The following is a 103,556-nucleotide window of genomic DNA, read 5'->3' as shown; positions in this document are numbered from 1 at the left end:
TTGTATTTGCAATAGTAGTGGTGCTCTCAAAGTGGTCATATGAAAAAGAAGGCAACATTTTCTATAGGCTGACATTGATATATACTCAAAAGAGGAAGACGTGAAACAACAGTTACCAAATTATATACAATTGTGACTGCAGAATATACCTCACTCATCTCCAACTACATGTATTCTCTCCTTGACTTCTTGGTTGAGTCCTCCAAAGCCTGTAATGCCAACTAACTCAGTGGAAATACGATGAAGGGGGAAATTAGAGCAGAAAACGACAGTAGTTTATTCTCTTGCAATTAAGACATCTTTCCAATTTTTACAAAAATATACGACCTCGAAAAAACTTCACTAGGGTCCCTCTCAGGTCCTTGATGGTGTCTGTTCAAATGAGAAGCCCTGAAGTGTAAACTCCGCCAGCCTCAAAGGAAATCAAGCTCTTGACTGTTTTCATCAGTTTTTCCCTTTTTCCATCCATTGAGCTTCTGTATAATTGTTGCATGATGAATTCATCCAGTTATCTGCTTAATTTGTTCTCCTACGTCCTTTTCTCTCCATCCATCCTAACACAACGGCCAAGGCAATGCTACTTAAACTGCATTTCCTACATTCCTTTTCCTTAATTAGATCTATCAATGATTGCATATTGCTTATAAAATAATTTACAAATGTTTTATCTGGAATTCAAACCTTTCCTCATTCAAAGCCCCTCTTACTTCTTCCACAGCTTCCTTGTGCAAAACCACTGCTGTCGATATTCTCATTAATTCTAGAACACTCTCTACACTTTTCCATACCTCAGAGTCTTTGCTTGGATGTCCTCTTCCCCTAAATTAGAATTTAATAACTAAATATTCTTGAGACCCTCCCAAATCAAGTCTTTGGAAGAAATTTCTCTTTCCTTCAACTCCTGTGGTACATATTGACCATAATAGTCATTTGTTACTTAGTACAGATATATTACTTACTTATAATTTTAAAATAGGAGAATTTTTAAAGTCTATTAAGTCTTATAAATTTTTCCTAACTTTTTGCCCTACAAATACATAGAACACATTTGTTGAGAATGTGGCAACATGGATATTGAGAATAAATACAAGTGTTTGGGGCTTAAATTTAGTACTAACGGTTAACTATTTGCAGTCTGTTCTTGCTAATGGTAATCTAATATGGTAAGTCCCCTACATACGAACTTTCAAGTTGTGAACTTTCAAAGATGCGAAAGTACCCCTGTATGCCAGCTGTTGTACTGCACTACTATACTTTTCAAGGTACTGTACTGTAAGATTAAAAATGTTTCCTTTGTTTTTGTGTTTGTTTGTCTTTTATGTATTATTTGTGTGAAAAGTATTATAAACCTATTACAGTACAGTACTATATAGCTGATTGTGTTGGGTACCTAGGATAACTTTGTTGGACTTATGAACAAATTGGACTTACAAATGCGCTCTCGGAATGGAACTCGTTAGGGGACTTACTGTACCATATAACAACTTTGTGTTACGAAATAATAACATGTTGGTAATTTTCTTATGTTCTTCTAAATCTCTTTGAAATAGATACTTGGTTTTAAAAATATTGATGAAAATAAAAAGGAAACAAAAGCACTCAACTGATGACTTAGCCATCAGTCTTTGAAATCAAATAGAAGAGAAAAAACAGTAAAAATAACACATCTAAAAGATACTGTTGAAATTAATTTGAAGCCATTATTTTCACTTGAACAGTGGAGTGGCATCTTAAATGTTCAACAACTGCAAATAAAGTGAAAATTTGTAAAGTAAAATCACTCCTGAAAATACTTTAAATTCTCCGTAAACATATATGTGTTTGTGTACGTACATTAAAAACTTGTACGGTAATATGTTTACATAATTATAAAATAAACACGTAAATGTGAAGGTATTTACTAAAATACATATGCAAATATGTATAGCATTTTAAATTATATAAAGGAGTTATTGACAATTTAATTTATATGCATTTAATAGTATGGGAAGCAAATCATTTGAAAGGCAGATCTGTATGGGTTAAAAGTAAGATTCAGGGAATCGGATCGCTGGGTTCCATTGTGGTTGTAGCACAATGTCTTTTGACTTTGAGGAAGTTGCGTAAATGGCCTGCGGCTCAGCTAAATGACCGATTGTGGCATGAAAGTCACTCAACTTCATTCCTTATCAATAAAATGCATATTAAAACCTCAGAGAATTACTGCTCCGTGCTCACCAGAATGTCTAAAACTACAAAGATGGAAAACATCAGTGTGTTGAGGGTGTGGAGTAACTTACACACTTGCAAATGGGAATGTCAATTGATATAGACCTTTTGGAAAAGTGTCTGATGACCCGTATCACACCTAGAGATATTCATACATTATGTCCTAATATTCCACTCCTAGGTATGTACTCATCAGAAATGAGAACACGTGTTTCCCAAAAACCTCATAATTTGATGTTCACAGCAGAACTATGTGCATTGTCTCCGAACTAGAAGCTACCCAGATGCCCACTGACAGACACACAGATAAATAAAATGTGGCATATTCGAAGAATTGAATATCATACAGCAATAAGGGTTAATAATCTACAGCAACACCCAACAGTGTGCTGGGATAATCTAAACATAGTTTTTAGTGGAAGGCTCCAAGCACAAAAGAATAAATATCTTATTATCTGATGTATACAAAGTACAAAACCAGGCAAATCTGTCCCCTGTTCACAGAGGTCAGGAGAGTGTGTCATGGGGGAGGGGGGAGGGGGCACTGAAGTGGAGGCTGGGCCTTTCCTGAGAGATTGCTGCTCTTCACCTTGGTGCTCTTAGCACGTGTGTCTTCACTTTCTCCGGATTCAGCAAACCATTTGCTTACATTCTCTTTATGCATATTATATTTCAGTACAAAGTTTAAAAAATTCAGCATTTCAGTTTCTTGATTTTTGAATTATTAAACTCATTCATACCTAAGGAGAGTGAGCCTGTTGCTTTATACACACATTTATAACAAGTCCTTAAAAGACTAATTTCATGAACTGCAGGCAAAGCAGGCCCCCCAAATCAACCAGCACTGCATTACTGGCAAAGTTTAGTTCTGTTGTCTGGGTCTTGATTGTGAAAGCATTGCCTAACCTCAAGTTCTGTAAATGATTTCTGAAAGAGCTTTTTATTTATTTATTTATTTATTTATTTATTTATTTATTTATTTATTTATTTATTTTAATCTTCTGAGGTCTACCAACGGTAGATCTGAATGGGATCTAAATAATTGGAGGGTTTATGAAATGCGGAGAATATCACCAGTTATGCACATTCCAAGAACCTGAACGTTTCCAGTGAAGAACATGCCTGGGTTTATAAAAACAAATCAAGGGCAGGTCACGGCATTAGCTTTCAGTGGGAGTGCAGGTTCAAACTCTGGCACTGCTGGGGCTCCTGGCTGATTTTTTTTCTTTTACTTTGCAGAAGTTTCTGATGGGCGGGACATCTAGCAATCGCTTTAATCCCCAAGCTGTGTTTCGACTTCCTTTTGGAGCAAGTAGTTTCCTGCACTTTTCATAGTTTTTAACAGAGGAGAACCTGACACAGTGTTAAGCACTGTCAACTACTAGATGTGCCCCTGAAGGGTCCCCAAAATGAGATTTCCAGCAACGATTGTGTGGCTTATGTTATGGACTGTTTGTGTCGCAAAAGGTAAGATTAAAAAAGGAAGGCTTTTTTTTCTGTATTGCAAAACATGTGCTTACATGCTTTTTACGGTGGTAATAAAAATGTGGTCTAGAAAATGTGTTTAATTACTGTGCTGTAGCCTAGTGTGTGAGACGCTTTTGACACTGTTCAGTTTAAAAAATATAAGCAGCTTATTTGAATGGCATATCTAATTATTCATCATAATTTTATTTAATGTAGAAGTTCAGAAAATGTTTTAATAATTATTTTCAAAAAACGTGACATGTCATGATCATTTCCCTTGTGATTATCATAAAATGTAATTTACTTTTTTTGCTTAGAATTTTCACCAAAATGCCTATGTGAATGTATTAAGAAGTAGGTGAACATAGAACAAGAAAATGAATTAGACAATAAAAGCCTTCAAGCTGCAATGATTGGACTTATTTCAGATAGAGATGTTAACTCTTGCTAAAGAAAAATTGATTTATCATTTACAATTGATATTGCCATGGCTTTAAAAGTCTTGGAGACAACCATCACTTGTATCGTTTGAATGAAAATGTATAAATTTGAAAAAAAATTGAATATGCAACCTTTGTAAAAGTTACGCAATAAGGTTTTCTTCCCCTATGGTTGATATAAGATATGCTAGTAGAAAAGCCTTTAGGAGTAGTGAATCTGAGTGCAGGAGTTTTTTTCTGATACCAGTAAGAATTTATGGATAATTAAATTTACTTCTATCACTTTTCCTTGATAGATGAAAAAGTTTCTTCTTGGAGCAAATTTGGTTTCCTAGTTCATGATAGGTAACCAATTATGTGAAACATGTTTGACTGACTTTTTTTAAGTTATCATTCATAAATTCCCAACATTCTTCACTAGGTCAACAAATTTCGATTGAATGCTTATTTCAAGTCAACCTCTAGGCAGTGAGGAATATTAGCAAATAAAACAAAACCCCTGTCCTTGAGGGTCTTTCAATCTAGAAAATAAAGCCAGATATCTTTTTTAAGTTGTATCCTTTAGTAATTTTTTTCAGGTTTTTCTCAAATGTGTTTAAGAGTTTTTGAAAGATAGTCTTTTTCTCAGTTATACACACTAATATGGTATTGCTTGATTTTTAGCTTGTAAACCTTATATCCAGCCACTTTTTAAACTAGGTATACAATCATTTCCCTGCCCATAAAAATATTACAACTAATAATAACTAATATTACAACACAATATACCAAAATATGATTATATTGGCAAAGAGTTCTGGAACAATGTTAATGTTACCAATAGCAAACATCTTTTTCTTTACACAAGTGTTTTTGTCTTTTCTTTAATAGGAATACTCTTAGTGCTTCACGATTTACATATTGTTTGCTGAGGTTTTATGTAGATTGCATTTGTCATGTACGGAAGATTTGTTTGGTTTCTAGCTCTTGTTTAAAGCTAAGAATCAATGCTAAATTTAATTAAACTGTTTCAGTGATGACAAAGTGGAATTTGAAATATTATTAAAATTGGGTGCTACAAAGTGTAAGTGATAAAAATTAAATAATAGTGATTTAAAACTCCCTGCTTCCCTAATTGATTCCAGCTGATTCATTTCACTTGTATTTTATATTTCATGAACGTATGTTGGAATGTGACAGCAGTTTCTGCTGGTGAATTGAGCTTTAGCACTACACGCATTACAGTGAGAATGGCTGTAAATCTGGCCACTTCCTAGATGAAGTACAGCTTTGGTATTTAAAGTAACACTTACATTAGCCTCATGGTTTTCACAAAAGCACACACAATGCACAACCAATTCCATCCGTCTAGCCCTAACAGAAGTTTTACTCAACAGAGTGGCCTTGATCGTTACAAATATCCACATATCCTTCAACATTTGCCTCTGTTTTTGTCTCCCATGTAGAAATGACGATGGCATACAAATTGAGAAACTGAGAAATACTGAACTGAATACTGAATGCTAAGTTGAGAAAGTGAGAAAAGACAGTTGTGTATACTCTCACGATCTGCTTTACTAGATACTGCATTTCAGCCTTTCCTAAGTGGTCTCCATCCTGTTAAGAGTGAACATTCCTCAAAAATACTAATCACTACTAAAGAGGAGTAGTAACCAACAGGAAGAATTTATAAGCTCAACTTTCTATTTTTCCCCCTTTTTAGAAAAGGATATTGGAGACCAAGCAGTACCTTTTTAATGCAGTAGGTGGTCTGCATTTTCATCCCTAGCTGTACAGGAGCGTCAGCTGCTTGCGGGGGAGTTCACCCCAGGCTACTAAAAACCTGGTCAGATTTACAGAGTTCGGAGTAACTGTTCCTCAGTTATACCACATCGTTTCTGCTTTCTGGAATATCTTGTGACCAAGCTTTTCAAGAAGACCTTTTAGATTTAAGATCCAAAAAGCATATGCTCTTTGAAATTAGCCACGGCCCCAAAATTCCAGGCTGATTAAAGTAAATAAATCAAAACACAACTGAAATATGTCCAAGTGCACGCTGGCTATGTTGTTTGGAGAGATGTGTTTTCTAATTCTGGAGGTTTAAAGGGCAAAAGCGTTCTTTCAGGACCTGAAATATGTTACATATCAGAGAGATTCTATTCCAACAGAGAGAGGAGAATTTATTTTTTTTTAATGTATTGTTTCAAGTACAAGATGGTTTTGAATTTGAATTAACTAATACAAAAAAATCTATATTATGATCATAAGAATTAATTATAAATTCATGAAAATTACTTTTTAATACAAAATGAATTGATATTATGATCATAAGAATTAATTATAAATTCATAAAAATTACTCTTTTTTAAGGATAGATGTGAATATTATGTATATTCATCTAATCCAGAAAACTTGTGATAGCGGTTTATAATCCTAAATTCTGTGTTTCAGTTCCAGTGTGATAAATAAGAATTCCCCGTCTCCAAAAAATCCCACATTTTCAGAGGTAGTAGTGTGGGTATTTACCTATACAGTGGGATCTAAAGTGGAGCAATGGCCCAATTGTCTTCAACATCTTCCCTTCTCCTAAAATGTTTTACATATTAATAATACCATAAATTCAACCAGTCTGAAATTTATGTGGAGTGACAATACTCTGAGTAAGAGTTGGGACAGTTAAATTTAGTATTATGCACCACAATTATGTGAATTACTATTCACAGTAAGTTTTCTGTCTGATAAGGTTTCTGCAACAATTTTAATGGGCAGAGGTAGAAATGAACGAGGATGAGGTAAGAACAGGACCCAGCAATCCTGGAAGATGAGGTTTTCTCAGGAAGGAAGATCTGATAGGGGAAGCACTCTCGTGGGTGCTTTGACCAGGGGTAGAGAAAACACCCCCAGGAATGTCACGAGAGCGAGAGCCTTGCGGACTTTAAGTTTAAGCACAGCCTGGGAATGCACATGCTACTCTTCTGCCTGCACGTAATTTCAAATTAGAACTAAATTATTTAAGTATTGCTAACAGTATTCTTAGCTAGAAGTAAGTTTTCAAATATACGTGGAAGCACAGTTTAGGGAGGATTCTTTGTTTGGGGCCTTTGGTTGCTAGGGCTTGAGCCTCAGTCTGAGTTGGCCCACTTTTGTATCCCCTTCATCCCTGACGGTTCTACAGCCTTGGCCATGTTTCCTTCTTCCCGGCTCTGTCTCCTCCTCCTTCTCACCCCACACCCCATCCCCACCTGCCTGCCCGTGAGAGTCTGCCAACCAGCCTACCCCGTGCTCACTTAACTAATGTGCACTTTACCCACTTCTTAACCGCTTTAACCAGTCTCAGAACACAGTGCACCAAAAGGACGTGATGCCCCTGAAAAACTAAAGTGTTACATTCTAGCTTAAGATTATAAGGAAACACTATAAAAAATGGTTCAGAGAGAGTAAAGTAATGAGACAGAGAAAAAAATCACAAGACTAATAAAAAGAAAGGGAAAGAAAAAGATTTGACAGAGCACTTTTATTTGTTTTGACATGTTGACCGAGAGAGCCAAGTTTCTCCTGAACCTTGTTAACCAGAACCGTAATAGATAGAAAAGTGATTATAGAAATGTTCCTTCAAAGGTTCCCCGAAGTTTTTTGAGCTAAATTAAAATGATTCCTGACTTCACAAAGTTTGAACATACATTCAAACATAGGACACATAGACAGGATGTAGAATGGAATTTTACAGATGTTAGATTTCTTGGGTTCATGCAACAGAGGTTTAAGTGCACTAAACATTTGTTCCCTTATCTTATCTTTTATGTTTGTTACCGTCTACAATGCCTTTTCCCCAGGTTATCCATAATCTACAGATAAAATGGAAAGTCTTCGGGATAGCTTCACATTCATTCATCCATTCATTCATCTATTTATTTGCTCATTCAATGATCATTTTTTTTCTTTTGAGTGACTGCTAAGTGCCAGGCACTATGACAAGCACCTTCCAACAAGAAGTCACTTAGGAGGCAAAACGGAAGGGATGATTATTGTATTTTACTAATATATTGTATTTTATCATATAAAGTATTTTGATGGAGATAACTGAAAACACTGTAGGATCACTTAGGGAAGGCAAGATGCTCAAATTGGAATGAAAGGATGGAGTAGGGTGGGGCTGAGGAGTTGGTTTGTAAGAGGTGCAATGAAGAGAGAGAAATATATCAGGGTTGTGATGACATCATGGGTAGGTTTTGACGGATTGTGGTGACGGTCCTTATTCTTGGGGAAGTTACATTTTGATGGGAGGATAGATACATAAACATAACTATGAACCATGAATTATGTTGTGAAGGAAGTAAAGTAGGGGCTGAGGGAAAATAACAGAGATGGGGTAGTGGGGTGTCTTGCCTACCTTGCCTAGAGGTAAGTGGACCACTTGGAGGAAGTGCCTGAAAGATGAGACAAAGCCAGACACCAAAAATCTGTGGTTAACGTGTTCAAAGAGGAAAAAAATGACACGTGCAAAAGGCCTAGGGGGAAAAATTCATTTGAGATGCTCATCTAAATATAAACAAACTGGGGTGGCTTTGGCACAGTGAATAAATGGTAGAGGTGATAAGATGAAATCAGAGAGCATGGCTAGAGCCAAATGTGGGTTCCAAAGCCAAGGGAAGGAGAAGTCACAGGAGAATTTTAATCCCAGGAGTGACATGACCAAATTTGCAAAAATCACACGTGGTTGTGAGGCCAATGGGAGAGGGGAGCTTGGGGACTAGTTAGCAGGTTGAGTCACCACCGAGCTGACAGATGATAATAATCAGAACTAAGATTTTGGCGATGGCGGTGGAAAGATGGAACAACGGAGTAGGGGGCGATAACATTTTTTTCTTACGGAGTCAAGAGATGCAATTTAAAATTTGTGGATTTGCACTTCTCTAATACGTAGTGATGTTGAGCATCTTTTCATGTGCGTCTTAGCCATCTGTATGTCTTCTTTAGTGAAATGTCTATTTAGGTCTTCCGCCCATTTTTTAATTGTGTTATTTGTGTTTTTAATGTTGAGCTCCGTGAGCTGTTTGTATATTTGGAGATTAATCCTTTGTCCATTGCTTTATTATACAGCAGAAACTAACATTGTAAAGCAATTTTACTCCAATAAAAAAAATAAAGAAAGAAAAATACACCAATAAATAGATAAATAAATAAAGTTTGTGGAAAAAGCACCAGAGTTTTAAATATCATTTGAAGTAAAAAGTGTAATGAATATGAGAACTGTTTATATGTAGTAAATATGTATACACAGAGTAAATATTGTGAGAATCTGGTAGAAAGATGGTATGAAAGAGATGTATCCTTGTCTTTTATGTCTGGGTGTTAAAAGTAAGTAACACACATGATTACTCTTTGGGTAAATGCATTGCTTTAATAAAAATCATTTAAATTGAATAAGTTAATTGATAAGAAAATTTTATTACTTTTTGCCTTGCATGAGCTTAATAAAAGGATAGGAATTAAATTTATCAAAATGTTGATATATTAGTGAAAAGTGGTTCTCCACTCACAATGTTGGCATCTACATTTGAAATTTAACTAATTAATTTTTCCAGTAACCTAAACGCCATGAAGTGGATCTGAATTTAGAAAGTGGAAAACACACATATTATCCTGTAGTTAAACACAAAATTTCCATGTAAAAACATGATCCTTAAGTTGAAAAAACAAAACCAAAAACTCCGGCTTTTTTGGGGGAAGAGGGTTGCTGCTAGGAAGAGGCGCAGGCGGTTTGTGTTGTTCTATGGTAGGGTGTTAGCACCATCTAGTGTAGTAAAAGTATGTTTACTTAAATTTTAGAAATCAAAACTAATGTGGAATCATCGATTACAAAGTTTCCTAACAAATGTGCTAAACGTTTGCAAAAAAGTCAGAGAAAAATTAGTGCATATGAAAGCCCACACAAGTGTTATTTATTACACAAAAATGAAGTTTCATATGGAGTTTCTGTTCTACGAAATGTAGAATGTTTTTGTAATGGGATCCAGCTCCGTTGATTATTTTTTCCCCTTGCCTTTACAAAAAGAAATTCTAGAATACAATGTTAAACCATTCTTATAAAACCAAGTAAGAAAAGGAGGTTAACAATGAAAATAATATCAATACATATATATATGGAAGTATCTTTGAATTTGCCAATTTAAAAGTAATGTGTTAAAGGTCAACTAATGAAATCACCCTAATATCAAGGGTAGTTGTATCTAAACTAAGCAGTAAGAAGTATTAAAAAGATTAGCAATTATAATCAGTAGGCATGAGCTTCATTATGAATTTTATGTATTCCCTTCTTTATATGTCATTTTGTTAATGAATTACTTTTTTGGAAAAAAAGAATCATACGGTACATGCAGATTCTATTACTTTAGTATCTTTATTGTGAAGTATATGAGTGAATAAAATATGAATGTACTGTATTTAAAAATAGTTATAATTACCCATGTCAAGAAGTAGAGCATTCGCAGCATCCCCCAAATACCCTTGCATTTCTTCTAGATTAATACCCCTTCCTTTCTTCTAGAAGAAAACATTATTATCTTAATATTTATGGTAATTATATTTTTGCTCTTCTTTAATACTTTTTAACTGTCTATATACACATACCTATTATATATGTCTGTTCTTGAATTTTATATAGATGAAATAATTTTGTAACATTTGATGTACCTTTGTGTCTTTTTACTTCATGTGATTATTATTATTTGTTTCTGCGGCATTTTGTGGCATTGGTGTGCTATTCCAATGCATGGATATGCCATAAATTTTAATCCATTCAACAGTTGACAGACATTGGAGTCATTTCCATTTTTAACTATAAAAAAAACCATATGACTATAAAATGTTACCATGTGTGAACTCTAGTTCACAGTGTGTATGAGTTTCTCTAGGATATATTCCTAAGAATAAAATTGCTGAGTAATAGGCAATGGTACCTTCAACTTCACTATGAGTTGCTAAACTGCTCTCTTTGTGGGGCGCTCTGATTTTCCTTCCCACCAGCAGTACCTAAGGCTCCACGTTCTTTCCAAGTGGTAGGATTTTTAGACTTTAAAAAATGTTGCCAATGTCATGTTATTTTATTCATGATTTATTATGGTTTTAATTTTTATTTGAAGTTTGACCAATTTTTCATCAGTTTATTGATCACTTGGATAATATAGTAAAGTATAATTATTTATCTGGAAAGTTATTCTTACAAATCTAGGTAGATTTAATTTCTGTACAGTAAAATATATATCTTATATATATTAAGACTTACATTTGCAGAGAAATGAAGACTAACAGTGATATTATGATTAATAATAAGAAATATACATTTTGGCCTTAATCCATGGTTCCTGGCGCACAGCTCCAAAACTCTTATCATTTCCTAATTAATACAGAGCAAAGGAAGTATCTTTTGTTGATAATTTTTGGTCTTTTGTTCTCAGTCCTGAAATAGCTCCAGAGGATGAGAGGTGAAAGTAGTGTCTTTTGTTATTCACAACAAGCCTCTTTCAACCACACCTAAGTTTATGTTAATGAGGTGATTTTTGGAAAGGCCCTAGAGAACCAAAGGATGGGGGCTGGTTGCCAGGAGGAACCAACCACTTGATTAGAAGGTTGGAACTTTTAGTCCCACCCTCCCCACCCTCCCCCAGTCCCCAACCTCAGGGGTTCTGGGAAGGGAGGCAGAACTGGCAGTTTAGTCAGTCACCAAGGGCCAGTGATTTGATCGATCGTGTCTATGTAATGAAGCCGCCATAAAAATCTCTAAAGAATGGCATTTGGAAGCTTCCAGGTTGGTGAACACAAGTTGGTGCTGGGAGAGTGACACACCTGGAGAGGACATGGAAGTTCCACACCCCTTCCCCCAAGTCTTGCCCTATGCATCTCTCCTATCTGGCTGTTCCTGAGTTGTATCCTTTCATAATAAACTAGTAATCTAGTAAGTAAAAAAAAAAAAAAAAAAAAAGACTTACATTTGGATGGACCTGTATAGTTTTTTTTAATAAAAAATAACCTAAACATACTGCATTTTTAATAGTTATTTAAACACCTATTGTGTTTTCATTTTTTTGTAGATTGTCAAGAACCCCCTCCAAGAAAAGAAACAGAAATTCTGTCAGGTTCTTGGACTGAACAAACATATCAAGAGGGCACTCAGGCTACGTATAAATGCCGCCCTGGATACAGAACTCTTGGGAGTATTGTAATGGTATGCAAGGATGGAAAGTGGCTATCTCTTCATCCTTCGAGAATATGTCAGAGTAAGTCGTTCCTACATTTGTGAAATCTGTGAAAACTTTTAGTTGTGAAAATACTGGGTGCTACTATGGAAACGCTGGCTGAATTCTATCACTATTGTCATTTAAATACAAAATGATACATCATCATTATTTTCTTTTTAACTTTTTATTTTATATTGGAGTATAGTTTATTCACAATGTTGTGTTAGTTTCAGGTGTACAGCAAAGTGATTCAGTTATACATACACAAGTATCTGTTCTTTTTCAAATTCTTCATCGTCATTATTCTTAACAAGGTGTTGTCATCTTCCAAAAGGTACAGATAACTTTGCCATTTTTCACTTTTCCATATTTTCAATTCTGTCCTCTAACACAATATCAAATATCCCTGTCCTCGAACTCATGTAAATTGTTACTCCCCGTGCTACATACTAACATTACATCCTTTTTTTTTTCATTTTAGAAAAGCCCTGCGGACACCCTGGAGACATTCCATTTGGTTCTTTCCATCTTGCAGTAGGAACTCAGTTTGAATACGGTGCAAAGATTGTTTATACATGTGATGAGGGGTATGTAGCCAATAGAAAAAGAGGCTTATAATTCAGATAATTCATAATGGAAATAATAAACAGAAACTGTACTAATTTATGTGTTTAAGGTTACTATATTTTTCTATGAACATATTTATAAGTAACATACAAGCAACCTGAAAATTTAAACTATAATGGAAATGATTATATATTGATACAATTATCATCTCCTCAACACTGAAAAATTAAAATGAATTATGATTACTCTGGGAGAGTGTAGTTATAGGAGAGTGGGAAAATAGCACGCATATAAATAAAAATTCACTGCAATGAGTCCTCACTACATTCTATTATGTGCAGAGTATTATAGGAGTTTGATATGTCAGGGAGAGTGGGAATAGTAACAAACTTATAGTACATGGTATCTATTTTGGTAAAATTTTATAAAATTTAGCAGAAACAAGACTTTTACCTGAAATAATAACTACCATTCTTTAAGGTTCCACAAGCTGTAAATTATACTTATCACATGGACCAAAAATGCTGCTATGTTCAGAATCAGTGACTTTGTGCTTTCTAAGCACCTGTTGGTTTTCACGGCTAATCGTAACCCTGTGTTATCTCCTCAGAGTTCTTTCTTTCCTAAGATCCCCAGCCAGGCCAAAAAATTATTTTGAAGAAAGCTTCATACATGGGAAAACAGGACCATTGCACTTTTATACTACATAAATACACATAGGATCAAGAAATTACACATGGAATCATTATTCTCTTTCCATTTATTTCTTGAATTGAGGCAGTAAAATAAAATATTTTAAAGCTTAGGCTTTGGAGTAAGCCTATATTCCAAAACTCTACCACTTAATAACTATATGTATTTTTTAAGAATATCTCTTTACTCCCATGTCCTCACTTATAAACGCAGAAACATATGAAGTGAATCACAGGATTGGTGGGAGAAATAAATACGACACACACCTGAGGCCCTTAGAAGAGTTCCTGGGATATTGTACACACCCAATAAGTATTAGTTCTTATAACTTAGTCTCTCCTTGGTCACTATCAGAGGGAGATTTTTCAAAGAGTTTTTACCCCAATCTCTGAAATATCCCTTTCAATCCAGGCTAGTCTGGTCCCTTTAAGTTCCACCCTTGACCTAGCAAAAGGGATCAAAACTCATAAACTTCTCCTACTAGATTCCCTAGATCTCAGTAATAAATAATATTTATAAATTGGTAAAGAGGTTAGTGACATATGTGCTTTGACTCTGGCTCTGTTTAACTCATCTTTGCCACGTTCTTCTTGTATTAACTGTCTTGTATTAACGTTCTTCTTGTATGGATAAACTGTCATAGACCCTGTAAGAGCAACTTTCTCCACCGCCCAGCTTGGGCTTTCAACAGGACTAGATATTTGTCAGTGAAATAAAAGTCCTTGGACTGTTGTAAGGTCAGCATCAGAGGGGATATAAGTCTTCTGACCCAGTAGTGGGATCTGATGATAGAGTGGGTTTACTGTCCCCACGGTTTCTGCCAGCCAACCCACCCTGTGTGTCCCCTTGTCCCATCCCCCTTTTGTCTGCTGTGCACCTATTTAGCTGAATACTAGCCACTTACCAGAATACTCAACATGGAAAACCACTTTGATCCTCCTACAGGGAGGGAGTCTTATAAGAGGCCCTCTGCACAGCGTTTCTGGTATTTTGCCAGCTTGGGGTTGCAGAAACACAAGCCCTTACTTTTCTCCAAACCAACATTTGGACAATCTCTCTCTCTTTCTCCCTCCCTCGATGTACATGGGCCCTAGCATCACTGACCTTTTCGAGTCGTCTTAACAAGGGTCCTAATGCCTGGTGTTCTTTCAGCCAATAGAATGAGACCGAGTTGGGTTCAGAAGCAAAGGAAAGCTTCATTTTTTAAAAAATTATTTTTTATTGGAGTATAGTGGATTTACAATGTTGTGTTAGTTTCTGCTGTACAGCAAAGTGAATCAGTTATACGTATACATATATCCCCTCTTTTTTAGATTCTATTCGCATATAGGTCAGATTGTCATACTGAGTGAAGTAAGTCAGACAGAGAAGGACAAATATCATATGATATTGCTTTTATATGGAATCTTAAAAAAAAGGGTACAAATGAGCCTATTTACAAAACAGAAATAGAGTCACAGATGTAGAAAACAATCTTATGGTCACTAGGGGGGGAAAGGGGAGTGGGGAGGGATAAATTGGGAGATTGGGATCGACATATACACACTACTATATATAAAATAGATCATTAATAAGGACCTACCGTATAGCACAGGAAAGCTTCATTCTCCCAACAGGTGGCAAGTGAGCGGGTCTGCTTTATAGGGTCTTGTCAGCTGGGAGGGGGCGGGGCAGCTGCTCCGCTCAGGCTCCAGACCACACTGCCGGGTGCAGCATCTCTGCACACGACCCACTGCCGTCACCTTGGATGGAGTGTCGTGTGCAAGGTGTGCACACGGCCCTAAGCTGAAGTGCCGGGGCAGCCACTTTGAACGACCAACTCCAGCTTGAAGAGCCGGGTGCAATTCCTCTGCATGTGCGACCCGGTGAGCCAGTGAAACTAGACTACGCCGGCGGGGGGAAGGTTAGATTCATTCCCCAGATTCTAGCTTTATTCCCCAGGCTTTGCTGGTGACGCTAGGCGGTTTTGTGTAGAATTTTGCAGAACGCCTGAGAGAGATTTGGGCGAGTGGATGGGTCCCTGGTGTAGATGGAAAATATTCACCAGGAAATCTTCTTCCTCTGTTATAAGGTAGAGCCAAGAGAGGAACCAGAGAAGAACCTTTAATAACCAATTATTTTGTTCCTTCGTGTGACAGAGGCACAGAGTAAAAGTTTGACTTCAAGTTCTGTGACTCCCATTTACTGTGTTGAAATGTTTTCTTCCTGTAGAGAATTAGGAACAAATCAATCCCAATCCAAGAAAGACACAGTGTTTTTTGAAGGAGAAAATTTCTTTTACTTGTGTAACTTGCAGAACAACTCTTATTTGCAGACAAAGGAAACATTTGTCCACGTAGAATTCTTTAGAAGCTCATGAAAGACCATTTGTCAAAATTCTCTCTTTTGTGGTTATCAAAATGCCTTCCATTATTTATTTTTTGAGAAAAAGGTTTTGTTTGTTTGTTTTGTTTTTTGCCTCCAACCGTCCAATGTAATAAATATTGAGAAGGATGCTTTGCCTTCATCTGAAGCATCCGGGGATGACTGCACACTGTACACCTGCCCAAGGACCTTGCGTTAAAGTACAGCATCTTTGGTTTTAAGCTCAGGCTTGATGAGTTACTATAATTCGACATTGAATGACTTCTATAAGCAGACTTGACTCAGCGACTGCACTCTGGAAAGCATCTCGGATCTCGGGGATAGAGATAGGGAGATGGAGACCAGTGCTGAAAATAAGCCACACTAAGACATTTTTGTTAGCACTATCCTTGATCATGTAAAAAGCCCAAAGCATCCAGAAAATGTCACAATCATGGAGGGTAGGAGTATGGATAGAAATATGGAAAAAGAGTGGACGGGGGTGACATACAGTGACCTGTTGTGTACTATCATGTTTTTATCTTCTGTTTTTGATGATTGTTCGTGGAGCTTATTACATTGTTAAATGTACCTCATTAGTGAAAAAATAAATTAATGAAGGAATAAAAGTGCATTGTGCGTGAAACAGTAATGAGTTTGTGTCATGAACCAAGGGTTATGATTATTCCAAGTCTATACACCTGAGGGTTTGAGGGCCTTTCTTTTCTTTTTTTTTTCTATTTTATTTATTTTATTTATTTATTTTTGGCTGCATTGGGTCTTCGTTGCTGCGCGTGGGCTTTCTCTAGTTGTGTCGACGGGCTTCTCATTGCGGTGGCTTCTCTTGTTGTGGAGCACGGGTTCTAGGCGCTCAGGCTTCAGTAGCTGTGGTGCATGGGCTTAGTAGCTGTGGCTTGCGGGCCCTAGAGCGCAGGCTCAGTAGTTGCAGCGCCCGGGCTTAGTTGCTCTGCGGCATGTGGGATCTTCCCGGACCAGGGCTCGAACCCGTGTCCCCTGCATTGGCAGGCGGATTCTTAACTGCTGCGCCACCAGGGAAGCCCGAGGGCCTTTCTTAAGAAAGGAAGGAGGGAAGTATATGCTGTTAATTTTCCTTGAAATGGAGTTTCTGGACATTTGAAATGGTATCAAACTTAAAACTGGGCATAAACACGCATTAGCTCACAACTCCGTTATTGTTGGTTTTTAGGTATCAGATGCTGGGTGAGATGAATTTCCGTGAATGTGAAACAAATGGATGGACCAATAATATTCCCATATGTGAAGGTAGATGTAAAACTGATTTACAAGTATATTAAAACATATACTTAAAATATTAGGATTTTTTGAAATGTCTTACATCAAATATTCATAAAGTCTATAATTAAATATTTCTTACTCAAATTATTTTTGTGGATTCTACTGTAGTACAGAGTGGATATCTAATCCTTTTATTGCTACGTTATTATGTGTTTCAATAACCAAATATAAATACAGGCTCATCTGATCTAATAGTTAACATATTACAGATTAGAAAAATCTAATTTTTTTTTCCTTTTGGATTCTAACCACTAGAAATAACACAAGTATCACATCAAAATGAAGCTGAGAATTTCAACTTTATTCATGAAGAGGCACTGCCCCAAATAACGACCCCAGTGCAGGGATCTCTGGTAACGGCTGAAGTGGAGAACATGATTTAGCCACCTCCTCCCTCTTGCCTGGCAAGGGGAGTTTTCCTATGGTCTTAGTTGTACTGAAAAGAGGCAGGAACTAAGGAAGACCTCTGTCCTGTCTTACTGATCCATAAAGCAAACAATGAGAATGAAAAAATGCACATCCTGTTCCCAAATTTTGAACTAGTAATTCCAATCTCTAGTCATCATGAAAATAAGAGATCAATCAGAATTGTTTTTCCAAGTTCCATGGTGAGGAGTAAGGAGAGAGGGAGAAGAAGAGAGAAGGAAAGGCACAAAGGGAGACAGAGAAAGAGAGAGAAAAACAAGGAGGAAGCGGAAGAGGAAGAAGGGGAGGGGGGAGGGGGGAGGAGAAGAAACATGGTGACTCAAAAATCCCGTTGTCTGAAAAAGAGAGTGGATCTTTCATCTGCGGAAATGAGGGGAAGGACATCAATGTTCTAAGGAACATCCACATTGGAATCACCTGGGGTGTTTCTTAGAAACTGAAATTTTTGGTTAGTAAAGATGTATGGAATCAGTATCCCTGGGGTGATAGGGCAGCGGAAATGAGGGGAAGGACATCAATGTTCTAAGGAACATCCACATTGGAATCACCTGGGGTGTTTCTTAGAAACTGAAATTTTTGGTTAGTAAAGATGTATGGAATCAGTATCCCTGGGGTGATAGGGCAGCCATAGAATTTCCATTTAACAAGCATCCTGGGTGATCATTGTAAAATAAAGATTGAATATCATAAGCTAAGGGATACCGGAAAATATTAAGGAAAATCAAAAAAGTGCTCAAGTTATTTTGATATGGAAAAAGGAAAATTAAAGACTATTTATTTATTGAAATAAACATAATCAGAAAGTTTGCTTTTACACCTTTTAGGAACACAGTTTTATATTATTGTGGGACTTAAATGGAAATTTTGTATTTAATTATCCCAAACTTTATATTTCTCAATTATTTAAGAAACACTTGTTTGCTACTACAAAATATATAAACTGTCATTCAAAAATTCAAAGTAGTAATTTTCTTTGTTCACTCTCATAGAAAAGAATCAGAGATAAACTTACAGGGTTTTTTTGGTTTTTTTGGGGGGGGGTTTTTTACTTAGTAGAATTTATTTTTGGCTAACAGGTATATCAAATACATCTTTAAAGAATTTAATTTCCTCCAATCTTGCTATTGGTTATATATATGTTATATTTTTATATACTCATTTTTCATAATAAACTTTTCCAATTCTACTAGAAAAATTTATATTTATTTTTTCAGTTGTTAAGTGTTTACCAGTGACAGAACCAGAGAATGGGAAAATTTTCAGTGGTGCCCTGGAACCAGACCAAATATATACTTTTGGACAAGCAATACAGTTTGAATGTAATTCAGGCTACATACTTGATGGACCTAAACAAATACATTGCTCAGCAGATGGTATTTGGAGTGAAGAAAAACCTAAATGTGTAGGTAAGATACACTTACTGTTTGATTATTTGAATGAGTTTAGTTTTTTTCATGAAAATATGCCTTTCAAAACACTGTGCATCCTACAGAATCTGAAAAATACTAACTCACTAGCATTTATTCAGCACTTACTATTTCCCGGTAAGTGATCTAAGTTCTTTACACGTGTCATCTATTTTGCCTTCCAAATGACTATGTGATTTTTGTACTGTTTTCACTGCTATTTTATAATTGAGGAAATCATGGTGCAAAGAAATTAAATCACATGTACAAAATTGTCATGACATATATGGTAGAGGTAAGATTTAAACGTAGGTTATCTGACACTAAAGTCCATGCTCTTAACTATAATTAAATTGTAATTGACTCTTATGACTAACATAAAATCTTAAACATTTCTGCTACAAGTTTAATATTAAAACTCCAGAATAGGTCATTTTTTTATTTGAAAAACTATCATTATTTATTTCTATTGATGTGTCATGATAACATTGTGTTTTTGAATAACGCTTCTAGGAAGTGGCCCTGTTTTATACTTGCACTGGGAGTTTAGTATAAATATTGCTGAACTGAATTGAATCCACTAAATAAATCTTTGTCTTTAAAAAAAAGTTCCATAGTTAGCTAGAAGTTAGCAATTCTTTAGTTTTAATACTACTGACCTGTGCCTGATGATCAATATGATGATTCTGGCTTTTGTAATAATATATTTTGGTCAATTTATTTAAAAGTACCATACTTCGTTTGACCAGTATTTCTTTGGCAGAAATTTCTGCCATATTTGTTTCTTAACATTATCTAAAATCCCCAAATTATTTACACTTTCTTAGTCTAGTCTGTCCTACAGTGAGATGAAGAGAGAAGCGTCCCTCTTCCTAGGAAGTCTTTTTTACAAAACTAGTTCTTTGAGTTAATAATGGCAAACATATTTATATTCAGTGTAGCAATTACTGTATACTCTAGAGGTTCATGGATGGGGCTTATTTCTTGCAACTAAATTTCTGTGGTTAGTGAAACCTTTCTGGAATGACTGATGCAGAAGATAAGTCTTAAAGGAAGAATGAGAATCTTTCAGATGAAGTTGAGGAGGGGAAAAGCAAACCAGCCAGAAGAAGTTAGTGGAGAGGAAGGGACAATGGCCTTGAGGCCTCTTTGAGCATGAAGCTCCCCTATTCCCACTGTTCTCAGGGGCCTTAACTTAGGATGCAGGCAGGGAAGAAGTCAGTGATGGAGTGAAGATTGGCAGTCCAAGGTTCTGCGGGGCTACGTACACCATGCTGAAGAATTAGGCTTTTATACAGACTGAATTGGGAATCAATGAAGCATTTTAAATGGAACAATAAAGTGACAAGAAAAAAAGATCATTAAGTTACAAACAGGAAAAAAAGATTAAGATGAAGGGAGAATAAGATCTGGGAAATTAGTCACTGTTGCTGGAGTCCCAGAGAAAAATTTTGGAGTGACGATAGTGTGAAAGATGATGGCCAGCTCTTTTTTTTTTTTTTTGACGGAAAACTTGGATGGATAGCAAAACCACAGAAGCTGGTCAGTTGCTTTTTGGAGATGTAATAACAATGAGATATATTAATTTCTTTGACAAAGTGTTTTGTCAATAATTACTCCATTATCAATAACTAAAAAAATATGTAATTTTTACAGGTCACAGTGAAAATACATTATCACATTAAACCTATTTCTGTATTCAATTTTATATATACAGTTGATGAATGTTACTGGCCACTATTTATTTCAAGAGGACTAATTTATCCCCAAACTAAATAAATTAGCAACATGATTTAAATCAGAATTTTTACTTACTTCAAAAATGAATGTTAAGAACAACCGATAAATTATTCACCAAGCATTCAAGTCAAAACAGGACTTTTGTTTAGTTGTTTGATTTACCTAATGGAAACAAGAGTTGTATCTTTATATAACTATGTTTGGGACACAGTCCTTTAATATATAACAAACCTGTTGGAATTTAATCCCTTTTGTTTAGAAATTTCCTGCAAACAACCAACCATTTTAAATGGATATCCTCTATCTCTGAAGGAAATTTATAAGGCAAATGAACGAGTTCAATATAAATGCACAAGTGGTTTCGAATACGGGGAAAGAGGAGATGCCGTATGCACTGAATTTGGATGGGTCCCAGTTCCTTCATGTAAAGGTAACGCTATGTTTCTCTTCTATATCTTTTGCTGTATATTTTTACCAATTGTTTTAATTCATATACTCCTTACGGTTAAGCAGTTTATTTTTTCTCACAATGGAGTATTAATGTTTATAGGGATCAACTATTACAAAGACATAACATTTTATGTGTGCAAGGCCTGTTTTGAGATCAATTGGTGTGATTCTCTCACTCTGAAGATAGACATAAACAGGACCAGAAAGTTCAATAGCTCATGAAATCTTTGGTCTATGGTCACAAAGCAAATCTAGAGCAGAGCCAGGAATGTAACAGGTTTCCTAATCCCCAGGTATATATACCTCTCAAATAATTAGATTCCTCTCGTAAAGCCCAAACTTTCACTTTAAAAAGTAAATTATATTAATACCAGATGAGGTAATCCTCCATGGATAATGGAATTAAATAGAAGAAACTGGAGATTTCATTAACCACTGGCTTCATACGAATCAACTGTGATGATGGCGCTGAAAACAGTTCCTCTTTTAGGCTTCGTAATGGAAGGATGTTACACAGACTCAAAGAGTTCATTTCAACTGTGCTCTTTGCCCACCAGAAATTATGTCTGCTTTTTTTGTGTTCTACTTAGCCTACCTCATTTAGAAAGGGATAGTTTCAACTATCATGGCTTAGAAGAGAAAAATATATCAATAAATAGTTGAGGAATGTAAGAAGTCATAAGAAGAGCAGGCAGATACAGCTATAGCATGGTAATAACAGTGTTGAATTATTTGCAAACAGTTATGAAAAGGAGGGAGTTAGCTTTTGATGAGGGCTGCTTCACCGAGTAAAACAAGTAACAGTATTATCACACATGACATCCGAGACAAGTGACTTTCCAAGAGGGCAACTTTTACAGGTATTGCCACACTGTGACCTTCACCTCTTAAGAGCCCTCTGAACTTTAAATCATGCTATTCGTAATAACATATATAAACCTTGCTTTGGTGATCCTCTTTTACAAAAACTAGAGATAGTTTTTGAGCTGATTTTATTCTTAAAAATATTTAGTTGAGCCCACGAGCAGCTCCTTGGAAAATACATCCTCCTGAATGACCTTCACTTTCAAGCATTGTTAAGAAAATATTTAGAAAGAAGTTAATGAACACAAGACAGTGATAACTGTTACCGAACCAAAACTTGGGTCTGCTCACCTGCACACAGTAAAGCTAATCTACTGACAACAGGTTGTGGTGAAGGGAAGGGCAGCATTTATCATAAGGCACCAAGCAAGGAGTCCAGGGCAGCTAGTGCTCAAAAAGTCCAGCCTCCCCGATGGGTTTCAGCAAAGCATTTTTAAAGGCCAGGTGAGGGAGAGGTGTCCCAGGGTATGTGATCAGCTCGTGCCAATTCTCTGATTGGTTGATGGTGAGGTAACAGGGCAGTGTCACAGGGGTTAACATCATGAATCCTCAGGCTCCAGTAGGTCTGGGGGCTACTTGCTCATGGTCATCAAGTCGTTAACATCTTCCATTTGGTGGGGTTTTCAAATCTGTAAAACAACTCAGGAAATGTGCATCAGATACTATCATCTAGGTAGTTCAGAGAGGAGCTACAGCAGAGGATATGGGGGAGGGGTCTGTCCCGGGAAGGCCCCACAGGGTCCTGCTCGGTTACACAACCACATGAGATCTGTGTGAAGCTGATGCTGTGTGGAGTCCAGCTCTTTATCTCCATGGCATTCGTGGCTCCTGAGCAAAGAAGGTGGATGCACAAGTTCTCTGGCGTCAAACTCTGCCATATATGCTACTTCCAGAGCCCCTCTTTTATCCATCCGATCACCAAAATATAGCTTATAAACCACTTATTTTATATCAGGACTCTTGTCCTGTATTGAGGATAAACATTAGAATAAAGTTTCAATGAATTCCAGGTTTCAATGAATTCAAAGTGAAGCTTCAGGAATGCAATTTTACTTGGACATAGGACTCAGGATAACATGACGTAGAAGTCATTGATTTATTCCTTTTTCTTGGTCACTTACCTACCTACTTAAAACTCTTCCTTAGAACAGATCCGTTTTAGTAGTGGGAAATCTCTGTTTTTCCCACAGTGTTACTACAATTTCTAGGCTTACTTCTCTTAAAACTAGACTCCTTTACACACACACATCAAAGAATCCACATTTATAAGACATTTTCCTTTTAGAAGTTCTTTTTCATTTTCCCAGTCACAAGTCATAACTTAAAAATTCAAGACTGTATGCTTTAAGGTCCTGCTTTCTTTAGCGAGAGAGATACCAGGATTAGGACTGGTACTCTCTCTTTTACAAGATAATTTGCTAAAGATCAATATAAGTAAAGAGTGGTTCACCCCAAATTAGATAAGCATGCTCTGTCTCTTAAAGATGCTTCATTTTATTAAAATGCATTTTACATTAACTAGATATAGAGAAGTCTTTTATTAAAAGAAACTCCACTCTCTGTACCTCAGCTAGTGACACAAATACCTCTCCCTATTTTCATGGTACATTGGAAGGATCTACCTGCTGATAATGATAAATTCCAGATTTACATATCTTATTTTATAGAACTCTATAAGAAATTTGGAGTTAAGTCATAAAAGTAAATTTAAATAAAATAGTCTAGGATAAAACACTTAAATTGTCTTCTATCTGGTCTATGATTTGTACGTGTCAGGTGTTTTATTTGAGGGTGATTTGTCAAAACTTTGGTCTCTGTATCCAATAAGGGACAGTCTCTGACAACAAGTCACTCACAGGAATAAATAAAAGTATCAAGACCTGTTAAATAAAAGCCACCTTTGATGCAAATCTCTCTGTTCCCTGTACAGACTGGAGTTTCTACGATTCACAACAGAGTGTTAACCTTGAATTAATTATTCTTATTTCAAATGCTTAATGGTTGCTTCTAAAAGTAGAAAAAATTTGGCCTTACATATTCGGACAGTCTCAAATATTATTATTATTATTATTATTTTAATAGAAACACCTGCCCTGGCAATGTTTTAATAACATTATTTATTTTAATGGAGATCATGAGTAGGGAATCAAAATTTATTAAAAGATTTATATATACTGCTTGAAAGTAATCCCTAGAAGTTCTTCTACTCTTAATTAATTTAACAAAATTCTCCCAATATTATTTAGTAGGTATCTTAGTGAAACACATGTTTATTTATATATTGTGACTTTCGACTTCAAACTTTGGTACTAAGTTCAGCTGTAGCATGAAGTAAAAACTAAGACATGTAAACTGGACTTCAATGTGTATATGAAAATATGATAGATATAGCAGAATGAAGTGAAAGAGAAAAAACAGAAAAGAATAAATGAACACATTTAAGGCTTATTTGAAGTTAGTGTTAATTAGTGAAGACCTATTTCACATAAAACTTGTGTTTAGGTGATCACATGTAATTTCTATTATTTCTAATATAATCATTGCTAATAATTATATTATCATGTTAGCAACAGAGGCATATTGAAGCTTATCTGGCAGAATGGAATATAAATTTAAGACCAACTAGGAGACTACTGCACTACCTCTAAGAGCTGACCATACACAGTGGAGGTGTCTTATGAAAGGGAGGAGATATATAAGTAATAATACCAACTTTATAGAATATGGTGTTTGACTGAATTTTGAAGTGATGTGGAGGAAGGAATGTAGGGGTAAATTTCCAGGCTTCCATCATGAGGTTCTTGCGTCACAAATTCCAATGTTATACACAGGAAGAAAAGCATATACTGAAAGAAGGATGATGATTTCGTTTGATATATGATAAGTTGAGTATGCTTTTGAGTTGTACCCATGGACCTGTCCAATGTGAGCTGCAACTGGATGTATGGATTGGGATCACACTGAAGAATTTATTAGCATAACAGGGAAGCTTTCTGTCATGGACAAGTCTTGAATTACACAGAGAGTATGATGAGGAAAACAACAAAATCAAGGACAAATACTCATGTAGAACCAAGTACAAGGCATCTCTCTTCATTCATACAACCCTTATAGGGTCTTCAGGGAAGATGTTTCTGGCGTGGTGATAAGCATCACTATGAAGATTTAGAGGAGAATCGTTCAAGACACAAGGAACAGAAAGTGCAAATGATAGGCATAAGCTTGGCATGTGTGAAAACCAGACCGAAGGCTAGTGTGTTGGTAGCACAGAAAATAAGTAGGAAAGTGGTAGGCGATGCGATTGGAAAAGTAGGCTGGGCCTAAGAATTAAGTGGAGTGGTGGAAGAAGAGGAGTAACTATAAGTAAACGAAACAAAATTAAATCGTGTTGTTCAGACAAAGGTAAGGAGAAGTAGGACATAAAAAGGTAATGCACTGGGGAACTTCAAGAAGTCGGTGATCAGCAGTGTCAAATATTACAGAGTTTAGCTAATAATATACACCAGACACTGTAATATGTGGAATACAAAGATTTTTGAATTTGGAAATTGGGGGACATTGGTGACTTTTGTCAGAGCAATGTCAGCACGATGGTGGTGTGAGAAGCCAGATGGAAACAGGTTGAAGAATAAATGGGAGGAGGAATGGAATACCTTAGTGTCGTGTAAGTGTCTGGGACATTAAACTTTTGATTGCCAAGGCATACATTTTAAAGGCATTTATCCTGAGTAAACATACTGTCAGCTGTGTGACACAGCTACTGTCAAAATAACTAGATAAGGAACCAGACTGCCGCGCCCGTGAAGGTCCCTTTATAGAAAGCCCTGGGTGACCTAGATAACTGACAGCTTTTCCCTTCCCTCACCCTAATTCCCACTCTTCTGCTTTAAATTCACCAATAAAGAGTGAACCTGAGAACCGTAGACACCCACTCTGAGACCCTAATAAAAACAGAGCTCCAACTTCGTTCTGTCTCTCTCTTTCTTTCTCTTTCTCTCTTTTTCTACCTCTGACCTCACTGTGGGGCACTCCTCAGGTGTACTGGGTACACTTCAGGACCTGTGAGTAATAAATCTTGTTCTTCAGAGTTTCCTGATGATTGTTGCTGAGGGGCCTCTTGTAATCATAATAAGAACCACAGGGCTGGTCCACCCACAGCATTGACTCCTGTCAGGAAATGTCTGTGGAGGCTCCACACAAGCAGTACAGCCCAGGTGGGTGCCTCAGACAACCCAGCTGACAGCGTCCCTATGGATAGGCTGAGAATGATACAACAATTACCTAAACTTGGACAAAGGGTAGAGAGAAGGAGTTTAAAATTGGAGAAGTTTGCATATCCATCTAAGACAGAGTGGTTGACAAAATGAGAGAGAGAGAAGAATTAAACAATGGTGCAACATCCATGGAAAAATGAGAAGTTTGAGAAGCTATCTTGAATTTGAACACACACAAGAAACAAACAACAACAGCAACAACAACAACAAAAAAAAAACACACCTTATTATCAAAGACTAAGGGAAAGGCTTAAGTCCAGGATAGATGCAGCTAAAGTTGAAGAAATCTTGGGAAAAAAATCTAGGGAACAACTCACGATTGGTAGTCTCAATTGTTTCCTGTGAATGCAAGGACTTATTATCTGTTGATGAGAGAGCAATTGTGTTAGGTGCCTTGAGCAAAGTAAGGAGACTGTGGGTCACTGACTTTGGGAAATGGAAACAAAAGTAAATTAGGAGCATATAAATAAATGAATTTCAGGCAATGCTGAATGTCCACCACAGGTTTTTAGCCCAAAATACAACATTGCACCATTATAGATGGCTGTGTAACATTTCTACAATAGTTAAAAAGCATGATATTTTATTAGAAAAGGAATATTGCAAATTGCTCCATTGTTGAGATATAACAAAGTTTACATAAGTGACTGAGAAAAGCTTTATAAATTAGGAAAGGCTAGGTAAAGGGATAACACACTGTAATCCCCGTGTCAAATCCAGCCTGGGCCCTTTTTTGTAAACAAAGATTTATTGGAACAGAGCCATGCCCATTTGTGTATGTATTGTTTATGGCTATGTTTGCCCTACAATGGCAGAGCTGAGTAATTACATCAGAGACCTTTCATCTGGCCCTTTCTATAAAAGGTTTTTCAAACCCTGGATTAGGTTATTCTATTACAGGAAGAAAAATGTATTCCAAAATCTCAGTGGCTTAATACACTAAAGTTTATCTCCTATTCATGCTCACTTCCAATGTAGGTCAGAAGGGTCTCTGCTCATCATTTTCATTGTAAGAATCAGGGGATGGAGACATCACCTTTCCATGTTCTTCTTTTAATCACTGCAGCTGTGGGGAAGAGAACATAAAAATTCACACAATGACTGTTACAGTCACAATGACTGTTCCTCCCTAAAGGAAAACATATTACTTCCATATTCATTTCATTGTCCTATGCAAGCCATGTGTTTATGTCTACTTCAAAGGGGCAGGGGTATACTATCCAACCAAGCATCTGGAGGGAGGAGACTCAGAATATTTGTAAATAGTACTTGTGAGAATGACAGAAGCTGAGGAACTTGCAGAAAGTGGAAAGAATAGCTGAAGTGATGTATCAAGAATTCATTGCCGGGTATGGAATATCATGAAGCATGTGTTGGCTTTGGAGAAAGAGTATTCAAGAGTCCAGCGGGCACAAATACATTAGATGAGAAATACAATGGAGGGAAATACGAGTGATACAGCAGGAAGGGCATGAGGCTGTGCTCATTTTAATGACATTTTGTGCTGTACTAAGAACAAATAACATCCACTTTTATATTTTTATATACTTGATTATTTTTAATGGATAGTTATTTCTATATTGTACACATATCTTTTCTCTCTTCAGGAATAACATGTGATCCTCCTTATATTCCAAATGGTATTTACACACCTCAATTAACCAAATACAGAGGTGAAGATAAAATCATTTATGAGTGTAAAAGTGGCTTTTCTCCTGTGATCCAGGGAAATGTTGCAACGTGCACCAGCCAAGGCTGGTCACCTGCTCCAAGATGTTCCTGTAAGTTTCACTCATATCTTGACCTACTTCTTAATTCTGAAGTTTCTTTCTCTTAAACATACAAAAATGGGGACAGAATAAATCCAAGTATTTGCCCTACTGTGTATGCAAAGTAGAGGCTTTAGAGGCATTCTTTGCTTTTCAAAGTAGACAGTTCTAAGGAGGAATAAAAACATTTTTGTAAACTAAAACTCTTTAAATTTTTTGCTACTCAAAGTTAAATATATGTCTGTGTGTATGAATATATAATTCTCTAATATAATTCTTATATCTGAACTAAAACATTGAGTAAGACTTACATCACCTAACACCTAGTATATTAGTTATCTAGTGCTGTGTAAAAATATTCTCCCAAAACATATGGGCTTCAAACAACACACCTTTATATTCTTAGAGCTCCTATGGGTCAGGAATTAGGAAGTGGCTTAGTTGGCTAGTTCTGAATCACACTTCTTGGGTTGCAGTCGGGGTGCTGGCCTGGGCTGCAAGTCGCCTGATGTCTCATTTGCTTCCTAGGCTCTCTCACCTGGCTTTGGGCGGGAAGCCTCAATACCTTACCACATGGGCATCTCCGCAGATTGCTTGAGAGGAAGCTATCTTTCCCCAGAGCTAGTGATCCCAGAGAGAGAGAGAGCAGGAAGTTTCCATACCATTTATGACCTGGTCACACACTGTCACTGTCACTTCAGCCATATGTGTTCTTTAGAAGTGGGTCACTAAGTCCAGCACATTCAATTGTGGGGAATTAGGCTCTAATTTTGGGAGGGAGGAATGTACAAGACGTTGTGGAATTTTCTAAAACTATCACATTTAGAAAAATGTCACTCAACTGAACAGAGTATTTTATTTCTAGGGATGCTTCCTTTACCTTTTTTCAAGTGTTTTCTGTCTCTACAATCATATTCTTTTTCTTTATACATCACAGTTTATTGTAAAGATGCACTACGGTTAAACTCGATCTTGCATGAAAGAAAAATGTAATGATACAAATAATAGATCAGTGACCTCAATGTTAATTCCAGGCATAAGTCCCAAAATGATTTTTCAAAGTATGAGTCCCTTAAAAAGGAAGCTATTATCAGTATGAAACAGATTTCAATGTGCATAAGAAATATAAGAGAAATACTTAATCATGTTAAAGTTTGGTTTATGAATATGGCAGATGAGCCTGACTGTACCTCAACGAGTTTATCCCACAAGGGAACTTCCGAAGTACTTGTGGACAAGATGGGGAAATTGACCAGTTAGATGGTTTATCAGATATTCATAATTTCGTTAAATAAGCCTCTCTGATTATCAGATTCAGGACTGTGTTCTCAGGCCTGCTCCATTCCTCTAGTTTAATGGTGTAGAGGAGATGCAGTACAAATTCACCGCTGGAATGATACAGGGGTGCTGAAAGAGAACCTGCATTAGGACAGGTTCATCACGCAGAAAGACTCCCCTGTGCGAGGTTGGATCTAATAACATGAAACTTAACAGTGATAACTGTAAGATCCTGGGCTTGGGTCATAGGAGTCAGCTGCACAAGTACAGAAAGACTAGAAACACTTTTAAAAATTAGTGAATATTTTAATCAGTTTTGAGATCAGTCGGAGCCAACACTGTGATGGCACAGCCACAGCTGCTCATGAGACCAGAGCTCATGTTGGTAGAAGTGTGAGAGGGTAGTGAGGCTGTTCTAAGTCCTGCCAATGTGAGTGCTGTTCCGACTACAGTGGAATAGTACACGTGCTTCAGGAATTGATCTGGTTAGAGAGATACAGACACATTCACATGTGACCGAATGAAAGACGAGAATAGGAACAGGGCTCGGGCCAGTGATAGTAATAATACTTACTTTCAATTATGCCCTCTGTGTGTACCTTTTAGAAACGAATCTCAGTGGATTATTTTACTGTATTCATATTGTATGAAGAAACATAATGAAGTGGATAAACATACTAGTTCTGAAATCAGATCATCAGGATTCAAATCTCTGCTCTACAATTTAATGGCAAAGTTAATTGAGTTCTTTAAGATTTGGTTCTTGCAAATACAAAGACTCAAGCTTGCCCAACATAGAATTATTGTTAAATACACATATCTTGACATAACATGATGGAATTTGTAAAATCCATGGATGAAGAGAAAATCTTCTAAATCTCCAAAAAGTAGTGTGAAAAAAAACTAGTCTGCTACTTAAAAGGAATGAGAGTAAATAAGCATTTCAATCTTAAAAGAGTGGGAAGCTTCACAAAAGTGGGGAAAACCTATCAATGATGAGAGATACAGACTATAGGACAAGAATCTATACCAAGAGAAGGTATCATTCACAAGTCTTTGTTAGAGAAAGACATTAGGGTATGCAAAGATTCAAAGTTTATAATTCACGTAGCAAGTCTGTAAAAACGGCTTGAAAGATTTCTGTAATCATACAAAAAAGAAAACGGATCATTGATCTTAAGGAAGATTAAAAATGGTAATGAATATTGTGTGTGTGTGTTGTACATTTTTTTAATGTGTTGCATATGTGTTCTTGTAATATCATATTTCATGATGTAAAATAAATACTAGTGTAGTATTAAAAGTATTAGATTATCTCCAAACCATCCAATAAAAAGGGTAAATTTTTCTGAAAAATATTCTATATAAAACTGTTATAAACAACATAACACTTAAGAATACAGGTGAAAATTACTCAATATATAAGAATAACAATAAATGTAATTATATTATACCTCATTTAAAATATTTATAAGAAACAGTGAAAAAAACATCATTCTCCAATTAAAATTAGAAATAAGCATTTAAGTGTTTCCCTTAATCATAACCATTTGGATATTAAGAATTATTCATTCATTGTTCATTTCTCTGATTAGATAAAGAAGGGAAAATATGCCTTAATGTCTAGTTTGAGGGTTAAATAAGAATATTTTTTTTCTGTGTAATGTGATCAATGGATCAATGGCTCAACTGTTGTGCTTCTCTACACTTATCACACATTTCCAATAAATAGAAAAATAAACTAATGAGTGTTAATCTAAAAACAAAAACTGTTTTCCTACATTGACTTGGTCTGAGAATAAAAGCCAGGATCCTGATTTCTGATGAGAATGAAAAAGAAAGAAAAAGAAGACAGATGAGCTGCACGATAAAATTTATACTTTCATCTCTCGATTAAGATGCTAATTTAGTCAACCAAGGCTAGGACTTATGTACTTAAGGATAATTAAATCAATAGCTCTGTATAGTTTTCTACCAAGAGAGCTCACATATAAATTTTATGTAATATGACCCACAAGACATAAGTTGATCTTCATTAGCAAGGACATCCTTACATACCTCAATCATCTGAGTTTTCTATAACTTTTCTTTTCCTAGAAACTCTAACGCAATGAGGGTAATTAAGCTAATAGGAATATAATTCATAAATGAAACATCTGATCTCTAATTTGATGGCTTACTAAGGTAAAACATTATTCATACCTTTTTTTTTTTATTCCAAGTTAAACCTTGTGATTTTCCAGTAATAAAACATGGAAGGCTACATTATGCACATGGAGAATACTTTCCAGCAAGGTTAGGTCAACAGTTCTCCTATCGCTGTGATCAGTATTTTGTGCCTCCTTCACGAAGTTCCTGGGATTACCTTACTTGCACACGACAAGGATGGTCTCCAGAAGTACCGTGCCTCAGTAAGTAAACCTCTTTAATTTTATATGTATAAATCTTCCAAAGAGTGGAGAGACATTAGTACATAAGTGAGTACAATTAAGTCTTGCACAACAAAAAAAAGGCCAAGGGTCAAGTTCTGTGAGCAAAAAGACCCAGATAAGCCTTCTTTTTATGAGGAGCTCTCCATGGAAATCACATGAGAAATATAGAGACTTTACAAGAATATCTGCATCATTTACACATATTGTAATTATAAAAACTAAAGATAAATAACATGGTATATTGATTTTTTTTCTTTTTTAACAAACACGTGGTAGTAGCTTTCATTTTCATTAAGTTATTTGTTCTTTTTGAATACTAATGCATTGTCAGGTAAATACTATAAAGTTAATTTTTAATGTGCTATTTTACCAAATATATGTTATTTTTTTTCTTTTCTATTGTCTTTATGATCCTTAGGACAATGTACTTTCAATTACTTGGAAAATGGACGTTACCCAGTTTACGAAGAAAAATATTTACAAGGTAAAACTGTGAGAGTTCACTGCTATGATGGCTACAGTCTTCAGAATTACCAGAACACGATGACCTGTACAGAGAATGACTGGTCTCCTCCTCCCAGATGCATCCGTGTCAGTGAGTAAACTGGTCCAAGATCCCAGTATATTTATAATTTTCTAAGACTCAGCTATATTATCCACTGCAAAATGTTTTTATCAACTTTTTCTTGTTTTGCCAAAGGACTTATTTAGTTTTATTTTTTACAAGTGTGTGTGTGTATGTACAGACTTCTTGATAAGTATATAACAAAATAAATGTGCTATTGATAGACATTAGTCAAGGATACAGGGGGAAGAAAAAAAACCACAAAGAAGAAACCTATAATAACAGAGAGATGTCAGCAAGATGGCCGAATAGGAGTTTTACTGTCTCTCCTGATACAAACTTTGACAATCATGAATCGATGAGAATATCTTTGTGGGATTCTAGGAGTCTAGCAGAGAAATTATAGCACACTGTTGGAGCACAGAGATTCAAGACTGAATGCATCAAAGAGGGTTAGAGGAACAGTTTCACTTTACCTGTGTCACCTCTCCCCTAAAGTAGCACAGCTTATTGCCCAGAGAGACCCCTTCAGCACAGGATTTCACCTGTGGGGGAAAATAAGAGCATGTGAGTAAGGGCCAGCTTCCTCAACTTGCAATACTGATCAAAAGGCCCACTCCTCTCTCACCCCATCCAGAATACTGGGGTAATCTGCATGACTGAGGGGTGGGGAGAGGCCAGGAGTACAGCATCCAGGGCTAGAATTCATCAAGAGACAAGGATCCTACTGACCGTTTTGTAGACACCACCAGCTGGCTGAGGTAGAGGTGAAGAAGTTCAAGAAGATGACAGAGGGCCTGGGTCCCAGCACCATCAGGGACCTCACTGTGGCAGGACTGGAGATGCAGGTAAAACTGCTCCAGAGCCTGGGCCTAAAATCAACCCTCATCACCGATGGCTCCACTCCCATCAACCTCCTCTTCAACAAAACTTTGGGCCTGCTGGGGCTCAGGTCTGAGGCCCAGCCCCCAGCCAAGAAGGCAGCCTCGGGGCCCAATGCCCAAGAGGGCTTGCTTCTCCCCTCCACTGCTGGCTCTCTAACTCTTAGAAGCAACAGGTCATGCCTTAGCCCCCTACTGCACTGACAAATAAAATTGACACTTCTGGGCATTTAAAAAAAAGGAAGCCCATCCTCTAACCATTGCAGACACCCTAGTTTGTGAATCCTTCTCACCCATGGACACCCTCAACACATCCACATCCCCCTGCCCCATGGCCAGCTCCCTGTGTATGTCCCCAAGGTGGCGATGCAAACTTTTGCAGATGACTAGTGAGACATCGAGAAGCCAGCCTGACCCTGTGGGATTGTGAGAGAACACACAAACATGAGCATTTGTCATTGCCCCAGGGAAAGCAACCAGGAAGCTGTCAGCACACAGACTGGCTTTGCCAGATTGAGGGAAGCATACAAGCTTCAAAATTCTCTCCCATGAGGGATCAAGATGTGTGGAACAGGTGTGTCCTTAAAAAAGGTCTGGAAAAGCCTGTAGCAGTGTGGCAGAATGTATTTTCGTCCCCGGTCAGTCTGTAAAGACTGGAGGAAGCAATTGCTTCTTTAAGTGTGAAGACAGCAACAGGCGACTTCAAGAAACAAAAAAATCAAAGGACTACAAAACAAACAAAGGAACACAATAGTTTTCCATTAACTGACCTCAAATAATGGATATGTACAATTTATCTGATAGATGCTTCAATATAGTTACTTTAAAGAACTTCACTGAGATGCAAGAAGACACGGGCAATTCAAAGAAGTCAGATAAACAATAATTGAACAAAACCAGAAGTTTAACAGGGAGATAGAAAACATAAAAAAACAAAACAGTAATTCTGAAAGTAAAGAATACAATGAATGAAGTGATAAATACAATGGAGAGCATCAACCACAAACTATCAAGCAGGAAAAAAAAAAAAACTCATTTGAAAGTATCCTGTCAGAGTGAAGAGAGCCTACAGGAATGATTGGAGACCATCAAGAGAAACATTGTAGAGATTATGGGTGTCCCAGGAGAAGAATGGGAGAAAGAGCAGAAAGTTTATTTAAAGAAATAATGGCTGGGAAGACATGGACATTCAAAATCATGCATTTCATAAGTCCCCAAACAGATTCAAACAAGAGATATTCTATATACAAGACACATTGTAAAAAACTGTCTAAAATCAAAGGCAAAGAGAATTTTTGAAGCTGAGAGAAAAACCTCCACAAACAAAAGGGATTCCCCATAAAGATATAAGCAGGTCAATAAAACTGCAGAAACACTGCACACCAGGAGAGAGAGGGATGAAATATTCAAATTACTGAAAGAAAAAACCCTGCAACTGAAGAATTATTTGCCTGGAAAAGCAGTCTTGTAACAATGAAGGGGATATAAAGACTTTCCCAGATGAATAAAAACTGAAGGAATTCATTAGAACTAGATCTGTCTTACAAGAAATGCTGAAAGGAGTTCTTCAAGCTGAAAGAAAAGGATGTTAATTAGTAATGTGAAACCATGAGAATATACAACACATACAAAATAATGTAAATTGTGATATCAAAAACAAAATAGGCGGGGAGGAAAGTGAAAGGGTAAAGTTTGTATGCAATCAAAGTGAATTTGTTATCAGCTACAAATAGACTGTTAAACCTATAAGATATTTTGTGTAAGCCTGTGGTAACCACAAAACAAAACCTATTTTAGATACACAAAAGATAAAGGAATCAAAGTATACTACTACAGAAAATCATGAATTCTCTAAGAAAGGGTGCAAGAGAAAGACCAAGGAACAGTAGTTACTATATAGCTGCCAGAAAACAGTTAATGAGATTGTATTAATAAGTCCTTACCTATCAAGTAATAACATTAAAAGTAAATGAATTCTATTCTCCAATCAAAAGACAAAGAGAGTCCATTAAAAAAAAGGGGGGGGGTGGGGAGACCAAACAGAAGATCCAACTATAAACTACCTAGAGGTAAAACTAAACTGAAACTCACTTCAGCATTTAGGACACCCAAAGGCTAAAGTGAATGAAAAGACAATATTCCATGCAAATGGACGTCAAAAGACAGCAGGGATAACAATACTTATTTCAGAAAAATAGACTTTTAGTCAAAACTGTAAACAAGAGACAAGGAGGTCATTATAAAATGAAGGGGTCAAATCAAGAGGATTTAACAATTGTAAATATATATATATCCAGCATGGGAGCACCTAAGTACATTAAGCAAATTCTAACAGATCTAAACAGAGAAATAGCAATATAATAATAGTAGGGGAGTTCAATACTCTACTTTCAAAAATGGGTAGATCATTCACCCAGAAAATCAAAAAAGAGCAATTCGACTGGAACCAAACTTAAACAAATGTACCTAACAGACATATCAGAACATTCCATTCAACAGCAGAATATGTATTCATCCTAAGCATACACAGAACATTCTCCAGGAGAGATAACATGCTAGGTCACAAAACAAGCCTTAAAAACCTTAAGATGATTGAAAGTATACCAAATATTTTTTGGACCACAATGGTATGAAACTAAAAAATCAGTAACAGGAAGTAGAAAACTAACAATATGTGGAAACTAAACATTCCTCAACAATGGGTCAAAATAGATATCAGGGAGAAATAAAAATATATTCTAAAGGAAATGAAAATTTAAGCACAACAAAAGCAGTTGTATGAGAAACATTTGTAGTGATAAAATCATACATTAAGAAAAAAGGAAGATCTGCAAAAAACGAGCCAATTTTACGCTCAAAGAAAAAGAACAAACTAAGCGTGAAGTTAGCAGAAAGAAGGAAATAACAAAGATCAGAACAGAAATATATGAAATAGAGACCAGAAAATACAACAGAAAAGATCACAACATACCTGCTTTTGCAAAAAGATATACAAAATGAACAAACCTAAAGCTAGATTAAGAAAAAAAAGAGATAAAACTCATATAAGTTAAATCAGAAATGAAAGATGAGACATTACAATTGATACCACAGCAATGCCAAGGATCATAAAAGACAACTATGAACTATCATAAGCCAACAAATTGGATAACCTAGAAAAAATGGATAAATTCCTAAAAACTTATAATTCAACAATACTAACTCATTTAAAAATAGAAAATCTGAACAGAATAAAATTGAATCCAAAATTTACAATCTTCCAATGAAGTAAAGCTCAGGACCAGATGGTCTAATTGGTAAATTTTACTAAGGATTTAAAGAATAAATGCCAATCCTTCTCAAACCATTCAACAAAACCCAATGGCATATTTTACATAAGTAAAATAAATAATCCTAAAATTCATATGGAATCACTAAATACCCCCTTTTCTTGAGAAAGAACAACAAAGCTGGAGGCATTACACTTCCTGATTTCAAACTATAGTTTGAGAGCAATAGTAATCAAAATAGTATGATTCTGGCATAAATAATAGACACATAGCCAATGGAACAGAATTGAGACCCAGAAATAAGCCCATGTGCCAGCTAATATTTAACAAGGCAGTCAAGAATACACAATGGGGAAATGATGGTGTCTTTAGTAAATGGTGCTGGGAAAACTGGATATGTACAAACAAGAATGAAATTGGACCCCTATATGAAAATACCAACAAAAATTAACTCTAAATGAATTAGAGACTTAAATATAAGACCTGAAACCATAAATGTCATAAAAGAAAACTTGGGGAACTAGTTTCTTGACATTGGTTTGGGCAATGATATTTTTTGATATGTCACCAAAAGCACAAGTAACAAAAACAAAATTTAAGTGGGACTGTATTAAACTAAAAGTTCTGTTCAGCAAATCAACAAATGAAAAGGTAAACTATGGAATTGAAAACCATATATCTAATAAGAGGGTAATATTAAAAAAAAAAGGACTTTTACAACTCAATAGTAGAAAAATCAAATAATCTGATTTAAAAATGAGCAAAGGATCTGAGTAGACATTTTTCTGAAGAATACACGCAAATGGCCAACAAATACATGAGTAGATAGTAAAGCAATTACTAATCTTCAGGGAAATACAAATCAAAACCATAATGAGATATTACCTCACACCTTTTAGAATGTCTTTTATCAAAAAATATAATTGTTGGCAAGGATGTGGAGAAAAGGGAATCCTTGTACACTTTGGTTGGAATTTAATTTGTTACAACTCTATGGAAATCAGTGTGGAATTTCCTCAAAAAAAATAATAGAACTTTCATATGACCCAGCAATCTCATTCCTAGGTATGTATCCAACAGAAATAAAATCAATATCTCAAAGACATATCTGCAGTCCCATGTTCATTTTAGCATTATTCACAGTATCCAAGCTTTGGAAACAACTTAGGGGTCAGCAAAAAAAATAATAAATAAAAGAATAAATAAAGATGTGATCTATATATGTAAAATGGTATATTACTCAGCCACAAGAAAGAAAAGAAGGCCTGCCATTTGATACAACATGGACGAACATAGAGGACATTATGCTAAGTGAAATAAGAAAAAAAGAAAGAAAGAAGGAAGGAAGGGGGGAAAGAGAGAGAGAGAAAGAAAGGGAAAGAAAAGATTGAATTCATAGAAACAAAGAGAAGGAAGGAAGGAAGAAAGGGAAGGGAGAAAGGAAGGAAGGAAGGGAGAAAGAATGAAAGAAAGAAGAAAGAAAAAGAAAGAAAGAAAAAAGAAAGAAAGAGAAAAAGGAAGAAAGGAAGGAAGGAAGGAAGGCAATAAGAAAATAGGAAAACAAGAAAGGGTTGAATTCACAGAAGGAAAGAGTGGAATGGTAGTTACAAGGACTTGAAGGTGAGGGAAATGGAGAGATGCTGGTCCAAAGGTGTAAGGTTTCATTTATAATATGAATAATTCTGGGGATATACAGCTTGGTGATATAGTTAATAATACTATATTGTATGCTTGAAATTTGCTAAGAGAGTAGATTTACAGCATTCCAAGCACACATACAAAGAAAAGGTAATATGTGAGGTGATGGATGAGTTAATTAACCCTATTGTGATAAATGTATATGTATATCAAATCATCTCATTGTATACATTATACATATAAAGTTTTAATTGTTAACTATACATCCATTAAGCTAGGGGGATACCTACAACAGATACACAAAAGATAAAAAGAAAGTAAAAAATTACAAAACAATCAAATAACAATGAAAGATAGAGAGAAAGACATTGAAATAGCAATTGCAGAGTAAGCTAGTTAACAAAATAACAATAGTAAGTGCTCACTTATAATGATTAATTTAAATGTAAATGGACTACACTCACCTATCAAAAGGAATAGAACATCTGAATGGTTAAAAAAACAAGATTTAATAATTTGCTGTCTATAAAAGGCTCATTTTAGAATTAAAGACACAGATGGGCTAAACATGAACATATGGAAAATGATATTCATGCAAATAGAAGCCAAAAGACAGCAGGAGGGGCTGTCAGAAAAAAATTGACTTTTTGTCTAAACTGTTTCTTGCAACAAAGAAGGTTGTTATATAATAGTAAAAGTGTCAAATCAACAGGAAAATGGATTATAAACATATAAACACCCACCATCAGAACTCCTAAATATATAAACCAAATATTCACAGGTCTGATTAGAAGAAATTGAGAGCAATACAATAATAGTAGGAGATTTTAATACCCCATTTTCAATATTGGATAGAATGTCCAGACAGAATTTTAATAAAGAAAAAGCAGACTTGAACAACACTGTAAACTAAATGAACCTAATAGGTATGTACAGAACTTTCCACTCAACAACAGAAGAATACACATTCTTCCCAAGGCCACATGGAATAATCTCTGGAAGGATATGACGTGTTTGGTCACAAAACAAGTCCTGACAAATTTTAGAAGAGAGAAATCATGCCAAGTATCTTTTTTAACCACATTGAAATAAAACAAGAATACAGTAACAGAAAAAAAAGAAGAAAAGAGAAAATCTACAGATATGTGCAAACTAAACAACAAACTCTTGAACAACAGTTTGATCAGAGAGGAAATCATAAGGAATTTTAAAAAATATCTTAAGACAAATGAGAACAAAATAGAACATACCAACAATTACAAGATACTGCAAAAGCAGTACTGAGGGAAGTTTTTTATTATAAATGCATACATTAAAACAAAAGAAAGATCTTATGTAAGCAACCTAAATTTATACTTTAAAGCACTAGAAAAAGAACAAACTAAGACCAAAGTTAGAGAAAGGAGGAAATAATGAAGATTAGAACAGAAGTAAATCAAATGAAGAATAATTTTTAAAAAATCAACAAAATGAAAGGTTGGATTTTTGAAAAAATAAACAAAATTGATAAAAGCTTAGCTAGACTAAAAAAGATAGACCACTTAAATTTAAGACAAGTAAAATCAGAAATGAAAGAGGAGACATTATACAGGATGACTCAAGAATAAAGATAATCATAGGGACTAATGAACAAAAATATGCCAACAAACTTTATAATCTAGAAGAAATGGACAAATTCTGAGATACATATAACCTACCAAAACTGAGTCAAGAAAAATATATATAAAGTCTAAAATGTCCAACAACAAATAAGGAGATTGAAGCAAATCTCCACCAAAAAAAACCTCCCAAAAGAGAAAATACTGGGAACAGATGGCTTCATGGGTGAATTCTTTGAAGCATTTAATAAGAATTGGTAACAATCCTGCTAAAAACTCCTTAAAAATCAAAGAAAAGAGAATACTTCCAAACTCATTTTATGAGCCCAACGTCACTCTGATAGCAAAGCTAAAGATACCATAAGCAGAGAAAACTATAGGCCAATATCACTGGTGAACACAGATGCAAAAAATTGTAGTACAATGATAAAAGAAATTAGACACAGGTAACTGGAAACATATCCAGTGCTAGTGCATCAGAAGCTTGAGTGTTGTTAAAATATCCCTACTACCCAAAGTGATGGGCAGATGCAATTCAGTCCCTACCAAAATCCCACTGGTGTTCTTTACAGAAATGGAAAAAAATCATAAAATTTGTATGGAACCACAAAAGGCCTGAATAGCCAAAGCAATCTTGAGCAAGAAAAAAAAGCTGAGGACATCATGCTTCCAGATTTCAAATATATTACAAAAATTACTGTAATCAAAATAGTATGCTACTGGCATAAAAACGGATATACAGTCCAATGGAAGAGAATACAAAGCCCAGAAATAAATCCACGCATTTATTAATAATACATAATTGAGACACAGTCAACTTATCTATGACAAGGGTGCCTAGAATACACTACTGGGAAAGGATAGTCTCTTCAACAAATAGTTTTACTGAAACTGGATATCCACATGCATAAGAAAGAAACTGGGCCCTTATTTCACACCACATACAAAAATCAACTCAAAATATATTAAAGATTATATGTAAAGTCCCTTTACCATTATATAGTGCCCTTCTTTGTCTTTTTGTTATAGACTATGTTTTAAAGTCTGCTTTGTCTGATATGACTATGGCTACCCCACCTTTCTTGTCATTTCCATTTTCAGGAAATATCTTTTTTCATCACCTCAATTTTAGTCTGTGTGTATCTTTAGCAGGCAGCATATAGTTGGGTCTTGTTTTTCTATCCAATCAACCACCCTAATGTCTTTTGATTGGAGCATTTAGTACATTGACATTGAGAGTGATTATTGTTAGGTACGTACCTATTGCCATTTTCTTACACGTTTTTTCGTTGTTTTTGTAGTACTCGTTTTGTTTTGTTTTGTTTTGTTTTTATTGGAGTATAGCTGATTTACAATGCTGTGTTAGTTTCAGGTGTACAGCAAAGTGAATCAATTATATATATACATATATATGTATGTATGTATATATATCCATTCTTTTTCATATTCTTTTCCATATATGTTATTACAGAATATTGAGTAGAGTTCCCTGGGCTATACAGTAGGTCCTTATTAGTTGTCTATTTTTATATATACTAGTGTGTATACATTAACCCCAATCTCCTAATTTATCACTTCTCCCTGTGTTTCCCCTTTGGTAACCATAAGTTTGATTTTGAGATCTGTGGGTCTGTTTCTGTTTTGTAAATAAGTTCATTTGTATCATTTTTTTAGATTCCACATACAAGTGATATCATACAATATTTCTCTTTCTCTGTCTGACATACTTCACTCAGTATAACAATCTCTAGGTCCATCCATGTTGCTGCAAATGGCATTATTTCGTTCTTTTTTATGGCTGAGTAATATCCATATATATATATATATATATAAAATACCATTATATATATATGGTGTGTATATACATATATGGTGTGTGTGTATATATATATGGTATGTGTATATATATATATGGTGTGTGTGTATATATATATATTATATATATATACCACATCTTCTTTATCCGTTCGTCTGTCAACAGACATTTAAGTTGCTTCCATGTCTTGGCTGATGTAAATAGTGCTTTAATGAGCATTGGGGTGCATGTATCTTTTCGAATTATAGTTTTCTCCAGATATACGCCCTGGAGTGGGATTGCTGCATCATATGGTAGCTCATATTCAGTTTTTTAAGGAACCACCATACTGTTGTCCATAATGGTTGTACCAGTTTACATTCACACCAACAGTGTAGGAGGGTACCCTTTTCTCCGCACCCTCTCCAGCATTTATAGTTTGTACATTTTTTGATGATGGTCATTTTGACTGGTGTGATGTGTTACCTCATTGCAGTTTTGATTTGCATTTCTCTAATAATTGGTGATGTTGAGCACCTTTTCATGTGCCTCTTGGCCATCTGTATGTCTTCTTTGAAGAAATGTCTATTTAGATCTCTTTCTGATTTTTTGATTGGGTTGTTTGTTTTTTTGATATTAAGCTACATGAGCTGGTTCTATATTTTGGAGCTTAATCCCTTGTCGGTCGCTTTGTTTGCAAATATTTTCTCCCATTCTGTGGGTTGTCTTTTCATTTTGTTTATGGTTTCCTTTGCTGTGCAAAAGCTTTTAAGTTTAACTAGGTCCCATTTCTTTATTTTTGTTTTTATTTTCATTACTCTAGGAGGTGGGTCAAAAAAGATATTGCTGTGATTTATGTGAGAGAATGTTCTGCCTATGTTTTTCTTCAAGAGTTTTATAGTATCTGGTCTTACATTTAAGTCTTTAATCCATCTTGAGTTTATTTTTCTGTAAGGTGTTAGGGAGTGTTCTAATTTCATTAGCTAACACGTAGCCATCCAGTTTTCCCAGCACCACTTATTGAAGAGACTGTCTTTTCTCCATTGTATATTCTTGCCTCCTTTGTTATAGATTAGTTGAACATATGTGCTTGGTTCTATCTCTGGACTTCTTATCCTGTTCCATTGATCTATATTTCTGTTTTTGTGCCAGTACCATACTGTCTTGATTACTGTAGCTTTGTAGTGTCATGAAGTTAGGGAGGCTGATTCCTCCAGCTCCATTTTTCTTTCTCAAAATTGCTTTGGCTATTCATGCTCTTTTGTGTTTCCATACAAATTGTAAAATTTTTTGCTCTAGTTCTGTGAAAAATGCCATTGGTAATTTGATAGGGATTGTGTTGAATCTATAGATTGCTTTGGGTAGTATAGTCATTTTCACAATATTGATTCTTCCAATCCAAGAACATGATATATCTCTCCATCTGTTTGTGTCATCTTTGATTTCTTTCATCAGCATCTTATAGTTTTCTGAGTACAGGTATTTTGCCTCCTGAGGTAGGTTTATTTCTAGGTATTTTATTCTTTTCAATGTGATGGTAGATGGTATTGTTTCCTTAATTTCTCTTTCTGATCTTTTGTTGTTAGTGTATAGGAATGCAAGTGATTTCTGTGTATAAATTTTGTATCCTGCAAGTTTACCAAATTCATTGATGAGCTCTAGTATTTTTCTGGTAGCATCTTTAGGGTTTTCTATGTATGGTATCATGTCATTTGCAAACTGTGATCTTGCTTTTTACAGTATCCTAGGTTGCAGGTTTTTCACTTTCATTCCTTTAAGTATATTTATGCCACTCCCTTCTGGCCTGCAAAGTTTTTGCTGAAAAATCAGCTAATAACCTTAGGGGGGGCTTCCTTTTATGTGACTCTTTGTTTTTCTCTTGCTGCATTAAGAATTCTCTATCTTTAACTTAATGCCATCTTAATTGTGATATGTCTTGGAGTGTGTCTGTTTGAGTTCTTTTTGTTTGGGGCTCTCTGTGCTTCCAGTATCTGTATATCTGTTTCCTTCTTCAGGTTTTGAAGTTTTCAGCCATAATTTCATGAAATATGTTTCCTACCCACTTCTTTCTCTCTTCTTCCGGGACCCATATGATGTGAATGTTGGTATGCTTGATGTTATCACAGAGGTCCCTTAAACTGTTCTTTTTTTTAAAAAATTGTTGTTCTTTTTGCTGTTCTGATTGGATGACTTTCATTATTCTATCTTTAAGATCACTTATGCATCCATCTATATCACCTAATCCACTCCTAATTCCTTCTAGTGTGTTTTTCACATTAATTATTGTATTCTTCAGCTCTGACTGGATCTTTCTTATATTTTCTAGTGCCTTGTTAAAATTCTCACTGTGTTCTTCTAATCTTTTCCCAAGTTCAGTTAGCATTCTTATTACTATTGCTTTGAAATCCTTATGTGGTAAGTTGTTTATCTCTGTTTCACTAGGTTTTCTGTTTTTGTTTTTGTTTTTGTTTTTTACTTTTTTCACCTTGTTCTGTTATTTAGAACATACTCTTCTGTCTTTTCATTTTCTTTAACTTTTTCTGTCTCTGTGAAGTTAGGTGAAACAGTTACCTATCCAGTCTAGAATGCGTATTCTTGTCTGGGAGGGTCCCTATACGGTCTGTGTGTGGCTAGTGGCTTTAATGATAAAGCTGGATCTGAAGTGAGTGTGGGTCACATCTTCCCCCAGGGTGTGCTGTTAGCTTTCATCTTGGTGGAAGGTGGTGTTGGAGATGAAGGGGATAGAGCCAGAGCCAGGTGTGAGCCAAGGCTTCTCCTGTGCTCAATGACAGTCACCACCCTATTGGGGGTGGGTACAAGATCCTGAGATCCTGGAGCAGAAGCTCTTAGGGTCAGATTCAAGCCAGATCCATTCCCTTTAAGTGCACATACACTCCTTGGCAACTGCACCTCCGCCCTAGGAGAGCAGCTCCAGAGCAAAAGGAGCTGGAGAGGGTACCTGGTGCAGGCCCTGGTGCACAATGGGATGATTCCAGTGCACCAGTCAGAGCCCCAGGCAGTTTTCAATCTGCTCCCTCCACGCACACATTGCTCGTGGTTGCCTTTGTCCTGTTCAGAGGCTGGGTTGGGTTCGAGCCAGCTCCATTCCCTTTAATTGTGAACACTCTCCTTGGCAATCACACCTCCACCCTATTAGAAAGCAGCACCAGAGAAAGAGGGGCTGGAGCAGGCAGACAGTATAGACAGGGTTGCATGCTGGAGTGGTCAAGGGAAACTGACCAGAGCCCCAGGCACTATTCAGTCTGTCTCTTTTGCCCTGTTCCTGGGAGTAAGCACTTGTGCACGTTCTTCACAAGTGGAGTCTTGGTTTCCTTCAACCCTCCAGTTAAGTCCCACTGGTTTCAATCCAGCTAAGAGGACTCATCTTGGTGTCAAACCCCAGGTCTGGGGCACCTAGTTCATGGCTCAAACTCCTCACTCTCCAGGGAGAATCTCTAAACCTCTGATATCCCACTCCTCTTCTGGGTCACCTGCTAGGGTTTGGGTCCTGACCCAATTATTTCCCTCCTTCCTACCCTACATTGTGTGGACCTTTCCTTATACCCTTTGGTGTAGAAGAGCCTTTCTTCCACTTTCCAGATTGTTTTCAGTGAGAGTTGCTCCATATGTAGATGTATTTTAAAAATTTTCTTTATTGAGGGATAGTTGATTTACAATATTGTGCCAGTCTCTGTTGCACAGCCAAGTGACTCAGTTATACACGTAGACATTCTTTATTTTTGATGTGTTCTTGGGGTAGGTGAGCTCAGCATCTTCCTACTTTGCCATCTTGATCTCTCTCTTTTTCCAATTCCTTGAGGTATATTTAGGTGGCTTATTTGAGTTTTTTTCTAAATGTAAACATTTAGTGCTACAAAATTCCCTCAGAATTCATGTTGCAGTATCTGATAGTTTCATAACATTGTGTTTGGCAAAATACTTGTTATGAATTCAATCTTCTTACATTTTCTAAGACTTGATTTTTGACCTGTCACATGATCTATCCTGCAAAATGTTCAGTATTCAATTTAAAAGAATGTGTATTCTGTGGCTACTGCATGGAATGTTTTGTGTTTATCTGTTATGTCAATATGCTGTAAAGTTTGGCTCAATCTAATGTTTCCTTGTTGATTTTGTGTCTGGGTGATTAATCCATTGTTGATAATGGAGCCTTGAAGCCACCTACCATTATTTAATTGTTGTCTATTTCTCACAATACATCTGTTAGTATTTGCTCAATATATTAGGTGCTCTAATTTTTATCTTCTTGATAAATTGATGTCTTTATTAATATATAATGACCTTATTTGTCTCTCGTTACTTTTTTGGCTTAACGTCTATTTTGTCTGATAAAAGTATAGCTATCCTGCCTCTTTTTTGTAATTCACTTTCATTGAATATCTTTTTCCATGCCTTCACTTTCCGCATGTGTGTGTCCTTAATGCTGGATTTAGTCTCTGGTAGACAGATAGTTTAGTCTTTTTTTTTATCCATCCATTCATCCTATGTCTGTTATTTTACTATTTTTTAAATTGGGGTATACTTGCTTTACAATGTTGTGTTAGTTTCTGCTGTATAACGAAGTGAATCAACTATATGTATACATATATCCCCTCCCTCTTGGACCTCCCTCCCACCCACCCCCATCCCATCCATCTAGGTCACCACAGAGCACCAAGCTGAGCTCCCTGTGCTATACAGCAGGTTCCCACTAGCTATCTATTTTACACATGTTAGTGTATATACGTCAATCCTAATCTCTCAATTCGTCCCACCCCCATTTCCCCTCCTGTGTTCACACATCTGTTTCCTATGTCTCCATCTCTATTCCTGCCCTGCATTTGGTTCATCTGTATTATTTTTCTAGATTCCACATATATGTGTTAATATACGATATTTATGTTTCTCTTTCTGACTTACATCACTCTGTATGACAGATTCTAAGTCCATCCACATCTCTACAAAGGACCCAATTTCGTTTCTTTCTAAGGCTGAGTAATATTCCATTGTATATATATATACAACATCTTCTTTATCCATTCATATGTTGATTGTCATTTAGGTTGCTTCCATGTCCTGGATATTGTTAATAGTGCTGCAATGAACATTGGGGTACATGGGTCTTTTTGAATTATAGTTTTTTCAGGGTATATGCCCAGTACTGGGATTGCTGGGTCATATGGTAGTTCTATTTTTAGTTTTTAAGGAACCTCCATACCATTCTCCATAGTAGCTGTATTAATTTACATTCCCACCAACAGTGCAAGAGGGTTCCCTTTTCTCCACACCCTCTCGAGTATTTATTGTTTGTAGATTTTTTGATGATGGCCATTCTGACTGATGTGAGGTGATATCTCATTGTAGTTTTGATTTACATTTCTTTAATAATTAGTGATTGAGCAGCTTTTCATGTGCCTCTCGGCCATCTGTATGTCTTCTTTGGAGAAGTGTCTATTTAGGTATTCCCCCCGTTTATTGATTAGGTTGTTTGTTTGTTTGTTTTGATAATGAGCTGCATGAGCAGTTTGTACATTTTGGAGATTAATCCCTTGTCGGTAGCTTTGTTTGCAAATATTTTCTCCCATTCTGAGGGTTATTTTTTGTCTCATTTATGTTTTTCTTTGCTGTGTAAAAGCTTTTAAGTTTAATTAGGTCCCATTTGTTTCTTTCTGTTTTTATTTTCATTACTCTAGGAGGTGGGTCAAAAAAGATCTTGCTGTGATTTACGTTAAAGACTGTTTTTCCTATGTTTTCCTCTAAGAGTTTTATAGTGTCCAGTCTTACATTTAGGTCTTTGATCCATTTTGAGTTTATTTTTGTGTATGGTGTTAGGGAGTGTTCTAATTTCATTCTTTTACATGTAGCTGTCCAGTTTTCCCAGCACCACTTACTGAAGAGACTATCTTTTCTCCATTGTATATTCTTGCCTCCTTTGTCATAGATTAGTTGTCCATAGGTGCATGGGTTTATCTCTGGGCTTTCTATCCTGATCCATTGATCTATATTTCTGTTTTTGTGCCAGTATCATACTGTCTTGATTACTGTAGCTTTGTGGTATAGTCTGAAGTCAGGGAGCCTCATTCCTCTGGCTCTGTTCTTCTTTCTCAAGATTGCTTTAGCTATACATGGTCTTTTGTGTTTCCATACAAATTGTAAAATTTTTTATTCTAATTCTGTGAAAAATGCCATTGGTAATTTGATAAGGATTGCATTGAATCTGTAGATTGCTTTGGGTAGTATAGTCATTTTCACAATATTGATTCTTCCAATCCAAGAACATCATATATCTCTCCATCTGTTTGTGTCATCTTTGATTTCTTTCATCAGTGTATTATAGTTTTCTGCATACAGGTCTTTTGTTTCCTTAGGTAGGCCTATTCCTAGGTATTTTATTCTTTGGGTTACAATGGTAAATGGTATTGTTTCCTTAATTTCTCTTTCTGATCTTTCATTGTTAGTGTATAGGAATGCCAGAGATTTCTGTGCATTAATTTTGTATCCTGCAGATTTACCAAATTCATTGATTAGTTCTAGTAGTTTTCTGGTGGCATCCTTAGGATTTTCTATGTATAGTATCATGTCTTCTGTGAACACTGACAGTTTTACTTCTTTTCCAAAGTGTATTCCTTTTATTTCTTTTTCTTCTCTGATTGCCATGGCTAGGATTTCCAATACTATGTTGAATAATAGTGGCGAGAGTGGACATCCTTGTCTTGTTCCTGATCTTAGAGAAAATGCTTTCAATTTTTCACCATTGAGAATGATGTTTTCTGTGGGTTTGTTGTATATGGCCTTTATTATGTTGAAGTAGGATCCCTTTATGCCCACTTTCTGGAGAGTTTTTATCATAAATGGGTGTTGAATTTTGTCAAAAGCTTTTTCTGCATCTATTGAGATGATCATATGGTTTTCATTCTTTGTTAATATGGTGTATCACATTGATTGATTTGTGTATATGGAAGAATCCTTGCATCCCTGGGATAAATCCCACTTGATCATGGTGTATGATCCTTTTAATGTGCTGTTGGATTCTGTTTGCTAGTATTCTGTTGAGGATTTTTGCATCTATGTTCATCAGTGATATTGGCCTGTAATTTTCTTTTTCTGTGATATCTTTGTCTGGTTTTGTTATCAGGGCGATGGTGGCTTCATAGAATGAGCTTGGGTGTGTACCTTTCTCTGCAATATTTTGGGAGAGTTTGAGAATGACGGGTGTTAGCTCTTCTCTAAAAGTTTGATAGAATTTGCCCATGATGCCATCTGTCCTGGACTTTTGTTTGTTGGAAGATTTTTAATTACAATTTCAATTCCATTACTTGTGATTGGTCTGTTTATATTTTCTATTTCTTCCTGGTTCAGTCTTGGAAGGTTGCACCTTTCCAAGAATTTGTCGATTTCTTCGTGTTTGTCCATTTTATCGGCATATAGTTGTTTGTAGTAGTCTCTTATAATCCTTTGCATTACTGCAGTGTCAGTTTTGATTTCTCCTTTTTCATTTTTAATTCTATTGATTTGAGTCTTCTCCCTTTTTTTCTTGATAAGTATGGCTAAAGGTTTATCAATTTTGTTTATCTTCTCAAAGAACTAGCTTTTAGTTTCATTGATTTTTGCTATTGTTTTCTTCATTTCTATATCATTTATTTCTGCTTTGATTTGTATGATTTCTTTCTTCATACTAACTTTGGGTTTTGTTTGTTCTTCTTTCTCTAGTTGCTTTAGGTGTAAGGTTAGATTGTTTATTTGAAATTTTTCTTGTTTCTTGAGGTAGGATTGAATTGCTATAAAATTCCCTGCTAGAACTGTTTTTTGCTGCATCCGATAGGTTTTTGGTCGTCATGATTTTGTTGTCATTTGTTTCTATGAATTTTTTGATTTCCTCTTTTACTTCTTCAGTGATTTCTTGGTTATTTAGTAGTGTATTGTTTAGCCTCCATGTGTTTGTATTTTTTAGTTTTTTTCCTGTAATTGATTTCTAATTTCATAGCGTTGTTTTTGGAAAAGATGCTTGAAAGGATTTCAATTTTCTTGAATTTACTGAGACTTGATTTGTGACTCCAGATGTTATCTATCCTGGAGAATTTTCTGTGTGCACTTGAGAACAAAGTGTATTCTGCTGCTTTTGGGTGGAATGTCTTAGAAATATCAATTAAGTCTGTTTGGTCTATTGTGTCATTTAAAGCTTGTGTTTCCTTATTTATTTTCTGTCTGGGTGATCTGTCCATTGGTGTAAGTGGGGTGTTAAGTCCCCCACTATTATTGTGTTACTGTCGATTTCCCCTTTTATGGCTGTTAGCATTTGCCTTATGTATTGAGGTGCTCTTATGTTGGGTGCATAAATATTTATAATTGTTATATCTTCTTCTTGCATTGATCCCTTGATCATTACGTAGTGCCCTTTAATGTCTCTTGCAACAGTCTTTATTTTAAAGTCTATTTTATCTGATATGAGCATTGCTACTCCAGGTTTCTTTTGATTTTCATTTGCATGGAATATCTTTTTCTCTCCCCTCACTTTCAGTCTGTACGTGTCCCTAGGTCTGAAGTGGGTGTCTTTTAGGCAGCATATATATGGGTCTTGTTTTTGTATCCATTCGGCCAGTTTGTGACTTTTGCTGGGCATTTAATTCATTTACATTCAACGTTATTATCAATATGTATGTTCCTATTAACATTTTCTTAATTGTTTTGGGTTTGTTTTTGTGGGTCTTCTTCTTCTCTTGTGTTTCCCACCTAGAGAATTTCCTTCAGCATTTGTTGTATAGCTGGTTTGGTGGTACTGAATTCTCTTAGCTTTTGCTTGTCTGAAAAGCTTTTGATTTCTCTGTTGAATCTGAATGAGGTCCTTGCTTGGTAGTGTGGTCTTGGTTGTAGGTTTTTCCCTTTCATCATTTTAAATATATCCTGTCACTTCCTTCTGGCCTGCAGAGTTTCTGCTGAAAAATCAGCTGATAACCTTATGGGGAGTCCCTTGAACATTATTTGTTGCTTTTCCCTTGCTGCTTTTTGTATTTTTTCTTTGAATTTAATTTTTATTAGTTTGATTAATGTGTGTCTTGGCATGTTTCTCCATGGGTTTATCCTGTATGGGACTCTCTGTGCTTCTTGGACTTGTAGTTTATTTATTTATTTTTTTTTATAAGTGTCTAGTGACCTTATCTCTTTTTTTTAATTTTATTTTATTTATTTATTTATGGCTGTGTTGGGTCTTCGTTTCTGCTCGAGGGCTTTCTCTAGTTGTGGCAAGCGGGGGCCACTCTTCATCGTGGTGCGCGGGCGTCTCACTATCGAGGCCTCTCTTGTTGCGGAGCACAGGCTCCAGACGCGCAGGCTCAGTAATTGTGGCTCACGGGCCCAGTTGCTCCGCGGCATGTGGGATCTTCCCAGACCAGGGCTCGAACCCTTGTCCCCTGCATTGGCAGGCAGATTCTCAACCACTGCGCCACCAGGGAAGGCCCATAGTTTAGTTTTATAAACTAAAACTAAGACTTATAGTTTTTGGCTGTGATCTCTTCAAATATTTTCTCAGACCCTTTCTGTTTCTCTTCTTCTTCTGAGACCCCTATAATTTGAATGTTGGTGTGTTTAATGTTGTCCCAGAAGTCTCTGAGACTGTCTCACTTCTTTTCATTCTTTATTCTGCTCCTTGACAGTTATTTCCACCATTCTATTTTCCAGCTCACTTATTTTTTCTTCTGCCTCAGTTACTCTGCTATTGATTCCTTCTAGTGTATTTTCCATTTTGTTTTTCACCACTGTTTGTTTATTCTTTAGTTCTTCTAGGTCCTTATTAAACATTTCTTGTATTTTCTTGATCCATTCTTCCATTCTATTTCTGAGATTTTGGATCATCTTTACTATCATTACTCTGAATTGATTTTCAGGTAGGTTGCTTTTTTCCTCTTCATTTATTTGGTCTTTTAGGTTTTTACCTTGCTCCTTTGTCTGTGACATATTTTTTGTCATCTCATTTTTTATTTTGATGGATAGGGATGTGCTCATGTCTTTCTGGTTGTTTGGCCTGCTGTGTCCCGCACTGGAGTTTGCAGGCAGTTGGGTGGAGCCAGATCTTGGTGCCGAAATGAGGACCTCTGCGAGATCTCATACCGATTAATATTCCCTGGGTCCTGAAATTCACCGTTAGTCCAGTGGCTTGGACTCGTCACTCTCACCACAGGAGTTCAGACCCAATTCCTGGCCTGGGAACCAAGACCCCGCAAGCCATGCAACATGGCAAAAAAAAAGAAAAGAAAAGAAAAAAAGGCCAGAAAAGGCCTTGGGGGTGGCAGGGATTAGGCTCAGGGCCTGTGCTGCCAGAGGGGGCCCAGGAGTGTGGAGTTTCAGGCCCAGGCCTCCAGCAGGTTTGCCAGGTCAGAGTGGGCAGGGGAGACACTGGCCATGTTCCCTTCTTATCTCCTGATCCCCTGAAGGTCTCTCCCCATCTCCACTGATTCTCTCACTGTGAGTTGGCCCCTCCAAGCATGGTAACGCCTCCCCTCCCCCAGCTGCCCCTCAGGCGTGCCAGTCCCATCCCGCCTCCACTTTTCCTCTCCTCCTCCTCCCCCCACCCCCACGTCCTACCTGGTCACATAGGGGTTCCTCCCTTCCCCTTAGGTGTCCAAGGTCCCCCACCAGCGCCTACTAGGTGCCCTAGTTATGAGGAGACACGAACTCTGCATCCTCCTACTCCTCCATCTTATCCATCCTATGTCTTTTTATTGAAGAATGTAATCCATTTTTTTAAAAAATTATTTATTTATTTACTTTTGGCTGCATTGGGTCTTCATTGGGTTGCATGGGCTTCTCATTGCAGTGGCTTATCTTGTTGCGGAGCACGGGCTCTAGGCTCAAGGGCATTAGTAGTTGTGGCTCTCGGGCTCTAGAGCACAGGCTCAGTTGTAGCACACGGGCTTAGTTGCTCCCTGGCATGTGGGATCTTCCCGGACCAGGGCTCGAACCCATGTCCCCCTCATTGGCAGGTGGATTCTTAACCACTGCGCCACCAGGGAAGCCCAATCCATTTTTATTTAGAGTAATTATTGATAAGTAATGACTTACTAATACCATCTCTTTTTTTAAGACTCTTTTGTAGTTTCCTAATTCCTTTCTTCCTCTCTGACTGCCTTCCTTTGTGAATTAATGATTTTTATAGTAGTATGCTTTTAATAAACTTCTCTTTACCTTTTGTGAATCTAGTGTGGTTTCTTGCTTTGTGTTTACCATGAGACTTAAATAAAACATCTTACAGAGACAGTGGTCTATTTTATACTGATGAAACGTGAGCATCAACCACGTACAAAAACTCTTTCCTTTTACCCTCCACCCTTTTATATTTTTGATGTCATGATTTGCCTCTTTTTATAGTGTGTACTTATTAGCAAATAGTTGTTGCTATCGTTATTTTTATATTCTTGTCCTTTAACTTTAATATGTTAAGTGTTTAACATTCCATATCAAAGTCCTAGCGTATTCTGTATGTGGCTGTATACTTAAATTTACCAGTGTACTGTGTATTTTCATGTTATTAATTAGCATTCTTTTACTTTAGCTTGAATAACTCCTTTCAGTGTCTCTAGTAAGACAGGACTAGTGGTGTTCAATTCCCTCAGTATTTGTTGGTCTGGGGAAGTCTTTATCTTCCATTCATTTCCGAATGACATTTTCCAAATAAAGTATTCTCGGTTGGCAGTTTTCTCTTTCAGCACTTGGTTTTCTCCTGGCCCACTAGGTTTCTGCTGAGAAATCTACTTAGAGCCATGTGACGGTTCTGTTGTAAGTTCCAAGGTCTCTTTCTCATGATGCCTTTAAGACTTCTCTTTTTTTCTTTGATTTTTTTCTGTTTTATTATAATATGTGTTGTAGAGGACCTTTTTATATTGATTTTGTTTGGTCACCTAAAAATGTCATGAACTTAGATATTCAAATCTCACCCTTGATTTGGGAAGTTTTCAGCCATTATTTCTTTAAATAAGCTTTCTGCCCCCATCTCCACCTTTTCTCCTCTGGAATTTCAATAATTCACAGATTGGTTCTGTTGATGACATACCATATATCATGTAGCCTTTCTTAATTCTTTTTCATTCTTTTTTCTTTGTTCTCCTCTGACTGGATAACTTCAGTATATCTGTCATCTATCTTACAGATTCCTTCTTCTGCTTGTTTCATTCTGTTGTTGATGCTACTCTATTGCATTTTCATTTCATCATTGGATTTTTCAGCACCAGAATTTCTCCTTGGTTCTTTTTTTGGATTTCTATCTTTTTGGTAAACTGCTCATTTTGTTCATGTATTGTTTTCCTGATGTTTTTCAGTTGTCTTCCTGTATTTTCTGGTAGCACACTGAGTTATTTAAAACAGCTATTTTGAATTCTCCATTGGGTAAATCACAGATCTCCAATCTTTGAGTTTGAATACTGAAGATTTTTGTGATACTTTGTTGATGCCATGTTACTTGATTTCATGTTCCTTGAAGTTAAGTGTTGTTGTGTTTGCTTTGGAAGTACCAGTCTCCTTTGGGGGTGAGACAACTTCCTTCAGCCCTGCTACAGACTTTTAGACTATCTCAGATCTTCTATGGGAACACCAGCTCACACTTCTTCTCCCTCTAGTGGCAGAACTTCTGTGCTTGTGTGCCTTGTCTAGATCCTACAATGCACCAGGATGGGTGCTGACAGCCTGTCTTTTGTTTCCCCAAAGATGGCACTACATCTTAATCTTCTATTCTCTCCCCGGCCCACAGATTTGAGCCAAATTTCTGTGCATGCTCACTAGCTGTCTATCAAAGCTTGCTTTTACCTCCAATGTCAGTTGTACCCACAGGGGTTGGCCACAAGATGGGAGGGTGTGTGAGTGAGGCAGACAGAGCCCTGAAGGGGCCAGTGGGCCAGTTGAGAGAACAGGAAGGTGAGGCAGTCCCAGCAGCTTTTGAGTGAGTTCTTCGATGGAGTTTGCAGTACAGTTAGTAGGATCAGCCTCCCTTTAATGCTCTGTAAGTGTCCAGTCTTCTGCTTTCATAGCCTCTTCCTGACTCCCAGACATGTAGCTCATTATTCATACTCTGGATGGAATGAAAGAGAAATGAGCCTTTTGGCAGGTCCCATACAGATGGGGAAGCTGCAAGATCATACACACACTCCCCTGTGGGAGAAATCAGGGGCCCAGGAAGTTTTCTATTAGCCTTAAGCTGTGCCTCCTTTGGGGGAGGGGTGATGAAGGTAAAGTTGAGCTGTTCCTCTTACCCAGTCCAATGAATCCGAACTCATATTTTTTTTTCTCCAGTGTGTGCTGGAGCTCCTCCTGTGAAAACCTGGACTTTCACATAAGGACTCTCCTCCATGTGTGATTGTATAAGATAGTGTTTCCAGTGACTCCTGGACTGAGGCTGAGAGAGGCTAGAGCTGGTTCATGGGCCACTGCAGACACCACAGTCTGGACAGAGATCTGTCTGCCTTTTCTTTCATGCATATGTGGGTGAGACTCCTCCTGGGTCCCTTGGCATATTGTGCTGAGTCCCACACCTCCCTCAAAGACAGGTTTGTCTGTGGATGGATGTCAAATTTCTGTTGTCGGTTCAGGAACAAAAACAATGAATGTCTTGTGCCGCCAAGATCCCATGTTTTCTGGCAAGGGTTTAAAGTCTATTTTGTCTAACACAAATATCACTAGCCCTGCTTTCTTTTGGTTACCATTTTCATGGAATATCATTTTTCATCCCTATATTTTCAGCCTGTGTTTTTCCTTAAAGTTAAAGCTAGTTTCTTATAGAAAACATAAAGGTGGATCTTGTATTTTTATCCATGCATCCAGTTTATGTCTTTTATTGTTGCATTTAATATATTTACATTTAAAGTATTTTTGTTGATAATTTTTTACTTTTATCATTTTATTACTTATTTTCTGTTTGTCTTGTAGTCCTTTTGTCTCTCTTTTTCTTTCTTGCTATCTTCCTTTGTATTTCATTGGGTTTGTTTCCTTATTTGTTTGTTTGTTTGTCAGTTTAAATAGGCTTTGATTCCTTTCTCTTTTCCTTGATGTAATGTAGAGGTATACTCTTGTTGGGGCTTACATAAAATATCTAATTTTTACAGCTATAAACTTGTATCTCTCTCCCCTTCCATGTTAAGTTGTTGACACCACAATTTACATCCAATTTTGTTTGTAACCATTTATATAATTTGTTATATTTATTCATAATACTTTTGTCTTTTAACTTTTATACTAGCATTAAAAGTGATTTGGGGGGGCAGAATCAAGGTGGTGTTGTGGAGAGACGTGGAGTTAGCATCTTCCCACCACTAGGGTGCCTGCCGGCTGCTGGTGGGGGACCCTGACCCCCCAGGAGACAGGAAGAACCCCCAGGTGAACGTGTAGGATGTGGGGGGATGGAAGGGGGAGGAGAAGTGGAGGCCAGACAGGATTGGCACCCCAGAGGTCAGGGAGATCAGGAGAGGCAGGTGGGAGGGACACTTGGGAGGAGAAGGAGAGGAGCAAAGGGCATTGACCCCACCCACTCTAGCCCAGGAAGCCTGCTGGGCTCCCAGGTGAGGTTCCGCTGCCCTCTGAGATGAGGGGTGGGGGACACGCCTTGGCCCCTTATGTTCCTTGAGCCTAAGCCCCACCCCCCACAGCTCCCAGGGCCTTTTCTAGCCCTGTGGGTCCTGAGCATTGGCCCCACCCACCACCCAAACCTCACCCTTGCTTAGGCCCCGCCCTCCACAGCCAAGGCTTTCCTGCTCCTTTTTTTTTCGTTTTTTTCTTTCTTTCTTTTTTTCTTCTTTTCCCTCCTCTGCTTTTGTACTACTGTGGTACTGATGTACTTCCCAGTTGTTGATTCATCTGTATTTTTATTTTTATATTCTTTCTAATATATCTGTTAGTTTCCTAGTCTAATTTTATTTTTTACTTTGTTATTGTTCTCTTTTTTTTTTGCCACCCCATGTGGCTCGGGGGATCTTGGATGCCCGATGAGCCAGGGGCTGGGCAAAGCTCCTTCTGTGGGAGCTCGGAGTCCAAACCATGGGACTAACAGAGAACCTAAGACCGCAGGGAATATTCATCAGAGTGAGGTCTCAGGGAGGTCCTCATCTCAGCATCAAGACCCAGGTCTACCCAACAGCCTACAAATTCCAGTGTTGGAAGCCTCAGGCCAAACAACAGTAAGATAGGAGCACAATCCCACTCATTAAAAAAATTTTAAAAAGAAGCAGCAAAAAAGTATGTCACAGATGAAGGAGCAAGGTAAAAAAGTACAAGACCAAATAAATGAAGAGGAAATAGGCAATCTACCTGAAAAATAATTCAGAGTAATGATAGTAAGGATGATCCAGAATCTCGGAAATAGAATGGAGGCACAGATTGAGAAAATACAAGAAATGTTTAACAAAGGTCTAGAAGAACTAAAGAACAAACAAACAGAGATGAACAACACAATAACTGAAATGAAAAATACACTGGAAGGAATCAGTAACAAAATAACTGAGGCAGAAGAACAAATAAGTGAGCTGGAAGACAAAATGGTGCGAATAACTGCTGAGGAGCAGAATAAAGAAAAAAGAATGAAAACAATGAAGACAATCTCAGAGACCTCTGGGACAACACTAAACATATCACATTCGAATTATAGGAGTCCCAGAAGAGGAAGAGAAAAAGAAAGGGTCTGAGAAAATATTTGAAGAGATTATAGTGGAAAACTTCCCTAACATGGGAAAGAAAATAGTCACTCAATTCCAGGAAGCACAGAGAGTCCCATACAGGATAAACCCATGGAGAAACACACTAAGACATATATTAATCAAATATCAAAAATTAAATTCAAAGAAAAAATACTAAAAGCAGCAAGGGAAAAGCAACAGATAACGTTCAAGGGAATCCCCGTAAGGTTACCAGCTGATTTTTCAGCAGAAACTCTGCAGGCCAGAAGGGATTGGCAGGATATACTTAAAGTGATGAAAGAGAAAAACCTACAACCAAGATTACTCTACCTGCAAAGATCTCATTCAGATTCGATGGAGAAATCAAAAGCTTTTTAGGCAAGCAAAAGCTAAGAGAATTCAGCACCACCAAACCAGCATTACAACCAATGCTAAAGAAACTTCTCTAGGTGGGAAGCACAAGAGAAGAAAAAGATCCACAAAAACAAACCCAAAACAATTGAGAAAACGGTGATAGGAACATACATATCAATAATAACCTTGAATGTAAATGGGTTAAATGCCCCAATCAAAAGACACAGACTGACTGAATGGATACAAAAACAAGACTCATATATATGCTGTCCACAAGGGACCCACTTAAGACCTAGGGACACATACAGACTGAAAGCGAAGGGATGGAAAAAGATATTCCATGCAAATGGAAATCAGAAGAAAGCTGGAGTAGCATTACTTGTATCAGATAAAATAGACTTTAAAATAAAGCCTATTACAAGAGATAAGGAGGGACACTACATAATGATCAAAGGATCAATCCAAGAAGAAGATATAACAATTATAAATGTTTATGCACTCAACATAGGAGCACTTCAATACATAAGGCAAATGTTAACAACCATGAAAAGAGAAATTGACAGTAACACAAAAATAGTAGGGGATTTTAACACCCCACTTACACCAATGGACAGATCATCCAGACAGAAAATAAATAAGAAACACAAGCTTTAAATGACACAATAGGCCAGATATTTAATTGATATTTATAGAACATTCCACCCAAAAGTGGTAGAATACACTTTCTTCTCAAGTGCACACAGAACCTTCTCCAGGATAGATCACATCTGGTGTCACAAATCAAGCCCTGGAAAATTTAAGAAAATTGAAATCATATCAAGCATCTTTTCTGACCACAACGCTATGGGATTGGAAATCAATTACAGGCAAAAAACCGTAAAAAATACAAATACATGGAGGCTAAACAGTGCACTACTAAATAACCAAGAGATCACTGAAGAAATCAAAGAAGAAATTAAAAAATACCTAGAAACAAATGACAACGAAAACACGATGACCCAAAACCTATGGGACACAGAAAAAGCAGTCTAAGACGGAGAGAAGTTTATAGCCATTCAATGTCACCTCAAGAAACAAGAAAAATCTCAAATAAAAAATCTAACCCTACACTTAAAACAACTAGAGAAAGAAGAACAAAGAAAACCCAAACTCAGTAGAAGGAAAGAAATAACGATCAGAGCAGAAATAAATGAAATAGAAACAAAGAAAACAATAGCAAAGATCAGTAAAACTAAAAGCTTGTTCTTTGAGAAGATAAACAAAATTGATAAACCTTTAGCCAGACTCATCAAGAAAAAAAGGGAGAAGACTCAAATCAATAAAACTAGAAATGAAAAAGGAGAAATCAAAACTGACACAGCAGAAATACAAAGGATTGTAAGAGACTACTACAAACAGCTATATGCCTATAAAATGGACAAACACGAAGAAATGGACAAATTCTTGGAAAAGTGCAACCTTCCAAGACTGAACCAGGAAGAAATAGAAAACATAAACAGACCAATCACAAGTAATGGAATTGAAATTGTAATTTAAAATCTTCCAATAAACAAAAGTCCAGGGCAGATGGCTTCACGGGCAAATTCTATCAAACTTTTAGAGAAGAGCTAACACCCATCCTTCTCAAATGCTCCCAAAAAATTGCAGAGAAAGATACACACCCAAGCTCATTCTACGAAGCCACCATCGCGCTGATACCAAAACCAGACAAAGATATCACAGAAAAAGAACATTACAGGCCAATATCACTGATGAACATAGATGCGAAAATCCTCAACAAAGTACTAGCAAACAGAATCCAACAACACATTAAAAGGATCATACACCATGATCAGCTGGGATTTATCACAAGGATGAAAGGATTCTTCAATATATGCAGATCAATCAATGTGATACACCACATTAACAAATTAAGGAATAAAAACCATTTGATCATCTCAATAGATGCAGAAAAATCTGTTGACAAAATTCATCAGCAGTTTATGATAAAAACTCTCCAGAAAATGGACATAGAAGGAACTTACCTCAATATAATAAAGGCCATATATGACAAACCCACAGCAAGCATCATACTCGATCATGAAAAACTGAAAGCATTTCCACTAAGATCAGGAACAAGACAAGGATGTTCACTCTCGCCACTCTTCTTCAACATAGTTTTGGAAGTCCTAGCCATGGCAATCAGAGAAGAAAAAGAAACAAAAGGAATATACATTGGAAAAGAAGAAGTAAAACTGTCAGTGTTCACAAATGACATGATACTATACATAGAAAATCCTAAAGATGACACCAGAAAACTACCAGAACTAATCAATGAATTTGGTAAGGTTGCAGGATACAAGATTAATGCACAGGAATCTCTGGCATTCCTATACACCAACAGTGAAAAATCAGAAAGAGAAATTAAGGAAACACTCCCATTTACCATTGCAACAAAAAGAATAAAATATCTAGGAATAAACCTGCCTAAGGAGGCAAAAGACTTGTACTCAGAAAACTATAAAACACTACTGAAAGAAATCAAAGATGACATAAACAGATGGAGAAATATATCATGTTCTTGGATTGGAAGAATCAATATTGTGAAAATGACTATATTACCCAAAGAAATCTACAGATTCAATGCAATCCCTATCAAACTACCAATGGCATTCTTCACAGAATTAGAACAAAAAATTTTACAATTTGTAGGGAAAAACAAAAGACCCCAAATAACCAAAGCAATCTTGAGAAAGAAAAACGGAGTTGGAGGAATCAGGCTCCCCGACTTCAAACTATACCACAAAGCTACAGTAATCAAGACAGTATGGTACTGGCATAAAAACAGAAATATAGATCAATGGTACAGCATAGAATGCCCAGAGATAAACCCACACACATATGGGCAACTAATTTATGACAAAGGAGGCAAGAACATATAATGGAGAAAAGACAGCCTCTTCAATAAATGGTGCTGGGAAAACGGGTCAGCTACATGTAAAAGAATGAAATTAGAATACACCTTAGCACCATACACAAAAATAAACTCAAAATGGATTAAAGACTTAAATGTAAGACCAGACACTATAAACTCTTGGAGGAAAAACACTCTTTGATATAAACCACAGCAAGATCTTTTTTGACCCACCTCTTAGAGTAACAGAAATAAAAACAAAAATAAACAAATGGTACATAATTAAACTTAAAAGCTTTTGCACAGCAAAGGAAACCATAAACAAGACAAAATGACAACCCTCAGAATGGGAGAAAATATTTGCAAATGAAACAACAGAGAAAGGATTAATCTCCAAAATATACAAACAGCTCATGGAGCTCAATATCAAAAAAACAAACAATCCAGTTTAAAAATGAGCAGAAGACCTAAGTAGACATTTCAACAAAGAAGACATACAGATGGCCAAGAGGCACATGAAAAGATGCTCAACGTCACTAATTATTAGAGAAATGCAAATCAAAACTGCAATGAGGTATCACCTCACACCAGTCAAAATGGCCATTATCAAAAAATCTAGAAACAATAAATGCTGGACAGGGTGTGGTGAAAAGGGAACCCTCCTGCACTGTTGGTGGGAATGTAAATTGATACAACCACTATGGAGAACAATATGGAGGTTCCTTAAAAAACTAAAAATAGAACTACCATATGACCCAGCAATCCCACTACTGGGCATATACCCTGAGAAAACCATAATTCTAAAAGAGACATGTACCACAGTGTTCATTGCAGCACTGTTTACAATAGCCAGGACATGGAAGCAACCTAAATGTCCATCAACAGATGAATGGATAAAGAAGATGTGGCACAGATATACAACAGAATATTACTCAACCATAGAAAGAAACGAAATTGAGTTATTTTTGGTGAGGTGGATGGACCTAAGAGTCTGTCATACAGAGTGAAGTAAGTCAGAAAGAGAAAAGCAAATACCGTATGCTAACACATATATATGGAATCTAAAAAAAAAAAAAAAAAAAAAAAAGGTACTGATGGACCTAGTTGCAGGGCAGGAATAAAGATGTAGACATAGAGAATGGACTTTGAGGACACGGGGTGGGAGGGGGAGCTAGGGCAAAGTAAGAGTAGCATCGACATATATACAGTATGAAATGTAAAATAGCTAGTGGGAAGCAGCAGCATAGCACAGGGAGATCAGCTCGGTGCTTTGCGATGACCTAGAGGGGTGGGATAGGGAAGATGGGAGGGAGGCTCAGGAGGGAGGGGATATGGGGTCATATGTATGCATATGGCTGAGTCACTTTGCTGTACAACAGAAACTAACACAGTATTGTGAAGCAATTATACTCCAATAAAGATCTGTTTTTTTAAAAAGTTATTTACCCATCACTGTATTCTATATTTGTCTCTATATTTACCATTACCAATGAGTGTCATACTTTCTTATGCTATTGTGCTGGTGTTTAGCACCCTTCTTTTTCAACTCGAAGAACTGCCTGTAACACTTCTTGGTATGCACATCTAGTGGCGATAAACTCGCTAAGCATTTGTGTGTCTGGTAGTATTTGTACCTCCCCTTTATTTGTGATGGTCCAATTTGCTGGTGTAGTATTCTTAGCAGTTTTTTCTTTCAGCACTTTGAGTATATCATCCCACTCCCTTCTGGCCTTCAACGTTTCTGCTATAAAATCACCTGGTGGTTTTACGGTTCCCTTCTTTGTGATGTTTCCTATTGCTGTTTTCAATATTTTACTTTGTCTTTGACTCTAGACAATTTGATTATGTGTATCAGTCGGGGGGGTTGTATTTTTTTGCAGTTCATCTTATTACATTCGGGCTTACTGGATCTGGATGTCTATTTCCTTTCCCAGATTTAGTGCATTTTCAGTTGTTTTAGTATGTTTGATTCAGTTTTCTGCCCCTTTCCCTCTCTCTTCTCCTTCTCAGTCTTCTGTAACATATATATTGATCATTTTGGTGGTGTCCCATAAGTGCCGTAACCTATGATCACTTTTTTTTATTGTTTTTTCTTTTTGCTCCTCTGACTCAATTATTTTTAGTGACCTCTGCGTCCACTGATCCTTTTTTCTTCTTGTTCTAGTCCGTTGTTGAACCCCTCTATTTAATTTTTCAGTTTATTTATCCCATTTTCCAGTTCTACCATTTCTCTTTTGGTAATTTCTATATTTTCTATCTCTCTGTTGAAATTCTTACTTTGTACACGTATGTTTACCTGTAAGCATGTATGTTTACATGTATGTTTACATATGTAAGCATGTGTGTTTACATATGCTTACATGTAAGCACGTGTGTTTACATGTAAGCATGTTTATGATGGCTATTTTGTGGGTTTTGGGGTTTCTGTTTGTTTGTTTTGGGGTTTTTTGCCATTGCAAAATGTATTTCATTTCTAAATATTTCCTAGTAATAAACCCACAAGCTTTAGTTACAAGAGGGCGAACATCAGAAGCAAGGGAAGAAGCTGAGTACTTAGGCTTGGACATGGGAGCTGCCCGTGACACTCACCTGGGACATATGCCAGGCCCAAACCACCTCTGCTTTACTCTTTTGTCAAATTTTTTGCTCTATGACTGCTATTTTGAATCTCTGTTGGGGAAATCACCTGTCTCCATTTCGTTAGTGTTGGTTTATAGATACTTATCTTGTTCTTCTGACTGGAACGTATTTCTCTATTATTATTTTTCTCGAATCTCTGTGTTGATATCTGTGCATTAAATTAAACACCCACAACTCCTAGTCTTCACAGACTGGACTCATAAGTAGAAAGCCTTCATCCTTCAGCCTGGCCAGAGATTCTGGATGCCTCTCTAACCTCTATGCTCATCCAAACTGCTGTCTTTGTACTTAGCATCTTCCAGGGGTCTAGAGTATGCCAACTCCCATCTACGTCCTGAGACAGGTGAGCTAGAAGCCAGAAAAGCTGGTGAAGCTGGGAGCTGGAGTTTATCCCCTCACTCACTCTGCACTGAGCTGAGGAGAAGGGCTGTGGAAATGCCTGCATGCTCCTTCAAACCCTGTGCTCTTCCAAACCATGATTTTGCTCTCTGTAGTCCCCAGACACCAACAAATTCTGGGCTTCATCAGCTCTCAGAGAGAGGTTAGTTAGGAGCCAGTTCCTTAGGCAACAGCTAGAAAAGATGAGGGTCTAGATGTGTAGTCTAGCTCCTTCCATGGAGAAGCCGGGAGCTGCTCACTGCACTAAGGTAGGGGGTGACCTGTGAGCAGTGCTAGCACAGCCATTCCTAACTGCCACTTTGTCCTCAGTAGTCCCAGGAGACTGGAAATGCTGGGCCCTCCCAGAGGCAGGTGAGTTAGAAGCCAGACCCTGGACTAGCAGTTGGAAAACTGGAGCCCTAGATTGTGGTTCAAACTCTTTGCTCCTCCAGGAGAAGCTGGGAGTTGAGGGTTCCCTCCCAATTATATGGTGCTATGCCTAGGTGGGGTTTATTGTGAGAGTGTGTCTCAGTTTTTCCTAACAGTTAGGATTTTAGCGTTTTCTCACTTGCCTTGAATGCAGGAGCCTCTCAACCAGTGTTTTGAATAATGGGAGCTGATACATGCATAGCTGTTAATTCAGTGTGTCTATGGGGAGAGGGAGAGGTCGAGGCATCCTATTCCACCATCTTACTAATGTCACTCTATTCTTTCAAATTTATATATGTTGTGTTTGTTTGCTTTTCTTTTTATAATTTTTAAGTAAAAAGAATTATAGATTTTCAATCTTTATTATTTTCTATTATTGATTTTCAATCTTTATTATTTTCTATTATTGCTATTTAATGTTAAAATTCCCCTCTCAGCACACTTTCGTGTCATTTCATAAATCTCATAAAATTTTACTTATCATGTTTTTATTTTCATTCAATTCAAAATATTCAAAGTTTTCTCTTTTGATTTCTTCTTTATCCACGAGTTATTTAATAAACAAAGCTGAGCTCTGTGAAGAGACCTAGTAAGTGACAGAAATGTACTTTACTATTTCAAGTTTAGTTATACATAGTTTGAGGAAGCATCATTGAGTCCTTTGTAGAATGGATACATGTGTTGATCATTGTCATCTTCATTGAACTCCATATATTGACATGGCTTTAAGCACCCAATTTTGGTGACAAACATTTCAAATTCTCAGATACAAAGGCTATGGTAACTGTGGTGGAAGATTCTGAGATCATCACCTGATCTGAGCTACCCCAATTTGTTAACTGTGTTCTGGGTTGCTTAAGAGATCCAGACTAAGCAATGTTTTGAACAAGTCCCAGGAAAGGAAACCCATTGTTAATAGAGTTCCGACATGCTGTAGGATTCCAGATCCATCAGACAAACAGATTTCTAATAATTTCCTAGTAAGGATTCTGAGTACTTTAAGTCTTGCTTTGTTCTAAAAAAAATGAATAAAGTGTCTTGATTTAATATCTTTGGAAACTCACAGATTTTCTTCTCTCACACCAGAACTTAAATGATTAGAATTTTTCTAGGTTTACATTTATAAATGACTCCCCAATTTTCTATAGTTGTATTATTTGCGTCCTTATAAAATGTTTATCAAATATATGCTTATCTTTTCTTTATGCTTTCTCCCTTTTAGAAACATGTTCAAAATCAGATATACAAATTAAGAATGGATTTTTTTCTGAATCTACCTTTACATATCCTTTAAATAAACAAACACAGTATAAGTGTAAATCAGGATATGTAACAGCAGATGGTAATACATCAGGATTAATTACATGTCTGCAAAGTGGATGGTCAATGCAACCTGTATGCATTAGTAAGTAATTGATTATTTTAGTATTCATTATCCTAATGATCACTCTAGAGAAGTTTTCTTTAACTTCATTCTTTTTATCCTTTTTTTTTTTTTTTTGCTGGGGTGGGGTGGTATGAGGTGTTGATGTGGTTCCATGGCTGTATTTGAAAAGATAAATTTTAAAATGTGTATCATTTTTTACCTTTTATGATTAATTACTAGTAGGGTAGAATATCATTGCATCCTTCACTTCAAGGTTTTTTCACTTTAAAACATCCCGTGATTAAAAACTAATTTAGCTAGAAGACATACCTATAGTCTGGTATAAACTCATTTATTTTTAGCTGAGTCCTTTATGCCAATTGTATCTGATTTTATTTTATGAGACTTTTATGTCAGAATCTTTCCTCCTAAACCTAAAAGTTATGTTTTTAAGTGAAGATATGAGTCCATAGTGCATAATCTTCAAATAATATAACTTGTAAATTTTATATGTTTGAAACTGTAGGGTAGATCCACTTGCGAAAAATTCTCTCTGTTAGGAAATCTTCATAAACATCTAGTAGGACCAAATTCTGCTGTGCTGAGAGGTTTTTCTGTCCCACCACACAGACGTTTATGACGATTTTCTAAGGACAATTTGCTGAGTTTATCTTATTCATCCCAAAGCTGCACAATGATATTTTTGAAGTGATAGTTTACATATTCACTTCAAGAGAAGTGGATATTTAAAATATCCCTTTCTACTGTTTACATTTTATTTCTTTTGCTTTCCAATGTCTGTGCTTAATATGGGCACTAGCCAAAGAGAAAATGATAAAAGTTGCCCCCATATCAAATTCACTTTGCACTAATAGGTGACCAATTTTCCATTCTAACGGTCTTTTCATGGAAGAGAAAAGTTCTCTATTACTTTTGTTTATACTAGTATAGTTTTGCTTTAATTTTTTGAAGTTTTAAGCTAGCTGGCTACAGAACACATTATGAAATTTGAGATTAATTATTTAAACCTTTATTAACATCACTCTATTACAGTGTTAGTGAAAATTGATACTGTTCAATTTTACTTTCTTATAAAGAAACATTTTACTTTCTTGTAACTTGTTATAAATAATAGAACTACTTCTGCATTCAACCTTGATAAATATAAAAGAATACACAACCATTAGAAATATATTTGGGAAAGCAAAATCAGCATGTGACTTTAAATATTAGTGTGTTTTAAAGTAGAATTCTATAGAATGTTTAAAAATTTACTTACCTTGTTGAAAATTACTTTTTTTCAATTAATCAATTTTCTCTGGCATATATGTCACAATTGCTAATAAGTTCAGCATATTAATTCAGAAAATGCTGTTATAAAAATAGTACAATAAATCTGTAATGGCTTATTTTATTACTAGCATGGGAAAAATGCATAAGTATAATTAAATTGAGAAAAATGTTCATAAAAGAAATATTTCAGAGACATTAAGTGTTGATAAAAATGTTGTGTAAAACATATTTTTTCAGGAATTCCCTGGCGATCCAGTGGTTAGGGCTCCGCACTCCCACTACAGGGGGCACGGGTTCGATCCCTGGTCAGGGAATTAAGATCCCGCAAGCCGTGTGTTGCAGACGAAAAAGACAAGAACAGAAACATATTTTTTTCATTTTGAGTAACTATTTCAGGGCAGTGATCTATCACTGGTATTCTTGGATTATTTTTGTATCATAATTTATTAGCACATACTAATTGGTAAAGCCCCCTTTCCCCTTGAGGTGAGACTTAATCAGATTGCCCACTAAATAATATTAGAAATGAAATATTTTTATTCCATTATCCATTAGAATCCTGTGATATGCCACTATTTGAGAATGCCAGAGCCAGAAGTGATGGCACATGGTTTAAGGTCAATGACAGCCTGGACTACGAATGCCTTGATGGGCATGAGAGCCAAGATGGACACACCACAGGCTCCATCGTGTGTGGTGAAGATGGCTGGTCTGATAAACCTGCATGTTATGGTAAGAACTCCTTTTCAGGTGTTATTCTTTTCAAAATGAACATAATTAACAATAATCATCAAAAATGTTTTATTTTTACCAAATTTGACTGATCTAGAGTCATTTGTAAGGCACGATGATTAAAATCAAGATGTCTCCTTCTGCTTTAATATAAACTGGGTAGAGGGGAAGTTTTGAAATGCAAAGACTCACTCCTTACCAAAATGACAGTGTCTTACAACCTCTTCAACTATTTTGCTCCTGAGTTTCTGCTTTATACCTCCTACCTTGAGTATTAATTTCTGCAGGTACTGAGAGGAGCTCTTTATTTTCCCACTGTGAGAAGTTCTGAGGACAGTGACATGAATCTCTTTTATCTTTGCCAATCAGCTGTCTTTTCTCCAGGGCTAGAAACAGGGCTTCAGTCTCTGGCCAACTGAGTGGATGTTGAATGTTCCAAGCCAAGGGAACAGTATATGCAAAGCTTTGGCAACAAAACAATATTTGGGAAATACCAAGGTTAACGGATTCTACTCAAGGTGTGGAAGAACTTTATGAGCTGAGGCTGGATAGGAGGCAAAGGAAAGATTATCCAGGTTACTTCAGGGCATGTTCACATTTGGATTAATTTTATGATTGATGAAAAGTCATAAGGAATTTTAAGGAAAGGAATAATATAATTTTATTTGGTTTCTTGAAAGTTTTTTTTTTTTTCAGGAAGCCATGTAGGGTGAGAAAGAGTGGGGATTAGATAAGGTTATGGCTGAAGAGATGCACAGCAGAGGATAGATTTGGGATATATTTTGTTGGCAGAAAACACAGATAATGTCACTAAATGGTGGACGTCGAAAAGAGCAAAAAGTCAAGAGACTCGCGTGCTTGCTCTCCATTGCTTCATAAGCAAGCAGGTAAATGGAAGTGACTTTGTCAGGTGCTACTGGCAAGAGAGAGAACGCTTTGGGAAGAACACTGCAACTTTTGACTTGAACACATTGTGATTGGGCTGCCCATGGACCATAAAAATTGGATATATCCACTACAGAGTTGAATACATGGGTCTAGCCAGGAGATACACCTGTGAGATTATCACCCTATAAATAATGATATCGCATTGGGAATGTAGAATGAAAACAGAAGAGAGATCAAGACTGAGCCCTGAAGCATTCCAGCATTTAGGTGTCAGACAAAGAGGAATAGATGGCAAAGTAGATAGGAAAAAGGAGAACCCAGAGAATTTAGGGGAAAAACTTAGAAATGAATGTTTCATAGATGTGGAGGGAAGAAAATGTGTAAAGGTAAAGGAAGTATAATAGATCGACTAATGGTGAATCCTGTGGAGTCAGCCTGGATGGGTTCTAATTCCAGTTCTACAATTTGCTAAACATGTATCTTAGGGCAACAACCAAGCCTATTTGAAGCTTTGTTCACGCTTCCTAATCTGGAAAATGGATTAGTAATTACAAATGTTCTAATATTTCAAAGGATTTTGGACTAAATTATTCATATAAAGTTCTTACCATAGTGCCTGCCATACAATAAAATCAAGGAAATTGTCATCTAATTACATTATTATGATTGTTAGAGTGGTGAATATTTCTAGTTCAGTAGATACGTCCAGTTAGAAGACTGTAAAAATGTGGTGGATTTGGCTACATAGAGGCCAACAAAAACTGCAACAGAGATGGTTTTGGATGGAGTAGACAGGAAAAAACCTACATAGAACCTGCTGAAAAAAATGATTAGTAAGAAACTTAATACAGCATGTGGACATAACTCTTTCAAAAGATTTGCTTGTGGCAGAGAAGAGGAGGTTCAGGATATATTGCTAGGGGAATTACGCACTGAATAAAGAATTGTTTTAATGGGAAAGATGAGAGTGTATTGAACGCTGAAGAGGATATGCTAGAGAGGGGAACAGGCCGAGACTGAACACAGGAAGTTCCCTGTGAAGGAGAAGGGAAAGGAACCAGCGCTGCTGAGAAAATACTGGGCTTTGGTGGCAACAGCTCTGCTTCCAGCTTCCTATCAGGAGGAAGGAAGGAAAATGGATGTGTAAATCTAATGCTAAAAAGAAGCAGTCGCTGATGGTTTCTACTTTCCTTTGAGGTAGGAGACAAAGTCATGTGAGATTAAGTGGTGCACAGGGGAAGGAGGAGAAGGAACACTAAGCAGAGTAGAAAAGATTAAAAATAGAGATTTCAGACAGACACAGAGTGAATTTATAACGGAAATGAGACAGGCTTGTTCAAGTGTTCTGGGCACAAATTTCACTTTTCAGGCTGTCAACAAACATCTAATATGTCCTAGAAGTAGGCTAAGAGAAAATGGTGAAAGATACTAACAGGGGATCTGCCTTTCAAGAGCTTTCATTCCACTATGAAAAAACAACAAATAATTAAGGTAAATAATGAACCAAAAGGTAAAATATTTCTACTATATTTTCCAAATAACTGTATTCGAAGAACAAAAGAATCCAAGTGCTTAGAAAATAGGAGGGGACTGAAGGCTCTAGTTCCTACAGGAAGACATCTATGCAAAGAAAAGTTGGAAACCATTCATTCAGCATAGAGATAAGGGTCTGTGCAACAGCCGAGGCAGCAAAGAAATTGACCTATTTTAAAAATTCTGTATTGACTCCGACTCCAGGGGCAGATAGATGACATTGGAAGTGTAGGCAAGGAATGGATTGTAAAGTGTTTGGAGCTTATTCTAAGTAAAAGGAGAGGCTCTTAACATGATCATGGCTTTCTTAAAGTCACTGTCTTTATGTGAAGACAGCAGTTGGAAAATAGCCTACAACTGATGTTATTGTTAATGCAGCATTTTTCACAATATGATAAAATAGGAATTTTATATAAGCACAGAACATATAAACACAGACACATACCAATAAAAGTATTGCTATGTGGAAATTTGGAGTAGAATTTTCGGAAAGGAATCTCAGTTGTTCTCATCAAGCGTGACCTTCTCAACTAAGTTACAAAACTCAATATTAACACAAAAACGAAAACTATTTTTTGAGTTTATTTTTTGTGACATTACTTTTAAAAATAGTTAACTTACATCTAACTTTATGATTATGTGTTAAGAAGACTTTCAGATGGTATGAATTTTCATTTTGGTAAAATTCTAATTTTCAAATTCCATTTAGGAATTTTATTTAAGCACAAAGTATATAAACACAGACACATACCAATAAAAATATTGCTATGTGGAAATTTGGAGTAGAATTTTCGGAAAGGAATCTCAGTTGTTCTCATCAAGCATGACCTTCTCAACTAAGCTACAAAACTCAATATTAACACAAAAATGAAAACTATTTTTTGAGTTATTTTTTGTGACATTACTTTTAAAAATAGTTAACTTACATCTAACTTTATGGTTATGTGTTAAGACTTGACTTTCAGATGGTATGAATTTTCATTTTGGTAAAATTCTAATTTTCAAATTCCAGTTTTGAATTTTATAAATTAATTGACAAGATAGGAAGATTCCAAATAAGAAAAATGCAATTTTTCATAATTTGTAGCAATGTCACAAATTTCATACATTTTATAAATTTGGGGGTATAATTTTACACATTTCTAAATTGAATCAGAATAATTATAAATATATTAATAGTAAGATCATTTATAGGTACAACAAGAACAGATATTTGTATATCATATACATGATCATGACACCTAGAATATGCCTATCTCTGTGGTCTTGAACATGTTCCTCATTTTGTTTCATGTTTCAATTTGATCATGTTTCAGTTTGATTTCCACACTTGTAAAATTAAGGGATTTTTAATGTTCCTGTAACTCAAATACATGAGAAATGTCTCCCTTGTGTGTTCTGGTTTCCCAATTATATTTTTAAAAATACCATTTTTCATTTGTGTGCAATTTAAAAATTGTAGCATTCATTTTCTTTAACGTGAGAGAATCTTTTTACGTTTTGAGACAGAAAAAGTAACATTAAATTTTATAAATGTCAGTGATAAAATCATATCCAGTTCAAACAAGCTGACTTAACAAATAAATTATCAGGACACATACATTGCTGTTCAATACCTTAATATTTCTCAAAGAGCCCCATATGAATGGAGAGGGTGTATAAAACCTAATATGTATGTTTTTCAAGGAAGAGCATTTATGTGCTGCCCCTCTGCATATGCATGCAGTACCCAGCACCTCATTTTTACATGACACATAAAATATTTATTTGGCAATGATTAGTTATATATTCTCACTAAATTATTTGTCTCTTTCTATAGAAAGAGAATGCAGTATTCCACAAATGGAAAACAATTTAGATGCTAATCCCAAGAAAGACACATATAAATTTGGAGACGTGTTGAAATTCTTCTGCATACAAGGACGTATTATGGTTGGAGCAGATTCAGTTCAGTGCTACCACTTTGGATGGTCCCCTAATCTTCCAACATGTAAAGGTAAATATTTATCTTACAGCTGCTGAACAAGAGTTAAAACCTTAGACATCAACCATTTTTTTCCTCTCTTAATTTTCTGTCTGCTACCAGTGCATCTATAATCTAATGCATTAAGCCAGAGGTATACCCACCAAGGACAAGTGTTGGGTTGTAGATAAAACAGTTTTCCTTATTTAAGAAATTAATCTCCAGTTGCTTCTTGAAATGTGTGGTGGAGGTATCCACAGATATGTATAAGGAACCTGACACTGGCAGGATTTCTTGTTAGTTTTCCTTTTGCCTACAATTCCACCATTAATATTGGACATTTTATGTAATGTGGGACTTACCTTAAGTGTCATCAAGTGTGTCTAAACAATGTTCAAGTAGCTTATAGTCAATTCAATCATATGTATGGCTGGAATAAAAGTTAAAACTTGATCAAATGCTTGTTTCAAAGGATGATATTTTCTCAAAAAGTTTTGATACAATGTTTCCATGGAATAAGAATATTACTATAATTTACACACCCATATTGATTAATTGGTTTGCATACCTATTTAGGGTATCTAGATTATTGAACATGTTTTCTGGGCTTACATAGACTTCCAATATGTTAGCTCAGGATGAGTAATAGAACTAGGAAACAGAGTCTGGTGTAAACACCATTGTTTTTTCATTGTTTAAGAATGCTAAAATAAATTATGTAATAAATAATAAACTAATTAACAAAAAATCTCTGCATTAGCTGGATTTTTAAGTTGTAAAATAGACCACGTAACCATTATTTACACAGTATGTCTACTGTAGGGCAAGTAAAATCGTGTGCTCCACCTCCTCAACTCTGCAGTGGGGAAGTTAAAGAAACACAGAAAGAAGAATATGGGCACAGTGAGGTGGTGGAATATGTTTGCAATCCTGGATTTCTGATGAAGGGCTCTCATAAAATTCAGTGTGTTGATGGACAATGGACAGCTTTGCCCGTGTGTATTGGTAATGTATTAAAAATAGTAATATTTAAAGGTAATCAACACTTTTATTTGTATTCTTATACAACCTTAAATGATAAAGACTAACATATTTTTGTGAAATTTTCCAGAGGAGAAGAGAACCTGTGGAGGTATACCGGAACTTGATCACGGCTATGTCAACCATTCTGCCCCTCTCTATCACCATGGAGACTTGGTAGAGTTCAGTTGCAGAGAAGCATTTACAATGATTGGACCCAGATCAGTCACATGTATTAGTGGAAAGTGGACCCAACCTCCTCAGTGCATTGGTGAGAATGCACTTCTCAAATTGACATTTAACATTTGCAACCATATTGTTGAAATTTAGAGTTATCCTTGAAAATGTCAGCTTAAATTATAATGATTCCCAACATTTGTTGTTTATAATTCAATATGTGTCTGAAGAGGAAAAGTATAAACTAGAAGAGAATTTTATGAATCTTTCTGTCCTGATATTAACATTGTTTATCTTTACAAGTGTGAAGCTAAATCTTACTGATATTCACATGATTAAAATATGAGTACTAGTTACCAGGAAAATACAACTATCTCTGCAGAAATACCATTTTTGTTTTTATATGATACTCTTTCTTTTAGGACCTTTAAAACAAGGAAATATAGCTAAGAAAATACCCATTTCATGCATTCCTTTAGGAATCTTGCCTCTCTCAAAACTTCTAACAATGATGATTTCTCAGTCAGTTTCAAATGCAGCAAAAAGAAGTTAATGTGCTGGAGGGAAGGTGGGCTCAGGCCCTCCCAGTCAGTAGGTAACTCAGTCACAGGAGGCCCTTGGGCTGGGGTCAGGAACCTGCCCTGACTGATGCATTTCACTGTAAGTGAATCATCCTGACCGTTGGATGACCAAGTCTTTGATGACTGACTGGGAGAATCTTAGCTATCTTCCTTCACTTTTCCCTTAGATGACTTCTTTCCTGGAGTTTTCCTGGGTCCTGTGTTCAAAGAGAGCCCTGGATGCCCAGTCTTATTTATTCATCAGATTTCTAGTCATTAATTATTCCAAGAAGAAGGTAGGGCTTAGGCTCAGGCTCCATGAGAGCCGGGATTCATACCTGTTTTGTTCACTGATATATTGCCAATACCAGAAGACTGGCTGACAGATGGGAGATATTCAATAGGCGCTTATTAAGTTAATCAGTAAATTTCATTGTTTATTACTCCCTACAGTTTTACTAAACACAGTCCTGTCCAAGGTATTGCCAGTTCTTCACCAACCCTCATCTTTATCCTCTTCCATCTCCACAAATGACCTCGCCTCATTAACTTTTCATTCTACCTTACACCAAAACATGTGCTTCAATTATTACTCCCCTGATCTCAGAGTTTTCCTTGCAAAGGTTAATCCTCTACCTGTATTCAGTTTAACATAATCCCTCTCAGCTATAATAGACCTTATTCCAATTTCCTCCTCTCAGTGTTTATTTTGTAACTCTGTCTAGTCTAGCTTTTCATTCTTCTTACTATATTATTTTCTCCTAATAAATAAGTTTGCTTTCCTTTCAGAAACCAGTCAATCATAGGATGACGACAGCAGCCACCACTGCTCCTTTTGAGTATACATCTTCCTTCAGTTACCAATCCCTGAAGAATACTATCGGCTTTGTCTCCCTCAACACTCTGAACGAATCCTAAAAATAGGGCTGATTCTCAAGCCTCTAGTGTGTTTTGAATTCATCTCCTTATTTCATGTTATTTTTTCAGGGTTGCATTTTCAAATCATTACTTTTCGAGAGCCAACTACTTGACTTTTCTTTATTCTGTTATCCTCACTTAACTCTTATCACTAACAAATCATTAACAAATACTACCAAAGACCTATACTGATATTTTGTCATATTCAAAAAGGACTTCTACCTGCATTGATTTTTTGAAATAGGTAGCTATATAAAAAGCTTTTTTAGTCCATATTTACCTTTTTTTCTGGAGCCAGAAAGAAAAATTGTTATTATGGCATTATATTGGATCATAGAATGACCTGGTGTGTAATATAGCTTCTCAAAGACTCTACGTGTATATACAGAAAACAGGTTTTAACTTTAAGTACCCACTTTCTCATTCCAAGTATTTGTTATTTTTTGGTGATCATTCAAAAGATCTGCTTAAAAATTAAGATTCTATATTAAAAAAAAAACCCTTAGATGTACTTTTCTTACTATGCTTCATTACTTTTCTTGAAAAAATATATATAAACTAGCAACTTGATATTCTGTGTCCACACAGAATTGTTCTTATTTTAATGTTTTAAGATTGTGAATTAAAAGTAATGCAGAGATGCTTCAGATCTAAAAACAAATGAATGTGAACATTTGCACATGTTTCAAGTTTGGGACCAGATTATTCATGCGATGACTATTCACTATGTAGATCATGCAAAAATGTTCCAATCCAAAATGCAGAATGTCTTAAAGATGGATATTTTCTCTGAAATTTCAAAAACTGGACGCAGGACTCAGGTTCATATATAATAGTCCATTTCATGCAATTTGATCAGTAATAACTTGGTTGGTGGAATTTGTAGGCATAAATTGTAAGTTCATCATATTACTGACTCCATAGCTATTTATGGTATTTGTTATTTGGTTCTTAGAATTAGTCTTTTCAAGGGAATATTTTCATTTTATAGCGACAGAGGAACTTAAGAAGTGTAAATGGTTAAAAATATTTGCATCTGAGGGAAATCCATCAGATACGATTGAATTTGACCATAACACCAACAAAAGTTACAAATGTCGAGGAAAATCAGAATACAAACACTCAATCTGTATAAATGGAAGATGGGATCCTGAAGTAACCTGCAAAGAAGGTAAACTCTTCTTTATAATGTTTTCAAAAATGGATTCTATTTCTTTCTAACTTGTAAAAGTAGTATCTTTGTGTCTTTCAAGGAAATTGTTATTTATCATTACAAATAATTTTCAATCTGAAAGGTAATTTAGAAACAAACCAAAACACTGTTTCTAAATATTAATTGTATCGTGTGCATTAGTCAGCTATATGACACAACACCCAGAACGTTGGTGGCTTTAAATTAACATCTGGGCAGTAGGTGTGCTCATTAGCATGGGAAAACCATTGCTTCTGATTTCTTACATTACACATAAATGTGCTTATGTCTATGCTGAACTATTATGTATTTATTCATGTATCTATTTATGTATCAATCTATGTATCTATCTATTTATATATATTTATGTATCTATCAAGTCATCTATTTATCTATTTGTGTATCTATAGCTATCTTAAAAAGTCTTGAATCATATTGACACCACCAATTCCAATTGAATAGGCTCATTTCAGTTTTTTACTTTCACATCTGTATCTCTCTTCTGTAACTGTAGGACACCTTGACTCACTATCCTCAATATTTTTACCAATTTCTACAAGCCTATAATATACAGAAAGTAACTTCAAACCAATATAAAAACAAATCTACTATCTAGTGTTCAACATCTTATAGTTCTTTCTTATATGCAGTTCTCTATGTAAAAATCATACCACACTAAAGCTGTTAAAGGAGAATAAATTATTTAGAAAAACATAAATATTGGGGAATTAAACAGCAAACTTCTAAACAACTGCCATGGCAATATACAATGTGTACTGTATATTATACATGATACATTTATGATTGCTTAGTCCTTGTGAATTAACTTTTTTTTTTAATAAATCTGATTTTTTTTTAAATTAATTAATTAATTTTTGGCTGTGTTGGGTCTTCGTTTCTGTGCGAGGGCTTTCTCTAGTTGTGGCGAGCGGGGGGGCCACTCTTCATCACGGTGCGCGGGCCTCTCACTGTCGCGGCCTCTCTTGCTGCGGAGCACAGGCTCCAGACGCGCAAGCTCAGTAGTTGTGGCTCATGGGTGTTGCTCCGCGGCATGTGGGATCTCCCCAGACCAGGGCTCGAACCCGTGTCCCCTGCATTGGCAGGCAGATTCTCAACCACTGCGCCACCAAGGAAGCCCAACTTTTTTATTATTATAAAATATTTATTTATAGTTTTTGTAACACACCTTGTCTGCAAGTCTATATTAGATTATTTAAATATAGTTAATTTATTTAAAACAATTTATTACTTGCATATGATAAAGGAATGCCCAACAAATTTCGGGTAATCAATTTCCTCAAATTATTCTCTCCAAATTAAAAGCAAATATAAAATTAAAAGAGAACTTGCTACACAACTGCATCTTTAAGGAAACAAGTAATATTTAGAGGCAGTGAAGTACATGTGTTCTTCTACATTTTCTTCTAGAAGCTTCATAGTTTTAGTATGTATATTTAAGTATATTATCCATCTTACATTAACATTTGAGTATTGCATAAAATAGGAGTTGATTTTTTTATGTATGGATAGCCAATTGTTTTAGCAATATGTGTGGAAAAGACTTTGAAATGCAAATCAATTGACTATGGAAGTGTTGATTTATTTCTGGACTTGCTATTCAGTCCATTTCTCTATTTGTCTATCTTTATTCCTGCCAAATTGCCTTTGTAACTAGCTTTTTAGTAGACTTGAAGTCTGTGAAGTCTGATATGTAGTCTACAAGTATGTTCCTCCTACTCAAAATTGTTTTAGTTATTCTGGTCTTTACATTAACATAGAAATTTCAGGGAAAGCTGATTAATTTTTATAAAATATTTGTTTGTATATGGAAAGGGATGGCTTTATAATGAGAAATAAATTAGGGAGAATTGACATCTTTACCATATTGAATATTCACATCATAAACATGGTATGTCTCTTTATTTATTTCTGCTTCTGTTTTTCCAGTAATGTCTTAAGCGTAAAACACTTATAGTTCTAAAAGATTTTGAATTTACATGTGAAGTCATCTGATATGTAGTTTGCTTTTTTTGGAAGTTTCCCTTGATGAAGAATTCAATTTCAATAGGGAGTGTGCTATTCACATTTTCGATATTGTCTTTTGTCAAGGTGTGAAAGTTGTATTTTTCAAGAAATGTCTCCATTTTACCTAATTTATGAAATTGATTGATGTAAAATTCTTTCTAATAGTCACTTAACATTCTATTTTTCTTTTAATTCTACAGTATATTTGGTGATATCACTTCTTTCATTCTTGGTGTTGATAGTTGTTTCTCTCCTTTATTTTGATCTTCTCCCAAGAGTTTTGTTTTTCAATATTATTATTTTCAAATAACCAATTTAACACTCTTAATTTTCTCCATTTCCTCTCTTCTCTAATTTTTAGCTTTGTTAATTTTCTCTGTTTCTTCTTTTCTATTCATCTTTCTCAATTTTCTCTCTTTTCTGGACTTAATTCTCCTTCCTTATAATTTCTTGAGTTTAATTTTACTCTCTCATTTCTTAAGATAGAAAATTAAAACATTGATTTAAGCCATCCTACTTTCTCAGTGTAAACCTGTAAAACTACCTTTTTCCCTTCTAAGTGCTGCTTTAGCTGTGTCTCAAAAAATTATAAATATATCCAATTTACTTTCATTTAGTTCTATGTGGAATATTTTCTAATATTCCTAATGACTTCTTCTTTGACATGGCAGTTGTTTAGAAGTTTGTTGTTTAATTCCCAAATATTTATGTTTTTCTAAATAATTTATTCTCCATTTAAGAGCTTTATTGTGGTATGATTTTTATATAGAGAGCTGAATATATTTAATGTATACAGTTTGATGAGTATCATGGGTGTTTGCATAGATAATTTATTCTTACTGATTTCTAATCTAATTCAATTGTCACAGAACACACTGTGTAATTTTTCAATATTTTGAAATTTGTTGTTTCTTTATTGCACGGCATATTGCCTATCATTGTGGTATTTCCTTTTTTATATAAAGCATATGTATAATCTAGTTGCTAGATCAGGTTAAAGTGGTTCCTAGTGTTCTAAAAATTTATCTATGTCTTAAAATGTTTTTTTCTAGTTGTTCTATCAGTCAGAGTAAGAAGGGTATCAGTATTGTTAACTAGGATTATGGATTTGTCTATTTCTTCTTTTAGCTCTGTCCATCTTTGCTTCATTTATTTGATATATTTTTAGATACATTATACATTTATGATTGCTTAGTCCTTGTGAATTAACTTTTTTACAATTATACAATATTTCTTTATAGCTCTTGAAATACACCTTGCCTGGAAGTCTATATTAGCTTATTTAAATATAGTTAATTAATTTAAAACAATTTATTACTTTCATATGATAAAGGAATTCCCAACAAATTTCAAGTAATCAATGTCCTCAAATTATTCTCTCTAAAGTAAAAGCAAATATAAAATTAAAAGAGAGCTAGCTACACATCTTATTCACACATGTCACAAATCCCTAAACTAAAAAACCCCATTTTCGGTGGTTTACTAACAGAAAATACGTTAAATTAAGTAAAATGAAAAGGAAAACAGTATACTTTGAAATCTATGGGATACAGCAAAAACAGAGATATTTGTAGTTTAAAGCATGCATTACAAAACAAGGAACAAACTTAAAGTAATAGGAAGTACAATCTAGAATCTAGAAAAGAACATACACCCAAAGAACATAGAAGGAAAGAATAATTAAAACTAAAATATCAATTATTATAATAAGCTAAAAAATCATAAATAGCTGATTTACAGAATATTAATTCAGTTTATAGGGAAATGTAGTGGATAGACCAACTTCTGCAAGACTTATTAAGAAGTACAGGTTAATATTATTAGGACAAAAGTGGTTAAACATCAGACACAAAAGAAAATAAATTCTTGAAAATACATTGAAAAAAATGTCAAGATAGTTAAAACAGAAATAAGAAAAATATTTTGGATGAAATACAAAATACTTCTATTGATGTAGAGCAAAATAGAAAATCTGATGCTATGAGTAAGCATGAATGAAGTGTATTCAGTCAAATATTTCTCTGAATTTAATACAAAATATTGAACAATTGAAAGGATTTACAAGACTTTCCAGTATATACTTGCATACGGCTTCTAATGAAATAAAAGTACAGTATGGCAGGAGAAAACAAAATCAAGGAGTCACAGAGAGGTCCAAAATCTTCCAGGTATAGTCATGCAGAGTCTTCCCTCAGTTGAGCAGGACAGGCTTTGTCTTCAAATTATGAACTGCCAATATATATCTGAGGTATCTCAATTTTATGGGACTCAGACACAGTTTACAGAGGGGTCTTTTATACCCTGCTGGTCACGTAACTAAAGCCAGGTTGTCTAATCCGTTAAACCAGGTGTATTTCATCAATCTATATATCTCTTAACAGCACAGGAAAGCTAGTAAATTGTACCTCCAGAAGAGTTCTGAACTGTAAACAGTATACTATAAATCCCAGTGAACACATCTAATTCTTACCTTGGCCAAGACTGTGCATCAAATTAATCGATCATTAACTAAGTGTAATTTTTCCTCTGGCTAATCTGCTTCCACTGGGAGAAAATCTTGTGAGGGTTTTAAGCCGATTCCAATACATCTGATCACCGATATCTGTAAAAAACAATACCCTGATATCAGTTTTTACTTAGTGCCTGTAATTGAGTGAGCAATTCACTTAGAACATCCTAAAGGTTAGAAGTAATTAAAATCGATTTTACGTAAGTTATGCAAGATTGACCACAGAAAGAACAGAAGGAAGAACCTGCAAGGAAGACCATGACACTGTAAACCAAGTGTGATATACTAAAGTGCTAAACAAGCTTAAGAGTATAATTAAGAGTCTAATATTGTTTAATCATTTATGATATATTATTAGAGCTTTCTATTTATTGAAAATTATTCCTTTAATATTTTTAACATGGTTTTTAATCAAGAAATCTAATTTTAATATTTTCAGAAGCACAAGTACAATCATGCCCACCCCCACCTCAGATTCCCAATACTCGAGATATGACAACTACAGTGACATATCAGGATGGAGAAAAAATATCTATTCTCTGTCAAGAAAATTATCTAATTCAAGATGCAGAAGAACTTGTGTGCAAGGATGGGAGATGGCAGTCAATCCCACGCTGTATTGGTCAGTAGTGCATAACTTGCTTTATAACATTCTTTTAAATAAGATTAATACTCCTCTAAGCTTTGTATGGATCAGCAAGGTCAAGGTCTCTCTATTCCACTTTATCTTGAAATGGTAAATCACAATTAAGTGTATAAATTAATGAACATTCTTTCACTTCTAGTGTGAAGTAAATACAGACAAAATCTTTGGCCTACTATGTAAATACCAGGTAAAATTTATGTTTATGCATATTTTATTCCTAATGATCAAAAGGACAAGAATGAAGGGGCAGTTGGGCTGCCCAGCCTGGGAGTCACACACTTGGAGGATAAGCCCCCAGCATGTCTGACTTAGAAGACCAGTGTAGCTTGTGTACAGGAAAGCCAGAGGGCTGTAGGAAACAGAGATTCTGTTCTTAAAAGGCACACAAAAATTCTCACTTGCTCCATGTCCCAGTGCAGAGGCAGTAATTAGAAAGAAGTCTAGGTTAGACTGACTTGCTGATCTTTGTGAACCTCCCAGAGAGGCAGGAGGCAACTGGGGACATGGATGCTGGTGCCAGCCATTATAAGAGACAAGTGCCACTTTGGAGTTCCCCCTATAGCTTATTAGCACCAGAAGCTTACCAACCCACGACAGCACCAACTTCAGGCCCCACCAGGCCCCACAGCTCCTACAATGGGACCTGGCCCTGTTCCTGGGTGGGACAGCACCAGCCCAGGTACCCTTGGGCCCTGCAGCCAGCTGCCCCAGGACTTGGTCCTGCCCACCAGTGGCTGCCAGCCTCTGCATGAGGCAGAGTATGGTAGCCAACCAGGTGGGGGGCCAGCCCCACCTACCAGTGCACCCACAGTAATTGGCCTTGCTACAACAGATGGGCACCCTTATAGCGTATAGATCTGGTGTATAGATCCTACAGAGGGGAGCATGCTGCTGGGTCCCATAGACTTTTCCTACATAAGGTCACTCCTCCAAGATCAGGAACATGCCTCACACATATAAATAAACACAGAGAATTAGGCAAAATGAGGAGACAGAGAAATACATTCCAAATGAAGGAGCAAGACAAAATCTCAGAAAAAACTCTAAACAAAGTGAAGATAAGCAGTATGCCCAGTAGAGTTCAAGGTAATGACCATAACAATGCTCAATGAACTCTGGAGAAGAATGGATGAAAACAGTGAGAATTTTAAGAAAAAGGTAGAAAATATAAGGAAGAACTAAACAGAACTGAAGAATACAGCAGCTGAAATGAAAAATTACACCAGAGGGAGTCAACAGCAGATTAGAGGATTCAGAAGAATGGATCAGTGATCTGCAAGACAGGGTAGTGGAAACCACCCAAACAGCACAGGAAAGAGAAAAAAGAATTTTAAAAAAATGAGGATAGCTTAAGGGACATCTGCAACAACACCGAGTATAGTAACATTCTCATTATAGGGATCCCAAATAAAGAGAGACAGAGAGAAACAGAGAACGTATTTGAAGAAATAATAACTGAAACATTCTAACAAGACAGAAACAGACTTCCAGGTTTGGAAATCAGAAAGTCCCAAACAACATTTACCCAAAGAGGACCACACCAAGACACATTATCATTTAAATGGCAAAAATTAAAAATAAAGAGATAATCTTAAAAGTAGTAAGAGAAAAGCCATTAGGTACATACAAGAGGACTCCTCTAAGACTATTAGCAGATTTTTCTGCAGAAACTTTTCAGTTTCACAAGGGAGTGGCACAACATACACAAAGTGATGAAAGGAAAAAACTTACAACCAAGATGACTGTATCCAGCAAGGCTATCAAAGGATGGATCAACAGTTTTACAGATAAGCAAATGATAAAAGAGTTCAGCAGCACTAAAATGACTTTACAAGAAATGCTAAAGGGACTTTCTAAGAGGAAAAGTAAAGACCACAACTAGAAATAAGAAAATTACAAAAGAAAAAAATCTTAATGGTAAAAGCAAACATACAGTAAAGGTAGTAGGTGCTAGTAGGAAGGTTAAAAGACAAAAATAGTAAAATCCTCTGTATCCACAAAAAGTAGTTAATAGAAACACAAAACAAAAGGATGTAAAATATGAGGTGGGGAATAGAAATGCAGGGTTGTTAGAATGTGTTTGAACTTAAGAGACTATCAACTTATAACCACATATGAATATAGGTTGTTATATATGAATCTAATAGTAACAACAAAACAAAAAATCTATAATAGATCCACACACACAAAAGAAAGTAATCCAAACATAACACTAAAGATAGTCATTAAATCACAAAGGAAGAGAGAACAGAAGAAAGGAACAAAAAGGAATTACAAACACAACCAAAAAACAATTAACAAAATGACAATAGGTACTTACCTATCTATAATTACTTTAAATATAAATGAACCAAAATGCTCCAATCAAAAGACATAGACTGGCTGAACTGATTAAAAAAAAAAAAAAGACGCATATATATGCTGCCTATAATCACTCATTTCAGATCTGAAGAAACACTCAGACTGAACGTGAGGGAATGGAAAAAAGCATTTCATGAAAATAGAAATAAACACAAATCTGGGGTAGCAAAATTTATATCAGACAAAATAGACTTTAAAACAGAGACTGAAACAAGAGACGAAGAAGACATTATATAGTGAGAAAGGGACCAATCCAACGAGATTATGCAACAATTTTAAATATATATGCACCCAACATAGAATCACCTAAGTACATAAAGGAAATACTAACAAACACATACAGAGAAATAGACAGTAACAAAACAATAGTAGAGGACTTTAACTTCCCACTTACGTTTAAGGACAGGTCATCCAGACAGAAAATCAAGTTTAAATCCAGTGAAGAAACATTGGACTTAAACTTTAGGTCGGATGGACTTACTAAACATATATAGAACATTCCATCCAAAACCATCAGATAAACATTCTTTTCAAGTGCACATGGAACATTCTCCAGGATAGATTACATCTTGGCCACAAAAGAAAGTTAAGAACATTGAAATCATAGCCAGCATCTTTTCTGACCACAAATGTATGAGACTAGACTTCAACTACAGGAAAAAAAACCCCAAACTGCCAAAAGTGCAAACAGTTAGAGGTTAAACAATATGCTACAAAACAACCAAGGGGTCACTGAAGAAATCAAAGAGGATATTAAGAAAAATACTTGGAGACAAATGAAAATGAAAAAACAATGGTCCAACATCTATGGGACTCAGCAAAGCAATTCTAAGAGGGAAGTTTATAGTGATACAGGCCTACCTCAGGAAAGAAGAAAAATCCCAAGTAAATAATCTAACCTTAGACCTAAAGAAACTAGAAAACGAAGAGTAAACAAAACCCAAAGTTAGTAGAAGGAAAGAAATAATAAATACAGAGGAGAAATGAATGAAATAGAGGCTTAAAAAAACAATAGAAAATATCAATGAGACTAAGAGCTAGTCATTTGAAAAGATAAACACAATTGATAAACCTTTAGAAAGACTCATCAAGAAAAAGAGATGAGGGTCTGACTCAATAAAATCAGAAATGAAAGAGGAGAAGCTACAACTGATACCACAGAAATATAAAGAACCATAAGAGATTACTATGAACAATTACACACCAATAAAATGCACAACCAAGAAAAATTGATAAATTCCATGTAATGCACAATTTCTCAAATATAAATCAGGAGAAATATAGAAAATATGAACAGACTGATTACCAATATTAAAATTGAATCAGTAATTTTAAAACCCAAGAAACAAAAATCCAGGACCAGACAGATTCACAGGTGAATTCTACCATTTACAAAAGAGTTAACACCTATTCTTCTCAAAATATTCCAAAAAAATTGAAGAGGAAGAACACTTCTGAACTTATTCTGCAAGTTCAGCATCACCCTGAGACCAAAACCAAAGATGGTGCAAAAAAAGAAAATTACAGGCCAATATCACTGGTGAACTTAGGTGTAAAAATCTTCAAATATTAGCAAACTAAATTCAACAATACATTAAAAGGATCATACACCATGATCAAGTGGGACTTTTCAGAGGGATTCAAGTATGTTTCAATATCTGCAAATCAATGTGATATACATCAACAAATTGAAGAATAAAAATGATATGATTATCTCAATAGATGCAGAAAAAGCTCTTGACAAAATTTAATATCTATTTATGTTAAATCTCTCAGTGAAGTGGGTAGAGGGGAAACATACCTAAACATAATAAAGGCCATATATGACAAACGTCCAGCCAATGTCATACTCAACGGTGAAAAGCTGAAAGCATTTCCTCTAAACCAGGAACAAGACAAGGATGCCCACTCTCTCCGCTTTTACTCAACATAGTATTGGAAGTCCTAGACACAGCAATCAAACAAGAAAAGAAATAAAAGGAATTCAAATTGGAAAGGAAGAAGTAAAACTATCACTATCTGTAGATAGCATGATACTATACATAGAAAAACACCACCAAAAACTATTAGAACTAATAAATGAATTCATTAATGTTGCAGGATATAAAATTAATATACAGAAATATGTTGCATTTCTATGCCTGAACAACAAAGTTTTAGAGGGAGAAATCAAGAAAGCAATCCCATTTACAATTGCATCAAAAAGAATAAAATAGCTAGGAATAAATCTAACCAAGGAGATAAAAGACTTGTACTCTGAAAACTATAAGAAATTGATGAAATAAATTGAAGATGACAAAACAAATGGAAAGATATCATGTTCACGAATTGGAAGAATTTATATTGTTAAAATGACCATGCTACTGAAAACAATCTACAGATTCAATGCAATCCTTATTAAATTACCAATGGCATTTTTCACAGAATTAGAACAATTTTTTTTTCTTTAATTTGTAAGGAAGCACAAAAGACCACAAATAGCCAAAGCAATCTTGAGAAAGAAAAATGGAGCTGGAGGAATCAGGCTCCCTGACTTCAGACTATACTACAAAGCTAGAGTAATCAAAATAGAATGGCATTGGCACAAAAACAGACACATAAATCTATGGAACAGATTAGAGAGCCCAGTAATATACCCACATTTATATGGTCAATTAATCTATGACAAAGGAGGCAAGAACATCATGAGGAAATGATTGCCTCTGTAAATGGTGTTGGGAAAACAGGAAAGTTACATGCAAAAGAATCAAGCTGGACTACTTTCTCATACAATATACAAAAATAAAATGAAAATAAATTAAAGACTTAATTGTAACTCTTGAATCCATAAAACTTCTAGAAGAAAACAAAGGCAGTATGCTCTTTGACATTAGTTTTAGCAATATTTTGTTTTTTTGGTTTTTTTTGGATATGTCTCCTCAGGCAAGGGAAACAAAAGCAAAAATAAGCAAACGGGACTGCATAAAATAAGAAAGCTTTTCCACAGCAAAGAAAACGATCAATAAAATGAAAAAGGCAGCCTACTGAATGTGAGAAGATATTTGCAAAGGATATATCCATTAAGGGGTTAATATTCAAACTATACAAAGAATTAATGCAACCAACATCAGAAAAACAAATAACTCAACTAGAAAATGGGCAGAGGACCTGAATAGACATTTTTTCCAAAGAAGACATACAGATGGCCAACAGACACATGAAGAGAGGCTCAACATCATTACAAGTCAGGCAAATGCATGTCACAACCACAGTGAAATGTCCCTTCACACCTGTCTTAATGGCTGTCATCAAAAAGACGATATCGAGTGTTGGCGAGGATGTGGAGAAAAGGAAATCTTTGTGCACTGTTGGTGCGATTGTAGATTGGTGCAGCCACTATGGAAAAGAGTATGGAGTTTCCTTAAAAAACTAAAAATAGAACTGCCATATGATCTGGCAATTCCACTTCTGGGTATTTATTCAAAGGAACCAGAAACATTTGAAAAGATATATGCACTCCAATGTTCCTTGCAGCATTACTTACAATAGCCAAGGTTTGGAATCAACCTAAGTGTCCGTTGATAGAGGAGTGGATTAAGAAGATGTTTTATATATACACACAGAATGAACTATTACTGAGCCATAAAAATGACACATTTCCATTTGCAACAACATGGATGGCTCTAGGGTGTATTATGGTTAAGTAAAATAAGTCAGATAGAAAAAGACAAATGCCACATGGTCTCACATATACGTAGACTCTAAAGAAGCCAGGGGGATGTGTATTCAGCATAAGGAATATGGTCAATGATATTATAATAACTTTGTATAGGGACAGATTGCTATTAGACATCCTGCTGGTCATTTCATAATATGTGTAAAAGTCAAATCATTATGTAGTAGACCTGAAACTAACACAATATTTTTTTAATTTATTTTTTTCACACCTTTATTGGAGTATAAATGCTTTACAATGTTGTGCTAGTTTCTACCATACAACAAAGTGAATCAGCCACATGTATACACGCATCCCCATATCCCCTCCCTCCCAAGCCTTCCTGCCACGCTCCCTATCCTACCCCTCTAGGTTGTCAGAAAACACCGAGCTGATCTCCCTGTGCTATGCAGCAGCTTCCCACTAGCTATCTATTTTACATTTGGTAGTGTATATATGTCAATGCTACTCTCTCACTTCATCTCAACCTCCCCCCACCCCCATGCTCTCAAGTCCATTCTCTACTTGTGCGTCCTTGTTCCTGCCCTGCCACTAGGTTCATCAGTACCACTTCTTTAAGTTCCATATATATACGTTAACATACGGTATTTGTTTTTCTCTTTCTGACTTACTTCACTCTGTATGATAGAGTCTAGGTCCATCCACCTCACTACAAATAATTCAATTTCGTTCTTCTTATGGCTGAGTAATATTCCATTGTATATATGTGTCACATCTTCTTTATCCATTCATCTGTTGATGGATATTTAGGTTGGTTCCATGTCCTGGCTTTTGTAAGTAGTGCTGCAATGAACATTGTGGTACACGTATCTCTTCGAATTATGGTTTTCTCAGGGTATATGCCCAGTAGTGGGTCATATGGTAGTTCCATTTTTAGTTTTTTAAGGAACCTCCATACTGTTTTCCATAGTGGCTGTATCAATTTACATTCCCACCAACAGTGCAAGAGGGTTCCCTTTTCTCCACACCCTCTCCAGCATTTATTGTTTTTTTGTTTTGTTTTAAATTTATTTATTTTATTTATTTATTTTTGGCTGCATTGGATCTTCGTTGCTGTGCGCGGGCTTTCGCTAGTTGCGGCGAGCAGGGGCTACTCTTCATTGCAGTGTGCAGGCTTCTTATTGCAGTGGCTTCTCTTGTTGTGGAACACGGGCTCTAGGCACGTGGGCTTCAGTAGTTGTGGCTCATGGGCTCTAGAGCGCAGGCTCAGTAGTTGTTGCACATGGACTTAGTTGCTCCGTGGCATGTGGGATCCTCCCGGACCAGGGATTGAACCCGTGTCCCCTGCATTGACAGGCAGATTCCTAACCACTGTGCTACCAGGGAAGCCCCTTATTGTTTCTAGATTTTTTGATGATGGCCATTCTGACCATCACCGTGGTTTTGATTTGCATCTCTCCAACGATTAGTAATATTGAGTATCTTTTCATGTATTTGTTGACCATCTGCATGTCTTCTACAGAGAAATGTCTATTTAGGTCTTCCGCCCATTTTTGGACTAGGTGGTTTGTTTTTGTGATACTGAGCTGCATGCGCTGCTTGTAAATTTTAGAGATCAATCCCTTGTCAGTTGCTTCGTTTGCAAATATCTTCTCCCATTCTGAGGGTTGTCTTCTTGTCTTGTTTATGGTTTCCTTTGCTGTGCAAAAGTTTCTAAGTTTCATTAGGTCCCATTTGTTTATTTTTGCTTTTATTTCCCTTACTCTAGGAGGTGGGTCGAAAAGGAGCTTGCTGTGATTTGTGTCATAGAGTGCTCAGCCTATGTCTTCCTCTAAGAGTTTTATAGTGTCTGGCTTTACATTTAGGTCCTTAAAACATTTTGAGTTTATTTTTGTGTATGGTGTTAGGATGTGTTCTAATTTAATTCTTTTACATGCAGCTGTCCATTTTCCCCAGCACCACTTATTGAAGAGGCCGACTTTTCTCCATTGTTTATTCTTGTCTCCTTTGTCAAAGATAAGGTGACCATATGTGCATGGGTTTATCTCTGGACTTTCTGTCCTGTTCCATTGATCTATATTTATGTTTTTGTGCCACTACCATACCATCTTGATTACTGTAGCTTTGTAGTATAGTCTGAAGTCAGGGAGCCTGATTCCTCCAGCTCCGTTTCTCTTTCCTAAGACTGCTTTGGCCACTCGGGGTCCTTTGTGTTTCCATACAAATTGTAAAATTTCTTTCTTTAGTTCTATGAAAAATGCCATTGGTAATTTGATAGGGATTGCACTGAACCTGCAGATTGCTTTGAGTAATATAGTCATTTTCACAATATTGATTCTTCCAATCCAGGAGCATGGTATATCTCTCCATCTGTTTATGTTATCTTTGATTTCTTTCATCAGTGTTTTATAGTTTTCTGAGTACAGGTCTTTTGCCTCCTTAGGTAGGTTTATTCCTAGACATATTATTCTTTTTGTTGCAATGGTAAATGGGATTGTTTCCTTAATTTCACTTTCTGATCTTTCGTTGTTAGTGTATAGGAAGGTCAGAGATTTCTGTGCATTAATTTTGTATCCTGAAACCTTACCAAATTCATTGATTAGTTCTAGTAGTTTTCTGGTGGCATCTTTAGGATTTTCTATGTATAGTATCATGTCATCTGCAAACAGTGACTGTTTTACTTCTTCTTTTCCAATTTGTATTCCTTTTATTTCTTTTTCTTCTCTGATTGCCATGGCTAGGACTTCCAATACTATGTTGAATAATAGTGGCAAGAGTGGACATCCTTGTCTTGTTCCTGATCTTAGAGGAAATGCTTTCAGTTTTTCACCATTGAGAGTGATGTTTGCTGTGGGTTTGTCGTACATGGCCTTCACTATGTTGAGGTAGGTTCCCTCTATGCCCACTCTCTGTAGAGTTTTTATCATAAATCGGTGTTGAATTTTGTCAAAACTCTGTCTGCATCTATTGAGATGATCATATGGTTTTTATTCTTTAGTTTGTTAATATGGTGTATCACATTGATTGTTTTGCATATATTGAAGAATCCTTGCATCCCTGGGATAAATCCCAGTTGATCATGGTGTATGATCCTTTTTTTTTTTTTTTTTTTAAAAAGGTTAGACTTTATTTTATTACCCAGATTCTTTTTTTTTTTCCTAAGGGAATGCTATTTATTTATTTATTTATTTATTTTATTATTTATGGCTGTGTTGGGTCTTCGTTTCTGTGCGAGGGCTTTCTCTAGTTGCGGCGAGTGGGGGCCACTCTTCATCGCGGTGCGCAGGCCTCTCACTGTCGCGGCATCTCTTGTTGCGGAGCACAGGCTCCAGACGCGCAGGCTCAGTAGTTGTGGCTCACGGGCCTAGTTGCTCCGCGGCATGTGGGATCTTCCCAGACCAGGGCTCGAGCCCGTGTCCCCTGCATTGGCAGGCAGATTCTCAACCACTGCACCACCAGGGAAGCCCTGTATGATCCTTTAATGTGTTGTTGGATTCTGTTTGCTAGTATTTTGTTGAGGATTTTTGAATCTATGTTCATCAGTGATATTGGTCTATAATTTTCTTTTTTTGTGATATCTTTGTCTGGTTTTGGTATCAGGGTGCTGGTGGCCTTGTAGAACGAGTTTGGGATTGTTCCTCCCTCTACAATTTTTTGGAAGAGTTTGAGAAGGATAGGTGTTAACTCTTCTCCAAATGTTTGATAGAATTTGCCTGTGAAACCATCTGGTCCTGGACTTTTGTTTGTTGGAAATTATCAATTACAGTTTCAATTTCATTACCTGTGATTGGTGTGTTTATATTTTCTAATTCTTTCTGGTTCAGTCTGGGAAGGTTTTACTTTTCCAAGAATTTGTCCATTTCTTCCAGGTTGTCCATTTTATTGGCATAGAGTTGCTTGTAGTAGTCTCTTAGGATACTTTGTATTTCTGCAGTGTCTGTTGTGATTTCTCCTTTTTCATTTCTAATTTTATTGATTTGAGTCCTCTCCCTTTTTTTCGTGATAAGTCTGGCTAACAGTTTATCAATTTTGTTTATCTTCTTAAAGAACCAGCTTTTAGTTTTATTGATCTTTGCTATTGTTTTCTTTGTTTCTATTTCATTTATTTCTGCTCTGATCTTTATGATTTCTTTCCTTCTACTAACTTTGGGTTTTCTTTATTCTTTTTCTTGTTGCTTTAGGTGTAAGGTTAGATTGTTCATTTGAGTTTTTTCTTGTTTCTTGAGGTGAGCTTGAATTGCTATGATCTTCCCTCTTAGAACTGCTATGGCTGAGTCCCATAGGCTTTGGATCCTCATGTTTTTGTTGTCATTTGTTTCTAGGGATTTTTTGATTTCCTCTTTGATTTCTTCAGTGATCTCTTGATTATTTAGCAGTGCACTGTTTAGCCTCCATGTATTTGTGTTTTTTACTGTTTTTGTCCTGTAATTGATTTCTAATTTCATAGCGTTGTGGTCATAAATGATGCTTGATATGATTTCAATTTTCTTAAATTTTCCAAGGCTTGATTTGTGACCCAAGATGTGATCTATTCTGGAGAGTGTTCCGTGTGCACTTGAGAAGAAAATGTATTCTTCTGCTTTTTGGTGGAATGTACTAAAAATATCAATTAAGTCTGCCTGGTCTATTGTGTCATTTAAAGCTTGTGTTTCGTTATTTATTTTCTGTCTGGATGATCTGTCCATTGGTGTAAGTGGGGTGTTATTTCCCCCACTATTATTGTGTTACTGTCGATTTCTCCTTTTATGGCTGTTAGCATTTGCCTTATGTATTGAGGTGCTCTTATGTTGGGTGCATAAATATTTATAATTGTTATGTTTTCTTCTTGGATTGATCCCTTGATCATTATGTAGTGTCCTTCCTTATCTCTTGTAACTGTCTTTATTTTAAAGTCTATTTTATCTGATATTAATATTGCTACTCCAGCTTTCTTTTGATTTCTATTTGCATGGAATATCTTTTTCCATCCCCTCACTTTCAGTCTGTATGTGTCTCTAGGTCTGAAGTGGGTTTCTTGTGGACAGCATATATACAGGTCTTGTTTCTGTATCCATTCAGCCAGTCTGTGTTTTTTGGTTGGAGCATTTAATCCATTTACATTCAAGGTGATTATTGATATGTATGTTCCTATTACCACTTTCTTAATTGATTTGGGTTTGTTTCTGTGGGTCTTTTTCTTCTCTTGTGTTTCCTGCTTAAAGAAGTTCCTTTAGCATTTGTTGTAAAGCTGGTTTGTGGTGCTGAATTCTCTTAGCGTTTGCTTGTTGGTAAAGCTTTTGATTTCTCCATTGAATCTGAATGAGATCCTTGGCAGGTAATCTTGGTTGTAGGTTTTTCCCTTTCATCATTTTAAATACGTTCTGCCACTCCCTTCTGGCTTGCAGAGTTTCTGCTGAAAGATCAGCTGTTAACCTTATGGGGATTCCCTTGTATGTTATTTGTTGTTTTTCCCTTGCTGCTTTTAATATTTTTCTTTGTATTTAATTTCTGATAGTTTCATTAATATGTGTCTCAGTGTGTTTCTCTTTGGGTTTATCCTTTATGGGATTCTCTGTGCTTCCTGGACTTGATTGACTATTCCCTTTTCTATGTTAGGGAAGTTTTTGACTATAGTCTCTTCAAATATTTTCTCGGACCCTTTCTTTTTCTCTTCTTCTTCTGGAACCCCTATAATTCCAATATTGGTGCGTTTAATGTTGCCCCAGAGATCTCTGAGACTGTCTGCAATTCTTTTCATTCTTTTGTCTTTATTCTGCTCTGCTGCAGTTATTTCCACCATTTTATCTTCCAGGTCACTTATCTGTTCTGCTTCAGTTATTCTGCTATTGCTTCCTTCTAGAGTATTTTTAATTTCAGTTATTGTGTTGTTCATCACTGTTTGTTTGCTCTTTAGTTCTTCTAGATCCTTGTTAAATGTTTCTTGTATTTTCTCCATTCTGTGCCCGAGATATTGGATCATCTTTACTATCATTACTCTGAATTCTTTTTCAGGTAGATTGCCTCTTTTGTGTTCATTTATTTGGTCTTGTAGGTTTTTACCTTTCTCATTCATCTGTAACATAACTTTTTGTCGTTTCTTTTTTTTTTTTTTTTGATGGGTGGGGCTGTATTCCTGTCTTACTGGCTATTTGGCCTGAGGCATCCAGCACTGGAGTTTGCAGGCAGTTGGATAGAGCCAGGTCTTGGTGCCAAGATGAGGACCTCTGGGAGGCCTCATTCCGATTAATATTCCCTGGGGTCTGAGGTTCTCTGTTATTCAGAGTTTTGGACTCAGAGCTCCCACCACAGGAGCTCGGGCCCGACGTCTGGCCTGGGAACCAAGATCCTGCAAGCCACATGGCAAGGCAAAAAAAAAAAAGAAAAAAGAAAAAAGAAAGGAGCAGTACAATAACAAAGACTAAAAATCAGAATAAAATTAGAAAGATAAAAACTATATTAGGAAAAATAAAAATACAATTGAAACAACTGCACTAAAGTAAAACAAAACCACAACAGAAAGAAAAAGGTGGTGGGGGGGGTGGTGGGGAACAAGCCAAAAGGAGCAGAACAATAACAAAGTATAAAGAATAAAATAAAATTAGAAAAATAAAAGATCTATTGGAAAAAATAAAAATATAAATGAATCAACAACAAGGTAAAACAGAAGCCCAATCTAAAAGAGGAAAAAAGAAAAAAGAAAAAAAAAGAAAGGAAGAAAAAAAAGAAAAAAGAAAAAGAAAAAACCTTGGCTATGGGGGGTAGGTGTTTAGGCAGAGATGGAACTTAGGCAGGGGTGGGGTTTAAGGTGGAGTGGGACCTAGGCAGGGAGGCTGATGTTTGAGCTGGGGCGGAGCATAGGCCCAGGACCCATGCAGCCAGAAAAGGCCTTGGGGGTGGGGCCTAGGCGGGGCATCATTCAAGTGGAAGCAGAGAGACAGCAAGTCTAAAGGACTGCCTATGGAGTGTGGAGTTCCAGAGTTTGGAGGTAAGGCCCTGGGTGAGTGTGTGTGGGTTGGATTTAGGCCCAGCGTGGTTGGAGGGTGTCTCAGAGGGGGTCTCCAATTATAGAGGTAGGGCCCTGGATGGGGTGTAGGGGCGGGGCTTGGGCTCTGAGCCGCAGGAGGGAGGCTCCGAGGGCAGTGGATTAGGCCCTGGAGCCCAACAGGCTCCTCAGTGCTTACGTGGACAGGGAAAGTGCTGGCCCCGTTCCCTTCCATTCCTCTGTGTCCCCCCACGTCTCCCCCAGAGTCTCCCCCATTCCTACTGGACCCCTGACTGTTGGTGGGTCTCACTGGGTGTAAGAACTCCTCCTCTCCCCCAGCCGCCCCTCTGGGGTGCCAGTCCCAGAGGTCCAGCCTTTACTTTTGCTCCCCCTTCCCACCCTCCCACTCTCTCAGGACCTGCACAGCTGGAGGGGGTCTAGGTGGGCAAAGGATCAGTCCCGAGATCTCAGTAACCTCCTGGAGGCCCAAGAGGGCAGGGGAAACCTGGCCACACTCCCTTTTGATCCTCTGCCCTCCCAATGGTTCCCCAGTTTCCCCCTTTGGGCAAGGGATCCCTTCCCCTCCCCCAGCCACGCCTCAGGGGCGCCAGTCCTGTCCCACCTCCACTTCTCCTCCCCCCTCACTCCCCCCATGACCCACGTCCTACCTGGTTGCTGGGGGTTCCTCCCGTCCCCTTAGGTGTCCGTGGTCCCCCACTGGTGCCTGGTAGGTGCCCTAGTTGTGAGGAGACGCGAATTCCATGTCCTCCTGGTCCACCACCTTGACTCCTCTCCCTAACATACTATTATACATCAAATATATTTCAATAAAGATAAATTTTTAAAAAGGATGAAGGGGCATACTGAACAAGTGGATAGTAGCATAGTGTTTATGGAGACAAATACCTTGCAAGTTTCAAATATTTTTCAGCTTTAAAATTCCTTAACTTGTTCAAATTATTCTTATTTTAATGTATTTTTAATTTAAACATTATACTTATACTTTACCCTTTGATCTCTGTTCTTCATGTAGAAAAAATTCCATGTTCTCAACCACCTCAAGTAGACCATGGAACAATTAACTCATCTAGCTCTGCAGAAGAAAGGAGAGAAACATTTGCACCCAAGCTTTATGCGCATGGCACCAAGTTAAGTTATACCTGTGAAGATGGTTTCAGGATATCCGAAGAAAATGTGATAACATGCCACATGGGAAAGTGGAGTTCTCCACCTCATTGTGTAGGTGAGGACAGTATGCAAACCAAAATTCTATTTTCAGTACCATTCTTTACTAATCAATTATCATCAAAGTCATGGAACAGAATCCTTTAGATTCCTAAATATATCAATTATTTATATATTTATAGGTCATTTATGTATTAATATATAATTTATATTTTTATACATTTAATCAATTTTTGTATATTCATTTTCTGTTAATTTCATCAGTTCAGTATAGAATCACTTTTAAATCTGGCACTTTCTTTTGTATTAACACTGTATGTGTAAAAAAAGTAAACCTACCTATTCATATAGTTAAACCTATTTATATTCCTACTTATTCATATAAGTTTCAGTGTATGCGTTGCCACCAAGTTTTTTCAAAAAAACTTATGTTCTTCCTACAATGTCCCTTTTGATGTCTTACAATATATAGTACTTTTCTTAAGATGATGAAGTCTCAGTGTGTTTTCTTTTATTAATCATAATTGCTTAGAGATGCACTGATAGTCTCTTTCATAAATATATTGGTATTTTTAGTTTCAAGTTCTTGTTCAAGTGGACAGCTGGAAACACACCAGAATGGTGATTTTTGGGTGCATTTGTGCACTTCTCTGAAATGTGATGGAAGTTCCTGTATAATCATTTATTATTTTCAAGTAAAACTACCAAATATGGCAAGCAGTACATCAAATTAAATTTCAGAGTTAGTGAAACATGAAATCGTTCTTTCATTTATTCCTAGGACTTCCTTGTGGACTTCCACCTTTGATTCAGAATGGTGTTGTATCTAATGAGAAAGACAGTTACCAACATGGAGAAGAAGTTACATACAACTGTGATGAAGGTTTTGGGATCGATGGACCTGCATCTATAAGATGTTTAGGAGGAAAATGGTCCCTTCCACCAGAATGCATAAGTATAGTATATTTCATTTTATTCTAAGGCTGATAAATATCTTTAATTCAGGACATAAATGGCACAAGTATGAAACTAAGCTGTAATTCTAGAATTAAACAAGGTGTCTTTGGAAAGTTCTGGATTCTGGTAGAGAATTAATAACCCTAGTAATAATAAAAGTTTGATTCATGAACTAAATTATCTCACTATCACATCATCTTGTGTACACTTTGGACATCCTCTGATACACATTCTCAGACTTCTGGTCTCTGTTCCTATAACACAGCTGGCCCCTGCTCATCAGTCTTATCAGCACTCAATTTACTGTTAATTTATCAATTATTTCTTTATAATATACAATTTTCTAAGATATTTGACATAATTCAAGGGAACAGATTTTGATAGAAGCAAAAAGAAGAAACACATCCATAATGTAGGTGACCTGTGATGGGGAAATATAATTTAAATGTGAGAAGTATGGTCTCAAGCATCAAAGGCATCCCTGTCTCTTTGAATATCACCATTCCCATGTTACAGTTTTGATGAATATAGACACATTCAATGTAACTAAGTCAAGACTTCTAACATTTGTTTTAAGTTGTCAGAGAAATATTGTACAGTATTCATTGGTTTGATATGTACATATCTATTTTTCTAGAATATAATTATTGGCCACTATTATTTTTAAAGATGTACTAAACAAATACTTTTTTTTTTTTCAGACACAGATTGTTTTAAAGTACCCAGCTTTAATGATGCTGTACTCATAGGCCGGAAGAAGAAATCATATAGGTCAGGAGAACAGGTGGCTTTTAAATGTCTACCATATTATCAATTGGATGGAGCCAATACTGTACAGTGTATTAAGAGCAAATGGATAGGAAGGCCAGCATGCAGAGGTACTTTGGTAAAATTTAAAACTTTATTTATTAAAGTATCTTAAGTAACATAATACAGAAAACTGCCTCTACCATCATAAAATGGACACAGATTATTTTCAGGCCAAGTCAAAGAAGGTTTATGCCTGAACATAAAAAGTGATGAATTGTGTACTCAAGTGCTCAGTCTTGTAGCCCAATAATTCTCAAAGCACAGCCCCTGACACAGCAGTCTTAGCATATTCTGGAAGATTATTAGACATGCAAGCACAGATTCACAGGCTGACTCATACCTGTTGTATCAAAAACTCTGGGGATGGAACCCTGAAACTGTTTTAAAGATTCCCAAGGGATTCTATGCACATTTCAGTTTAGGAACCATAGCTACAGCATATTGTACTTTACATCCACCTGAATCTCACTGATGAATTACACATTACTCATTGTTGTATACTGAAGCATTTGCAAAAATATATTATTAAAGAGCATTTTAATAAATACATACATTTATTTTTCTGTTATTTTTCCAGATCTTTGTTTGGATCTTTTAATTAATCATCTTCTTCTTTCAACTACGGTATTCTTCAAAGTGTGCTCTTGATCAAGTCTTTAAAGAAGTACCTAATGTGTTTATTTTCCTAAGGGCCTAAAGTTACAGTTCATAAACAGGATGACTATAAACCGAATCCTGATGTCAAATGATCTTTTATTATGATTTTCTTACTTGTTAGCTTGCTGTTCATAATGATCATTATATTAGAGATACTATTTTTCTTTCTATCTAGATGTTTCCTGTGTGAATCCACCCAAAGTGGAAAATGCTATTATACAAGAAGAGAGGTCTAGATATCAAAATGGTGAGAGAGTACATTACGAATGCATCAGGCCTTATGACCTTTTCGGGGAGGTAGATGTGATATGTTTAAATGGAACTTGGACAAAACCACCTCAGTGCAAAGGTAGAGTATCTTACACCGCCACCCCCCCCCCAATTTTAGAGAATATATTAGGGACAAAATATGTTGATATAAATGTATAATGAAGTAGTTCTTATGGAATTTTTTTTGTTGCAAATAAAAATGAAGGTGCTTAAAATCCAGGTCTTTTGCGGACTGAATAAGTAATCTGACATATTTATTGTATGAAAGAGTTGACCAGATTTGAACAGTTGGAATCTTGGAACATTTCTTATCTTAAATATTAAGACATTCAGTTACTTCCTGGTGAATAAATGTGTTGACGATACCATAAGTACATTTGACAACCCAAGAAATTCCACTTTGAGACATGGAATACAGGCAGCCAGGGCCTGATCACAGAATGTGACTTAAATTTGGGCATCTTCAGCATATTCATGATATTTAAAGGTATGTTACTAGCTGAACTCATTCAGGGAATTAGTGTACATATAAAAAAAAAAAGTCTGAGAACTTGGTCCTGGGACACTTCAGTGTTTAGAGTTCAGGAAGTAAGGGAATCCAAACCAAGAAATATATTAGCCACTTATAGCTTTTCAAGTTAACTTTTTCCTGGTATGTATTTTTTGCAGTCTTCCACTTGAACTTGTTTTCATGTTTGGAGTGATTTTCTTGTAGACAGCATATAGATTAATCTCGTTTATGTGTTCACCCTGCCATTTTCAGTCTTTTCACTGATATATTAAGGCTATTTACATTGAAAATATCTATTAACATAACAGGGACAATGTCAGCAATTTTATTATTTGTTTTGTGTGTGTTTCCTCAGTTTCTCATCCCCATTTCCTTTTCTTGTCTTCCCTGTGGATTTTTGAACATTATAAATAACTTAATTTTTATACATCTGCATTGCTTTGGAGTATATGTCTTGGCATGTTTTTATTAGTGGTTGCTCCAAGTATTAAGATACACATAAGCGGCTTATCACTCCCTACTTGGATTGACATTTTACCACTTCAGGTGAAATGTGGAAACCTTACTTCCATTTTTTTATCTCCCCATATTTTAACATAAATGTCTTTAGTATTCTCTCTATATACATTGAGCAACATATCAAATGACATAATTTTACACATAATTTAACAAAATCATTAGGGAAAAGATATTCTTATTATATTTACCCTTACTTTTAAAAATCAATTCCATTGTTTTTTCTTCCTTCCTAAAGTCTCAATCCCTTTTCTAGTTTCCTTTATATTTGAAGAATTGCTTTAGCAATTCTTTAGGTATAGGTCTGCTAGAGACAAATTCTCTCAGTTTTCCTTTGTCTGGGAATGTCTTTCTTTCTCCCTTTAATCCTAAAATATACTTCACTCGATATAGAATTTGGGGTTGACAATTCTTTTCTTCCAGCACTGAAAAAATGATGTCACTTCTTTCTGGATCTATGGTCATGGATGAAAATCCTACCAGTTTTTTAATCCTTTTTCCATATAAGTATTGCATAATATCTATCTAGCTCTTTTGAGATTTTTTCTTTTTCTTTAATTTCCAGCAATTTGATTTTGATGTATCTTGACATTAATTTCTTTGGTTTTATCCTGTTTGGAATTCACTCAGCTGTTTTATTATGTAGATGTGTGCCTTATGCCCTATTTCAGAAATTTTCAACCATTATTTTTACATTTTTTTTTCATCTCATCCCCTTTCTTTTCATTTTCTGGGTCTCCAATCTTTTGCTATTTTCCCATGGGTTCCTGAAGCTCTGTCCATTTTCTTTTCAGTCTATTTTCCTTTTTTTTTTTTAATTTTTTTAACATCTTTATTGGAGTATAATTGCTTTACAATGGTGTGTTAGTTTCTGCTTTATAACAAAGTGAATCAGTTATACATATACATATGTCTCCATATCTCTTCCCTCTTGCATCTCCCTCCCTCCCACCCTCCCTATCCCACCCCTCTAGGTGGTCACAAAGCACCGAGCTGATCTCTCTGTGCTATGCAGCTGCTTCCCACTAGCTATCTATTTTACATTTGGTAGTGTATGTATGTCCATGCCACTCTCTCACTTTGTCCCAGCTTACCCTTCCCCCTCCCCGTATCCTCAAGTTCATTTTCTAGTAAGTCTGCATCTTTATTCGCATCTTGCCCCTAGGTTCTTCATGACCTTTTTTTTTTTTTTTAGATTCCATATATATGTGTTAGCATACAGTATTTGTTTTTCTCTTTCTGACTTACTTCACTCTGTATGACAGTCTCTAGGTCCATCCACCTCATTACAAATAACTCAGTTTCATTCCTTTTTATGGCTGAGTAATATTCCATTGTATATATGTGCCACATCTTCTTTATCCATTCATCTGTTGATGGACACTTCGGTTGCTTCCATGTCCTGGCTATTGTAAATAGAGCTGCAATGAACATTTTGGTACATGACTCTTTTCAAAGTTAGCCTATAGTCAAGTTTATTTATACTTCTGCCATCTGCAATGTATTATTGAACCTATCCAGTGTGTTTTTTTAAAAAATTATATTACTCTATTTTCCAGTTCTATCAATTTGACTGGATTTTTAAAAACCATTGTCCAATAATTTCAATATGTATGTCATCTCAGTGTTGTCTTCTTTTGATTGTTTTTTCTCTTTTGAGGTTTTCCTCATCCTTGGTATGATGAGTGATGATCAACTGTATTCTGGACATTTTGGGTATTATGTTTTGAGATTAAGGATTTTATTGAAATCTTTTATTTATCAGACCTCCCTTACTGCCATGCAGGGTGCAAGTCCAGGGTTCCCACCTGGCCTCCACTGACTCCTGGAGAAAGGGGAGAGGTGTCTTGTTCCCTCACCATGTGGGTGGAAGTCTGGACTCCTCACTTGGCCCCTGCTGATCAAGGCGGGGAAGGGTTGGTCTTAGGTTCTATGGTGTATTTCTCGAGAAAGTCAGGATTGTAAAAACTGTTTCTGTCTTACTATGCTGATCCTTTCCTGGGACTTTGCTTAAAGAGACCAAGTGCTTCTTGGGACTGTTTTTTTTTTTTTCTTTCTGAACTTGCTATCATTTCTGGGTTGCAGTCTCAGTGGTCCATCCAGGATACAAAGAAGGGAAAAGGAAAACCCAAACAAGTCTCTGGAGTGTAATTCCTTGAATCCCAATGTCTCTAACCAGATTAATATCTTCTCTACATCTTTCACAGTCTCCTGAGTTGGTTTATTATAATATGTTCAGGATTTTTAGTTAGCAGAAAGAATACAGAGCAGATGCAATAAGCAGAAATATTTCTACCTCATCTTGTCCACAAAAGGAAGACAGCATTCCCTCTCCCACTATTGAAATCTGTAATTCTTTGACTTTTATAAAAGCAGCTGATGGAGCTAATGTTCGTTTTGTAATGAAAATCAATAAATATGACTAGAGATTCAATAGACACTGCTGTATGTTGTATACAAGGATAATTTTTTTTATCTTAGCTATCCATCTGTCCATCATATATTCACTAAGAAAACATGTTTTAATACCAGAACACTGCAAAGCAGACATATTTGTTAATGTATTATGTGTACTTTCATGTGGGGTAAAACTAGGGACTTAAAAATGTGCCTTTTCATTTAAGTGATTAAAATTTCTTCAATAAATCATTTCTGTCATCAGAATCACAAGCCTGGTTATTACATATTAGGCTACATTTTTATCTTTTTATTTTAAACCGTGGGATTTCTTTTTCTTTTTTTTCTCTTTCAATAAATCAAACAACATATTTTTTAGACTCTCAAGGAAAATGTGGGCCTCCCCCACCAATAGACAACGGAGACACTACCTCATTCCCGGCACCAGTATATCCTCCAGGATCGACAGTTGAGTACCAATGCCAGTCCTACTATGAACTTCAGGGAAGCAGACACATAGTATGTCAGAATGGAGAGTGGTCAGAACCACCAAAGTGCTTAGGTAAATATTTCAATCTTCTTGTGGATCCTGGGAAAATCGGTGTACTGAGTATGATGTTTAGCTGTTTACAATAGAATTTTCATGGATTAACTACCAACCATTCTGTTGCATATAAATAATATGTGTGGAAATAAAGTTTGAAAATTTCCTGTTCAAGCAACAATAGCAACAAAAGATTCCTTAATGAAAGCTCTTCATATGATAACTGACATTATGAATCTTTGATTATAACATTTAATTATTACACTAAAAATAGTACCTCATTCTTACAACATTAACTGTTTAAAATGATGGAAACTACATACTGGATTTTCAATGAGTTGGTTTGTAAAAGGTTTTGAGAAGGAATTTTTGGACCAGAGCAGGAGATTCTACTTGAAAGCCTGAAATTCTGTGGAAAATATTTGTATACCACTTAACGGTTTATGTTTATTTTTTTTTAACTTCAGATGCATGTGTAATTTCAGAAGAAATTATGAAAAAACATAACATCCAGTTAAAATGGAGACGTGATAAAAAACTTTATTCTAAAACAGATGACACTGTTGAATTTACGTGTAAACGTGGATATTATCCAAGGACACGAAATCATACATTTCGAACAACCTGTCAGGAAGGAAAACTGGCATATCCTACTTGTGGATGAAACAGTGGTTAAAGTGTGTTGTAAAACTGAAATATGTACATGTATTCAGAATTTTTCATTATTATGCCAATTCTCAGTTTCTTTTTATCAAGTATTGTTTAACTCATCTTTATTCATAAATCAGCTTCCTGTTAAACATTATAGGGATGGTGTAATTATAATCTTGGAGACCAACTAATTACTTCTTAAAAGCACCTCATTAAAACTTGGCAAACCAAAATGCTACGTGTCCTGTTGATAAAACATCTACGGCAAGAAATTAGATGCAATCACTTCAGTACCTCCTTTCATCCATCAGTTTCCTAACTTTCTAAAGATTTCTTCATAACTTCTGAGGTTTCCTAAGATTCTGTTTCAGAAGAAATGGGAAGAAATGCTTGTCTCCATTTTCAAAATAACATCACTTCACAAACATGTAAAACGCAAACTATGTAATACCTATATTAGTAACTACATGTAAGTAGTTATTTCTTACTTTTGCTCTTCCGTCAGTAGATAAATATACCAAAAAATAACGAAATACATGATCTTTTACAAGACGCCTATCTAGCACACATAATAATTCACATAAAGAGGAATTAGAGGACTTCCCTGGTGGAGCAATGGTTAAGAATCCGCCTGCCAATGCAGGGGACATGGATTCGAGCCCTGGTCCGGGAAGATCCCACATGCCGCAGAGCAACTAAGCCCGTGCACCACAACTACTGAGCCTGCGCTCTAGGGCCCACGAGCCACAACTACTGAGCCCGCGTGCCACAACTACTGAAACCCGCGCGCCTAGAGCCCATGCTCCGCAACAAGAAAAGCCACCGCAATGAGAAGCCCGCGCACCGCAACGAAGAGCAGCCCCCGCTCGCCGCAACTAGAGAAAGCCCGCGCACAGCAACGAAGACCCAACACAGCCAAAAATAATAAATAAATAAATAAATTTATTTTAAAATACTATACTAAAATCAATAAAAATAATAATATATTAAAAAAAGATGAATTAGAATCAAATTGGTTGCATAACTATCATAACATGACATATAAGTGATTTTTAAAATCCAGCATAAAGTATAAACACACATACACATATAAACACACTATGCCTTGAACACTGAATACATTTTTATAGAACAAATATTGGCAAGAAGTACAATAGAATATTTAGAATAACTGTAGTTGAATTTAGAGACAATAGGGGTAAAACGTGGTGGTTAAGTCCTTTTTACTTACCTCTATTGTAAAATTTTCATTGTGTATCACCTTTGAACCATAGCATGTTAT

General features: G+C 36.1%; 1 protein-coding gene across 2 annotated transcripts; it reads left to right on the top strand.

Moving 5' to 3' along the window:
* Window positions 1-3,408: 3,408 nt before the first annotated feature.
* CFH (complement factor H) lies at window positions 3,409-102,507 on the top strand. 2 transcript variants are annotated; one of them, XM_061187274.1, is made up of 22 exons: window positions 3,409-3,675; window positions 12,185-12,370; window positions 12,813-12,918; window positions 17,142-17,218; window positions 18,892-19,083; window positions 21,083-21,253; window positions 28,019-28,192; window positions 31,681-31,869; window positions 32,309-32,485; window positions 65,200-65,382; window positions 67,192-67,368; window positions 71,609-71,785; window positions 72,575-72,757; window positions 72,864-73,043; window positions 75,419-75,598; window positions 80,593-80,775; window positions 94,810-95,019; window positions 95,743-95,916; window positions 96,620-96,796; window positions 97,561-97,734; window positions 101,459-101,641; window positions 102,091-102,507. In XM_061187274.1, the coding sequence occupies exons 1-22, from the start codon at window positions 3,618-3,620 to the stop codon at window positions 102,285-102,287; spliced, it is 3,708 nt and encodes a 1,235-aa protein (XP_061043257.1). In that variant the 5' UTR covers window positions 3,409-3,617; the 3' UTR covers window positions 102,288-102,507. The 2 variants fall into 2 exon arrangements, with proteins under 2 accessions (XP_061043257.1, XP_061043258.1); XM_061187275.1 differs by lacking the exon at window positions 28,019-28,192 and having other exon boundaries at window positions 3,448-3,675.
* The last annotated feature ends 1,049 nt before the right edge of the window (window positions 102,508-103,556 follow it).

This window comes from Eubalaena glacialis, chromosome 3 (genome assembly GCF_028564815.1).
Source record: "Eubalaena glacialis isolate mEubGla1 chromosome 3, mEubGla1.1.hap2.+ XY, whole genome shotgun sequence".
NCBI lineage: Eukaryota > Metazoa > Chordata > Mammalia > Artiodactyla > Balaenidae > Eubalaena > Eubalaena glacialis.
Note: the sequence above shows the minus strand (reverse complement) of the source record. Positions and strands in the feature narration are given on the sequence as shown.

Coding starts and splice junctions, on each gene's coding strand:
- CFH (XM_061187274.1), top strand. CDS start 3,618: ATGAGATTTCCAGCAACGATTGTGTGGCTTATGTTATGGACTGTTTGT. Junction 65,383..67,191: donor AATGCAACCTGTATGCATTA/GTAAGTAATTGA, acceptor ATTATCCATTAG/AATCCTGTGATATGCCACTA. Junction 95,917..96,619: donor CCTTCCACCAGAATGCATAA/GTATAGTATATT, acceptor TTTTTTTTTCAG/ACACAGATTGTTTTAAAGTA.